This window comes from Enhydra lutris, unplaced genomic scaffold (genome assembly GCF_002288905.1).
Source record: "Enhydra lutris kenyoni isolate GAN:26980312 unplaced genomic scaffold, ASM228890v2 scaffoldscaffold57, whole genome shotgun sequence".
Lineage (NCBI taxonomy): Eukaryota > Metazoa > Chordata > Mammalia > Carnivora > Mustelidae > Enhydra > Enhydra lutris.
In genome coordinates, this window is record NW_019154141.1 from 12316740 (window position 1) to 12428883 (window position 112144).

At 53.1% G+C, this 112144-nt stretch overlaps 5 protein-coding genes across 15 annotated transcripts; 3 read left to right on the forward strand and 2 right to left on the reverse strand.

Annotated features, from left to right (window-relative positions):
• The first annotated feature begins 15678 nt into the window (after positions 1-15678).
• On the forward strand, positions 15679-54426 carry LOC111158026 (histone deacetylase 5). Of its 9 annotated transcripts, none has more exons than XM_022519810.1 (27): positions 15679-15751; positions 21258-21467; positions 28536-28610; positions 39903-40162; positions 40260-40404; positions 40489-40603; positions 40887-41017; positions 41152-41298; positions 41397-41509; positions 41824-41955; positions 42168-42390; positions 44612-44823; positions 45096-45392; positions 46134-46299; positions 46899-47032; positions 47396-47516; positions 47931-47980; positions 48148-48255; positions 48647-48702; positions 48847-48934; positions 50333-50452; positions 50708-50805; positions 50983-51101; positions 51606-51739; positions 52268-52352; positions 52475-52640; positions 52731-54426. In XM_022519810.1, the coding sequence occupies exons 2-27, from the start codon at positions 21446-21448 to the stop codon at positions 52768-52770; spliced, it is 3357 nt and encodes a 1118-aa protein (XP_022375518.1). In that variant the 5' UTR covers positions 15679-15751; positions 21258-21445; the 3' UTR covers positions 52771-54426. The 9 variants fall into 9 exon arrangements, with proteins under 9 accessions (XP_022375518.1, XP_022375519.1, XP_022375521.1 ...); XM_022519811.1 differs by having other exon boundaries at positions 28539-28610; XM_022519813.1 differs by lacking the exon at positions 28536-28610.
• Positions 51077-59156, reverse strand: LOC111158028 (glucose-6-phosphatase catalytic subunit 3). Of its 3 annotated transcripts, none has more exons than XM_022519818.1 (6): positions 58796-59156; positions 56842-56948; positions 56324-56414; positions 56022-56140; positions 55691-55832; positions 51077-51126 (listed from the first exon to the last, which is right to left on the reverse strand). In XM_022519818.1, exons 1-6 carry the CDS (start codon positions 59011-59013, stop codon positions 51090-51092), a joined length of 714 nt encoding a protein of 237 aa, XP_022375526.1. In that variant the 5' UTR covers positions 59014-59156; the 3' UTR covers positions 51077-51089. The 3 variants fall into 3 exon arrangements, with proteins under 3 accessions (XP_022375526.1, XP_022375525.1, XP_022375527.1); XM_022519817.1 differs by lacking the exon at positions 51077-51126 and adding an exon at positions 54817-55478; XM_022519819.1 differs by lacking the exons at positions 51077-51126; positions 56022-56140 and adding an exon at positions 54817-55478.
• A 2482-nt stretch (positions 59157-61638) lies between these two features.
• Positions 61639-84236, forward strand: LOC111158183 (LSM12 homolog). The gene is made up of 5 exons (XM_022520093.1): positions 61639-61909; positions 63739-63872; positions 80144-80253; positions 81637-81763; positions 82558-84236. Exons 1-5 carry the CDS (start codon positions 61786-61788, stop codon positions 82648-82650), a joined length of 588 nt encoding a protein of 195 aa, XP_022375801.1. The 5' UTR covers positions 61639-61785; the 3' UTR covers positions 82651-84236.
• A 12126-nt stretch (positions 84237-96362) lies between these two features.
• Positions 96363-99851, forward strand: LOC111158101 (transmembrane protein 101). The gene is made up of 4 exons (XM_022519943.1): positions 96363-96574; positions 96877-97057; positions 97904-98050; positions 98832-99851. Exons 1-4 carry the CDS (start codon positions 96438-96440, stop codon positions 99138-99140), a joined length of 774 nt encoding a protein of 257 aa, XP_022375651.1. The 5' UTR covers positions 96363-96437; the 3' UTR covers positions 99141-99851.
• LOC111158100 (N-acetylglutamate synthase) lies at positions 99830-104898 on the reverse strand. The gene is made up of 7 exons (XM_022519942.1): positions 104458-104898; positions 103605-103879; positions 103276-103489; positions 102843-103023; positions 102330-102501; positions 102049-102231; positions 99830-101438 (listed from the first exon to the last, which is right to left on the reverse strand). Exons 1-7 carry the CDS (start codon positions 104881-104883, stop codon positions 101285-101287), a joined length of 1605 nt encoding a protein of 534 aa, XP_022375650.1. The 5' UTR covers positions 104884-104898; the 3' UTR covers positions 99830-101284.
• Between the last annotated feature and the right edge of the window lie 7246 nt (positions 104899-112144).

Consider the following 112144-nt stretch of genomic DNA (forward strand, 5'->3'; position numbering starts at 1 on the left):
GGCAGAGGGAGAGGGAGAGGGAGAAGCAGACTCCCCACTGAGGAGCCCAACACGGCTCAGGGAGCCCAACACGGGCCTCAGTCCCAGGACCCCAAGATCACGACCTGAGCCAAAGTCAGACGCTTAATGCAACTCAGCCACCCAGGTGCCCCATGGCGGGGGTGGGGGGGCCACTCTGATTTAAAAGCACTAAAAGCACTCTGATTTAACTGATAATAATAGCAGCCAGTATTTCCTGAGTACTTAATGTTCCAGACAAGGTTCTGGAACTTTCCACATATTGGCTCACTTAATCATTGTAACAAGCCTCAATATAGGTGTTAGGATCACTTCTGCTTCACAGAAGAGGAAAGGGTCAAGGTCCTTTCCCAGTTCATATAGGTAATAGGTGGTGGCGCTGAGATGATGAAGCCCGCTGTCTGATTCTAGCCTCCACAGGCTTAACCACCATGTTGTTTGGCCTGTTAGAATTCCAAGGAACTGGGTTCTTAACCTGGGGCTTCAGGGACTGTAAGTCCCCTATAATTATGTGCAAAAGATAGTTTGCCTATGCATAAATGCCTTGTTCTGAGAGAGAATCCAGGCTTTCATTACATTTTCATTGTCTTGCTCTTTCTCAGGACCAGGATAGATCCCAACTCCCCCATCCCTGTCTATCCCTCACCTTGTCCAGAGACCTTCCATTATACACCAGGCCTTACCAACTCCTGCCTGAGCTATGGTGGTAGCTTCCTGAATGTTCTCCCTAGTCCAAGATATCCTTCCTTCTATCCATTCTTTCTAACACGCAAATCGGACACTATTTCCCACCACAAAAATTTTTAATTCCCCCAGTTACTGGGGGATGACATATAAAATCCCCAGGGCCTGCATTGCCCTGGCATTTTCCTCCCCGCCCTAGCTAATCTCTCAATCTCTCAAACCAATCTCTTAATCAATACCAATCTATCTCCTTCACACTCCTTCTTCACCACCCCCCCAAGGATGCCTCCTCAAAGAAGCCTTCCTTACTACCCCAGGAGGCCCAGCTTTACCTTCTCTTTGGTTCCCTACATTTGGGGCCTACTTTCACTGTAGCTTGGGTCTCTTGTGTGTCCTGTATTGTCTATAGGTTTCCCTCACACCTTCCACTGGACTTTGAACTCCTTCAGGGCAACAGCTGCGGCATTTCCTTTGTGACCAGTATTTAGCATAGGACTTGACACAAGGAAGACCCTCAGCCAAGGGTTTGTTGAATGACTTAATGCCATTTCACAGGAGGGAATGTTAATGAATCTGGGCAACTCCATGTTTATTTCCCAAAATCCTTGCAGTTGCTGGACAACAAGACTCACCTTCTTAGGTACAAAGGAGGGCACACCTTGAGTGTGCGTGTATGCGTGCATATGCACGCCTATGCACATGTGTTTGGAGATAGCGTGCTGCATTGGCTATGAAGTCAGACAAATCTTGGTTTATATTTGACCCTGTCACTTGACGACATTCCATTGCCTCTCTGAAACTTAGCTGTCTCATCTATAAAAATGGAATAATACATCGCCCTTTGCAAGACTGCTGTGAGATTAAATGAATTAATGCATCGATATGGCTAACTCCATGCCTGGCACGTTGGCAGGGGCTCAGCAATGTGGGTTCCCTCCCCCCACAACTTGAGTTTGCGAACACGAGCTGAGATTCATTATGAGAGCCACATGGTTTGAGTTTGTATCTATTTCAGCATATTTGCAAGTGCATTTTGCCCTAATTTGTGTTTTTATTGTATGAGCCCTTGTATGTGAATCAGTGATGATGACGTGTGTTTATGTGTTTGTATTTACATTTGCCTTGGTACGGACAGTGGCATATACCGCAGATGTGTATACACATTGAGAATCTTGCCGGGCTGTGTTGGTGGGTGGGTGTTGGGTGAGTGAGTGCAGTTAAATGTCTGTTGTGTGCTGCATAGAAGGTGGGGGTGCTGGGCGCCTGGGTGGCTCAGTGGATTGGGCCGCTGCCTTTGGCTCGGGTCGTGATCTCAGGGTCCTGGGATCGAGTCCCGCATCGGGCTCTCTGCTCAGCGGGGAGCCTGTTTCCCTCTCTCTCTCTGTCTGCCTCTCTGTCTACTTGTGGTCTCTCTCTGTCAAATAAATAAATAAAATCTTTAAAAAAAAAAAAAGAAGGTGGGGGTGCTGAGTGTCTGGGACTGGGGGAGGGCTGATTTGCTTGTTCAGCTTTGGGTATGCGAAGGTTGTGTAGACCAGCACCACCCATAGACCATTCTGTGTTGATGGAGGTCTTCTCTTTCTTTCTTTCTTTTTTTTAAATAAGATTTAATTTATTTATATGAGAGAGAGAGAGAGAGAGGGAGCAGAAGCAGGGGGAGTGGCAGAGGGAGAAGAAGATTCCCGGTTGAGAGGGGAGCCCAAAGTGGGGCTCAATCCCAGAACTCTGGGATCATGACCTGAGCCCAAGACAGACGCTTAAAAAACAGACGCTTGGAAAACAGAAGCTTAATGGACTGAGCCACCCACCCACCCACCCCGATGGAAGTATTTTCTACCCACTCTGCTCCCCAGAGTAGTCACTAGCCACATGTGCCTACTGAGCCCTTGAAATGTGGCTAATCAGACTAAGGAACTGAAGTTTTAATTGTATTTAATTTTAATTAATTTAAGTGTAAATAGCCATGGGTAGACTAGATAGAAACCTCAAACTTGTTCTCCACAAACCAAGTGGTGTGCATCCCTCTCCTTCTCACCCCGGAAACCCTTTTATGGGGTCCTGACCCCAGCAGGTGAGTGGACCCGCCGGGGCCCCGCCCGCGCGTGTGTGTGCGCGTTGCGCGCGTGTGCGCGCGTGTGTGCGACAGTATGAGTCGTACTGAGGGGGCTGCTGCAGCCTACCCCCCCTCCCCACAGTCCCCAGGAGAGCAGTGAATCAGCCTGACAATGAGGTGAGTCATTCATGAACTGCTCGGCCCGACCCAGCAGGCGGGAAGCAAACGTCAGCCAGCCTCCCAGTCCTACCCCCTACAACCCCCCAGTGGGATCGCTCAACCCCACGCACTGCAGATGTTGAAGAAACTGACGCGGGCGAATCAAGGCACCAAAGCTCATCTCCTCAGCCCCTCCTTCTGGTTTGCAATCCATTCATCCCCCAGTCCCTTTCTCCCCTCGGGTGGCTGGTGTTTGAGTCATCTCAAGATCTACGCCCCCAATCCAACCCCCACCTGCTCTGACCTCTCCCAATTGGTCTTCCTCCAAGGCTGGGGTGGTGATGGGGGAGGGGATCGGCAGGGAGGCTGGACCCTTGGTGAGGTGCCAGGGTCTGCCTTTGGCAGCCAGGCTCACCCACTCAAGGCTGGGGGGTGGAGCGGGCTCAGGGCAGGCTGTAGCTGGCTGGACCTCAGGGAGGTGACATCCAGCCTTCTTGGAGGAGCACCAAGAAGAACAGGGGGTGACAGGGAAGGAGTTCCTGAAGGATGCTGCCAGGAGCAACTGTGGCTGCTGGTGAAGAGGGGATAGGAGTATTCCTCTGATTTCCAAAGAAGTCCCCCATAGTGGTCTCCCCAGTACCACTCCTCCGGTCAGTCAGCCTTCTTCTCTTGGACTGAACCTTTTCTGAGGCTTCTGACTTGGACAGCTGGTTCCATGGCGGTACCCCTTACCGAGTCAGAAAATATCATCGAAAGCCTTAAAAATGTGTGGACCTTTGACAAAACAACTCCACTTCTAAGAATTTATCTTAAGTAATAATTGATGTGTACAAAGATTTAGCCATAAGAACATGCACCACAGCGTTATTTAAAATGGTGAAAAGACGGGCGCCTGGGTGGCTCAGTGGGTTAAGCCTCTGCCTTCGGCTCAGGTCATGATCTCAGGGTCCTGGGATTGAGGCCCGCATCGGGCTCTCTGCTCAGCGGGGAGCCTGCTTTCTCCTCTCTCTCTATGCCTGCCTCTCTGCCTACTTGTGATCTCTCTCTCTCTGTTTCAAATAAATAAATAAAATCTTAAAAAAAAAATAAAATGTTGAAAAGATGGGACACAAACTAGATGTCCATCAAAAGGGGATCGGGGGCGCCTGGGTGGCTCAGTGGGGTAAAGCCTCTGCCTTCGGCTCCGGTCATGATCTCAGGGTCCTGGGATCGAGCCCCGCATCGGGCTCTCTGCTCAGTGGGGAGCCTGCTTCCTCCTCTCTCTCTGTCTCTGCCTGCCTCTCCACCTACTTGTGATCTCTGTCTGTCAAATAAATAAATAAAATCTTAAAACAAAAACAAAAACAAAAAAAAACCAAAAGGGGATCGAATAAAGAGAGTGGTAAAATCACAACAGAATACTATGTAACCACTGAAAATGATATTGTAGAAGAAGATTTGATTGCATGGGAGTATTTTCATGATGTATTACCTAAAAAATTAGATTGTAAGATTGTATACAGTGTGATATCATTTTTCTTTTTTCTTCTTTTTTAAGATTTTATTTATTTATTTATTTGTCAGAGAGAGAGAGAGAGCACAAGCACACAGAGTGGCAGGCAGAGGCAGAGGGAGAAGCAGACTCCCTGCTGAGCAAGGAACCTAATGTGGGACTCAATCCTGGGACCTTGGGATCATGACCTGAGCTGAAGGCAGTGGGTTAACCAACTGAGCCACCCAAGTGTTCCTGATACCATTTTTTCTTAAGAAAATATGAACATGGAGGGGCGCCTGGGTGGCTCAGTGGATAAAGCCTCTGCCTTCGGCTTGGGTCATGATCCCGGGGTCCTGGGATCAAGCCCCGAGTCGGGCTCTCTGCTCGGTGGGGAACCTGCTTCCTCCTCTCTCTCTCTCTCTTCCTGCCTCTCTGCCTACTTGTGATCTCTATCTGTCAAATAAATAAATAAATAAAATATTAAAAAAAAAAGAAAATATGAACATGGAAAAAAAGATTAGAAATAATTATTAACAATTGTCCTCATGAGACCAGAGACTTAGAAGTAATTTTACTTTCTTCTCTGTCTTTCTCTGATTTATCTCCCCCAGAATTTCTTCCATAAGAGTTTGTGACTTTTTATAGCAGAAGTAACAATTAATTTACTAAATGTTTAAAAAAACAATTTGTGGGAGGCAGTAATGGGAATTAACTGTAAGTGGATATCTATTGGGGTGATGAAAATGTTTTAAAACTGGATTTTGTGGGGCGTCTGGGTGGCTCAGTGGATTAAAGCCTCTGCCTTCGGCTCAGGTCGTGATCCCAGGGTCTGGGGATCGAACCCTGCAACGGGCTCTCTGCTCAGCGGGGAGCCTGCTTCCCCCTCTCTCTCTGCCTGCCTCTCTGCCTTATTTGTGATCTCTGTCTGTCAAATAAATAAAATCTTTAAAAAAAAAAAAACACAGAAAAAAAAACCCACAAAAAAACCCTGGATTTTGTGATGGTTGTACAATTTGGTAAATCTAAAAAAACATTGACTTGTATACTTAAAATGGGTACATTTTATATTATGTAAAAAGATACTTAAAATTGTTTAAAAATTCTTAATAAAAGCCATTTGCAGGGCTGTCTGCCATGAAGGTTAGTCTTCCAAGGGGTTGGGGTATGGATGCCAGATAAAATACAGGACACCCGCTTAAATTTGAGTTTCAGATAAGGAATAATCTTTTAATATAAGTATAAAAATAAACAAGTTTTAAAAAGTCATGAACTCTCAATATAAGTATACAAAATTAATCCTCGTGTATCTGAAATTCAGATTTTTTTTTTAAAGATTTTATTCATTTGTTTGACAGACAAGTAGGCAGAGAGGCAGTCAGAGAGAGAGGAGGAAGCAGGCTCCCCGCTGAGCAGAGAGCCCATTGTGGGGTTCGATCCCTGGACCCTGGGATCACGACCTGAGCCGAAGGCAGAGGCTTTAACCCACTGAGCCACCCAGGTGCCCCTGAAATTCAGATTTAACTGTGCATCCTTTACGTATTTTTTTTAAAGATTTTATTTATTTATTAGAGAGAGAGAGAGAAAGCATGAGAGGAGAGAGGTCAGCGGGAAAAGCAGACTCCCTGCTGAGCAGGGAGACCGATGCGGGACTCGATTCCGGGACTTCAGGATCATGACCTGAGCCGAAGGCTGTCACTTAACCAACTGAGTCACCCTGGTGCCCCTCCTGTATATATCTTTATTTGCTAATTCTCGCTGCCCCTAGCCTGGAGTCCTTGCTCCTGCAGGATTCCTGGAGCAGGGAAACAGACTTGGGGGTGGCTGTATGAGCTTGTATCCCCACCCATCCCTAGGGCAGTTCTACAAAGCCTGGGAGAGTGGGATGGGGAACTCAGGTGGAAACAGCAAGGTGAGAGCAGGTGGGGGCAGGAGTCATTTCAGGTGTGGAAGGTGAGTACCTTGCACAAGGAGTGGGTGTGGCCAGTAAGTAGCCTGTCAACCACCACAGAACCCTGGAGGGGTAACACAGAGGCTGGGGAGGGGAGAGGGTGGGGTTTACCCTGTGGCTGACCGCCCCCGCCCCTTGGGCTTTCACACAAGTGCTCCTGTCATGTCCTAGCTAGCTACCCACGGAAGAGGATGTTTTAAAGGTGAGGAAATCGATTTGAAGAGTTTAAGTAGAATTTCTCCTCCTCCTCCTCCTCCTCCTCCTCCTCCTCCTTCTTCTTTTTTAGATTTTATTTACTTATTTGAGAGAGAGAGCGTGCGTATGAGAGCTGGGAGGGTCAGAGGGAGAAGCAGACTCCCTGCTGAGCAAGGAGCCCAATGCTGGTTCCATCCAGGAATTCCAGGATCATGACCTGAGCCAAAGGCAGTCACTTAACCAACTGAGCCACCCAAGTGCCCCTTAAGTAAAATGTCAAGTTCACGGCTAGGAAATGGCAGAGCTTCAGTCCTGATTGGGTTTTTACCATCGCATGGAGGGCAGAATCCAGTGGTTAAACCAAGCAGGCTCTGTGCCCTGCTCACCTGGGCTGTAGCTGCACCCAGAAAAGTCTTTGTTTTTATTTATTATTTATTTATTTACGAAGATTTTATTTATTTGATATGCAGAGAGAGAGAGTACAAGCAGGGGGAGCTGCTGAGAAAGGGAGAAGCAAACTCCTGCTGAGAGAAAAGCCCAAAGTGGGGCTCGATCCCAGGACCCTGGGATCATGACCTGAGCCAAAGTCAGATACTTTGCCAACTTGAGCCACCCAGGCGCCCCTAGTCTTTGTTTTTAAACAAATTCATAGCTTATTGTAGGAGCCATGATGTCGGCTTCCCCTAGGCCCGGCCCTTGCTGAGTATAGAGACAGGGGCCTGCTCCTGATGTCCGGGTCAGGAAGACATCCTCGCTTACTGGGTTTGTGGCTTTGGGCAGGTTTGTTAAGTCTCCTGAACCTTGTCTTAAAAGTGAGATGATAATAATAATGCCCATCTTGTGGGCTGGAGGATGAAATGAAACGGTACAGGTCAAATTTGACAGGTCATCTGAGCTGTCTACTGGCCAGGACAGATATGCAAAGACCCTGCTGCTCAAGAATGATGGAATGTGCCTTCCAGACACATGAATCAAGGCCTTCCCATGGAGGGGTGCCTGGGTGGCTCAGTGGGTTAAGCCTCTGCCTTCGTCTTGGGTCATGATCCCAGGGTCCTGGGATCAAGCCCCACATCGGGCTCTCTGCTCGGCAGAGAGCCTGCTTCCCCCCTCACCACCCTGCCTGCCTCTCTGCCAAATAAATAAATAAAATCTTAAAAAAAAAAAAAAAAAGGACTTCCCATGGAGGTCCTGGGTCCTCAAGGAGTTCCCTGGAGAAAGAGGACATAGCTGTTTCTGCCTATTGGGGGGAAGAACCCCTCAAAGCCAGGGAGACCTCCCCTGGTGCTGTACCCAGAGAGCCTGGGTCATGGCCTGGCCCAGCCACTTACTTACCTTCCCTGGGCTCACTCTCCTTATCCAGAAGGGGGAAGGCATCACATCTACCTTATAGAGTTGTGAGAATGATAATATAGGAGACAAGGCCTTTTGAAAGGAAGTTGCTCAATAAATGTGTACAAGAAAGGGGACATGGGCACCTGGGTGGCTCAGTGGGTTAAGCATTTGCCTTCAGCTTGGGTCATGATATCGGGGTCCTAGGATCAAGCCCTGCATTGGGCTCTCTGGTTGGCAGGGAGTCTGCTTCTCTCTCTCCCTGCCTGCCTGCTTGTGATCTCTCTCTATCAAATAGATAAATAAAATATTTTAAAAACCCACAAAACAAGAAAGGGGACAAAGCATATGTCACCTGCAGACTGCTTGCTTGCTGGAGGGAGGGCAATTAGGCCGGTTTTTCAGTGGCCATGGTCCATGCCCCTCCATGTAGCGTGTAGGTCCGCTGTGTCTTGTTCTCTATTGTTTCACGACTTCGGGGTCAAGAAGGCCTTCCAGAATTCGAGGACCCAACCCTCCAGTCACAGAGGGGAAGCTGAGGCTCAGAGAGGGCAGATGATTTGCCTGAACTTCTCTAGGTCTGTGTGTCCCAGGCTCCCTCCGTCCCCACTGTCCCATCTTGCTTTTGGGGGTTCTGTGGTTTCCAAAGGATCATAAATTCTGAGAGGGCAGGCATACTTGCATCTTCTGTTCCTCCCCAACAGGCATGCTCTGCCCAGAGAAGACACTCTGGAGGAACCTGCAGACACGTGGGATGGGACTGGCCATGGCTGTTCCTTGTGCTCTTGTGTCCACATGGCCTTGACTCTTGAGCAGGCAGGGAGGAACCCTGTGCCATCCTGGAAATTGTGGGCCTCACTTCCAGGTCCTAGCATCCTTGCAGGATGTGGGGGAGCAGATAAGCTTCCTTATCAGTCATTCGCCTGGACCTCCTGCTCTCCTTGTTGCTGAAGGGGGATGAGGGTCCTATGTGAACCACTCCAGGCTCCTGCGGGGTTCTGGGCTAAGAAGTATTGAAGTCCATCCTAGACCTTCTGGTCACCTGCTTTCTGGTCACCTGCTGTCCTTTAGCAAGTACCTTGCTGCTATGGGAGGCTGGATGAGGAACCTGGGACCTACAGACCACAGGACTGGCAGCTTTTCTCTGCTCTTTCTCTGTAAATGTGTATTTGTGTGTGTGTGCGTGTGTGTGTTTAATGCACTGTGACAAATGATGGTAGCTGCACCCAGGACAGTCTATTTTTATTTTATTTTATTTTTTAAGATTTTATTTATTCATTTGAGACAGAGAGAACACAGGCAGGGGAAGAGGCAGAGGGAGAGGGAGACGCAGGCTCCCGCTGAGCATGGAGCCAGATGCAGGGCCTGGGGCTTGATCCCAGGACCTGGAGATCAGGTCCTGGAGGTCATGACCTGAGCCACCCAGGTGCCCCAGAACAGTCCATTTTTAAACAAATTCATAGCTTAGTCTATGAGCCATGATTCTGGCTTTCTCCAGGCTTGGTTATTGCTGAGTGAAGAGACAGGGACCTACTTCCAATCTCTAGTCCAGGAAGGCAGGAGCTGGGAAGCTTAGGAAGGGACAGAGGTGTTGAGGGCCAGGTAACACTTTCAAGTGAATGACTGAAGCCCTTGCCTCCAGCTAGGCCTTCTTGGTTTTGGTTTTGGTTTTTCGAGCTGTAACTCTAGAATTGTTGGCTCGCAGGGCTAGGGAAAAAAACCTCAGAAGCTATCCATCCAGGGGCAGCTGGATGGCTCATTCGGTTGGGTGTCTGATTCTTGGTTTCCGCTCAGGTCATGATCTGGGGATCGTGGGACTGAGCCTGGTATCGGGCTCTGCACTCAGCGAGGAGTCCACTTGCGATTCTCTTTCTCCCTCTCCCTCTGCTCCTCTGGCTCATGTGGTCTCTCTAAAATAATAAATAAATAAAAATCTAAAAATGATAATAATAAAGCTTAAAAAAAAAAAAGAAGAAGTTATCCATCCACACATACGATTTTACAGATGAGGAAACCAGAAGAGGAATGGCAGCTTGCCAGGTACCTATCTGTCCCTCGTCCCCAACCATCTCAGTCAAGATGACTCTTGTTGGATGCTGGCCTGAAACCAGTTCCTTTCAGTCCTAAGTTCAGAGAAGACGACCCTGGAGGGAAGGGAGGAAGGGAGGGAAGGAGGAACTCCTTTTCCATCCTTCCTTCTCAACTTTACCTTGTTGGACCATCCAGAAAAGTCTCTAGCTGGAAGGGAGGAAATCCAGTCCAACCCTCTCATCCTACAGATAAAGAAACAGAGGCCCAGAGAGAAGAAGGGCCTTTGTTCAGGTCACACAGGGAGACCTGAGCCTAACTCAGGCATCCTGGAGTGGGGAGGATGTTGCACTATACTCTGCATGATTCAGTCCTCAGGGACTGCCTTTGCTTTGTGCCTCGGGGCACATGAATTTTCTGCCCTGAAATAAATTCTCTTCTGGCTCCTTGAACATATTGTAAACAGCCCAAGGGCAGGACAGAACCTTAAAGCATTGCAAGGAATGAAGGTCCAGCCCAAACTTTGAACTCCCGGAGCTATGCTGGATGTGGTCACATCTGCCATCACATCTAATTTGGAATTCACAGAATGTCAGAACTGAAAGAGACCTCAGAGAGCAGAAGTCCAAGTCCTGTTTCCCAGATAAGGACACTAACGTCCAGAGGGAAAATGACTCATCCAAAAACACACCGGGATAGAGCTGATCGGAGGACCCAGATTGTCTCACTTCCTGTCCTGTTTTCTTATTGATTATAATAATTATTATTTTTTTTTGCAGTCCCCACAGTACCTTGCACTGTGCTGTGTCTCATAACTTTTCAACATGCTCAGTAATTTCTTGCTCAGTAATTTCTTGCTAAAAACAAGATGCCTTTGTACAAATGAGCCTTAGTAACTGATAGATTTAAAGAATGCATATTCCCTTTGATAAATGCCTTTTGCTTGGGCTTATTAGCTCAGTTTTCCCTTGTTCCATATTATTTTCTGCCTAAGTCTATATTTAGGCACCACTGGACTATTTCCACCCCAGGCACTCTTTGGAGGCCCACAGGACCACATAAGTGTTGCCCCACCCAAGGCTGGAACGGTGGGCTAGACCACTCTGGCCAGAGCCTTTGGAATCCTGGGCATGGATCTGAGGATCTCCACTGCATACAAAATTCTAGGTCAGAGTGTGGAAGTGGGGGCACATTTGAACTGGGTGCCCTGTTTGAGCCGCAGGCAATGCTAACTTTATATTTTTCATTTTTAATTTTTTAAAAGACTTTATTTTTTTTTAAAGATTTATTTATTTGACAGAGATCACAAGTAGGCAGAGAGGCAGGCAGAGGGTGGGGGGAAGCAGGCTCCCCACTGAGCAGAGAGCCCAATGCGGGGCTCGATCCCAGGACCCTGAGATTATGACCTGAGCCGAAGGCAGAGGCTTAACCCACTGAGCCACCCAGGCACCCCAAAAGCCTTTATTTTTAAGTAATCCCTACACCCAACGTGGGGCTCGAACTCACAACCCCACAATCACGAGTCACATGCTTTACCCACTGAGCCAGCCAGGCTCCCCTAGGCAAGGCTAACTTTAGAGGGCCTAGGCCTGGGTGAGCAAGAGGGGGTGTGCTGGCGATGGGTGTTATCAGTTTAACAGCATCCGCTGAGCACGGATGAAGCTCATTCTCTCTCTTGCTCCAGGTACTGGCTGGGACATTTCTCATGATTTCGGATAGGGCTTGCTACTCCCAAAAACCCTAGCAGGGTTGTTCAGCAGAAGAATCCCCAGTCTTCTCCCCTGATGCATTCTTCTTAAAGTCTATTAGTGCTAACAACCTGTCAGGCTATATAGGTTAAAGGCTCAGCTTTCCTCCAAAACTGATTTCCTTTCTTTCTACTGAGAGGCCAGATTCACTATTGGATCCTTGGGGTGGAAGTTCCCTAACTGGCTACTGGATTCTATCTGCAGACTCACTCTACATTGGGAAACTGAGGTAGCGTTTAATGAGACAGCCTCATGACACTCATTTCTGTGGTGAATGGTCCTAGCAAAGACTCATAAGTCATAGCAAAAGGCAGTTTTATTCTCTGTGAGGAACTCTAAGTTTCTTAAAGGCAGATTCATTTCTAGATCTCCAATACCTACCACAGGTACTCAAAAACACAGGGAGTACAGGATTATTTAACCCCCACTTAGCTGAGAAGGGAAAATCTGAAGGCTCATAAGGGTCTTGTATGGTGAATTCTTATAACTTCTGGGGCATTTGGCTCTTGGAGAACTGAGGTGATCATCTCAGGGACCTCCAGAAGAGAGGGCTAGAGCACTGAAAGCCAGCTCCTTCAAGTCCTATCCTTTGTGTTTGGGAGACAGAGATACCTGAAGGTTGTTGTTTTTCTTTCTTTCTTTTTTTTTTTTTTTAAGACTTTATTTGTTGGGGCACCTGGGTAGCTCAGTGGGTTAAGCCTCTGCCTTTGGCTCAGGTCATGATCCCAGGGTCCTGGGATCGAGCCCTGCATCTGGCTCTCTGCTCAGCAGGGAGCCTGCTTCTCCCCTCTGTCTCTGCCTGCCTCTCTGCCTACTTGTGATCTCTGTCTGTCAAATAACTAAATAAAATCTTAAAAAAAAAAAGACTGTATTTATTTGACAGAGAGATAGAGAGAGCGAGTGCACAAGCAAGGGGAGCAGCAGGCAGAGGGAGAAGCAGGCTCCTAGGACCCGGGATCATGACCAGAGTGGAAGGCAGAGGCCTAACTGACTGAGCCACCCAGGCGCCCCAAGACCTGAGTCTGAATCCCAATTCTTGCTTGCGTGAACTCTGTGACTTTGGGCAAGTTATTTAGCTTCTCTGAGCCTCAGTCCCCTCCTCTATAGAATAGGAAGTGCTTAGCCAGGGTGCTCCATGACGGTTACCAACCTCTATCATCCCACGGGGGATGTTCCCCATGTTCTGAGATCTTGAGAGGAGAAATTGCAGCTCTTTAGGATCCCGAGGACTTGACTTAGTACCTGCTACGCAGAAGGTGATGTGCTAGGTGCTGGAAAGGCAAAAAGAAATATGATCATACCTCTTTTCTCAAGTGGCCCATACTCTGGGGAAACAAAACCAAAGCCTTGAGAAAGCCAAATCCCAGCCCAACCCAACTGCCCTAGAGACAACATAAGGTTGATCAAGAGTGACAGCAATGGGGGTGGAGGCAAGAGGATCTCTGTCTTGGGACGCCTGGGTGGCTCAGTTGGTTAAGCAGCTGCCTTCGGCTCAGGTCATGATCCCAGCGTCCTGGGATCGAGTCCCGCATCCGGCTCCTTGCTCTGCGGGGAGCCTGCTTCTCCCTCTGCCTCTGCCTGCCATTCTGTCTGCCTGTGCTCGCTCTCTCTCCATCTCTCTCTGGCAAATAAATAAAATCTTTAAAAAAAAAAAAAAAAAAAAAAAAAGAGGATCTCTGTCTTGGGGTGACTGTGGAGGTGGTCTTTCTGCTCAGAGTCCATTGTCTAATCACAAAGTGCTCGCTCTGACCTAATCTTTTAATGCTCATTCATTTCACCCAACAAATACTCATTAAGTCTTTTCGTTGTTGTTCCAGGCGCCCTGCTGGGAGGAGATGTGCAGTTTCTGGACTCAAGAAGCTTGCAGTTTATAGGAAGAAACAGACACTGACCCTATAATGCCACAAATAGGTGCATATTTCCAAGTCGTTATCAGGGTCAGTTAAAACGTATATAACAAGGGGAATCAATTTAGCTAAAGAACCAAGGAAGGGCACTTTCAGGAAGTGATATTTAATTGAGTTCTATGGATGAGTAAGAGCTAGCTAGACAAAGAGGAGGAGGGAGGGGAGCATCCAGAAAAACAAAACAAAAACAAACCAAACCAAAACAAAGCCCAGCCTGTGCAAAGGCCCTGAGGAGCAAAGGGCACACAGTTCAAGGCCATAAGGGAAAGGCAGCTAGAGGAAGAGAGGTGAGGTGGTCAGGGACCAGATCATGTACATAGAAGCTTCTAGGTTGTTTATTTGCTTTTTTCCCAAGTATGAAGGAAGGACCAGCTGCAGCAAATTCCCTGGGGTACTTATTAAAAATGAATATTTGTGGACCTCATCCCCACTGAAAAAGGTATTTGTAAGTATCCTAAAGTTGGGAAGCCACTTTTCCAGGTCAGATACAGATTTTAGTGACAAACTGGAAAGGTTTTAAGCCCTCCTCCTATTAGATTTGTGTTCCAAAAGGGTCACTCTGGCTTTGGAAGGGCCCTGGGATGGAGGCAGGAATGGACCTGTCACAGAAGCAGCTAGTGTCTCAAGCCAGGGATGATTTGGTTTAGACCAAGCCGGGGGAGGGATGGTCGTCGGGGGGTGGAGTGGACTGATTCATGAGATATTTTGTAGGAACAACCTTTAAAATTCATTACAGAAATATTTATTTCATTTACTTTTTCTGATTAAGTAATACATGATCATTGCAAAATTTCAGATTATACAAAGATGAAGAAAGTAAAAGGTAAATATTTTGGTATATATTCTTTTTTTTTAATTATTTATTTATTTGACAGACAGAGATCACAAGTAGGCAGAGAGTCAGGCAGAGAGAGGGAGAAGCAGGCTCCCCGCTGAGCAGAGATCCCGATGTGGGGCTTGATCCCAGGACCGAGAGATCATGACCTGAGCCGAAGGCAGAAGCTTAACCCACTGAGCCACCCAGGTGCCCCAGTATATATTCTTTTAAGCTTTTAAATATACATATGTATTCACATTTGGATCTAATTTGTTGTTGTTTACAATAATGGAACAATTCTGTAGTACCCGATTTTCAAGAAAACAATGTATCATGAACATCTTTCAGGTCCATTCAGACGTGTATATATATATACGGTCTGGATGGTATTCTGCTGAGTGTGCGTACACCAGTTTATTTGCCAATCCCCTGCTGGTGACTATTCGGGTTGTTTCCAACTTTTCCAACACCATTATAAACAACCTCTTTCCGTCTCCACTTATTTTTGAACACAATGCTTATTTCCTTAGGATCAATTTTTGTTAGTGAAATGACTGGGTCATTCACAAACTGTCTAGGTTTAATCACATGTTCATACTGGGTCCTAAGGGGAGTTGTAGAGGAGGATGGCATCAGTCAGGAACCGGAAGTCTTCCTTTTGGAGGCCCTCAGCTGTTACAGCCATACTCTGGCCTTTCCAGTCTTTTCTTTCCCTGGCATGGATGCAGTGTGTGCGGTGGCATCTGGTGGTTTCAGGACCTGCCCCAGCCATCCGACCCCAGCCCGGCCCCCTAGGTGGGGCCTTCCGCGGCCCTCCCAGTCCCTAGGAATCCATCCCTAGTTGCCCTCCCCCATCGCGGGAGGACGTGTTAGGGAGAAGCTTAGGCAGGCAACGATTGCACCATCCACGGTTTGAAAGGAAGTCGAGGAAGCGCAGGGAGGAAAGTCGAGCGTCCCAAAGGCCAGGGCCCAGCAGCCGGACCAGGTCCCCAGCAACGCTCCTTCCACCACTCCTCGCGGGGCTCGGACCTCTGGCCTTCCACCCCCTCCCCAGCTCTGCCCTTCGATGAGTGCCGGCACTTTAAGAAGCTGTCACGGTGGCGCTGCTGGCCCCGCCCGGCGGGGAGGGCCGAGAGGGAGGGGAGGAGTTGGTGGTGGCTGAAGCTGGGGCGGGCGGGGAAAGGGGTGGGGGGGGGTCTGGGTCTATTTTTAGCTCCGGGTCGGGTCACGTGACGGGAGTGACGTCTCCGAATGTTGTTGTTGGTGGCGGCGGCGAGCGGAGCCGGAGGAGCCGCCGCAAAGATGGAGGAGCCGTCGAGGAGGCGCTGCCGCTGCTGCCGCCGCCGCTGCTGCCGCCGCCGCCCGCGAAGCCGGAGCTCGAGCCGCAGGGGGTGAGCGCGCCGCACCAGCCCAGATCCCATCTCCCCCGGGTCCCCGCGACGCGAGGCGGCGCCCCCTCCTCCTGCCGTCGCTGCCCGCGGGCTCCCCGCGCGCGCGCGCGCCCGCGCCCCCCTTGCTTCCTCCTGGTGCCCGGTGCCAGCCGGCGCCCCCCGAGAGCATCGCCAGCCCGGGAGCCGGGCCTCGGGGTATTGCGCGCGCCCCTCCACGCCCCTCCCGTGCAGGGGCGCGTTCCCTGCAGGTGAGGGAGGGGCCCGCCTTCCCGCGACCCGCACCTTCAAACGGCCAGGAGCCCGGCGGGGGCTGCCTGATTTGCCCCTTCCCGGGCCGCGCGTGTTGCGTTGCCGAGCGATCTGAGCCCTGCACCCGGATTCTGTGCAGACCCCTCTTCGCTGGACACTCCTTTCTTGGTACTCTGAGGTGAGGGGCGCTGCCCACTCCACAGCGCTTCCACCCAGACCCAAGAACGCATCCTTGATTTTGTGTCCTTGACTTCTGTGCGTGAGGAGGGGGCCTGCGGGCCCACCTTACTTCTCTTTCCCATTATTCTCACCCCTTCCCCGGTGAGGCGTTATTGCGTTTGCTCCCGCCCTCTTCTCCGTCTGACACCCTGGAGCTAGGGAGAGGTGAAAGCTCCCCTCCTTCCTGTCTGGGGTGGATGCCCCCCCGTTTTTAATCCTGGGTCCGTGTCTCATAAAGGCAGGGACACTGCTTGTGCTTTTCAACTTGAGGGAGGCTGCTTCCCTACCCCGCCCTTCTCTGTGTGGGGGGGATGGGGGTGGGGCGGGGGGTGGGGGCGGGGGGGAGAGGGGGTGATGAACGCTGGCTGGGCGATAAGTAATTAATTTGGGAGTCTGGTTGTTGGGGGGGGAGGGAGAAGTGGGGAAGGTGGGGGTGCCCCATTTGGGGGAAGAGGTGACCACCTGATGCCCCCACTGTTGGCCTTCTGAAACGACCTGTGTCCCCAAGAGGAAGGGTGGCAGCTGCAGTTACTTTTGAGGGGGTGCTCAAGAGACCCACCACTCCTGACGGTGACCACTGTGCTTCTGGGACCTGGAATTCGTTTTGGTGATTGGGGGTGATGATGGTGATGATTGGGGTCACCTGGGAGGGGAGGAAGGTCCCAGATGGGAGGAACAAAAGAAGGCAGAGGTTGGGAGATCCAGGAGTCTTGGCCAGAGGTGCTCCTGACTGGACTGCCCTGCAGGACTGGAGGGGGGGGCGGGGGAGGGGGCTGGGTCCTGCCCTGGGCCGGTTTGGGTTCAGAGGACAGAGGTAGAGGGGGTCCTTGATCCGAGTTCCAGGCACCAGGGTCCCTGAGATGAGGGGGGTAAGTTGAGAGGCTGGGCTGGGCTGGGTTGGTGGGTGAGCCATGTTGGGGGCTGCTCCCTTCTTCATTCCAGTCTTCTTTCCTTCCTCTCCCTCCTAAACACAAAGCTTGGACAATCGTAGTTTGCCCCTGCTCCTTTTGAATCCTCTTTGCTGTGTCTCCCCTTGGAGTTAAATCTGACCTGTTTTGACAGGGCAGGTAGGGGTCTTTCTGAGTTAGAGGGGTGGGCCCCCAGTATCCCCACTCTGTCGGGTATGCGTGCCCGGGATCAGAGAGACACGTACCAGGTGCAAGTTACTTGGGGGCAAGGCTGGAGGACATGTTTTCCCTGTGCCAGCCTTCCTTTCCTCCCCAGTATATCCTTGGGAGTAGCTGGGCCGAGTAATGGGGGTGTGTGGGGGGGTATCACATGCCCCACCCACTCCAAGTAGCTGCAGAAACAAAGGTTTGCTTTTCCTTCCCTAGGGGTGGCATCCTAGCCCAGTGTTTGGAAATGGGGCCTGGGGATGGGGGTGGGGGGTATAGTTTGTGTTTCTCCATAAGGGGGAGGGGGATCAGCTTTCGGAGCTTGGGGGGAGTGCAGTCGGTGCCGAAGTACCAGCTGCTCTTTAATAATTAATTCTTCCTACTCACATCCCTTTGAGGAGGGATGTCTGGAACACAGCATCAGGCTCAGCCAGCCTGCTAGAGGACGCACTCCTGGGGGGGGGGGGGGAGACTGCGAGGGGGGGCGGTTCTTGGCATTTTTGGAGCACTGTCGTTTGCTCATGAATGAAAACCTGATGCAGCCCATGAGGGGGCCTATTGTAGTCGACTTTGGCTAATTAAACTTTCTCTGCCTTTCTTTTCCCCTACCCCACCTCACCCCAGCCCCCGCCCCAGCCCTTTTTTGAATGGGGACCCTGTCTGGTAGTGCTGGGGAGGGGGTATGGGTCTGCCTGAGGTTTTAGGGCAAACAGACCCGGTCTTTGCCCTCTGCCTCCACCTCCTCCCTCCCTCCCCTCTCATTCCCCCCTCCCCTTTTTTTTCTAGAAATAGCAGCCTCCTCCATCTGGCTTGTGCAGATGCCTGGAGCTGCGTCTGAGCAGACAAACAGAAATGGGCCGATTGCAAAAATGAATTTGTCAGCCTGGTGCCTTTTTTCCTTTCCTGTTCTCTCCCCATTCCCTTAGTTTGGGGCCTGGACATCCAAGTCAGCACCCCCTCCTGGCTCTGATAATCCTGGGCTACTGGTGGCCCCGCCTGGGGGAGGGACCAGGTGATGGAAGCTCTAGGGCTGGGAAAGTGATCTGTTCTGGCCCCAGGCAGGAGGGGTTGAGATGAGAGGTCTTTTGTGCCTTGGGATGGGATGTGTGGGTTTGCACCTCTCTGATGAGGTCTTTGTAACAGATCTCCGATTCTGGGCAATCTCAGTTCCCAGGGTTTGGTTCAGATGGCTCCCCAGGCCATCTGTGACCTGGGGAGGGGGCCCCAGGCTGCAGTGCTCAGGGCTGGGGAGAAAGCTGCCTGGTGGTGCTGGAGTCCAGGTTCCAGAGAGGCCCTTGGAGGGACACCTGACTCCCCAGGAATGCTGAGGGAGTTTTTCAGGGACAGATACCTGCGGGGCACCACTGTGAACTTGTGGCCTTTGGGTCCTTACGCTGCTGCATGTCTCCCTTACTTGTCTACCCTTCTCCTCCCACTTTCTGCCAGAGTTTTTATTACTCATGAATGGGGTGGGGGTGGGGGGTTGCCCCCCCGCCCCCACCCCGTGTCTAGCCATGAGCTTGTAGGAGGAGATGTACCCTGTTTCCTTCATTCCGTGCCATTGTAGCTGGAGGTCTGACGACAAGAGTCGATGGGATGGGGACTGGGCTCTGGGGTGTCTGCCTGCTTAGGAGTCATGGAAGCCAGGCTGCTCACTGGTTTGGCATCTATGTGTGCTGTCATCCAGCAGTGACACGGCCCTTGGCCCCTGAGTGCCCATCGAGACCCTCCTATAACAGTAGGCAACAGCGAAATTTTTGCAGCAGAGTAGGTACCAGATAACCAGGTTTAACCATCCCCCTGTCCTTTTCCCCCTTCATGCCCCGCCCCAGACAAGAATCTGTACCTGTCCTAATCAGGCAGTGAACTCTGTTTTGTCTCCCAGAGAGGCCCCTGTTCATTCAGGAGGCCTGATAGAGGTGTTGGGAGACACCCTGTGCTGTGGGGCGAATGGGGCCCAGGGGTCCTGCTGTGTCCTACAGAGCGGGGAGGAGTGTGGCCCAATTGAATCCCAAGCCAAATGGAGTTCTAGGAGCCCCTCCCTTCCTCTTCTCTGTGGGGGGTGGTGAAGATGATGGAGGGGGCGGTCAGAGTTGATCTTAACTTCCATTTTTGTACCATTGAGACTCTGCCCCTTCTCAGCGCCGTGCTGTGGAGGCGCCTTTCACTAAGGAGATGGGCTGGGCCACTCAGGCTGCTGGGAATCGTGGGAATTTTTGAACCTGTGTTCCCCAGCCCACGGGAAAGGGTGTGAGCAGGAATGGGCGCCAGCCCTGGGGTGGGCACGGGCTGAGCCGCCTGCCCACGCGGGCCCTGCCAGGGCACTGACAGCCCCACCTGCCACATTCCTGAGCTTGGCCTGAGCCCTGCGCAGCCTCTTTTGTCTTTGCCCCATACCTGTGCCTGCCAGGAGCAATTCAGACCCTTCTCTCTGCCTCCTCCTAACTCCCTATCTGAGTGCACCTTTCTCTGCTACAGAGGCCCAACCTTGTGGGTGAAAGCAGAGGGCAGCAGGCCTAGGAAGGCTTGAGGTCTTCCGCACATGCGCACACGCGCGCGCGCGTGCGTGCGTGCGTGCGTGCGTGCGTGCGTGTGTGTGTGTGTGTGTGTGTGTGTGTGTGTGTGTGTGTTCGTGTTCCTGTGTCCCAGCCATGCCTGACTCCCTAGCTACTGGCTCCAAATGGACCGCACTCCTGGGAATCCTTGATGAGAATACAAGGCTTAACAATAGTGAATCCTGCCAGGAGGTGGGGCTTTTGGGGGGGTGGGGGAGAGCTGATTGCCCCTCCCCAGCTGGGGGAGCAGAGTCTGGGCTTACACGTCTCACTCCTTTCAGCCTCACTGGATCACTCCTGCTACCTCACTTTATCACTGGGTTTTGGAGGGCCTCCCTTCATCTGGAAGAGAATGAATGAGGTCATGTCTGGGGTGGTTCACGGGCCGTTCAGGGATGGGCCCAGGTGGGTTCAAGCGTAGCGTCTGAGGCTGGAAGGCTAACCATGGGGCCAGAGGGAGGCGAGGAGCTGGAGGAGTGGGACAGGTTGGCAAACTCACGGTCCTGTAATACTGGGATATCCCCCACTACTGTACTGGTCTGGGCAGACACACTGTTGACACCTTTATACAAACTGGGAAAAGGTGTCCTTTATTCTGGGTGGTCTCAGCCTGGATGACCCATGGCTTGGCAGGTAAAGCCAAGGCTGGTGTTCAGACCTCCTTGCACAGGGCACTGTCTCTCCGACACACGCAAAGCCCTGGGCTTGGGCCCTGGACCCCAGTGGGGTGCGTGTCTCTGCCTTTCCAAATTCCTGGAAATGGCATGGGTTATGGGTAGAAGAGAGGCAGTTACCTTCTTCCCTGCACTCGATGTTGAATGGGGGAAACCAAGACAGAAGCCTATCACAATTCCTGAGCTGGGTGGCACGGGGCTTAGGGAGGAAGGAGAAAGTGGCACTCTGCCTGAGGGTCCCCACCCAGGCAGCTGGGGCTGGGAGAACAATGTCTCCCTTACCTTCTTCCCGGGACTCCAGCCCCGCATCTTCCCACTGCCACAGACAAGAGTTCAAATCTCCCTGCGCTTTTCTCCTTTCGTGGACACCCAGTCCCATGTCAGGCACCCAAGCGGGTCTGTAAGGTCTTCCCACCTGGCAGTGGACACTGTCACCTGAAAAGGATTTTGGGTGTGGCTCCTGTAGCCATTTCCCTTTCCTTGAGTGCTGGCAGCCTCAGAGTTAAGAGAAGAAGCCAGGGTCTGGCCAGTGCTGCTGCTTTCTGCTGCCCCCCACCCCCCCCCCCCCCCGCCCAGCCTGGGACAGGTGTCCCTCTTCTCTTCCCCAAGTGTAACCCAACAAGCCCTGAGGTCTCCTTCACCTCTTTCAGATTCCCGAGCCAGGGGCCTCTAACCCTGCTCCATCTCTCCCTAGGGATGCCGTTCTGAGTGCCTGACCGCCTCACCCTGAAGGATGGCCTCTGATGGGCAGTAGAGGCCAGCAGCCCCGGGCTCCTGTCCCGTCCGTCTGTCTGTTATCGTCTGTCTCTCTTGACATCACCGCAGCTCCACCCCTTCCCATCCCAGCCCCCAACGCCAGCTTCCTGTGGGCCCAGAGCCGGCATGAACTCTCCCACCGAGTCGGGTAAGAGCTGGGAGGCCAGAGAAGGGCACCCTGGGGTGGTTTGGGCTTCAGGGGGCTGGGTGAGTTTCTAGCTCAGGCCAGCTGACCATCGGGGGCTGAGCTGTAAGGGAACGAGGGGGTCAGGACTGGAGAAGCATTTCCAGAAAAGGAATGAGGCAAACCTGAAGTGAATGACCTGAGGAATAGAGCTGGAAACATGGGCTGACAGTCCAGCCTGGCCCTGGGAGGACACGGGTCCGACTCGGTCCCCATGCCTGCCTTCTCATCGCGGGGGCCTGCTGTTCCGGTTCTGCCCGGCCCTGTTTGCCCCTACAGGCAGGCCTGAGAGGGGATATGTGTCCCTGAATGTCCCTGGGCCAGCCGGGGATGATATTGGAAGGTTTCCTACAATAGCTGAATGCAGCTTCCTTTTTGTGGTGCTTCTTATCCCGGTGGAGTTTCTCTCCGTTCCATGCTTTTTTCTTAGGGGAGGGTTTGCAGGGCCTTTGGCCTCGGCCTTTGCTGGGATGTGTGGTACTGGGATGGGGGGTGCGATGTCACGTTGATGGAGGAGTCTTGGCTCTCTCCTTTGAATCTGGGTGGACTACTCCTTCTCTTCTTGGGCACCGGACTGGGGTCCCCAGATTTGGATCTGGGGACTTTGACTCTGTGATGTCCTGTTCCCCTCTGTTCCTAGGAGGCTGCCTCGTGCTGCCAGAAATAGTCCATGGGTGGGACTCCTGGCGGCTTTATGTATGGGTGGGTCTGGGTGTATGCCTGTGAGGATGTGTCCAAGTGGCCTGAGCTGGACCCTCAGGAGTTTCCCAGGAGGGTCATGGGTCAGTGTGGTCAGGGTAATAACTGCCTTCTCTCCCTGGCTGTCTCCTTCTGCACGGTCTTAGAGGTCCAGAGTCTGTCTTGTTCCTCTTCAGCCCCCCACAGCCCAGCCTAAACCCCCACGTCTCTTTCCGGAGGGGTAGAGGGGTATTTCCCTTTCTTTTAGGGATAAGAGAACTAGGACCTGGAGATGGAAACCCATTTGCAGATGGAAGTGGCATCGGCAGGGATGGGGGGTGCGAATCCAGGCTGTCTCCCATCTCATTGCTTCTCAGCAGTTTGCTGGACCTGATGCTCTCTCTGGGGGGGACCTGATGTGGCAGAGGTCCTGACAAGGCTCCTGGAAGTTCCAGTAGACTCAGGGAGCTGGGAGTTGGTGAGATTGTTTGGCTTCTTGCCGTTTGTTTTGGTCAAGGTTATGCCCCCTCCCCTTTGTCTCTGTGGCATGACATCCTCAGGGCACGGCTGCAGGCAGCATAGCGTGTCAGCTGGTGAGGGCTGGGCCCTCAAGACTCCCCAGGTCAGCTTTGCCCAGGGAACCCCCTCCTGCAGTGTGTGCAGTCCCCCCCCCCCCCCGCCTCTGTCCTTGCCTTCATTCAACCTGGAGGGGCTGTGGCTAGGAGTTAGACACGGAGAGGTGCTGGGGGACTCCAGGGCTGGGGGGGATGGGCGGTCAAGCTCTGACCTCCTCCTTCCTCCTCTGAGGCTGGGCTGGCCAAGGGAAGGGAGAGGCTTGGTGGGTTCTCCCCAGTCCCTGGCCCCCCTCCTGGACACCAGTGGCTTCTTTCCTCTAAGCTACTGTGCTGATCTACCTAGGGCCACCTACATTCACACTGAGCCTGGGTCAGACCGTGGGCCAAGGGAACAGAAACTGCCCAGAGGCATCTGATGATGGCTTGGGAAGGACATTTCCCAGCTTTGGGATTTTATTCCCTGAACAGTGAAAGGCTATGACAATCCACCTTGGCTAGATGAGGCCACTGGGTTGCCTTTCCAGATGCTGGTGTTCCATATTCCTCTTGCAGCCACTTCGGCCAGGGCTGGTGAGAGTATGGTGGTAGATGGAAGGGAGGGTCCACCTGTGGCTCAGGAGCCTGCGCCCCCCAACAGTGGGGCTTATAGATAGAGCTGGTCTCACCTCCTGGCTGGCTTTCCAGCTCCCCCCAGCAGGGGGAGATGCTGTCTTCTCGTGTTTGGGAAAGAGGGCAAGGAGGAGGGGGCCAGATACCCGGAACTGCATTTTAGGCCTGCAGAGAGGCCTGGGGGCTGGGATCCTTGCTTGGGGGCAAACCCCGGAGGCTCTTCCCGTCCAGTTTCCCTGGGGCTCTGGGGCTGCCTCTCCTTGTGGAGGGAGAGCTGCTCTGGGCTGGGGAGGCGGCCAGCTTCCACACAGCTCTCCTTTTTGAGGGGCCCAGCACCTGCTATTCCCAGAGCTCAGAGTGGCATCTGGGCTGGGGCTGCCGGTGCCCGGTGCCTGGCACCAGCCTGCGGTCCACGTGCCTTTGGACACCACAGAAGGAAGATGAAACTGTAGCCGGGCAGATGGGTTTTGACTTCACTATGGATACGCTGACAGGAGCCCCAGGAAGAGCACGGGGCCCTGGGGTTGGGGGGAGAGGTGGGAGCGATGAGAATGGGTCGTCCCAGGACCTGGCTGCCCTGGCCAGGACCACCTCGCATGTGCCCTCTCCTGCATCCCCGAGACCCGCTCCCCTAACCTCAGGCCACAGAACAGCGTCCTTCCCTGGCTCCCTCCAGTTCTCTCAGTGTGGGAGCTTTCCGGCTGGCAAGTGCCTGAGTATCCCCAACACGCCCAACCCGGAGCTCAGCCTACGGGGAAACAGAAGAAAAATAGAAGATGGTCCATCCCTGCCCCCCTAGCAAACGAGTCAGTGAGAGAGCAGGTCCCGGGTGAGGGGCGGCAGGCGGGGAGAGAAGTGTACTTCTGGGGCTCCCCCCTCCTCCCCAGGGAGTGGGAGCTGACTGACTTACCTCTGGGCTGGGCTGCACGCCAGCATTTGACCTGATTTGCCTCTTTTGCAGTCTTGGGAGTACAGGCGGAGGCCATTGATGGGGCTGCCTCTGCTTCCCTGAGGAGGCTGCTCCCCGGTGTCTGGCTTCTCCTCAGGCCCAAGGGGGCTCAAGGAGGGAGGCTTTCTTTCTTTTTCTGGAACTGGTAATTTCTGCTCCCCTTCGTGGGATTGAAGGACAGACAGAACCTGCCCCCTGTCGGGGCTTAGACTGGAGGAGCTGGCGTGGGCCCTGGGCCCTGGGAGCTAGGCCTGCTCTGATCTCTGCCCTGTCCTCTGTGCCATTGCCCAGGAAGGAGGGCAAGAGCAAGGGCCCCTGTGGGATCCAGTTTGGCCGGCGACAGGGCCCCAGGAGGCGGCGGCCAGGTTCCGTAGCCCCAGCGTGGGAGGGGAGACAAACTTCATGACAACACTGGCCTGCCCAGCACCTCCCTGCACTCTCCACACTTTCTCTCCTTCCCTTTCCCAGGAAGGAGGGAGAGAAAGTGGCTGCCCCCTCTGGGTGACCAGAGAAACTGGGGCATGGGTGTGGGGTGGAGCCAGGAACCTCGGCGTCCTGCCTCCCAGCCTCAGGCTCAGGCTCTGCCTCCGAGCCCCTGGGGACGGCAGGCAGCCAGCCCTGAGGAGGAGAAAGTGGGTCAGTGCGGGCGTGGGCCCGGGGGTCTGGGAAGTGGACTCCTGGCATCCCATCTCCGCTTAGGTGCCCCCTGGTGCACCTTTGCTCCCTGCAGATTGGGATCTACTCCGCCCTCCTCTTCCCGCTTCATCAGTCGAAAATCCCATCGAAGACTCAGATGGGATAGTCAGAGGCAGGGTCAGCCCTAAGGGGATGTGAAAGAGGCCAAAGTAGGTGTTCACGTTTTTCCGGGACTGGGTTTCAGACGAAAGAGTTCAGCCAGCACCTGGCACAGAACCTGGCACCTGGCAGCTCCTGGGCGGTGCCAACGGGCTCCAGCATGATGGGCCTCCAAGGGCAGGAGAAAACTGGAGGGCAGGCAGGCCTGATGGCTCCGGGGCCCTGGGACAGCCGGCACCCCCTGCTCTACCCAGGGCGCACCTGAGCCAGCGCTTGGATTTGTAATGGGCACGAAGAAGACTTGCTTTCTTCTGTTAGGTCAGGGCCTTCCCCCAACCTTTTGTACCCAGGAAATGGGAGCCTAGAAGAGCTCAAGAAGCCAGCTTTGGGCTCTTTCCCTCCTCTACCTTTAGAGGGTTAGGAGGCCTGAGGCCAGCCTCTAGGAAGGGAATGAGGTCATTGTGGCCTGGAGGGGGTGGTGCTCGCTCCCAGTGGAGCCCACGCACCCTGTGCTTGGTGGGTGCTCTGGAAGATTTGTGGGATGACCCTTGGGAGAGCTGGATGGCTTGGGACGGAGAAGATGAATGAACCGCAGAGAGAGAGGCTATAAAGCAGGAAGGATTGAGATTAGACATTAAGAGGACCTTGTATCACTTGAATCTCAGAGGAAAAGAAGACACTTGTCCCCACCCCAGGTCTTGTCTCTAATTCCCCTGGAGGATTCTGGGAAGTGCATGGAGGATTATCTGGCTGTCTGGCACTTTGCTTCCCACCTCGTGCTGTTACCGGAAGTCCTGACAGTGCTGGGACCTGCCCTGAACCCCAGGCTCTGACCACCTCTGGGTGCCCAATCCCCTGGGTGCTCCTGTCTTCCCTTAGCAGGGAGTTCTTTTCCCTTGGGTTTTTGGCTGCTCCGGGTTCGGGGGGGCCCCGCTTTTCAGTCACTATAAATGATGACTTCTCCTCCTCCAGAACAGGGCTCCCCTACCATACTCTCATGTGCCTGGGGCAGGCAGAGAGAGCCAGGACAGGGCTAGCCAGCCCTTCTGGTTGCTCCCAGCGTGGGTGGGTGGAGTCCTGAGCTGGGAGGGGCTGCTGCCTCCGGCCTTCTGGGGCTGTCTTGAGTTTGCTACCCATCACCCCACTGGGGGGACCTTGGTCTTCCCTTCTCTTCCTCTTCAGAGAGTCTGGTCAGCCAGGATGAGGTTGGAGCGGGAGGTTGTGAATGAGGTCCCCAGGCCTACCCCTGGGGTGTCTCTCAACTCCAAACCCCCACGGGGAGCAGTGCTCCATCACCATTTTTCTAGAGTCTACCATGGCAGAGAAGCTGAGGCTCTGGATCTTTGTTCAGGTCCTGTTTCCCATCCCCCACCTCAGTGTATATCTTATCATAGAATATCGGCTAGTCCAGGGCCTGGGAAAGTCCACTTCCGCCACCTCCCTTGTCCCCGTGCTCCCCTCACCTGCCCCTTTGCTGTCCTCTCTGCCTGGCCAGAGCCGGCTGGGAAGATGGGCCGCGGGCGCCATGGCTACTGTGTCCTTGGTTGGCCAGCTCCTCCAGGGCTCCCGACAGGAGGGTGAGGTCATCCAGTCCACGGAGAGGACAGGTGTCCCTGGCTCCATGCCTGGAGTCGGGGGCAAGGAGGGGCCAGGAGGGGGCTCTAAAATAGCAACTGTGACATCAGGAAAGGGGGAGGGGGACCCAGACCCAGGAATAACCAGGCTATTAAAAGGCTCCAGTGAGGTCAGGGGGCCAAGTGGGATCTCTGTACCAGTGGGAGGCACAACCTGAGGAGGAGGGACGAGCCAGCAGTGGGCAGGGTAGGCGGGCATCACCAGTCCTTGTGGGTCCCTAACCCGAGGTCCCATCAGGGCCCCAGGAGCATGGGCTGCTGTGCCAGGCCTGGAGCTGGGAGGGAAGGGCTGGCTTTTATCAGCTTCCTAAGTTCTTAGAGGGGCTCCAGCCTCATGCCTGTGTCTCCTGGGGTGCTGGGGGTCTTCGTACCTGTTCATGGAAACCCTGGGGCAGCTTCATGTGTTCCTTTGTGTAGGAGGCAGTGGGCTGTGGTGGTTAGCACTCAGACTGGAGCCTCAGACATCCCGGCCTTACCATTTAAGCAGCTGTATGACCTAGAGTGAGTGACTGCATCTCTCTGCCTCAGTTTCCCCACCTGCACCTATCTCCTGAGGTCATCGTGCAGAGTAAACGAGGTGATGTATGTGCTGTTGCTAGCGTCGCCCCTGGTACGTTGCCAGGGAGGAGCTGTGTGTGCTCCCACGGTGGGCAGGTGCTCCCCGGTCCCCTTCCGTGGTGAGGGCCAAGGCCTATCCGGGAAGGCTGCCTCTGCTCCCTGGATGGCAGCTGTGCAGCCCCTGGAAGTGACACCCTTCCAGGGGGTAGGGGTAGGAGGGAGCTGCCATTCAGCTGCTGCCCAGGGGTCTCCCTTCTGGCTGAGGGGGTGGGGAGGCACCCTCCAGCTCTTGAGGGAGGACAGAAATCAATTCCCATCTGGCTGGTAGGAGGGCTCCAGGGAAGATGTGAGGGTAGGGCAAGTGGCCCTGTCTGCCACCCTCTCCCAGACCCTTCTGGTTTTTTTACCTGCTCTGATGGCGGGAGGGAATGTGGAGATTGAATCTGGCGTTTGGGTCTCCGGCCCCTCGCCCGCCAAGAATAGCGCCCGAGCCGGTCCCAGACACATGGGTACTCTGGCCTGTGCCCTTCCCCGGCCCAGCCTCCGGCCACCCGGCTCTGTGGCCTTGGCCCTGAGTGAGGGCCCTCCCCTGGCCCCCATCCCCCTGCCTGGCGCTTCCTCCTGGGGTGGAACGCGCCTCCCCCCCTGGGGCCTCCGCCAGCCCGGGCTCCTGGGCTCCTGGCAGCCGGCCGGCGGCTCCCTGAGCATGCTCCACCTATTTATAGACAGGGCCCTCCCCCAACTGCTATTTCAGTCTCCTGCCAGCTGCCGGCGGCTCATTCGGGAAGGAGGAGCAGGGAGCCAGGCCCAGAGCTGTCACCCAGGGCTGGGAGGGAACACAGAGAGTCCGCCTGCCTGCTGAGCTCCCCTTCCTGTCCCCTGAGTGCTCAGCCATATAGCCCGGCTCCTGGGAGCTGGGCAAGGCCCGCGGTCTGATGCCCCTCTAGCGGAGAGCTGGGCCTGTAGCTCTGGGGCCTCCAGGCTCCTCCTGCTGCCCGGAGCGCCCAGGCCGGATGAGGCGCCTCCCCGTTGCCCGGGTCCCAGCGGCAGTGGCCTGGGGGAGCCCCTGAGCAGCGAGGGCCCCGCCCGACCACCTTCCCCTTTGCCGACTCGCGCCTCCAGCGGCCCCCTCCCGCCTCCGGCGGCCCCTTCCCTGGCATGCTGCTGGTGCCCAAGGCTCAGGGGCTCGTGGAGATGCTGCAGACCATCTATGAGACGGAATCCTGTTTCTCAGCAGATGGGATGTCAGGCCGGGAACCAGCCTTGGAAATCCTGCCTCGGACCCCTCTACAGGGCATCCCTGTGGCAGGTGAGTGCCTCGGTGTCCCCGCCTGCCCTCTGCCGTCACGCATCCTTGTGCCGGGGGCAAGCGTCTGGCTCTAAGCATCGCCCAGCTGGGGTCCTGCCTGGATCTTTGTGGAGGGCTTTGCTGAGAAGATGGGCGGTCGGGGGAGCTGGGCTTCCTGAGGTGGGCTCCGTGGCTCTCCCCGGCCCGACCCTGCCTTCCGTGCCGTACCCTCCAGCCACACTGTGCTGCATTTGCGAGTCTCCCTGGTCTCTGGCAGGGTCGGCATAAGCTGCTGGGGGCCATGGATCGCTGGAGGATCCTGGCCTAGTTGGCACTGTGGTCGGAGGGGAGGAAGTGGGTCAGTGACCTGCCTCCCAGGGGCCCGCTCCCCAGGTCCGGGCAAAGGAATAAGCTGTAGCTGAGGGTCCACAAGACTAAAGGCGACCCCAGCTCCTCTGGCTGGGTTCTTGGGGGAGCATGTGGCTTCTGCAAGTCTCCCAGTCAGGAGTTCCCAGGGAATCAGATGTGATGCAGGGTTAGGTAGGTTAGGTAGAGTTAGGTAGAGGCTGTGTGATAGGGTTAGGTAGAGGCTGGCAGGTGGCATGTCGGGGGTCCTGGCTCCCTTAGCTTCCTCATCTCTCTGTCCCTCAGGCCTTGGTTTCATCCCATCTCGTGACGGCGAAGGAGTGTTACTCCAGTTCATTTGGACTTGAGGACCCCCTGGTCCTGCCACCTTCTCATTAGGGACATTTTTGGCTCTTGGCTGGGGGTGGGGTCCCCCAGAGCTGGGCCACTCCCTCCCTCCCTCCCAGGAACCTGTTGGCAGCATCAGCCCGTTCTGGCACAGCATTCCCACTGGGCCGGCACCGCGAGATGCTTCTTTTAGGGAGGGGCCTGCTGGACCCTTGCCCGCTTGGCCCCTCCTGGCAGTGGCTTGGCCCTTGGGTGTGGGTGTCTGTGTGCCTGTGTACTGTGAGTCTTGGCCTCTGGATACGTGGGTGGGGGTCCCAAGCTTTGAATTGGGAGGTGGGAACTGTGTGTCTCCGCAGGTGCCTGTGATTGGCTCTAAGCCGTCCAGGAATAATGTTGCAGCTGGACTGAGATGCGTCAGAGGACAGATGTTTTGGGAAGTTTTGGAAAATCTTTGGAATAAGGCCTGCCCTCTGCCTGGGCAGTGATGACCACAGAGTCTCCTAGGGTAGGGGCCTAACCTTAGGAGCCAGCCCTACAGGGTGCCCACACAGGCCCCTGGGATGGGGGCCTAACCTTGGGGGCCGGCCATGCGGGGGACCGACACCATCCCCTGGGAGGAAATGTAAACCCAGAGCTCTAGCCCTGGTCTGTTGGAGCTCTCAGTTCTAAACTCTAAGTGCCTGTGGACCCCTGCCTGGAAGCCTCAGAGAGCTGGTCCCCCGGAGGGCAGAGGACTTGACGGGCAGTTCTCCCCCATCATGCACATTTCGGTCCACGCATCTTGCCCTTTTCCCCTGTTGTCCCTTGCCTCCCAGCAGCGGCTGGCAGTTGGTCTGAAGTTGCCTCCTCAGCATGTTCTCTTATCTTCTTTCAAGTTAGACCCCAAGACCCTCACAGGCTGGAGCCCTGCTGCTCTTGTCCCTTCCCTAAGGCTGCCTGTCCCTGCATAGACCTCCTCTGGGCCAGCCCTCTTTCCAGATCCCTGCGTCCCCCCACCACACACACACGCGCACGCATGCACTGCCTAGCTTTCTGATCAGCGGTGTGTTCCATGCTGGCAGGAGGGAGGTGTGAGTCACCTCAGCGGCTCCGGGAGAGGGCTAAGAATGTTCCCGCTGCGCAGCTCTGATGCTGTGTTTGTGACGCGGCTGGGGACAGATATAGGCCTGGAGCTCAGCTGCCTTGTGTTTTTTTTTTTTTTTTTTTGGACTCTGGAATGTAAATAGATGTTTCAAATAGAAACGCTTTAACCTTTGGGTTAAAAAAAAATCCACCCCGGATAAACACGGCCATGAGGGCCCAGGCAGCCCGGTGTCCCCCCCCCCCCCCCCCCGCCTCCTCTCCCTATCTCTTGATCAGTCTCCAAACAGGAGGCCGAAGCCTATGGCTAAAAAAGCAGGTGTCCAGGAATGCTTCTTGGGCAGTATGTGTTGCCCGGTCTCCCTGGCCGGAGAGGCTGGGGAACAGGGCTTTCCAGGGTGGCTGGCTGCTTCACCAGCAGGTCTTTGGAACTCTGTTTTTGGGCCATCCTTTGCTCCCTGAGCTGTCTGTTGCTGTCTGTGCACAGCCGTTGTGTAGCACAGTGCCTGGTGCATGGATAAATAAATGAAGGTTGCTTTGAAGGGGCTGGTGTCCAGGGCTGAGGTCAGGATTCCTGGGTTCTACTCTGGGGCTTGGCCATCTGGGTGAGCAGACAGATGTGCTGAGTTGCCCCAGTGGGTGAGCCAGAGCCTTGGCCACGGGGAGCCCAGGGGCTGCAGGGCGCTCTGTGCCATCCCTGCTTGAAGAGGGGAACCAGGCACCGCTTTCTTCTAGCCCCATAGGGATCTTCCTTGACGGATGGGATCTCTGCCAGACTTTTCTGCAACAGCCCACCACGCAGCGGGCACCCCCATCATTCAGGCCTCGTTGCGGCTTGGGGAGCCTCGGGGCTTGAGCTCCTGTGTGGGAGGGATTCCCCAGGACACAGTGCTGGCGGGGGGAGCCCATGTTTCCTGTGGTCCCTGGACTCCCCTGTGGCCCGGACTGGGCAGCACTGATAGGGGCATCATGCAAGATTTTAGGAGCAGACATGGAAGAGGAGTCTCCTTTCCCCAGTGAGGGAGGGTGTGAGTCCTGCTTGTGCCAGGAAAGGAGGCTGTGAATGCTGGGAAGTGCCATGGCGTTTGGGTTCGGTATTGGGTTTCCCCTTGGATACTCTTGCTCATGTTCTTGGGGCCGTTCCAAGCTTGGCTGGGTGTGTGGGCGTGTAGGTGGAGGGGTGTGGGCAAAGTAGGAAGGGCGAGGCTCAGGTGGGAAGGGAACTAATAATGTCCTAAGCCACGAGCGTATCAGGGGCTTTCCTTACCTTGTCTCTTTTAGGAAGGTTTTATTAGCCATGTTGTACAACTGAGAAGGATCAGAGAGGTTAAGGAACTTGCCCAAGGTCACAGGGTAAGTGACAGCTGGGATTCGGATTCAGGTCCACACAATTGTTCCTTTGTGTACGTTTTTGAGAGGTGGCCCTTCTTCTGGGGAAGGGGTACATCTTTATGCTGGAGCAGGTGGCTTTGCCCTTGGGGCGTGGGCTCAATTTCAGTCCTGACTGGCCCCTTGGGTTGGGTGCCCTTGTGTAGTATACAGTCTGCATGACCTGTCTTAGTGCCTCCTGATTGTAAGCATCTCAGGAATAGAGACCAGTGTGCCTTTGGGGGGGGGGCTCCTGAGCTCTCAGAGAGGAGACTTTGTTTTCTGTGAACAATGGGGACCCCTTGGTCAGCGCTGTCCCTCCCTGCAAGGATTTCAGGGGAGAAGGAGCCTTGGACGCGAAGTTGAACACTCCATCCTGATCAGACCAGCTCCCCTGCCCCCATCCACTCTTCTTGTGTTTGAGAACCTCAGCTGTCCCTGCCCTGCTGTACAGCTGCCAGACAGGAAATCAGATTAACTGTGTCCACACACACAGCTGTAACAGCTGTCAGGTCGGCAGCAGAAGTGAGTGCAGCCCGCCCGCCCGGGGACACCATGAGAAAGAAAGTTCTCAAACTTTGAGTTGCATCAGAATTACTGATTTTACATATACTGAATTTCTATATTAAAGTGCAAAGCTCCAAGCCTGGCCCCCCCATCCCCTGAAGGGTGTGGATTCTGTAGGGCAGCCCAGGAGCCAGCATTTTGGACATATGTCCAGTGACTCTGATGCAAGTGGACTCAGACCGTGCTGGGGGTAAGGGCTGTGTGGACAGAAGTCGGGAGGACACGGTCATGGGGCCTCGCAGCCTACCAGTGCATGTCACCAGCAGCCCTGGAAGGCCTGGGCAGGCTCTGGGGCTCCTTGGAGCAAGGTGGACTGTGGAAGGAGGAAGGCTGTCGCCCCCATCAGAGGCACACCCAGCCCCCAGCAGCCTGGCGTCCTGCAGAGGGAGGATGTCTTGAGACGCCGGGCCGCAGGTGTCTAAACCTCAGCTGAGGGGTGGATTATAGCAAATGGCCAGGTGACCAGGTGGGCAGGGTGCCCTGCTGGAGGCTCAGGGCTGAGTTGCACTTGGGGAGTGGAAGCAGAGCCCCTGTCCTGGGGCCCCTACTGTCCACCCCAAGTGTGGAGTGGACAGTCCCACCAACAGCTACGGCCTTTGAATGGGTAGCGTGCCTTTTAGCTGCCTCTAACCGGGCGCCCCAATGTTCCCTGGAAATGTCTGGGCTGGGAGAAGTGAGTCCATTTCTCCTCCAGATAGCAGCCGAGGTCAGTGAGTAACTCTCTCTTCCTCAGCGAGACACTTCATGCCTTCCAGCAGGCCTCCACACACCTGCTGGCTTGAGGTCCTTCAGACACATCGTCTGCCTCAAGGTTTCTGGGGGTTCAAACCACCCAGCCCCCTTCTCCCCTGCGCTCCTGGGCCCTGGTGTGCTGGGGGCGTAATGGATGCCCTCTCTAGATCCCTGCATCCTTAATGCAGAATTTGGCTCCTCTCTTCATCTCTCATTAAATGCGGGAGCAGCCATCATGGTTTCTCCTGGTGGTTTTTCTGTTTGTTTTTTTTTTTGTTGTTGTTGTTTTTTATTGGGAGGCTATTAGAGAGAAGACCCTGTGGAAGCCCTAAGTCCTCTGCCTCCTTTCCAGATGATGTGGACAAACCTCTTTCTTTCTTTCTTTCTTTCTTTTTTTTTTTTTTTTAGATTTTATTTACTTATTTGACAGAGAGAGAGATCACAAGGAGGCAGAGAGGCAGGCAGAGAGAGAAGGGGAAGCAGGCTCCCTGCTGAGCAGAGAGCCTGATGTGGGGCTCGATCCCAGGACCCTGAGATCATGACCTGAACCAAAGGCAGAGGCTTTAACCCACTGAGCCACCCAGGCGCCCCAGGGACAAACCTCTTTCATTGTGGCCCCCCCTGGCCTCTGTTGGTTTGGGAAGCTGAGTTGCTGATCAGCAGGCCCTTCCCGCACAGACGTTCTAAAAGCCTCTGAAGTCAATTTCACTTTGCTTCTGCCTTTCAGGAAGAGGGGCCTAGGAAGATGTGGGATGGTACTGGAGAGCGAGCTGGCACAGGGAGACTGGAGACCAGAGAAGACTTTCTGACCGCTTGGGGTTGGGGCCCTGAGGGCAGGGAGCCACACTTGTGCGCATCTGTGCTAAATAATGCTTCTGAGGGACCTGAGGGAGGCCGCGGCCTGTGGGCTGTGCCGCAGAGGACGGGGCAGCCCTTCTGGGATGTAACGAGGCAGGACAGACAGCCTGGATATGCTGTGGTCAGGGGGAGGCTGTTCTCAGAGATCCCTGCTAGAGCGCAGGGATCTAGCTGCTGGCCACCCTAGGGTGTGTTGTGTGGGGCACGCAGGCCGGGCTTGATCAGGACCACAGAGCGACCTTGGAGCGATCTGAAACCAGAGAGCTAAGGCCTCCCTCTGCCTTGGAGTAGTTCTAAGTATTTTTTTTTTTTTAAGATTTTATTTATTTCGGGGGGGGCATACAAGTGGGAGGAGGGGCAGAGGTAGTGGGAAAGGGTCAAGCAAACTCACTGCTGAGCAGGGAGCCCGATGTGGGGGCTCGATCGCAGGAGCCGGAGGTCATGACCCGAGCTGAAGGCAGATGCCCAACCAACTGAGCCCCCCAGGTGCCCTGAGCTCTAAGTATTTTCTTTCCGGAACTTGAGAAACATTCTGAGACGTGGTCCAGACTGCCAGAGGGGTCTGGGACACACACAGATAGCAGGAACCATTAGTAATCGCCCTGACCAGCTACCCCTGAGATCTTCCTGGGCCTGGCGCCAGGCTCCCCTGGGGTCCTTTCCTGAGCCGAAGAGCTCTGGGAGGAAGGTGCTGGTCTTACTCCCGTTTCACAAATGCCCGCCCGGAGCACAGAGAGGGGCTCAGGGCCTTGCGCTAGGAAGTAGCGAAGCCTGACCTGTACCCAGGCATTCTCTTATTCCAGGGCCATGGCTCTTAACCATCACATGGTGTGTGTGAGCTTGCGTTACGTGAGGAACTGCGAAAATTGCTAGGTGAGAGTCCTCCCCAGCTTGCGCATGGGGAAATACTGTCTGAATTGTGGTAGAACCTGTTGAGCCTAAATCGGGCTCCCTAGTCACGTAAGAGCCCAGAAATAGATCATGGGAAACCGTCCTTGGTGGGGAGGGGTCATCAGCGTCACGGGGAGGAGTGAGAGATGCTGTTCCCTGCCTCCTTCCAAGATCCCTCAAGGCCAAGGAAGGGACAAGTTCCTTTTCCCATTCTCCAGAGGGACAGAACGAGGGCGTTGGACATTGAAGGAAGCTGGGGACCGCCCAGCCTGCGGAGGGAGCTCCTCGGGGCTCAGGTGCCAGGGAAAGGCGCTGCCTTCTGGGTGGGCTGGCAGCGTGCTGCTCTCCAGAGGGCCCGGTTCCGTGGGCTGGCTGGTGCAGAGGGCCTGGGTTGCCCTGCGGTGGAGTCAGGCTCTTAGCTAAGTGTTCAGAGGACGTGAGTCGCTACTGCATAGCCGGGATCTTCTGCACAGTGGCCCAAGAGGTTTGGTTTCTTTGTCTGGGCACAGAGGGGCCCGAGGCAGGTGATCGTAAAGGCCTTTTTCATCCTCTCCCCTTTTCAGCAGGGTAGTTCCTTTGACCCAGGTCTTATTTGCAGAGGCCTTGTTTTGTTTTGTTTTGTTTTTTTCTCCTTTGTAGACTTTCCAAATAGCTCAGTGCACCCCTGGCTCTTACTCTGCGTACCCTGGGTCCCTTCCTTCTGCCCCAGCCCTCTGTGGCTGGTGGCTCCAGGGAGCAGGGTCTTTAAAGAGCCAAGCGTTAAGCTGTTTTGGCCTGTGGGGCAGGTCTACACACTGGGCTGGCCCTTTCATCTCGGGCTTCTCCAGGGGTGGGTCAGAAGGCACCAGTTTCCCTGTTGCCAGGGTTTGGGTCACAGGGATTCTGACACTGGTGATTTCTCCACTCGAGGGCTCCGAGCTGGGGCATGGCTTACAGGTATGTTCTGAGCAAGGCGAGGGCTTGGCCTTGCCCTCTGGCAGCCAGATGTGTTTTTTATTTTGAACTCTTATTCCTAAAGCTGTTGCTAAAACCTGCTGCTCACATCCCAGAGCTCCTGCCTGCTTGGGGACTGTGTCCCTTTGACTGGACACTCTTTTTAGTCTAAGGCTGTGCTGGTGGGTGTCCCAGAGGTTGTCCCGCCAGCACCTGCCTTGTCTCCACCTAGGAGCCAGCCTTTCTATCCCTGGGCATGCTGCCTAAAGACTCTGTGGCGGGAGCCCGCCCTGGGCTGGTGGGGCTCATGGAGAGGTCGGGGGGGGGGGGCAAGCATCCTCACTAAGGTTTTGGCACCACCCAGGTGGGCCCATGAGACTGGGCAGGGCACCCCCTCGCAGGCAGAGCCTGGTATGCGTGAGGCCACTCCAGAAATACACCGCCCTGCCCACTCACCTACCTCGGCTGGGGCTTCTCCGTGGAGGCAGCGTGAGTCAGTCTTGCAGAAGGCCAGAGGATGGGATAATATTGGCACGTTCTCCTAAGGCCGCTGTTCCAGGAGGAAGGGTCGGAGTCCCGCAGGAGCAGAGTCTGGAGGAGGGTAGACCTGGACCCTTGTTGCATCTTCCCTCTCTAGGAGGTGACTGTGTTGGCCATCTGACTTCCTCTGTATTCTCTACAGCTCTCCGTCTGAGGGAGGCATGGGGGCCCCAGGGCCTTGCCCTCTTACCGACCCCTCTCCTGGCCTTTCAGGGATCTCTTTGCTAGCCGGAGTTCCTGGCCTTTCCTCTTAGGGAGCAGTGCCCCTCAGCCTGCTTTCTTCCGTTGTCAGAAATCCTCCCACTGTCTTGGTCCACCAGGAGGCGGTCAAGAGCCTCCTCCTGTCTTGACACACCCATTTCACCTTCTAGGTGCTTGGTTCTAATGGTAACCACGGCCACCTGCTCGGCTCATGCCCAGCTGGCAGAGGGCACAGATCCTCCAGGGGGTGCAAGGCCAGCCAGGCTGCAGGTTTTGTGTCCAGCAGCCTTCATTCAGGAGGCTCTGTGCCTCCCCCACACCCTTTCCTGGACTCCAGCCACTCAGCCATCATCCCTTAGAGCTGGGCTGTGAGCGGGTAGGCCTTGGGCTGCTCTGTTCTGTCCGGGCCACCACAGCACCTGTGGACTTGAATTCCCTCGTCGGTTGTGCTTCCTACTTGCCTGGGAACGAGGCTGGTGTGGTAGAGCCCATGGCCTGTCCTGCCATCTGCAGAGCCATGGGGCTGTGGCTGCCCCTACAGCTGGGGCCTAGCCTCCCTGCCATTCCGGGAGGAGGGTCCCTGAGCCCAAGCCCGTGCCCTCTCCGCGGGGCTCCTGCAAGGGAAGCCAGCCCTGTTGGCGGTAGTTGCATCCCGAGCCGGTTATCTGCTGGGAGCCAGGAGCGCTTGGACCCCTGCCCTTCCCCAGGCGGGCAGGCTGGCAGGCATCCAGCTCCTACAGTCCCAGCCCTGCTGGGAGCAGCAGGTTGAAGCCTGTCCTCCTCTTGGCTGAGCGGTCCGAGTGCCACGGGCCAAGCTATGCCGAGGAATAGATAACTCTCCATCTAGCTTGGGGCTTTGCTGAGCACTTCCAGGGCTGGGGAGACCTGGGGCTGGCCGCTGGGTCCTTGCTGTCACCGTGCTTTGCACACTGGATGGGGTCGGCCACCTCCAGAAAAGCCCCGTTGCAGGGCCTTTCCAAGGGCCCTTCCTCCTTGTGCCGGGGGAGGACGTGGGCTGGGAGGGAAAGTGAGTGAGTGTGTGTGTGTCTTTGTATGTAGCCCTGCCCTCCTGGCCACATCTGGCCACTCCTGCAGATGTGGCTCAGGCCTCATGGCCACAGAGTCGTCAGTGTGGCTGGCGGGCAAACCACAGAGGAACGTGCCTAGCAGTGCTGGGCGGAGAACAGGCGGGCGGGGACTGAGCTATTTTGCTCAGGCTTTACCTTCCTCTGGCCGGTCCCAGAGGCCGTGTTCAGGCATGAGGGTCGTAGCAGGGCCCGAACCTTCAGCAGGCCTGGCCCCTGCCTGGGTGACACTCATTCAGTGTCACTGGAGAGATCCAAACCCACAGACTGTGCAGGGTGTGGAAACCTCTCTTAGCTCGGCCCTTTGTCCCCTCCCAACTCCCTCTCCACTCCCAGTGAAGGTCTGGGATGGGAGCCTGGGCAGAGAGGTCTGCTCACGAGGGCAGGAGGCACACTGGTAGCCACCAGCATGTTGGGGTCCTTCCTTCTCCAGGCCCAGGCTGGAGTGGGCTGCCTTGCCACAGGAAGGTCTTCCCAGCTCCCTGTGGCCTTCCTGGGCTGGAGTGAGAAAAGTGAGGGCTTTCTTTGGAGAAAGAAATGGAAGAGAAACAAGGTGGGTTGGCCCTGCCTCTCTCAACTTCCTCCTTCCCAGGCAGTGGGTAGCCTGTCTTCCCCTTCCTGCCAGAGGCTCTGTGGAGGCTCTGTGGAGTTTGGGCTGGGCTTAGGGCTCCCTGCTGGTGTGGTGTTTGCCCAGTTGCCCTGACAACTGCAGGGCAGTGGTGGGGAGTGACAGTGAGTGACCAGAGGACAGTGTACGAGGATCAAGAAGTCGAGACCCATGCTTCCCATGAGCCCCTTGGAACATTTGCCCAGGAACCCATTGTCCACATGGGGGCCTGGACCTAAGGTCTTGGGACCCAGCTGGCCCCTCTACCCCTTTCCCTTCCCAGCTGGTTCTCCGTGAGACTGGAGTTCTGAGATCTCTGCCTGAGCTCCAGCCTCCGCCCCCCCCCCCATGCTGTTACCCTTCTTCCTGTCTGATTCCCTTTCCTTTCCTGTCTCCTCCTCCCACCTCCTCCCTGCACCGCCCGCCCATTCTCTCATTCTCCCTCCCCCCAGGCACAGCTGCTGTTTGGCTCACTCTATATATAGCGGCATTTTCAGGGTAATTACAATAAAACTGTTGAAAGGAGATAATCCAGCAAAGGAAGCAGAGTCTGACTCCCAGCCCCCTCCTGTCCCCGGTTTGGTGCAGCCCTGCACCCCCTTTTCCTGAGGCCTCCTGCTCCCACCCCCCCCACCCCCAGTCTCACAGCCTCTCCTTTGGGCCCCATCTGCCCCAGTTGGGTGTGAGACAGAGAAGGGGAGAGGCAAGGGTAGGGGTGTCCAGAAGGTCCCCACAGGTCTCTCCTGGGTTTACTAAGGGCCCTGGCTACCAGCCCCCTGAGTTCTAGAACCATCCTCAGCTTCAGTTTCTCTTCCAGTATAACGGCTTCTCGGCAGGGAATGTGTGATGTTGAAAGGCGGGGAGGAGGCCTGGGAAGGACAGTGGGTGCAAGCATAGGGTTTGGATTCACATTCAGTTCATCGGTCACCTGGCCGTGTGTCTTTGGTCATGTACTTCAACCTTCCTAAAGCTCAGGTTCCTCCTCCGTAAAGGAGTTCCTGTAAAATGCCCCGTGGCGTTAACCATCAATGACAGTATCACGGGTTGAAGACTCAGTCTCCCAGAGACTGTTCTTCATGCTTAAGCATATTTTCTGTTTTTTTTTTTTTCTTTTCTTTTTGTTTCAAAGATTGAATGGTTTATTTTAGAGAGAGAGAGTGAGCTTGAAATGGGAGAGGGAGAGAGGGAGACGCAGACTCTCCCCCCACCCCCGCCCCACCCCGAGTGCAGAGCCCGTTGTGGGGCTCAATTTCAGGATCCTGAGATCCTGATTTGAGCCAAAACCAAGAGGTGGATGCTTAACTGACGGAGCCACCCTGGCGTCCCAGCTTGTGCATGTTTTCTTTTCTTTTCTTTTCTTTTTTAAAGATTTTATTTATTTGACAGACAGAGATCATAAGTAGGCAGAGAGGCGGGCAGAGAGAGAGGGGGAAGCAGGCTCCCTGCTGAGCAGAGAGCCCGATGCAGGGCTTGATCCCAGGACCCTGAGATCATGACCTGAGCTGATGGCAGAGGCTTAACCCACTGAGCCACCCAGGCACCCCTTGTGCATGTTTTCTTATTGAAGTTCATGTCTTTGACTTCAGCTACGACAGAACATGGTTCTGCGGAGCAGAGGGATTTTACTGTCCCCCTCCCAGAACTTACCCTCTTGGGTCTGGCAGTCCCGGCTGGTGGCTTTCTGGGGCCCCAACATGGCTGCCCGGGTGTCACGGTGTTGCCATTGGACTCCCTGACACCCGTCTCTTGTCCCCACAGTGGAGGTGAAGCCGGTGCTGCCCGGAGCCATGCCCAGCTCCATGGGGGGTGGGGGAGGAGGCAGCCCCAGCCCCGCGGAGCTGCGGGGGGCTCTGGCAGGCCCTGTGGACCCCGCACTGAGGGAGCAGCAGCTGCAGCAGGAGCTCCTGGCGCTCAAGCAGCAGCAGCAGCTGCAGAAGCAGCTCCTGTTCGCTGAGTTCCAGAAACAGCATGACCACCTGACAAGGCAGCATGAGGTCCAGCTGCAGAAGCACCTCAAGGTGAGCGAGGGGGGCGCGGGGGGGCTGCCCAGACCTCCGACCCCCGCCCGGACCTGGCTCACCTGGGTTCTTCCCTCCCCCCACCGCACCCCTGCAGCAGCAGCAGGAGATGCTGGCGGCCAAGAGGCAGCAGGAGCTGGAGCAGCAGCGGCAGCGGGAGCAGCAGCGGCAGGAAGAGCTGGAGAAGCAGCGGCTGGAGCAGCAGCTGCTCATCCTGCGAAACAAGGAGAAGAGCAAAGAGAGTAAGGCCTAGGGCCTCCCGCACCGTCCCCCAGCCCAGGGGTCTGGGCGCCGAGCACCCGGGTCAACCGTGCCCTGTCCTGCAGGTGCCATCGCCAGCACTGAGGTGAAGCTGAGGCTCCAGGAATTCCTCCTGTCGAAGTCAAAGGAGCCCACGCCAGGCGGCCTCAACCATTCCCTCCCACAGCATCCCAAATGCTGGTAATGGCCCTTGGCAGGCGTGGGACACAGAGCTGCCCGGCTCAGGGGCTTGCCTGGCTGCAGGATGGCAGGGGGTCTCCTGGCCGGAATCCACAGTCGGGCCCTGCAGTCTCTCTTAGGGATGAAACTCCCACCCCTGGCTTTTTTCCTTTCTTCCCTCCCCAGGATCCATTTCTTATCCCTTGATGCACTGGGCATTTCCTAACGGTGCTTGCCGGGTGGGAGGCCCCGTTGGCTGGGTAGTAACCTAGGTCTGTTTCCATCCCCACTCCACATCCTCCAGGGGAGCCCACCATGCTTCTTTGGACCAGAGTTCCCCTCCCCAGAGTGGCCCCCCCGGGACACCTCCCTCCTACAAACTGCCTTTGCTTGGGCCCTATGACAGCCGCGATGACTTCCCCCTCCGCAAAACAGGTGTGTAGTGGCCAGCCTGGCTTTCTAGAATATGGCTCCTTGGAGGTGGGTGGGGAATGTGGTGGGGCCGGGCTACGGGTGGGTGTGTACCTATTCGTGTGGGTGCATCTGAGCCCTGACTCCCTTCTCCCCAGCCTCTGAACCCAACTTGAAAGTGCGTTCGAGGCTAAAGCAGAAGGTGGCTGAGCGGAGAAGTAGTCCCCTCTTGCGACGCAAGGACGGAACAGTCATTAGCACCTTTAAGAAGAGAGCTGTTGAGATCACTGGCGCTGGGCCTGGGGGTAAGGGCTTATGTCTCGTTCCTGTTCTGAGGTCCTGGGAGTGGGGGGCGGGGAAGGTGACTCTGATCATGTCCCAGTGACAGCCAGTTCTCCCGTAGTGTCGTCCGTGTGTAACAGCGCGCCAGGTTCCGGCCCCAGCTCTCCCAACAGCTCCCACAGCACCATTGCTGAGAATGGCTTTACTGGCTCAGTCCCCAACATCCCCACCGAGGTACAGGCCTGCTGAGGGCTGGGCGGGTGGGCCAACCTGCTCCATTTCCCTTGGAAGAAGAAAGGCAGCTTCTTCCTGTCTGTCTCGCTGAGAGTATCCAGCAGGGACCTCCCTGCCCATGTGGACAGGCTAGAGGGACCTGTTGCTTTTAGGTGGGCTTGTCCCATGGGCCTCTGGAGGACTGTGATGTCTCAGTACCCCCAGGTGGGGCTCGGTGTGGGGAGCAGGAAGAGCGAGGCACCATTCAGAGCCCTTGGCCCCGGAAAGCCCTCCTTTGCTGGCTCTCATGCCTGTCTCTCCCAACTGCTCCCTAGATGCTCCCCCAGCACCGGGCCCTCCCTCTGGACAGCTCCCCCAACCAGTTCAGCCTCTACACGTCTCCCTCTCTGCCCAACATCTCCCTAGGGCTGCAGGCCACAGTCACTGTCACCAACTCACACCTCACCGTAAGTACGGGGCGTGTGCCTCCTCCTCCCTCTGGTGTTGAGTTCTGCTGTCCCGGATGCCTCCAGCTGGGGCTTTGGTCCACACAAGGCCCCGAGTGACAGCAGATGGCCTTCTGGTGGGCAGAGGGTGGGTGCGGGATGCTGATCCCGGTTGGCAGGACTCGGGGCCATATAAGCCCCTCCCTCATCTCCACCTCCCTTCCCCACCACAGGCCTCCCCGAAGCTGTCAACGCAGCAGGAGGCCGAGAGGCAGGCCCTCCAGTCCCTGCGGCAGGGTGGTGCACTGACGGGCAAGTTCATGAGCACATCCTCCATCCCTGGCTGCCTGCTGGGCGTGGCGCTGGAGGGCGACAGCAGCCCCCACGGTCACGCCTCCCTACTGCAGCACGTGCTGCTGCTGGAGCAGGCTCGGCAGCAGAGTACCCTCATCGCTGGTGAGTGGGCGGGGGGGGGGGGGGGCGGGGGGGGGGGGGGGGGGGGCACCCAGGTGTCAGGCCGCTGCAGAGGCCCCGCAGGGCCGCCCTAACAGAGTAGCCAGGGTCGCTCTCCAACTCTGTCCCAGCTGCCCTCCAGGGCATCGGTGACTTCTCCCGTGTCCTCCAGACACGACTGAGTACATACAGCCCACCAGGCGCTGTTCTGGAGGTCATCCACGGCTGCCACGTGCTCACATCCTCGAGCCGCACTGTCCGGTAGACCTACAGCACGAGCCACGCTTGTAACTTCAAGTTTTCTTTTTTTTAAGATTTTATTTATTTATTTGACAGACAGAGATCACAAGTAGGCAGAGAGGCAGGCAGAGAGAGAGGAAGGGAAGCAGGCTCCCCGCCGAGCAGAGAGCCCAATGTGGGGCTTGATCCCAGGACCCCGGGATCATGACCTGAGCCGAAGGCAGAGGCTTTAACCCACTGAGCCACCCAGGTGCCCCCCAACTTCAAGTTTTCTAGAGCCACGTGGTAATATGTAAAATGGGGCACCTGGCTGGCTCGGCTGGGAGAGCACATGACTCTTGATCTCGGTCACGGTTGTGAGTTCGAGCCCCATGTTGGGTGTAGCAGTTACTTAAAAATAAAATCTTCAGAAAAAAAAAAAAGAAAAGAAACTGTTAAAATTAACTTTAAAAACATACTTAACTCAGTAAATCTGGAATATTGTCATTTTTTTAAAAAAAGATTTTTATTTATTTGACAGAGAGAGAGAGCATAAGTAGGCAGAGAGGCAGGCAGAGAGAGAGGGGGAGGCAGGCTCTCCGCCGAGCAGAGAGCCCGATTCGGAGCTTGATCCCAGGACCCTGAGACCATGACCTGAGCTGAGGGCGGAGGCTTAAGCCACTGAACCACCCAGGCGCCCCAATATTGTCATTTTTTAAAAGATTTTATTTATTTGTGAGAGAACAAGCATGAGATGGGTGGAGGGTCACAGGGAGAAGCAGACTCCCCGCCAAGCAGGGAACCCGACGCGGGACTCGATCCTAGAACCCCAGGATCCTGATCTGAGCCAAAGGCAGATGCTTAACCTACTGAGCCACCAGGTGCCCCTTATTTATGTATTTATTTTTATTTTATTTTTATTTATTTATTTTTTTAAAGATTTTATTTATTTGACAGAGAGAGATCACAACTGGGCAGAGAGGCAGGCAGAGAGAGAGAGAGGAGGAAGCAGGCTCCCCGCTGAGCAGAGAGCCCGATGCGGGGCTCGATCCCAGGACCCTGAGATCATGACCTGAGCCGAAGGCAGAGGCTTAACCCACTGAGCCACCCAGGCGCCCCTATGTATTTATTTTTAGATTGTATTTTGTTTATTTATTTTAAAGATTTTATTTATTTGTCAGAGCATGTGCACAAGCAGGGGGAATGGCTCAGCTCCTCCTGAGCAAGGAGCCTGATGGGCAACTCGATCCCAGGACCCTGGGATCGTGACCTGAGCCCAAGGCATATGCTTAACTGACTGAGCCCCCCAGGGTTCCTTATTTATTTATTTTAGAGAGGGAGAGAGAATGTATGCGGGAGAGGGAGAGGCACAAACACACTCTGTGCTGAGCAGGGAGCCCAACGTGGGGCTTGATCTCACGACCCCGAGATCCTGACCTGAACCAAAATCAGACGTTCAACCGACTGAGCCTCCCAGACGTCCCCATCTCAATTTAGAGGGGTTGCATTTCAAGTGCTCAGTAGTTACAAGTGGCTGGCTTCCCAGAACTGGACAGCATAGCTTTGGACAGTCAGACCTTAAGCAGCTAGTGGCATCAGAAGAGGTTCTGCTTAAAAGACATACAATCCTGGCCCCAGGCTTCCCCACCCCATGGCATCCATGTCTACAATCAGGGCAGTCTTGTTGCAGTTGGAGGAAGCTAGTTATTATTTACCTACACTGAGGGTGTAAGACTATATGTGCAATCATAAGGGAATCAAAGGGAGAGAGTGGTGAATCCAGGAAGGCTTGCCGGAGGCAGTGACTCTGAGCTTACAGGACCATTCCATTGTGGGGAGGAGGAAGAATGGGGCTCAGGTTGGGGAGCCAGGTACCCCCAGGCCCCTCCAGGGTTTTTCCTGATTACGTAGGTGGTGGCGTTCTAGGAGGGGGAGAGAGCTGGGGTAGGACGGGGGTGCCCAGCACCCTGGCAGTGATGGTTCCTCCCCTCCTCCCACTGCACAGTGCCACTCCACGGGCAGTCCCCGCTGGTGACAGGTGAACGTGTGGCCACCAGCATGCGGACAGTGGGCAAGCTTCCACGGCACCGGCCCTTGAGCCGCACGCAATCGTCCCCGCTGCCCCAGAGCCCCCAGGCCCTGCAGCAGCTCGTCATGCAGCAGCAGCACCAGCAGTTCCTGGAGAAGCAGAAGCAACAGCAGCTGCAGCTGGGCAAGGTGAGCTGGGGGCGGCCAAGGGCCAGGGTGGTGCTGGGGGCCGGGCAGAGCAGGGCACTGGTCTGGCAGCAAAGGAGCGGGGGAGCGGGGGGCTAATGCCCTGGGCCATCCCCAGGCTCCATCTGCTCCGACATATCACCTGGCCTCCTGGAGAGGCTCCGTACGGCTGGCCAGCTGCCAGGGGAGGCCAGGGAAGGACAGACCATCCTGGGCCACAGCTGCATGGCTGCGCCCCCTCCCAGCAGATGTCCCCCCTCTCTCTGCTCCCCCAGATCCTCACCAAGACTGGGGAGCTGTCACGGCAGCCCACCACCCACCCCGAGGAGACGGAGGAGGAGCTGACCGAGCAGCAGGAGGCCTTGCTTGGGGAGGGAGCCCTGACCATCCCCCGGGAAGGCTCCACGGAGAGCGAGAGCACGCAGGAAGACCTGGAGGAGGAGGAGGAGGAAGAGGAGGAAGAGGAGGAGGAAGAGGGGGAGGAGGACTGCATCCAGGTCAAGGATGAGGAGGGCGAGAGTGGCCCTGAAGAGGGGCCCGACTTGGATGAGTCCAGTGCTGGTTACAAAAAGGTGATCCCTCCACCCCAGCCCTTGATCACCGCCCCTCTGTCCCCCACATCCCGGTCCATCTTTGCCTTTCCCTCTCCCCACTCTGCGTGGCCCAGGATGCTCGGGGCGGGTGGGGGGGTAGCTTTATGTAGAGGGCAAACACGGAGGAGGAGGGGGCAGGGGGTGGTAGAAGGGGGTGCTGCTTGTGCTGGTCTCAGGAGAGCCTCCTCCGCCCAGTCCACCAGCCAGTCCTGGCTGCCCCTGTGACTGCCCCCCCGCTGAGCTGTGTGTGAGTGTGTGTGTGTGTGTGTGTGTGTGTGTGCGCGCGCGCGCGCGCACATGTGTGTATTTGCGCGCGCCCGTGCGTTTCCGCCTGCTTTGGGCCGGTTGTGCGTTGGTCTGTATGTGCACACGTGTGTGTGTACACACACGCCCCCACTGTTACTCCCGTCTGCCCCACACCTAGCAGCACTCCATTCACTGCGGACAGCGCTGAGCCCTCCCGGCCTGAGTCATCCTGCCCCCTCCCACGCCCCCGTCTCTCCTGCCTCTTACCTCAGTGCTACTCTGGCTGACTCATCACGTCCCCCCGCCCCCCCATCTCCTGGGAGGTGGCAGTGGTGAAGGCTGCAGTGCCTCCTGTTTCTGGTGGGAGGAGATGGGGAGCCGGTTTGGAAGAGAAGGGCTGGAACAGGGGGCCCCCCGGGAGGCCCCAGGACACTTGTCCTCACTTTCATCTCCTGCCCGCTCTCCCCTGTGCAGGTGTTCTCCGACGCCCAGCAGCTGCAACCACTTCAGGTGTTCCAGGCGCCCCTCAGCCTGGCCACTGTGCCCCACCAGGCCCTGGGCCGCACCCAGTCCTCACCTGCTGCCCCCGGCGGCCTGAAAAGCCCCCCAGACCAGCCCGCCAAGCACCTCTTCACCACAGGTGAGCCCTGCTACGCCAGTGGTCCTCCCCGCATGTGCCAGGAGCCTGTGCGTGCTACCTCAGCCACGACCGGCTGAGGGACCACGGGATTTTTGTGCCATCATCACATAAGCCCTGGGTCCCTGGGTGCCGAGAACCTACTGTCTCAGTTGGGCCACGGCCTTCTCTGGGCCCTGTCCTCTCTGTGAGGTCAAAAGTGAGGCCTCAGTCCATCCCCGAATGGACTGGGCTCTGAGGGGGCACAGATGCCCGGGGATGGTCTGACTCCACCAGTGGGGTGTCGGGAGTTGGGGGCGTGGCACACACAGGCTGTGACAGAAGGGGCAAAAGGAGGCCGTGCCCCAGATGGGGTGCAGTGCTGAGAGCATGGTGGGCAGAAATCAAAACCAGTGGGGGTTTTGGCTGCAGGTTGAGGAGCGGGGAGGCTTTTGATGGGCAGTAACAGGTGAAGGGGACCACAGGCGGAGATAAGAGGGGCATAGTGGCTGGGGGGCAGGGTGTGAGGAGGTCCCCGGGACAGGGCAGGCTTGGGGGAGCCCAGGGAGCCCTGCCGAGGGTGGCCGCGGCTAGCTGGACTGACAGGTGCGTGTGCGGCCCAGGTGTGGTCTACGACACGTTCATGCTGAAGCACCAGTGCATGTGTGGGAACACACACGTGCACCCTGAGCACGCCGGCCGGATCCAGAGCATCTGGTCGCGGCTGCAGGAGACGGGCCTGCTTAGCAAGTGTGAGGTAAGGGAGCCCTTCCTTCTTCCATCCCCCAGCCCAGACCCAGCCAAAGCCCTTGTGTCTCCCCGTCCACGAAGCCTCTCTCTGTGTCATCTTCATCCTTTGTTCAACCCCTGACCTCAGGGCCAGTCCCCTTAGCCACCTCTCCGTTCCTTCCCTTGCAGCCCGCTTTGCTGACTGGGGTCGGTCCTGGACCGGGGCGCCTGGGGGCCAGGGCGCACATTCACAAAAACCCTTGGATTCTCTGAAGGCCAGAAAGTGGCTCCATGCGTCCCAGGCTGTGGGGCAGAGAGAGGGTGTGGGCCTCAGGGAGAGCTGGGCCTTCGGCGTGTCCCCTCACCGGCCTCCTCTGCTCTCCCTGCGCAGCGGATCCGGGGTCGCAAAGCCACACTGGACGAGATCCAGACGGTGCACTCTGAGTACCACACCCTGCTCTATGGGACCAGCCCCCTCAACCGACAGAAGCTGGACAGCAAGAAGCTGCTGGGTGAGCTGGCAGGCGGGGTCTGGGCTATGTCCACTGCCCTGCGGGGATAGGGAACTGTCAGGTGGGTCCCCTAGGGCACAGGCCATCCCCTTGCTGCACTGCCCATCTCCAGGGTGCGCGTCTCCAGTCCACATAGACTATCACACGGGTGGGGTGCACTGCAGCTTGTAGAAGGGGGCGGGTCAGTGATAGGGGAGGGCTCTGCTCTTCTCCCTGATCGTCCCCTTTTTCTTCTTGCCATCTGCCCCAGAAGTAAGGTGTCCCCTCCCCAGAATAGGGCACAGACCTCTTCCAGCCGGTGTGGGCCACAGAGGCCTATCTTTTGCTTGGGTCTGGCCGCCTTTTTCAGGCATGGAGCTCGCCATCCTCTGCGGGCCCCAGCTTCCCAAGTAGCTCTGTCCCTCTTCTATGCAGGCCCCATCAGCCAGAAGATGTATGCCGTGCTGCCTTGCGGGGGCATTGGGGTGAGTAGGGTACCTGCTAATAGGGTGGGTGGGTGGGTGGCTCTCCCAGCTCTTGCCTCGCCTTTCCTGCCCACCATGGCTGCTGGGCCCACTGTCCAGGTGCCCACCCCCATTCTTGCCCTCCCCCTGCAGGGGGCACGCTGAAGCCTGCTCTCCTGCCCCCGCAGGTGGACAGTGACACTGTGTGGAATGAAATGCACTCCTCCAGTGCTGTGCGCATGGCAGTGGGCTGCCTGGTGGAGCTGGCTTTCAAGGTGGCCTCAGGAGAGCTCAAGGTGAGTGTGTGCCCAAGGCTGCGGCCCCCTTGGCTTGGTCCTCAGGGGTGGAGGACAGGGACAACCTTGCCTTTCCCTAGAGCAAGGCACTGTCCCTGGGCGTCTTAACTATCAGGTGCCGGAGTCGGGGTGGGAGATGCTAGCTCCTGGACCAGCAGGGAGGCGAGGGGTCAGGAGGGGACTGGGAAGGAGGCACGGGCATCTGATGCTCTCAGGGGTATCTCGAGGTCAGAGATGGTGCCTGCCAGCGCACGTGGCCTGTGGCTGTGTTCCTAGCATGAGGGTTCTCTTCCCTGCCTGGTTTATTTTTCCTCCTGTATTCATCCTCTCTGTGGCCACCTTGCCTGCCTGTCTGTTTGTTGTCTCTGACCCTCCATCTGCACCTCTTCAGAATGGATTTGCCATCATCCGGCCCCCAGGACACCACGCGGAGGAGTCGACAGCCATGTGAGTTCCCCTCCCACCAGACCCACTGCCCAACCCCCTTCCCTTTTCCCTCCCAGCTGAGCTGATGTGTCTGTTTTTCTCCGGGAGCAAACATCTGCTACAGCTGACCTCCCCAACCGTTTTCTCCCCCTACCCGGCCACCAGGGGTTTCTGCTTCTTCAACTCTGTAGCCATCACAACCAAACTCCTGCAGCAGAAGCTGAACGTGGGCAAGGTTCTCATCGTGGACTGGGTAGGCAGTGGGCTGCTGGGGTCGGGGTCTGCCTTCAGGAGGGCCTCACCCCGACACTGCCCCTTCTTCCTCAGGAGCCCACACCACTGCTAGGCCTGAGGCCTTACCACAGCTCTTCCTGCTGGAGCATTCGCCCAGCCCTCCCATTCCCGTGGGGCTCCCGCCTCACGAAGAGACTCGAAAGTGGTTTTAGCCCTGGTCCATCTTGGCCCCCACCTTGTAGCTTCAAGCAACTGAGATTTTCTACCTCCAATAGTATAGACCGTTACCAGCATTGCTAGAACCACTCTTTTTCTTTTCTTTTTTTTTTTTAAGTTTATTTGTTTTAAAGAGAGTGAGCGTGCGTGCCTGGTGGGAAGGGCAGGTGGAGGGAGAGGGAGAGAGAAATCCAAGTCAACTCTGTGCTGAGCGTGAAGCTCCATGCGGGTCTTTATCTCACGACCCTGAGATCATGACCTGAGCTGAAACTAAGACTTTGGGCACTTAATGGGCTGCACCACCCAGGCATCCCTGGAGCCACTCTTAATGCAGGGGGTTGGGGGGGTGGCAGACTCTGCCGGGACACACAGTACTGCTCCTGGCCACATCGAGTAGTACAAACAAGTTTGGATGTGCATTTCTATAAATGGAGACCCTGAGCTGTTGGGTGACATAGCCACAAAGGCACATAGTTTGGGGTGTTGGGCCTGACGCGTGTGCTCCTGCTGCTGGGCACCGCTTCTCAAACCCCACCTCTCAGGGCAGCGGGAAAGGCACCCACCACTCCCGGTGACTGGGAAGTGCCCAGGAGCAGTCGTCAGCAAAGACGACATCTCTTTGAAACCCAGTTCTGGCTTAGAAGGTCATGGAAACGTTGGGTTCATCAGAATGTATCTGCTTTCAGTTCCTTACCAGCTCTAATGTTTTCTCCCAATTGTTGAGTGGAATGGGCTTGCAGGGAGGTCCACCGTATGTATCCCGTGGCTTTGTGTCTCTGCACAGTGACCCACGGACCCCGGGTAGAGAAGCATGGGGTGATACCGTGGTGAACGGAACACGATGCCCTGTAGCCAGTGATGGGCTGCACCCCCTGAATTCACCATAGAGTAGAGGTGGGGGGCAAGTGGAATTTTGACCTTTGGGGCCAGAGCCTGGGATTTTTTTTCTTTTTTCTTTTTTTTTTTTTTTTAAAGATTTTATTTATTTATTTGACAGACAGAGATCACAAGTAGGCAGAGAGGCAGGCAGAGAGAGAGAGAGAGGAGGAAGCAGGCTCCCTGCGGAGCAGAGAGCCCGACGCGGGGCTCGAACCCAGGACCCTGGGATCATGACCTGAGCCGAAGGCAGAGGCTTTAACCCACTGAGCCACCCAGGCGCCCCTGGGATTTTTTTTCTGATGCTTCCATCCCTCCCCACTAGGACATTCACCACGGCAATGGCACCCAGCAAGCGTTTTATAATGACCCCTCTGTGCTCTACATCTCCTTGCATCGCTACGACAACGGGAACTTCTTTCCAGGCTCGGGGGCCCCTGAAGAGGTATGGTTCCTGGGCTCAAACGTGGGGCCCCTTGGGGAGGTGGCAGAACAGGACCTGTCAGGGAGCCCCGGAGGCCTGTGGTGGTGCTGGGTCCCCAGGGAGTCTGGGCTCCTAGTGGGAGGACCACACAGGCCAATTGCCCCTCCATGCAGAGCAGCAGTGAGTGGAGCAAGGGCTGGAATCAGGGCTGAGGGTGGGGGCGATGTCTGGGATCCCCAGGCAGTGAGAATAACCCCTGCCCCACCGCGCTGCCAGGTTGGCGGAGGGCCGGGCGTGGGGTACAATGTGAACGTGGCATGGACGGGAGGTGTGGACCCCCCCATCGGAGACGTGGAGTACCTAACGGCCTTCAGGTGGGGACTGAGAAGGGCCAAGGGCGGGGTGGGAGCCCCCTGGGCCCTGCCATGGGAGGGGCAGAAGGCACTCAGTTTGGTGCGGGTGGAGGGGGTTGTCTCTGGGTGGGGACCAGAGCGAGGTGAGGCCTGGCCTAGCCACCCGCCCGGGTCAGCTTGGGCCCTCTCCTTTTGCAGGACAGTGGTGATGCCCATTGCCCACGAGTTCTCACCTGATGTGGTCCTGGTCTCTGCCGGGTTTGATGCTGTTGAGGGACACCTGTCTCCACTGGGTGGCTACTCTGTCACCGCCAGATGTGAGTGCTGGGGGATGGAGGGAGGCTGCGGAGCAGTGAGGACGGGGTTGAGTGGGGACACAGAGCAGGAAGGGATTGGTATTGCAGAGGCTGGGAGGATGGAAGCGGGGTGGGGGGGCAGGTCCAAGACTTGGAATCATCTTGGCAGGAGCCTCCTGCTCTCCCTCTGCCTGCTTTGGACTTGGGGACAAGCAGGTGGGTGTGGGGTAGCAGAGGGTACGTCTCCTCCCAGATCATAGGGATAGAGCTTGTTGATCCCTTGTGTTTCAGTGGTGTTCCTTGGGACGTATAATTGGAATTTTTTAAAATCTCATCTGTTGTTTTATCTTTAATGGAGCATTTAGTCCATTGACATTAAATTTCATTATGGAGATGTATTGGGGCTTAAATCTGCCATCTTATTTTGTGCTATTTGTTCCACCTCTTTTGTTTATTTTCTCTTCTTCCTTACCTTCTCCTGTTTTGTTTTTTTTTTCTTCTTCCTCCCTTCACCCATCCCTAAAGGCTTTGGCCACTTGACCAGGCAGCTGATGACTCTGGCAGGGGGCCGGGTGGTGCTGGCCCTGGAGGGAGGCCACGACTTGACCGCCATCTGTGATGCCTCTGAGGCCTGTGTCTCGGCTCTGCTCAGTGTAGAGGTAAGGGGTACAGGGAGGCAGTGGGGGTGAGGGGCCAGGGAGAGGCTAGTAAGGGAGGGCCCCTTTCTTGATCAAGCAACACTGATCAAGAAGGTGGGAAGGTTTTCCTGGGTCCTAAAGACCGCTGCTGGCCAGGGAGGGCTTTCTGACCCAGGGTTCCTCCAGAAAGCTAGGTTCGCGGGGACGCCTGGGTGGCTCAGTTGGTTGGGCAGCTGCCTTCGGCTCAGGTCATGATCCCAGCATCCTGGGATCGAGTCCCACATCGGGCTCCTTGCTCTGCAGGGAGCCTGCTTCTCCCTCTGCCTCTGCCTGCCATTCTGTCATCCTGTGCTCACTCTCTCTCCCTCTCTCTCTCTGATAAATAAATAAAAGATAAATAAATTAAAAAAAAAAGGAAAGAAAAAACGAAAGAAAGCTAGGTTCGCCCCTTTCATGGGAGATCTCTGGGGCCGAATGTGGGGTGTTTAGGGGACCAGGCCCCACCCTGGCTCACTCCCCACCATGAGCCTTCTCTTCTTTCCCCTTCAGCTGCAGCCCTTGGACGAGGCAGTCTTGCAACAAAAGCCCAACATCAACGCAGTGGCCACGCTAGAGAAAGTCATCGAGATCCAGAGTGCGTGAGATGAGGCTCAGACCTCAGCCGGCCAAGGGGGCAGAAGCTTACAGGCCTGCCAGGGCTGGGGATGTAGTATGGGGCTCTCTGTCCTCCCTGACCCGTTTGCCCCTTGTCCACAGGCAAACACTGGAGCTGCGTCCAGAGGTTCGCCGCTGGTCTAGGCCGTTCCCTGCGGGAGGCCCAGGCAGGTGAGACGGAGGAGGCAGAGACTGTGAGCGCCATGGCCTTGCTGTCAGTGGGGGCCGAGCAGGCCCAGGCTGCCGCAGCCCGGGAGCACAGCCCCAGGTAAGCTTCCTTTCTGACTTCTGCCCTTGCCCATGCTGGTGCCCCTACCTCAGTGCCCCCCCTCCAATCACCCTGTGCTTGTTCCTCCAGGCCGCCAGAGGAGCCCATGGAGCAGGAGCCTGCCCTGTGACACCCTGGCCCCCATTCCTCTGGGCTTCATCATTGTGATTTTGTTTATTTTTTCTATTAAAAACAAAAAGTCACACATTCAACAACGTGTGCCGTGTGGGTCTCTCAGCCTTGCCCCCCTGCTCCTCCAAGCTGTCTTGGGCCTCGCTCCCAACTTGCCACAGCGTGGCCCACGTCTCCATTCTAGAAGTTTGCTTCCCCTGTAAGGCGTGTGGGGGGGGGTGCCCTTTCCAGCCCCTCATCCATGTTGTGTCCCATGCCCACTTTCCCACAGGCTGTCCTTTTCCCCCTTGGAGCCTGGGCCAGTTTAAGGTGGGCATGGGGGCCCAGATAGTACCGTCTGGTTTTGGGGTCTCCCTGACTGAACAGGGAACAGTAAGTTTGGTGCCTTGGCTTCAGTTGACTTGGGGGGAAATGCCTTAATTTCACCCTCCTTCCCTCTCCAACCTCAGGGGAAGATCAGGAAGGTTGCTTTACAGTGTAAGATACAGAGTGGAAGGGAGGTGGTCTCCCATCCTGCAGTTTTCCACCGTTTTCCCTCTTTGTCGTCCTCACCATCTCTGCATAGACCCCCTTTCCCTCCTTTCTCCTGGCCTCAGCACTGAGGGGAGGGCTTCTGCCCCAGGAGGTGAGCCTGTGGTCTGTGGGCCAGGCAATCTTACTTCACACTTCTCCTGGCCTGTTTTCCGTTCCCAGGGGCTGGAGAGGGTCAGAGTGTGTGGGGAGGGATGGGGCGGGACTCCTAGGTTCTGAGGGACCGGGGGAGCTGCAGAACCAGGCCGCTCTCTGCCTTACTCTTTTGGCTTCCCTGGCCCTCTGCTGGCACAGCCTGGGGAGGGGGAGGTGATCCCTGCAGGGGGACTCCGGGCTGGTGAGAGACCCACTGCTGTTCAGGACCACATTACCCCAGCCATCCAGCAGGCCATAAGGGTCAGTGGCCCACCTCCCTCCTGTGGCCTTTGACCCTGAAGCCCAGGGATGGTGAGGGTAGGGGTTCTAGAAGGGGCAAGGCCAGAACCCAGGAACCCAGGAGTCTGCCTTCAGCTATAGCTTCCCTTCCTCCTGGGCTTCCTCTGCTGGTCACTAGCCCAAGGGAGCTAAGACAGGAGGAACTGAACAGCACCCTTTCTCTTTCCCAGGAGCCCAGCCTGGCCCTCTGTTTCAGAGGTTGGGGAGCTCATAAGTCTTCTAGGGAATGCGGTCTAGCCTGTAGGAAACCAAAGATGGGAAGCGGTTCCCAGGGGGCTGAGTCTTCCTCCCTCTTCCTCCCAACACCACACATACTTTCTTTCCACTCCATCCTGAGGGCCTCACCTGTCTGTTTACATATTTATTATCCTAATGGGGGCCTGAGTAGGATTGAGGGAGCTAGGAGAGGGCCAGGAGTCCCACCACCATTGGCTCATTGTGTGCTATGTCTTGTGTATTGTTAGTGTGTTCTAGATCCTCCTGGGGGATGCGGATGGGGCTAGGCCCAGTGTAGCAAGCCTCACCTTGCTGAGCCCCAGCTCCAGGCCCTTAACCCTCCTTCTCCCCATGGCTGGTCTGGTTCTCATGTAAACCCACTCCTTGCTTTGTCTCCCTGGATATGGATTTCAGTTAAGTATTTTGTAATCTGTTACACTGTGTGTCCTTATGTAAATAAACTTGTTTCTGGCAGTGCCTTCTGGGGCTGTTGTTTCTCTTCTCTGGGCTTCCAAATGGAATAGAGGTTCTCATTCCCCATCCTGGCCCAAAAAACTGCTCTGCTTTTCTCCAGTCCCTGGAGTAGCCAATTTAGGAAACAAGAGGCTGGGGTGGGAGAGAGCGGTGTCTCTGTCCTCAGAGGTTAGAGATAAGGTTTCACCAAACCTAGCCATAGCATTTCATGGGACCTCTCTTGTGGCCTAGGTGGCGATGCTGGGGAGAGGGCCCAGGCGGAAGGTCTCCGTGGAAACGGGTGTGGGGGGGTGCAGAACAGGTGGCCTGGCGAGGGTCTCACTTGGACACACACAGGCAAGATCAGTGGAAATGTGCGCATAGGCAAGAAAAAGAATCCGGAAGTGTTCAAGGGCTTTATTGGGGCTGTTCTGAGCCCCTCACAGTGTTACAGGAGCCCATTGGTCTTGATGTTGCCTTAGCTCCCTGGGAGCTCAGAGGGGGAAGGCAGGACGACCAGCCTTTCTGGGAGGAGAGAAGGCCCTTCTCTGGGGCTAAGACCAGATGATGGAGCAGTGGGAGACTGAGGATGAGCAGGGCCTGCTGGGAGCTGGAAAGGGAATGGGGCTGCCTTCTGGAGTGTGGAGGTCACGGAGTGTTGGCTTTTTGGGGTGGGGGATGCAAATGGGAACAGGAGGCACCTGAAGTCAGGAAGAGCGGACGGGTGGTGTTTCGTGGGCACTGAACGTGTACACCACCCAGGGCACGAGGGCCAGGACCAGGCATGGCCACAGGGTGTACTTGAGGAAATTGAAGATGTAGAAAAGGCTGATCTGAGGGGGGTGGCCCAGCCAGTCCAGGGGGCCCAGCAGCCCCATGGCCAGCACAAGGCAGGCTATCTTCTGGCCATGTCCCAAGTATGCCCGCCGTACCTGGGCATAGCAGGGAGAGTGCAGGGCGATGCCCAGACCCAGGGCGGCCCCCGAGTCGCGGCTCAGGGAGGCAAAGGGCCGGCTATCCACGTGCACCCACTCAGGCCGCTCACACCACTTGGAGGCCAGGCTGATGGACCTATGGGGAGGAGGGTCTTTGCCAGGAAAGATTCCCCTCGAAGCATGAGGGCCAATGGCTTTTAGCTCCTTTGGGGTCTACCCCCATGTTCTGCTGTGACCCAGGGAGAGTCTGTGTTTGTGAAAAGGAACGCAAACCAGGGACCTACCAAGGCTAGGTACAAGCGAAGCAGGACAGGCTCCAGCCTGCCCAAGCTTCAGAGCAGGACTTACCAAGAAAGATCCAGGCCCAGTGTAAAGAGGGTCCAATAAATGAGGCTAGCACCCAGCAAGAGGGCCAGGGAGGTCAGTCCGTAGAAGCTTAGCTCCCGCTCCGTGGGCACGCGGGGTGTCATGAGCCAGCCCAGGACAGCACCTAGAGAAGTGGGGTAATAGCAGCTTCAAGAGGTTTGGGATATGAGCCCCCTGAGCTGTAGGGCAGCTTGGCAAAATAGTCTGAGCTGTAAGGGCACCTTGGGGTCCACTCTAGGAAGGGAAGATCCTATACTGGTCCTCCCACTGCCAGAGGCACCCCCAGGCCCACCCTGGGGCCCCAGCTGCTCACCAGTTATTAGGCCACCCAACACCTGGTGAGGGAAATGTGCTAAGAGGAAGATCCGGGACAGGCCGACCGCCAATAGGAAGGTGCAGTAAGCCAGGCTGGGTATCATCCTTACCCAGTGGCTACAAAGAAAAGCAAACAGGTCAGGGGGTGTCCATACACAGCTCGGCTTCCCCCAGCACTCAAGCACTTCATGGTTTGACCAAATGCCCCAGGGCCCCCAGAACTCCAGCTCCCAGGCTGCCCTGCTGCTGGGTTTTTTGGATCCAGGGGTTGGGGGGATGGTAGGCAATGCCGAGGCATACCTGTGGGTCCGCGTGGCCAGCTGGGAAGAGATGGCCGTCATGATGGGCCAGAGGGCGGCTCCTGTGATCATGCAGTGTCCAGAAGGGCTGCCTGCCAGGGGATCCAGAAGCTTGAGGTGAGAGCATGAGCGTGGAACTCAGGAGCCCCTAGTGATAGCTGAATGCAGTTGCCATTGCACACCTCCCCCTCACCCCCACCCCTGCCCCCCCCCCCCCCCCCCCCGCCCCACCTTGGTCCCTCTGCCCTGCAGCCTACTTCACCGCTACCTGAGCCCACTGCTGTCAGTCTTCTGCTTTGCCCTGTGTCTCTTGGCTCTACTCAAAACAAGGTGGTTAGCTGCACTCTGGCCTGGGTGCTCTCCTCCCAGAATTCAACTCAGTCTTCCCAGGCTCTCTTTGTTCTCTGGGTCAGTAACGGAGGGGCTGGGTGTCTGGTTAGGCCACCCTGGCTGAAAAGCACTCTGAAACACTCACCAAATCCTAACCACACCAGGACAGGGAGGTTTGGGGCTTCCTACCTGGACCAGTTTCACAAGAAGAGGGGAACTGGTGAACCTGGGCTGGGGCCTGGCTGTAGTACCCAGACTCATGGACCCACCAAAAGGGCCTGTCTCCAAACAGAAACCTAGAAGAGAACAGATGCAAGATGACATTACACACACCTGCAGCCAGGGGAACAGGCGGGGAGCAGAAGGATGTTTCTGGAGGGCCTGCATGGTGGAGTCTGCCGGGGAGTCCAATTCTGTGCATTACCTTGCAGTGATTTTTTTTTTTTTTTTTTTTTTTACTTTGGAAGAGAATGCACGCTATTTTTAAAGAAGTGATGAGGAGACAAGAGACCATGTGCGTGCACATGTGTGCAAGTGCGCACTCGGGAAATGTTCATTAGTTCCACTCTTATCCCACTACAGGGCCAGCCCTACTCTTCTCACTCCTAGTGAGCCCGGGACCTGCCCCTTTTGCTCCCAGACCCCTACTCGTGCTCCTGCTTCTCCCTCTTCCTATTCCCCAAATTCCAGCCTCAATTACCTACATGTGAACTCCTTAGGTGGGTCTCCGGTGTTTGAAACCGGGAAAGGGAAATGGACAGAGGAAACTGAGAAAGAACAAGGAGGACCAAAAGCTCAAGATCCCCTGGCCTGGCAGGTGCTTCGCTGGACCCTGGGAAACAGCACACAGAAGAGGCTACGCTGCTGGGGCCAGAAAGAGAAAAGGTGGGAGAGCAGAAAAGATGCTGCTGGGGAGGGACACAAGAAAGGGAGCTGCCTCTCCTTGCCACCAGGTTCACACACCAGGTGCTCCAATCACACTTAGGAAATGAACAAGGGCTTTGTCACGTGGGGGAGGGGGCACTGAGCATGTCTACCTAACACAGCTCACACAGATTCTGAGCAGAGAGAGAAAGCAAAGCAAAGGGCAATTAGGCAAAAAGGAAATGGTGAGACCGTTGCTTTTCCCTTTTCAGGAGGGATGAAACTCTTGCAGAGAAGAGTGGAGGGGAGGGTAACTCCTATTTTGTTTTTCAGCAAGTCATTCCAGCCTGTTCAAATGTCTCCTCTGAACTCCCTTCCCTCCCCCAGGCAAGGCATCAGGCAACAGGGGATGAGGTGAATGGGGAGGAGCAGCTCACGCCCAGCGGGAGGCAGAGCTCCCCTCTTCACCCCGGAGAGAACAGGTGGCACCAAGAGATAAGCCCTGGGGGCCCCACACACTTGCCTGGGATTCCCGGCTTCTAAGTCTGTGTGAGGAGCCCACTAGTAAACGGAGGAGAAAAGGAAGGAGCAAGTGTTTCCTGGGAGGCAGTGCTTTTCAAGTCTTACTAGGCACTCCAATTATCTGAGGTGTTTGATAAAATGCAGATTCTGATTCAGTAGCTCTGGCCTGGGGCTTGAGATCTTGCATTTCTAGCAAGTTTGCAAGGGCTTCCCAAGCTGCTGGTCCTGGTCCAGGAAATGCACCTTAATTCTCCAGCTCCTTAGCAGCTATTGTGAAGCCTGGCACAAAGCATGCTTCTTAGCAACTATGTCAAATAAATGAATGACTAGATGAATGAAAGGGGGAGCTGAGAAGCAGGACTTTATGCTACTTAAGCCGCCCTAGCCTCTTCTTAAAATACAGATTCCCAACTCTTTCCCTGAAATTTCTAAGTCTGTATGTCTGAGGTGGGATGAGGTACTGCATTCTAAAGGCGCCTCTTAGGTGATTTCTCTGATCAGGCCTGTTTGAGAAATACGGGTTTAATGAGTAACATAGGGACTCTGAGGTCTGAGACCAAGATGCACAGTGATGCTCAAAGGAAAAAAGGCAGGGGATACGGGGTAGGGGAGAGGAGGTCTTAAGGCTATGGGTTCAGTGGGGCGGGTTGGCGGGGGAGGTCCGAGCCTTTAAGGCACCTGCTTAGATCAGGGCTTGCCCAGGACTCAGGGCCCTTGGGGGTGGGGGGCCAGGGCGCCGAGGGCTTCGCTGTCTCACCACTTGAAGACGAGGTTGAGCCACTCGGTGATGAGGCTGATCCAGAGCACTGCGATGCCCACGCGGCGGGAAGCGTAGTAGGCCGCGGGGAAGTAGAACAGAAAGAGGCTCTTGGGATCGCCCAGAAAGGTGACCCAGAGCCACACGTTCTCCAACCAAGGCAGTTGGTTTTGCAGTGCCTCAGCCATCGCGATGCCCGCGCCCAGCGTGGACTCCATGACGACCCAGGAGCCGGCGGGGCGGGTTTATGCTCTAAGGCGGAAGCCGAGGAGTCCCGGAGACAAGGAAGCGGCTCCCCACTGCGGTCCAAAGCCCACCTCTCTAAGCCCCCGGCTCCGCCCCCGGCCCGTGGCCGGCGCAGAGCCCCGCCTCCTGCCCCGCCCCTCAGCAGTCCCAGACTCGCGCTAGCCGGGCCTTTAGCCGGTACCGTTTCCTCCAGTGCTCTTCCCGGGCCTTCCTTTCTACTGGTCAGCGCAGGGGACAAATCTTTGCGAAGGCGTTTCCGCAGAGCCCCACGTGGCCGCTGTTGCCGGCACGTGGGCATTGGGCTCAGAGGCGGCTGTCGCTGCTGTTCCGGGTCAAAGGAAGGACTGACTTGCGGGTCGGCGACGCGCCCGGGGTTCTCGCTTTGCCGCTGCGAGATGGATGTGTTATCACCGACATGTGGATTCATTCCATACCAGACCTCTTTTCTCCGGTACCGTTACCCTCCAGAGATATTCAGAGATTTCATGAAGTGAAGGCTACGGGCACTGCTTCACCGGTGGAGCCAGGCATCGCCGGTCAGCGCTGAAGCGGGACCTTAAATTTACATACACCTCTAATCAGACCATGCTCTTCTCCCCCAGCCCAAGAATCTTCCGCCCAAATTCATCCGTTGTTGATTTGGAAGCTGACAGATAAGCCTCTTAATTTTGAGGAGTCTTCCCTAAACACTTGCAAATTCTTACACGTAGCAGTGTAAGTCACACTTCCTCCCACTTCTAAGCTTGCTTTACCTCCCTCCTTCCATTTCTTTGCCTTCCAAAACCCCGATGGGCAGGTAAAACCGTGAGGTAGTAGCTGGGTTGGTATGGGAAGAGGAGGGGCACACACCCACGACAAAATTTGGAATAATCTTCTCGAGGAACACACACACAAAATAGAAACCTCAGCTATTCTAGGCGAGCTTCTGCCTAGAGGCAGAGCTGGGGTAGGAGGAGACTGTTGAATGGCTCCCCAGTTCCTTCCTACCTCAAGCAACTTTTTTCTTGGAGAGTTTTCTGATGGGTGGATGAAATTGTGAATGTAAATATGGTTCTTGGAAAGAGATTAATTTCACTAATTAAAAAGGTGTGGGGAAGGGAAGCTGGATACAAATGTCACTTCACTTCCTTGCTAAATGTTTTTGGTTGCCCCAAGGAGAAAGCCTACATTTTCTAGGTCTTTAAAAGTTTGCTCAGGCTCTACCAAGACAACCTTAACCAGCCTACCCCCACAACTCCATTTCATCATATCTCTGAACTACTTTATGTTCCTTGAAATCACCAGGCTCTCTCTCCTTTTAGAGATCATGCTTGTCTTTTAGGTCTCAGATTTTTTTCACTTCTTCCAGGAAGCTTTTCCTAACAGTACCTGACAGTCATATATATGAAAACCTATAATCACGCTGCCATATAAAAAGTGGAGCAGCAGTTACATGTGACTTGAGAGGGTCAGGCTTGAAAGTTCTCTGAAAAAACACAACTAAGAGGGAGCAGTATATTTATTCCTATTACAATGATTGTACTAATATACACCCCAAATTGGGAAGTTGATGTCTCTTGCAGGGCAAGGAAACACTTTGGAACTGTGTTCAGGTTAAGTAGGACCAGGGCTGGCCCTTTGCCTCTGTCTGGACTAGAGAAAGTTCAGCCTATTGTTAGTCAGACATGAGGCTCCAGAATTTCCATGGAAGGAGGGGCGGTAGGTGGATTAGGGACAGAAACTGGTGATGACAGGGCTTGAAAATTGCATCTTGCATGTTTAAACTTTTATATATCAGATGGACACTAATGGGGGAGGGCCAAAACTCCTGCCCCAAGGCCACCTTTGTCACTACCGCTTCTCATTCCTGCCCTTTGCCTGGCTTTCTAGAGAGGGCAAGATGGGAGATGGGGAAACATCTCAAGTTCCAAGGGTGATGGGTGATCATGGAGGAACAACAATTTATTAAAGACCTACTACATACCATTCATTTGTACACATCATCTCACTAAAAAATACTCTGGACGGTATTGTTTAATATAGCAGAGCAGTAAATAGCACCGTCTTTGTAAGTAGCATTTGTCAGGTAGACCAAATCCTTTCTGACTGTGTGACCCCAGCCAAGTTCAGTCTAAGACTTTAGTTTCTTCCTCTGTAAAATGTAGGTGTTGATTCTTAGCCCAAAAGATTGTTGGGTTTTCAGTAAAATAGGGAAGAAATAAAGATTCTGGATCAGGTTTAGTAATTGCTCAAGTTCATAGAACTTAGCAAGTGGCAGACCTGGGATTCTGATCCCAGTTTAGCTAATCCTATAAGCAATGTTCTTTCCACTACCACTTTATAACTGGGTATAATCATTTTGGGCAAGTTTCCTTAAGTCCTCTGGGCCTCACATTCCTCATATATAAAATACAGAGTTCATTCATTAAACTCTTGTGTCAAGGTGCGCACATACGTAAACAGCAGCTCCCTCCTCCTTCCCTTTTTCATTCCACGTAGGTCATTTGTCTTTAACTTCCGAAATTGACTCTGCAAAGACTTTACCAAGTGGGCCCCCAGTTGCACAAACACACTTACTCAGATTCCCCTTTATTTCCTCTTCTTCCCTTTTCCACCTAGGCTCCCGCCCCACCCAGCGCGAGGCCACGCCCTAGCGTGTGACGTCAGTGCGCCTCGTGCGTCGCGTCGCGTCGCGGCGCTCACTGGGGGCCCGGCTTTCGCCCGCTGCTGCCGCCGCCGCCGCCGGCCGCGGCTGCTCTCCCAAGATGGCGGCTCCTCCGGGCGAGTACTTCAGCGTTGGGAGCCAGGTGTCGTGCCGGACGTGCCAGGAGCAGCGGCTGCAGGGCGAGGTGGTAGCCTTCGACTACCAGTCCAAAATGCTGGCTTTAAGTATCCTTCGCTGCGCGGAGCCCGAGGCCGGGCCGGCGTGTATGTGCGGTGGTGGGGGGGTGGGGGACGACGGCGGCGGCTGGGGCCCTCTCCGGGCCTAGGGGCGACCGGCTACCGCGGCGCCCGGAGCGCATGCGCACGGGCCTGAGCTCCCCCTCCCCCTCTTCGCGTGTCCCTCGGTCAGCTTTGGGGACCCTGTCTCCCACCCCTTGTGGGAGCTGGGCCCCAAGCAAGGGTCAGTGGGTGGAGAGGGGCTTGACACGAGGATGCCTTTTCGGGGGAACGCTATGAGAGGGGACACGGTGATCCGGAGAGAGGGTGGTCGTGGGAGGGGGCTGGTGGATTGGAGCCCGGATGGAAGGGGGGCGGGTAGAATCATGTGGGGAGGGGGTGTGCAGATTAAGGAACTGCTAGTAGCTCAAGGGTATAGAGTTTAAGAAGGGGTGTCTTCTGGTGGGATTCGGTCCAAGGAAGGGCGGTGGGTTGGTGACCAAATGGGTCTTGATTGCTTTGGGGGAGAGTAACTGCAGGACAGAGTTTGTATCTGAAATGGGGATAGGGGCTTGTTTTGCTGGTTAGTGTGCATGGTGCTATTGGGGGCGGGGAGTATTGAATTAGCTTTCTCAGTCATTTGAAAATTGCTGTTTTGAGAATGTTTGCATAGGAAACCTGGTCCAGACAGAAGACCACGTTTTTTAGGGGCTCCTGTAGGGTTGCGTGGGCTACAGGTGAAGGAGTAAGTTATCTTCTCCTGCTCAGCCCAGCACATGGAGTCCTGACTTTTCCATAGTAGTTGGCTCCCGTTTTGGAAGTGGCGGTGTTAAACAGAATGGAAAACAAGGCCTGCTTCTTTGGGGTGGAAATTATTTCTGAATTACAGCAGGAAACTCAATCTTGGAATTATAATACTTCCTGATTGTACTAAATATGCCACCCCTTCCCCTTTCTGAGCCACAGGTGGGTTTATTTGGATTTTTTTCTTTTTTGGAGGCGTAATCCTTTATGGCATCTTTCAAAAGGAAGTTTCCTACCGAGTGCTGCATTTGCGTGGCAAGTATTTTAAAATTATTTAATCACTTAGTTGTAGATTTCTAGCCTAGGAGGACATCCTCTGAAACTACAGCAAGAGCCATGCCTTTTTTTTTTTTTTTTTTTAATATAAAAACTCAGATCTGGACCAAACAGACCTTTTACGATAGTGGTTTAGTTGGAAGGGTTTTGGCATGAGGAATTCCTTTACTTTTAATTGGCATATAATATGCTCTTGATAAATAGTTGGAGGACGGGTGAGTGAAGGAATATATATATATATATAGATAGATAGATAGATAGATATAAATGAATGATTTATCTAGCTGGGTTCACCTTGAGTGAGCCTCCTTTCCAGTGCTGTAGTTTTCTCCTCTGCAGAATGGGAAATCTGAAATCTAAAAAAGTGAAAAGAGCAGTATATACATGAAAGGAGTACCAAGAACAGAAAGTACTGCCTCTCCTGTGTGGTTCCTTAGGTCCTAGACAAACTATATATACGGCATTAACATGGCATTATGCCTCCCTCCAACCAGAGAGGTGACAGAAACCTTTTCTGAGGTTTCCAATTTTGGATGGTATTTGGCTTTGAAAAGCTTGAGATCTTTGGGTTCTGGGTTTTGAGTGGGCAGAAGGTGGCCGGCAGAGATTCCCTGAGGAGAGCTGTGATTCTTGCGAGGCTCCCCACTCTTGCTCGTGGCACACCTGTTACACCAGCCTTGTGTGAATTGTGTTTTCCATGCCCCTTTTGGGATGTGCTCGGTTTGCCCCTGTTTTCCTTAACTTTATTTTCTCACCAGAATGTCCCTCTTCCAGTGGAAAGCCCAACCATGCAGACATCTTGCTCATAAACTTACAGTATGTTTCAGAAGTGGAAATAATTAATGACCGAACAGAAACCCCTCCTCCCCTAGCTTCACTCAATGTTAGTAAGGTAAGGACTTGAGGGCATTTCTGGCTCTCCAGAATGGTGGGGAGATTTGAGATTCATTGACTTTTGGTCATACATTCATTGTCCATTGTTTTTCATTTTTTCATTGACTTAAAATTGTTCTGATACCTTTTTGAAAAACCTGTCAGTTTAGGTGTTCTCTTTATTCCTGGGTATCTTCAGAAGACTTAAGAAACCTTTTAATGCCCAAGTAGAGAAAGTTGAGAGTTTGCTTTTGTTCTTTCTGAAAGAGGACTTTTTTTTTTTTTTTTTTTTTAAACCTGGAGTCCATGTGTGAACTTCTGGTGTTGGTGGGGTTGGGTAGGGGTGTGGCCTGTGAACCTCCTGAAATTGTCTGTGTGCCTACATGAATATATGTGATTTTGGTGAACATATGGAGTATTTTGCAGATCTCTGATTCATGACCTACAAAAATTTGAAAACTACTGCCTTAGAGCTTCATTTTTGTCTTTATGTTTGTATTTTGAGGTCTGACAGAATTAGAGGCTTAGGATATTTTAATTTTGGATGGATATGTTGATAATGTGGGAACCCCCAAATCACTTGACTCTCCAGTTCTATGAGTGAAAGTTCATGTGTAATAACATCAGTAATAATACAACCCCATGCCCTGTAGTCTTTGCTGTCCTGTACTTGGAACACTCTTTCTTCCGGAATTTGGAGCCGCATCCTTCAGCACCTCTTCCAAGAAGTCTTCTCTGATCACCCAGGCTAAAGTAATTTGCCCCCATTATTCTCTCTTACAGTACTTTATCGTTTAGAGTTAAGGTGGCAGCATTTATAGTCCAACTTGGGCATTTTGAGAGTAAAGCGTTAGCGCTTTTGTTTTACGCTGGTACACTGGGGCAAGTATAGATCAGTGTGTCCTGGGCAAATTGGAATTTAAGATTACCCTATTTGTAGCCTTTTTATAAGTATAATTGTTTATTGTTTCTTTGCTTTTCTATCTCACCAAACTTTGTTCAGAGGTTGGGAACCATCCCTGTTTTGTTTATGGCTGAATATAGAGCCTTGCACAGAATAAGTGCTTAATATTTTTGAATGAATATTAAACCTTATTAGACCTTCGATTTTAGTAGCAGCTGCCTCTCCTTAAGTCTCTTGAGTTAGTGTGGTGGAAGTTTTTCCCTCTGGAGGAGTCTTGTAATAACGTATATTCTCTTGCTTCTCTCTCGGGAATGTGGTATGTTGGCCACAATTCAGCAAAGCAAGGAAACACTCAGGCAGCTGAAACAATAGAGGGTAACTGAGGCTGGTGGAATATAGTTACCTGCGATTTGGAGCTCCGTTTTTTTCAGATTCCAGGGAAATGCCACTTGTTTTTTAGTTATAGCTGAAGACAGATTTGGAAGGGTCTTGGGTTTCATGTTAAAGGCTGTTGCATATAGAATGTCCCATTCTTAGAAATCTATAGATTTTTTTAAACCCTGCCTTAGGTACCTTCTGCTAGAATGTAGGAGCTCCTTGAGTGGTTGTCTTTTTTTTTGACTGAAGAGATTTGAAAGATTCAAGTGAAGTTGTTTATTCCTAGTATATTGAAGAGAAAGTAGTTACTTTTGGTTTCTATAGGGTATGAGAAGTTTGGTACTAAATAACTGGATGTTTAGTGAGTAGTAGAGGAAAGATTATCTGAAAGGGGGATGATTTTCTCAAATGTAGAGGACTAAGTTTCTGTTCTTGGGACCAGTATGTGCCCCCATTTAGCTGAGAGGGCTTGGAGTATTATGGGGGGGACTGTTAAGTGGGAGCTGTTAAGAGGTGATTTTCTTATGCTTGACCTCAAATATAAATAGTTCTCGGTTATCGAGTTTGTCTTTAGGGTTTTGCTTTCTGCTGGTCAGTTTTAGATTATTAGTATTGTTGTAAACTAGTTGTTTACCCACTCTTTCAAGAAAGTGGCAGGAATCAATAGGTTAGGGAAGACCAGAAGTTCTTACTTTTCTTATTTTGTGGCGTGCTTGCCAGGTCTTGAAAAAGGTTTGCTGGGAAGAGGAGTCAGAAACTAAAAACTAAAATTAGGTTGGAGGGCTATCTTTGGACTTCATTTATTCACTCTTCCCTTCGCAGACATGTTGAGGAGTTAGCTATATTGGCTTTCCCTTGAAACTATCGTTTGAGGAGGCTTTGTGAGTCCCTGGATTCGATTAGACTTAGAAGAGCCTGCTGTACTGTTACTGAAAACTTAAATCTGGGCGGCTGTTTACGTATTGCTTGAGAGACCTGAGAAGTTCATCCCATTGAAGAACATGGACTTGGGTTTTTTTAAGATGGAGAGTTGTTTAAGCCTGTTAGGAGGGAACTAAAGTGTTCAGAGATCCCTGGAAGAAAAGCTGTTGCTCTTACAGTCTTAGGGAGCACCACTTATGTGCTCCACTTCCAGTAGGAAGATAACCATCACATGTTGGCTCATGTTGCTGATCTAGTAAGTGCTCTGTTTAATCAATCCCGTTGATATAAATTGGATATTTGTTTACTCTGACCCAGCAGGAAATGGAAGAGAAGGACTTTTAAAGAAAATACTTAATTCCAGTCCAACTAGAGAAGGTATGAACTAGCAGTTTTTAGAGATGAGTCTGTTTTGCTTTCCATTGACAGTTCACTGCTGGCTAAGAAGTCCTGCGTCTGTCCACAGATGTGGGATGTGAGAGACAGTGGGGTTGCTGAAGGTGGGAGTTACAGGTATCATTTGATCTTCTCCATACTACCATGGTACCCTGTTAAAGTGTTCTGAATTTCCTGACTCTAAGACAGAAGCATTTCAATAAAAGTACAAAAGCACATCAAAGCCAGTCATAAGTGAGGTTCAGATTACTCACCCTGTGGCTTATTAGTTTGCTCTGTCATGGGGAAGGTTTAAATGTTGCTTTAGGACAAGAAGAACTATAGTGTCCACGTGGCAGGATGAAGTATGGTGTTTCTGAACAAGTTCCTTTGAACTGACTCTGCTTCTTGCTCTCTGGGGATGGAGATTACCGGTGGGTTAGTTGTGTTCTCTGGAGACGATTTGGGACATGTCAACATTAACAAGGTTGCTCTTGTGTAGCATTATAAAACATTTCCTAAAATCTATTTTGTGCAAGGCGTTGTGGTAAGCTCTGCTGGGGACCACATTTTGCATTTGTCTCATGCTTTACAACTTGCAAAGTACTTGGACACCTCATTCCATTCTCGCAGTCACACCGTGTGATCTTTAGAGTGTATTCTTTTCATTTAACAGATGAAAAGACAGGCTTGTTAGTTTAAGTGACTTGTTCCACGTTACGTGGCTGGTAGCGTGGAAACTAATGTTTTCATGTGCCACTCTAAGCTAGCAACTGGTAGACATCTCATTTAATTCTAACAGTTCTTATGGTGTGGGTACCATCAGCATCTCATAAGAGAGTAAACTGAGGCTCAGAGAGAATGAGTCACTAGCTCAAGATCATCCAGCTACTAAGTAACAGAGCTGGAATTTGAACTCAGGTCTGATGTTTTGGCTGCCAAGTCCCATGTTAGTAATGTTTCTACGTAGAGAAACCTGTGTGTGTGGTCAGGAGCATTGTGGTCTAGTAGAAAAAGCAGGTAAGTCTTTAAAGTTACTTCTCTGCCTCTTAACCTTACTAAGCATGAGTTTCCTCACTGTAAAAATGGGATAGTGTTAGTACCTATCTCACAGAGTTGCTGTGGGGATTAGATCACTTGACTAGAATTGGAAGGTGTTCGTTCTGTTCTTCTACTTAGCGATTTGTAGCCAACTGATGTTCCTTGAATAGGCATAGGGGCAAGATGGGAGGGTGGGGGCATTGTGACTGAGGGAAGGCAGCCAAGAACATGAATGCTATTACTCTGTCAGTCTTTCCTGGCTTTGGATCGACATTTGTTCAGTTATCCGAACTTGCCAACCCAGGATTGGGGAAAATCAAAATTGTATTGAATGCCATTAATATGTAATAGAGTTAAATATTTTTAAGAGATCTCTTCTTGGTGACCAGAATTAACTTGAACTTCGAGAGCAGAGTTACCAGGTGGTGTAGTTAAGTTAACACTTGGCTGGGTACTGGAGTTTAGAGTGAGTAGTCACAGAACCTAGGAGGTTGTGCTTTCAACCTCTGAGACCCTTAGGAAAGAACTCATGGACATAGCCAAGGCAAGTGTATGTATTTATTAAGATAAATGCATCCAGTGCATTGAATGAGATGTAAGTCGTCTTCTCACTTGCTGAGTCGGAGAAGACTTTCTTGAAGAGATATTTGTGAGTTGTGTGGGGAGGCAGGAAAACTGACAAAGCATAGAAATTGAAATCCGCGGATAAGGCATCCACTTCCCTTACCAAACCACTGACTAATTTGTCAGCCTCTTTTATCCATTTATTACCCATTTAGATCTTGCTAACAAGCAGTGAGTTACCAGATGCACCCAGGAAGAAGAGATTCAAAAAGCTTGTCATTAGCTCCTGGTAATGAAGAGGGAGTTGGGTGCCTTTGGATAAAAAAGGGTATTTGGAGATTGGGTGCGGTGGGGGGGTGGGTAGTTCTGGAACGGCTGAGAAAACAAGAGTCACAGAGTTCACTTAAAAAAAAAATTGTTTACCTTTAGGTAGGTTGTCATATTCAGGGAAGAGCTGACTTACTCTTTGTTTTGAGTTCTCCCACTTTCAAACCTAATGTTTAGATTAGGGGCACCTGGGTGGCTCAGTCGTTAAGCATCTGCCTTCAGTTCAGGTCATGATCCCAGGTTGAGCCCCACATCGGGCTCCCTGCTTGTCAGGAAGCCTGCTTCTCCCTCTCCCACTCCCCCTTCTTGTATTCCTTCTCTTGCTCTGTCTCTCTCTGTCAAATAAATTAAAAAAAAAAAAGCTAAGGTTTAGCATTGCCATAGACTTTCCAGTGATTTGAGGGTTAATTCTCAAGTACGAGTACACTCCTGGAGTGGTTAATAGCTGCTGCCTTACGGCCTTTGTTCGTGGATCTGTCTTGTCAGGTGGGCCCTTGACCATATCGTGACCCTAATGTGTGGAGATACGGAGTTAGCACCGAGTAGAATCAGATGGCCTGGCCACACTGTGTTCAGGTTATGTGTATATTGGTAGGAGTTCATATTATGTGTAAATGTGGGAAGGAAACAATTATGTTTAGAGAAAGCATGTCTTTTTTGTCAGATAAAAATTTTCTAGCTTTTAGAAGCTGTATATAACCTATTGGCTCACTTGATTAGAGTGTAATGTCAAGGCCCCAGTACCAGGTTAGAGTCCACCAGTGTTTTGCCTGTGGCTGTGAGCAGACACAGCTGTTTCCTTAGGAAAGTGTCATGGTTTAGGTGGGGGTGGAAAGGAAGAGCCCGTTACTGCTGTGTGACGGGACATGTTAAGCAGTGAGTGGTATCGGATGAAGTTAGCAAGGTAGAGTGGTTGACTGCCGTTTTGTTTTATTTTAGATTTATTTATTTATTTTAGAAAGAGGGAGAGCACATGGAGGGGGCAGAAGGAGAGGGAGAGAGAATCTCAAGCAGACTCCCGCTGAGTGGGAAGCCTGACAAAGGGCTTGATTCCAGGACCCCGGGTTCATGACCTGAGCCAAAGGCAGACGCTTAAGCAACTGAGCCACCCAGGTGCCCCTTGGCTTAGGTCTTGATCTCAGTGTCTTGAGTTCGAACTCTGCAGTGGGGTCCGCAGTCAGCAGGGAGCCTGCCTAAACAATCACTAGCCTTCTGAATCGTGTCACATTCAGTGGCATTCAAACTTTAGCGTCCAACTGACAGAGCCATAGTGGGGGATGCAGTGCTCCGGGCTGGGGCACGTGGCTCAGTTAGCTATAGTGCATGGCAGCCAGCCAATCCTGTGAGCCTTCATTGGGTTAAGGGTTTAGTTCCAAAGGGGGCTTTCTTGATATCGCGGGGTGTGGAGACAGTTGCTGGGCCCGAGTTACTGGCAGAGGTGCGCCACCTGTGTGTTACTGAAGCCACCTCTGCACTCTGACGTGGAGGTGGTTTAAACTGAGGGCTCTACTGCTGCGTCAGTGGGGGTATCGCTTCTGCTGTTAAGAGCATCCTAACTGTTGTCCGGTCTTACAGCTGCAGAACAGGCTTGTGGAGAAAAGGGTGATGCAGTCCAGTTCTAGCCCTGGAATTTTGAGACTAACTTAGGTAAATATCAGAAACTACCCTGGAGAGTCCAGCAAATTGTACCTGAAGTGGAAAATGAAAGGATCTGCACACTGTGTCAAAAGCCAACTGTGTGTGTGGTAGAATGTGGGGAGTTTGAAGAGCTGGGTTCTTCTAACAGCTGGGTTTTTACTGAATTGTGTGACCGTGTGTTAGTCACTTATTGAAACTGCGAACTGTTCTGTGAAATTCTGATAGTTGAGGTTTCTTTTCCTTTTATCCTCCTTTCCTCTCACTCCCCTTCCCTTCCAGGCACTGGGAATGTTAAGATGATTAAGACCGCCTTTGCCCTCAAGAATCCCATGTGTGTTGGTGGTGGCGAGGGAGAGCAGCATTTAGCTGGTGCTGACAGTATGGCAGGGTCCGAGTTACGAGAGGTGTGAGCAAGGTGGTGTGGGCGCATAGAGCAGGGGCCAGCGAACTTTCTCTGTGAAAGGCCAGACAGTAAATAGTTTAGGTTTGTGGGATATCCATTCTCTGTAACAATTACTCAGCTTTGTCTTTGTAGCAAAAGCAGCCACAGATGATACAGAAACAGGTGGGTGTGGTCTTTCCAATATGGCATAACTAAAACAGGTGGTTGGCTGAATTTGGCCCACAGGCTCTAGTTTGCCAACCCTTGGCGTAGAGTGGTAAACATTTTAGGGAAGGCTTTTCTGTTGTAATAGTGGAGTAGGGTCTTGAAGAATAAATAATAAAAGGAAGGAACGTAAATGGAATCAAGCTAATTTGGAAGGTGCTCAGTTTGTCCATCTACAGTTTAGAAGCTTTTGCTCTTCTGTCGGGAAGCTAACCTGGAGGTTATTAGTTCTCAGAGGGAGGGAATGGACTTGTTACGTGCCGGGATTGGTGTTAGGTGCTGTACATGCTCATTGAATTCCAACGATAACCCTTCAGGGTGGGCCCCAGATGAATGGACTGAGGCTCTGGAGAGGTTGTGTGTCGTGCTCAGGTTCCCACAGCTAGTGTGTGGTAGGCAAGAGTTTGAGCCAGAATCTCTCTTTGAAGTAGTAAGGGGGTGTGGCTCTTCTATTTTACTTTGTTTTCTCTCTTTTCAGAGCCCAGGAAAAAACAGGGCATGGCTAATTTCAGTACCACTGAATAAAAGCAATTGTTTTTTTATTTTATTTATTTATTTATTTATTTAAGAAAGCAGCACACGTGCTCCCTAGGAGGGGAGGGAAGGTAGGAGTGGGGGAGGGACAGAGGGAGGGAGAGAGAATCTTAAGCAGGCTTCATTGCCATGGAGGAGCCTGACATAGGCTCACTCTCCACCCTGAGATCCTGACCTGAGCCAAAATCAAGAGTTGGACACTCAGTTGCCTGAGCCACCCATGCACCCCAAATCAACTCTTTATTTATTTATTTTTATTTTTAATTTTTATTTTTTAATTTTTTTTAAAAGATTTTATTTTATTTATCTGACAGACAGAGGTCACAAGTAGGCAGAGAGGCAGGCAGAGAGAGAGAGAGGAGGAAGCAGGCTCCCCACAGAGCAGAGAACCCGATGCGGGACTCGATCCCAGAACCCTGGGATCATGACCTGAGCTGAAGGCAGAGGCTTAACCCACTGAGCCACCCAGGCGCCCCTATTTATTTTTATTTTTAAAGATTTTATTTATTTGACAGAGACACAGGGGGAGAGGGAACACAAGCAGTGGGAGTGGGAGAAGCAGGTTTCCTGCTGAGCAGGGAGCTCAAGGTGGGGCTCTATCCCAGGATCCTGGGATCATGACCTGAGCTGAAGGCAGACGCTTAATGATTGAGGCGCCCCAGCTCTTTATTCCATAGGTAGTGCCCCCATTTGGGCACATAGAGTTAAAGACATTTCCAACTTACTATTCTAGTTATATTTTGGAAGATGTTCTGTTTAGGACTTACAACTTGTCTAGCAGCTCTTACAGAAACCAGAAAAGAGAGAGCACATTGGCTAAAAGAAGGTTAGATTGTATGGATTTTTCTGAAATGACCCACAAGCCACCTCTGTGCTAACAATAATGATATTATAGTAACAGTGTTAACAGCTAATATTTATACAGTGCTTTACAGCTCCCTTACGGCTTTCACCTGGGCTGTCTCCCTTAATCCTCAGCCACGTGTGAGCTGGCTAATTTGAGTGGATTCTCTCAGATTGTTGAGGTCAGATTTTAGCTTCTTTCTTAGCCAGTTTTCTCTCTGGAAGGGCCACTTAGAAGTTCCACAGCAGTACTGCTTTCAGGGTCTCTGGAGTAGGAAATTATTAATTTAGTGTCCTGGAAATTTAGTTTTCTGTTAGAGTTATGAATTGTGTTTGGTGGCATAATTACAAATTGCTAACAAACCACTGACTTAAAACTAGTTTTCATTTTAAGCCAGGGAGAGAGAAACCTTAGCCTTTGTGGACTGGCTGTGACTTGAGGCTGGTCGATACTGTACAGTAGCAATATGATGGTTTAACAAGTATCACGTCTCTATGGCCTTCTGGATTTGCAGGGTGTTTTTCATCTTAGCTCAAAGCACTCAATGTAACTTTATTTTTAAAGATTTTATTTATTTATTTGACGTAGAGATCACAAGTAGGCAGAGAGGCAGGCAAAGAGGAGGTGAAGCTGGCTCCCTGCTGAGCAGAGAGCCCAATGCGGGGCTTGATCCCAGGACCCTGAGATCATGACCCGAGCCGAAGGCAGAGGCTCAACCCCCTGAGCTACCCAGGCACTCCACTTTCTTTCTTTCTTTTTTTAAAGATTTATTTATTTCAAAGTGGTAGCATGAGCCAGGGGAGGGGCAGACGGAGAGAATACTCTACCCCACTCCCTCCACCCGGGCGCCCCTAGATAAATATTTTGAAAAAAATAGAAAGAAAATGAGGGTCCAGGGAATACTTACAATTGGTCTGAAATTCTTTCTCACACAAGATATGTTTTCTGAAAAACAGTTCTGTGATTTACCTTTAACAAAAGAAATAAAGGGGCGCCTAGGTGTCTCAGTAGGTTAAAGCCTCTGCCTTCAGCTCAGGTCATGATCCCAGGGTCCTGGGATCAAGCCACGCATTGTATAGGGCTCTCTGCTCGACGGGGAGCCTGCTTCCCTCCCCACCCCCTGCCTGGCTCTCTGCCTACTAGTGATCTCTGTCTCTCAAATAAATAAAAAAAAATCTTTAAAATAAAACAAAAAAAATAATGTTCTTGACTTTCAGGGTGAGACTGGGGCCCTTTTCAGATAAGAGCAGTCCTTCTCTAGAAGGCAGACAGCTGTGTTCTGAACTGGGGACATTGGTGGAAATGCCAGAATGCGTTGACAAAAAGAGAAGGTGGCAGCTGAGTTTTAAAAGTTTTTCCTTTCTGGAAAAAAAAATGTTTTTCCTTTCTGAAAGTATTTTCTTTTGCATTCAAATTTATATTTTCAACAATAATTTAGACTTACTTAGGTGAAGCTGTTTGTAGCACAGGATTAAGAGTCAAACTGGGTTGAAATTCAGATTCCCACTTGTGGCTTGGTAAACTTGGGCAAGTCACTAAGTTTCTCCATCTATTAAGTAGGAGGAATTTTAGTCCCTATTCTGTAGGCTTGTACAGATTTTTTTTTTAAGATTTTATTTGTTAGAGAGAGAGTGAGCACAAGTGGGGGGGGGGGGGGGGGGGGGGGGGAGAGAGACAAGCAGACTCCCCACAGGGAGCCGAACATGGGACTCGACCCCAGGACCCCGAGATCATGATCTGAGCCGAAGGCAGATGCTTAACTGACTGAGCCACTCAGCGCCCCGTTGTACAGATTAAATGTTTCAGTACACGTGAGGTGTGTAGCTTGGTGCCTAGGATGGAGTAGGCTTTCACTCAGCAGGTTGGCTCTTAGAATTTTAATATTAACTATCAAGCCTCTGAGGCTCTACAGTTCCTGTTTGATTCAGTGTTTTGATACATTATTATATATTCTAAGATACAAAGACAAGTGGGGTACTCTATTTTTGGAGTTCCCAACTACCCGAAGCTGTAAAGAACAGTATTTTACTGAAACTGTCAGACAGGAGCTTTCAGCTAGGGAACAGGAAGACTTGGGGATACTGATTGGAGGCTGGAACAAATATTTTTGAGAGCCTGCTTGTTGCTAGCTAGGAAGGAGGGCTTCCTGAGGGCGCACCCCAGGATGGAGACAGCAGAGGCAAGCGCGGGCCCTAGGATGCTGGTGTTCTCGGCCGCCGCGGTTTCTCGGCCGCCGTGGTCTGTCATCCGTCCGCCTCCCACAGGCGTCACGGCCAGTGCCGGCAGGTCCCGGGTGGCAGCTGCAGTGCTTCGTCGCCTCCGTGCGAGGGCAGCTGGCCGGACGGCCCGCGTGCACACATGAGACAAACTCAGAGTGGCTCATTGGAGTCAGTAGGTCACATCCAGTGTGTTCCTCTTTGGACTCTGCTTCCCTTGTTGTCTCAGCTGTCGCAGCCTGTTAAATACTTGCGGTAGGAACCCGTCTGGGTTCCCCACAGCGCCTGTGCTTCCCCGGTCTGGGGGTGTGGGGCTAAGCTGGCCCAGCTGGTGACTCAGCAACAAGATGAAGTGCATATCGTTTGGGATTTTGTCGTTGTGGCTGCTTCCTTTTCTCCATGTCACTGAGTGTAGGAGGAGAGGTTTGTGCATTAGTTCACTCATTCACGGGTTACCCTGCAGCAGGCATGACTAGATGCCTTTTAATATTGATGTGCTTTGTATCGAGTTCACATACTTTTCTCCGTTGCCCACATCAAGTTGCTATATCCAGAACGGCCACGGGAGGAAGCACTGGTTAGTGGACCAGGAATAGCTGTTTCCACTGGGTTTCATACAAAATAAAAGGAGAGGCAGGTGAGCACAGGTTGTCTTGTGCAGTCATTTCAATGAAGCCACATGCACATCAGTAACAAGTACTCGTAGGTTTGTGCTTCTCACTTTGCCTGAACTCAGTTTGTAAAGTGCTGCCTTTAATAGTCTTGGAGATTCTCAACAGCTAGTACTTCAGTTTTGTTTTTGTTTTTTTTTTTAAGATTTTATTTGTTTATTTGACAGAGAGAGATTACAAGTAGCAGAGAGGCAGGCAGAGAGAGAGAGAGAAGGAGGCAGGCTCCCTGCTGAGCAGAGAGCCCGCTGTGGGATTTGATCCCAGGACCCTGAGATCATGACCTGAGCCAAAGGCAGTGGCTTAACCCACTGAGCCACCCAGGCTCCCCAGTACTTCAGTTTTGATTGGAAGAGAGGCCAGCAGCTACATGCTTCACTAAAAATAGATGCAGTATGGTGGTAGTCATTGAATTTTAAAGAATTGCAATCCTGGTTATGTTCCCAAGTTTGTTTATTTATTAAGATTTTATTTATTTATTTGACAGAGAGAGATCACAAGTAGGCAGACAGACAGGCGGGGGGTGGGGGGAAACAGGCTCCCTGATGAGCATGGAACCTGATGCGAGGCTTGATCCCAGGACCCTGAGATCATGACCTGAGCCAAAGGCAGAGGCTTAACCCACTGAGTCACCCAGGCGCCCCAATCTTCCCAGGTATAAAAGGTACACCCTACACCTCTACTGAGGGCAGCTTTTATTGGTTCCCTCTAGTGGTTTGACAGTAACTGTAAACTTACTATCTTGGAGTAACTGGACCATTTATACATATGCATGAGTGATGTGGGGGGATTCAAACCTAAGTAACTGCTAACTTGAGGGTAGAGTGATAGTCATTTGCTTTACAAAAGGAGGCTTATCTACGGTTTTCATGAATTTTCAGGAACATGCCTAAAAAGAGCAAGGTAATCTCACCCCCAGTTTTGAGAGAAGACTTCTGGATTCCTTTTGTGAGGGTAACCATCCTTGTTCCTGTTTGTTAGGCTCCTCTGAGGGAGAAATTTACCCCTTTGTATAAGTTCCGGGTGAAAGCAGATCTATGTAGCTGAATCAGATAAAAACATTTTTCAGATTGCCATGAAAATACAATTCATAAACACAGCAGGAGGTTTCAAAGTTTGCATTGCATCCAGATCTCCCAGAGCACAATTGCAGGTACAAGTAGAGTAATTGAGGATATTGGGGCAAATTGAAATACAGTCAGTTTACTCTGATTTCTGTTGACTTTTCTTCCTTTTTTTTTAAAGATTTATTTATTTATTAGAGAGACAGAGAGGCAGGCAGAGAGAGAGGGAAGCAGGCTTCCTGCTGAGCAGAGAGCCCAAATCGGGGCTCCATCCCAGGACACTGAGACCATGAACTGAGCCGAAGGCAGAGGCTTAACTCACTGAGCCACCCAGGTGCCCCTCTGTTGACTTTTCTAAGGCTCTTTTTTTTGTTTTTTTTTTTTGGTAAAGATTTTTATTTATTGGAGAGCAAGAGAGGGCGATGAAGGGCAGAGAGAGGGACAACCTGACTTCGCACTGAGCGCGGAGCCTGCTGCAGGATCGATCTCACGATTCTGAGATCACAACCTAAGCTGAAACCAAGAGCTGAAACAAGAGTCGGACACTTAACCAGCTGAGCCACACAGGTGCCCCTCTAAGGCACTTTATCATTTAGCATTTGGGACCTGTTTGCACTATGAGTTGAAATAGAGAATCATCTAGTCTATTCTCCTTTGCTTTCAGAGCCTTTAGAGGAGATTATACACCTGGTATTTTGGGGGGCTAGAAGCGTATTTTGAAATCCTTGTTTTCTAACTGTTGCTGTTACTCAGGCTGTCCAAAGGAATCACTTCTGGCTGAGATTTGTATACGTTTTATTCTGCCTCTGGCAAGAATTCAAAAGTGATTCCTTTCCCAGCCTTTTTCCATCTTCTTCTAGCCTAAATTTGTCAGTTCTGTTCTTAAACATTCAGCATAGGTGCCTGGTTTCCTGAGCCATTTCCTCTCTTACTGAATGGGTGAGGTTAGTTTTTAATCTGCTATGTAGGTGACAAGGATATTTTGCTGGGGGTATCCTCTCTTGTCTAGTCAACACAAGCTTTATAGAAGCAGCTTTGTCTGATCCAACACAGGGAGATGATTTTGGTTTTCAGGGATAAACTTTATTTTTTTAAAAGATTTTATTTATTTGAGAGAGAGAGAGAGAGAGAGAGAGCATAAGAGGGGGAAGGGTCAGAGGGAGAAGCAGACTCCCCGCTAAGCAGGGAACGTGAGACTCAGATCCTGGGACTCCAGGATCATGACCTGAGCCAAAGGCAGTTGCTTTACCAACTGAGCCACCCAGGCACCCACGTTTTTTTGAAAGATTTTATTTATTTATTTGACAGAGAGAGAGATCACAAGTAGGCAGAGAGGCCTACTTCGGGTGGTGGAGGGAAGCAGGCTCCCTGCTGAACAGAGAGCCTGATGTGAGGCTCGATCCCAGGACCCTGAAATCATGACCTGAGCTGAAGGCAGCCACTTAACCACTGAGCCACCCAGGCATCCAGGGATAAACATTTTTAAATATTTTATTTATTTATTTTGATAGAGTGAGGGAGAGAGTGAACGCAAATGGGGGGAGCAGCAGAGGGAGAGGGAGAAGCAGACTCCCTGCAGAACAGGGAGCCTGATGTGGGACCTGAGCTGAAGGCAGATGCTTAACCGACTGAGCCACCCAGGCGCTCCAGGGATAAAAATTTTTTTTTTTAAAAGATTTTATTTATTTATTTGACAGAGCTCACAAGTAGAGAGGCAGGCAGAGAGAGAGGAAGGGAAGCAGACTCCCCCTGAGCAGAGAGCCCGATGTGGGGCTCCATCCCAGGACCCTGGGACCATGACCTGAGCTGAAGGCAGAGGCTTTAACCCACTGAGCCACCCAGGCGCCCCAGGGATAAACATTTTTTAAAAGACCCGCACGTGAGACCTTCCTGCCTGTTCACAGGGTAAGGTAAACAGCCGTCTGGTCCCCTGCGCCCCACGGGAGCCCTGCGAGAGTGTGGTTAATCAAGGGGAGCACTGTTGCCCCCTGGTTTTCCCTTTTTTCCTTGGAGACTTCAGATTTTCTACAGGGTTGTTTGGCAAGTGAGACTCAAGGAAACTCCTTGTTATCAGGGGTTTCTGGGTGACTAAGTTTTGCTTTTTGCTGCTTCAAATACACCATCAGCGGTTCTTTTCCTGTGGAGACAGAGAGCTCTCGTGCTGCAGTTGGGACCGCTGAGGCTCCGGGGAACGCTGTCAGCCTGTGCGTTTCTTTCTCTGTGGAGTTCTAGCCTGGTAGGGCCAGAATGGCAGGACCAGGCTTGAAGGATTATTTATTGAGTGCTGCTGTACTTGTCTCTCTCCACGTGCTGGGGACTATGTGAAACGGGAGCTCAGGCTTCAGATCACTGCAGAGTTCTGGCCTTTCTTTCCTCTTTTCCCTGGGGACACTGAAATGACAGCGTGCATGACCTCTCTCTTCTGTGTTCACACCCCTCACCCCTGAGATGATTTTTGAAACTCAGAGGCAGGGCTCCCCATAACCCAAAGGTCTCCTTTTCTCTTCTTCATAGTCAAACCCACACCTTAATAAAGTGCTTCATTTTGCTAACAGTTAGACACTTTGCCTCTAAAACTGTATTTGGTCTAGGGTTTGGGGGGTCACTGTTAAAATAGAATAGAAATGTTTAGGAATTCCAAATATCCAGGTACTTTGGGGATGTATATGAGGTATGACTCTATTTTAAGGAGCTGGTGTTTGGGGACAAACTGTGTGTTCTCATGTGTGTGTCTGTGCGTATGTCTTTAGTGTACTAGTTGCAGCATCGGTATACTAAGGTGCTCGTGTTCGTGGGCCTGAAAAATCTCCAAATCATTTGTTTGACTTTCAGATGTATTTTCTGCCTTTCATTTTAACCATCTTGTCCAGCACATTTGTTTTGCTTTATACTGAAACGAATTTGTACTTCTGGAGTCTCTAGCAGCCGGTACAGTAGGGTGGGGACTAGAAGTGTATTAGAGGGACAGTAGGGGTTGACAGGGCAACCCACCCCTGTTGGGAGGGATTTACTAGATTTTAGTAGACTACAGTAGTCTCCCCTTATCTGCAGGGTTTGTAGTCCAAGACCCTGGAGGATGCCTGAAACCATGAATAGTACTGAGCCCTATATGTATTAGTTTTTTTTTTCCTTCCTGTACACACATAACTATGATAAAATTTAACTTATAATTAGTCACAGTAAAGACTAACAACAATAACTATTAATAACAGAAAAAGTATAACAATGTGCTGTAATAACAGTTACGTGAATATGGTCTCTCTCTCTGTCTCAGAATACCTCATTGTATTGTTTTTACTCACCCTTCTTGTGCTGATGGGAGGTGATAAGATGCCTCCGTGATGTGATGAAATGAGGTGAATGATGTAGGCACTGTGATGTAGCATTAGGTTACTGTTGACCTGACCTGATGATATGTCCAGGAGGAGCGTCAGCTGTTTCCAGACCAAGGTTGACCCTGGATGAGAGGAGGGGAGGGGCAGGGAACTACTGTGCTAGAGTTTGTTAGAATTTCTTTTGATCAGTTTGTGAGCATTCCACTAGAGGGCAGATAAGGAACAAACATAAGGTAGAATGCAGACCATTCCATATTCTAAAGAGTAGGATATCGGTAGCTTAAGTTGAAGGTCGGCAGTATCCATGGGTTAGGTTTACTTGAATTTTGGCTCCCCGTGTGAGCACAGATAGTGGTACCAGAAAGGTCGTCTTTAGAACCTAAAATTCTGGTCTCTGAAGGTGTTGTAGACATTAATTTCTGAACCTGAGACTCTAGCAGTGGCTGATAAAATTTCTTAATTTTCTCCTTTCATAGATAATGTGTGCGTTACCTTTTTTTCCGACGGTCACTTCCCAGTCCCACTGTGTAACATTGCTGCGCTTTATTTTCTGCCTAGCTCCTTTTAGCACCGTCTGAAGTTACTCTGTTTTTGTTCGTGGTCTCTGTCCAGTCCCCGCCTCCGTGCTGTATCTCTAGCCTAGCACAGCACATGGGTACCTGGTGGGCGCTCAGTAAGTGGATGGAAGGAATGTTTGCCACCGTAGCGGTAACTACTCAGGCATCTTGCAGTGTGTTTGTTTCACTTTTGGACTCTGAGAAAACTGAAGCTACCAAACCAGTCTTTCCTAGCCTCCTTTCCTCAACAGGTCCTGACTGTTGGGAAGAATGAAGGTGAATGCTTTTCTGAGTCTCTTTCCTCTCCCCCACCCTAGCTTGCCAGCAAAGCACGGACAGAGAAGGAGGAGAAGCTGAGCCAGGCCTATGCAATCAGCGCTGGTGTTTCCCTAGAGGGCCAGCAGCTCTTCCAGACCATACACAAGACGTGAGTCGGGGGAGCATAGGGGTCCCTTGTCCCCGGGGGCGATGCTGCCTGGCCGCGCTGTGTGGTAGTCGCGTTCCTGAAGGTCAGCAGAGGCGCTGGGTAGTGTGTCAGCAGCACCTCGGTGTCCAGGGATGTGGTTGTTCCCGTAACAGGAGGACGGTGGAGTCGAGGGCAGGTTGTCTTCCCTGGCCTTCAGTGCCTTCATGTGCAAAACTTGGTTTGGGATTGGATTTTCCTGAAGATCCCTTTCAGAACTGGTATTCAATAATTTAGAACTCGTGGCTTCTTTCTCTTTATTATTTTGACCTTGTAACTTTCTCCAGAAGCTGATGCAGTTTTACTAAGGGAGAGTTACATGTCTGTCTCTTTCTAATTAATTGTACATCAGGGTGTATATAGGGAGTTAGGGAAAGCAGAAGGCCACCTTATTACCACCTCCTAAAAGACATTTTGTCACAGCAGAAGTCATTTGACTCTCCACTAGCTTCCCTAGCTGCTGAAAACTGAAACATTTGACACTCCCCCTCCCCCCTGCTGCCTTCTGTTACCCTATTTAACCACCTGGGTCTGGTGCACAGATGGCAGCTGGCATCAGAGCTGTCTGAGGCCGTGGTATGAGTGTCTGAACATTTACAGGTATGTGAGGGAACTCTGAGGAATATCAGCTGCCCTGCGCTTCCCCACGTGTGAACTGGAATGGGTTTTCCCAGTCTGGCAAGTGCCCAGCTGTCTGATAATTGAGAGGGGCTGGTTCGAGGAGCGGTTTCCGTTTCGGGAGGTAGGGGACAGCGTGCAGATTGGGGGAATTTCTTTTCCTGTCTTTCTAAAGGTGCTATTTCCCCCTAGGTCAAAGGTTGGCAAACTCCAGGCAGATCAACTCATTTCTTTATGTATCATCTGTGGCTGCTTTTGTAGTAGGCACAGCAGCAGAATTCAGTGGTTGTGACAGAAATTGGATGGCGCTCACAGCCTCAAATACTTACTGTCTGACTCTATAGAAAAAGGTTGCCAGCCCCTGCCCTAGGCTGCTACTTTAGTTGAATCTAGTGGCCTGAGCCTCTCTGTTCATTTGAATTCAATTTGGATTGGACTTCTGAGGCTGCCACCAAGGTTTCTCTGGTTTTCTAGGTCCCCAGTGCTTCCGAGTAATTCTTCTGGGCTCCCCTTGGAATGAATGTGCATCACGTCATTGCTTTTCCCAGCCAGTGATGCCCAGGGGCTGTTTCTTGGCTACTGCACCCTATGGGCTGCTGGCATCTGGTTACTGTCTGAGCTGAGAGCTTGAGAAGTTGGGGTCAGTTTTCTCGAGTTACTTATTCATCAGGCAGGAGGTGTGGGATGCCTCCCAAGAGGCAACTTTCACCTGCTTTCTTCTCCTTCCAGCATTAAAGACTGTAAATGGCAAGAAAAAAACATCGTAGTCATGGAAGAAGTTGTTATTACACCCCCATATCAAGTGGAAAACTGTAAAGGCAAAGAGGGGAGCGCACTGAGCCATGTACGCAAAATAGTAAGTAAAGGAGCTGTGAACCTTTAGAGAGAGGATGATTCCTTGGCCTTCACCCCTCCAGCCTCAGCGCAGGCCCTTGTGCTGCAGTCTCTGCCTGCTCCAACATGCCAGCCCGAGAGCAGCCCTGCCTAGTCCCCTGCCCCCCGCGCTGCAGTGCTCCGCTGCTCTGGCTGGGCCACTCGTGTGGGGATGGAACCCACTGGGCAGTGCGATAAAGTGAGCGCTCAGCCCCATGTCCTCGGCGGTGTGGCTTTTCAGAATTAGCCAGACCATTCCATGGGACTGCGCCTGAGCAGTTCCTCTCCTCCCAGGCTGGGATCTTCTCAGGATGGGCTGGTTGGTGTCAGTCAGTTGCTTTTGGCGTCTGTGACCCTGCATACGTCATGTGACTGTCTGATTGAGTTGCAGCATTTGTAAAAACACTCTGAGCATCGAGAGACCAACATTGTGGGTGTAAAAAGTCTAATACTGTTAATTCCCCGTCAGCTTTTCTGCACTTACATGAAGAGGGGAGAGGGAGTTGGGGTCAAAATAACCTCTCTTCATACTGTGTTTGAGCTTATCGGTTCACTTTCTTTTAGACCGTCTGAGCTGAAGGTACAGCACATGTGGCTGGAACAAAGAGGCCGCCCCCTCTCTCTGGCCAAGAAGGCCCGCAGATAGCGAGGGCGGAGGGGCCTGAATGGTCCCTGAGCTGGACAGCCAGGACAGGCTGTGGAGGCCTGGCGTGAACTGTTTGGGAGGCCTTGGTGCCCATCTCCTGTTCTGACCTAGGCTGAACTGGTCTCTTTCAGGTTGAAAAACATTTTAGAGACGTGGAAAGCCAAAAGATACTGCAGCGTTCACAAGCCCAGCAACCACAGAAGGAGGCTGCCCTGTCATCCTGAGTCCGCACACACGGAGGACTCTTCCAGCATCCAGCCGACGCGAGGCGATGGTGGTGGCTTCGGCGGAGGCAGGCCGGGGGAGGGAAGGGATCCTATATTTCCTGTTGGCTCTTGTTAACAAAGGGTCGGCATTTCCAAATCTTAGACTTGAACAAACAAAACACCCAACAAAAAAGAACAAGAGAATAATTTAAAAGTTGAATCATTACTTGACTAACAGACTTCGGTCCACCATGTCCTTTTCACAGCCCCCTTCTGGAACAGTCACCTTGTTAATTTTATTTTTGAAAATTCCTTTCCTGCTCTGCCCTTTCACCTCTGACTTTCCTAGTCTGTCCCTGCCATTCTGTTTTTATAAGTGGCTACACTTGCCTTCTGAGTGATCGAAAGAAACTTTTACATCTTCTCTTCCAAAATAAAAGTAACAAGCTGACTGTGATACTTAAGTTGAGACTAGAGCAGCAGACAGAGGTCTCACTTTAAATTTGTCTTTTTTTTTTCTTTCTTTTTTTTTTTTTTCCTTTTTTTGCACAGGGCATGGCTTGAATTAGTTTTATTTTTCTTAACTTTAAATATATATATGAAAATATATATTAAAATGTTCTCTAAATATTTTCTGCTTCTTGCAGGTCTCTTTTTACTAGATCATGGCCGCTCTTCCCACCTCATCCCTTCGAAAATAAAAACGTATTACCCTCCCCACCACCCATAGCCAGGCAACTAACTTGACTTGGTTCACAGCAAGAATCTTCCGCAGCACTTTCTAGAGCCAGTGTTTGCAGGTGGGATTCGGCTGTGAGGGTTCCTGATGGCTTTTTAGTCTTTAACCGTGTGTGTGTACCCGTCTCACATTGGGCCAGAACCTCAGGATTCTCCCTCTGCCTTTTGTCTTACTTCATGGTACTAGAAGAACTTCCTTACCACTCTCCTGTCTCCTAGATGGGAGAGTCCGCTGCCCTGTCTCCTGTGCCCTCTGCAGGAAGAAAACTTTTGCATGGCACGTCTCAGCTCCTCCTCGAAGGATGATTTTCTTCCATAAGAAACCTGGAGCCCACCTCTCCCGGTCTCTCGAAGTCTGTATCCAGAGCCACTAGCCCAGGAGAAAGCTTGGGTGACCTGTAGTTTCTTTTCTCCCACCAACCTCCTGATCTTATGCCCTTCCCCACCCCCCTTAAATTTTACAAGCTTATGATAGTTTGTATGTGCTCAGCCGATGGGCAGAAAACCTGGAGAGAACTTCTGGACTTTAGCCCACCAGTTTGTCTGGTTTGACTAACCTGCTGAGCGCGAAAACTGGCACACAGTGCCCCTGTGCCTTCAGGGCAGTCCAGTGGGGCCGAGTGTGCCACCAGCTGAATATCAGGCACCTAGTGGGAAGTGGGTGATGCTCATGTGACTGGCTAGAGCTTTGGGGGTGGGGTGGGGGTTAACTGCTATCTTTTTGGCCATGATCTCTTTCCCCTTCCTTTTTTTTTTTAATTAAATAAATGGATCAAAATTAAATAATTCAAGCCCTGCCTTCAAAATGAAATTTTTTTTTTTTTTAGTATTGTTTAGCAAAAACAATAAAACCCAAATTTTTTTAACCATCACTCATGTCTCAGGTTTGTACGTGCTTTAGAGATTCCAGAGGGTGGGGTTGTAAGGAGAGGGGTGTTTAGTAATCTTTCCCTTTAGATTCTCTGCTTCCTACTCTTTACCCTGTCTCCTTCCACCCCTTGGAGCTCACCCAGCGATACAGTGCAAAGTGTATAATTTGAGAAAGGGATCCAGGGTTGGGAGGTGTGTGTGAGTGGGGTAGGGGCACAGAGAGGTGGACACATACATGAGGACATTTGTTATGGGCTGTTTGGAAGAAAAACGAGAAGACTGAGAAGGGTACTTTCATCTGCCATTGGCCAGAGCTAGATTTAAAGTACCAGGCCTTCAATTTAGTCTGCATGGAAGTGTAAGCTTCTGGAAAAGGTGAAAGAGGGAGACAGAAGGGAGGCCTTGTAAGCTCTAGAAACCGTACGAGATGCCATTAAAGGAGTGAATGTGATTAATGGAAAATAGAAGCCTGGGAGGAAGGTCTGTGTCATGTATCCACACCGTCACTTCCTCCCCATTAGTCTTTAGGTGTGAATGGAAGACTGTAGGTACCAACTATTTCTGGTAGGGAGTACTTTTTTGACTCTTCAGTTTTAGTTTATGAAATGATGGGGAACCTGAAGCACTTCAAGATTTGGAGTTAAGACAGTGTAAAAGGCAGTGAGGTAAAGAAGAAAGAATAAGGACTTTGGAGGCATAACTAATTGGGCTGGAATCCCCACCCTTCCTTTCCTCACTTTGAGATTGTGGGTAAATCATTTCACCAGTCTGAGCCTTTGGTTCCCCACTGTCAACATGGAACTCATACCTGTCCCCTACTGTCGGTGTGGAAGGCTAAAGATCTTTAAAATGCTTGCCACTGGAAAGTGGTCTGTAAATGTTAGCTGGGTCCTGGGACGGTTGAGTTTGGGGATGAGATTGGATTAGAAGATTGTCAGAGGCTCTGGCTTTGTTTTGGAAGCCTGGCTTTACATGGCATTTTATTTATTTTTATTTTTTATTTTTTAAAGATTTTATTTATTTATCTGACAGAGATACAGCAAGAGAGGGAACATAGGCAGGGGGAGTGAGAGAGGGAGAAGCAGGCTTCCTGCTGAGCAGGGAGCCCAATGTGGGGGTCAATCCCAGAACCCTGGAATCATGACCTGAGCTGAAGGCAGATGCTTAACGACTGAGCCACCCAGGCGCCCCTTTATGTGGCATTTTATTTATTTATTTATTTTAAAAGATTTTATTTATTTCACAGCACAAGCAGGGGGAGTGGCAGGGAGAGGGAGAAGCAGGTTCCTTGCAGAGTGGGGGGAAGCCCAATGTGGGACTTGATCCCAGGACTCCAGGATCATGACCTGAGCCGAAGGCCGTGGCTTAACCAACTGAGCCTCCCAGGGGCCCCTTACATGGCATTTTAAATGAGGTTGATAAGGTAAAGCAGTTGAGCAAGGGTGGGGGTTGTCTCAGTACTGTCTTCTGTCTAACCGATCTCACCTCTACCTCTGCCCTGCAGTCCAGGGGAATTCCTTTGATTATAATATGAAAACCACTCCTTTTACAGAAGGAGAGTGGGTTCCACTGGGCTAAGTGACTTGTCCTGAGAACCACTGCTACCTTTGCTGACAGAGCTGGAACAAAACCTCAGGCTTACATCCACATGTGTGCTCCTACTGCCGCTCTGTGACTTTCCAAACTGATGGCATGTCCCCTGCTCACTTGTTTGCCAGGTGTAGGATGGGACACAGACGGGGCAGAGTGGCAGAAATGGCCAGCTAGATTGGAAGAGCACTGAACTGTTGAAGAGTATGGCGCGGAGGGCTCACGTCTCTGATGACCCGTGTGCAGGTAGCTCTGCAGGACACACAGACCTCTCCACCCCAGCGCTCAGTGACTTCCCCTCCCCGTGGCCGCATGCCTTTGGGTTTACTGCTGCGGCAAAGCTGCAGTCAGGAGGTCATAGGTAGCATGCGCACGGGGAGCCGATGCTGAGTCTGTCCTGTGAAGAGTCCGAGCAGTTTCTTGCTGCTTTGAAAATTGCTCAGGCACTGTGGTCTGAGGTCAGGAGCTCCAGCCTGGAACTCATGATGAAGGATAAAGGCCCCTTTACATTTTTGAAGTTAAGAATGTGTGTGTGTTGCAATCTGTTCTTCCACAAGACCTACTAGTGAGTAAAGGAAGACACTGAGATCTTTTAGTCCTACACGGGGATAGAACCGCCTGTCTTCTTGACACAAGGGACACGGTGGTGAGAACGCATGAGGCTAGGGCCACGTGCAGAGTGAGCGGCGGTGGGGAGAGAGGCAGGGGCAGGTCTGGGAATTGGGATTGGAGGATGGTCATTGTTTACATGGTTTGCTTTCTCATCACTGCTGGAGGAGGCTGCTCATGCCAGAGATTTCTCCTTTAAGAATCATCAGCATGGGGGCGCCTGGGTGGCTCAGTGGGTTAAAGCCTCTGCCTTCGGCTCAGGTCATGATCCAGGGAGCCTGCTTCCTCCTCTCTCTCTCTGTCTGCCCCTCTGCCTACTTGTGATCGCCGTCTGTCAAATAAATAAATAAAATCTTAAAAAAAAAAAAAAAAAAGGAATCATCAGCATGTACAGCCTAAACTTAAGGGGTTCGGCATAAGAGCACGGGGGACCTTACAGGGGAGAAAAGGACGCTGTTTGGCTGCCATCCACGGGTCATAGACTACTGCTGATAAAGTTTCAAAACAAGTTTGTTCTTTTTTATTTTAAAAGCCTTACGTGGCTCATTACAGAAAGCTAGAAAATAAGGCAAACGTTTTCCCACTCCCACCCCTGATGGCTAACATCTTTCGTAACTTCTGGATTCTAAAACATTTCTTTATCCCTACCCCTTGCACTTCTGACAATGCAATGTACTTCATGTCGGATGAAACTTGCCGGCTGTGGTTGCCTCATCCCCGGCTCGCGAAGGGCGTGCTGATCTTAGCATCTTAGACTTGTTACGATAGAAGAGAGACAGGCATAGATGATCTCTCCGATTACTCCCAGCCTGTCTTATCTTGTCTGTCTTATCCTACCATGCCTTGCTTCAGAGCCACCTGGGGAGCCATCCTCGACAATTAAGGTGGAAAGCGACTCCTAGAATTTGTTGTATCACTCACGTCATGGGGCATGTATGATTTGCATTATAAGTTATTTGTTACGGTTTTCCTTGTGTGGTCTGATGGGGAATTTTGAGGCTCCAAGGCAAGGATAATGACTTACTCATTTTTGTTTTATTCCCTAGCACCCGGCTGTTGAATATAATTGAAGGTAGAAGTTCGAAAGTTACCAGTTTAATAACTAGATGAGTTGCCTGAGTGGAGATGTAAAGCCATCCAGGATGGAGTGGGATTTGAGGAAGGCTGGAGGTCAAGCTTGAAAAGAGGACAAGGGATCAGTAAAGGACATGGGAGAGGAAGGGCAAGGTGAGAGCAGCGGGGCTCTCCCTCAGGTTTCTTGAGTGCATACTTTGGCGGCTGGGACCAACCCTGGGCGGGCTGTGGCCTCCCCGTCCCATTTTCCTGTCATTTTCAATTTTGTTGAAAAGTCTAACGGGGAACTAACTCACTTCCTGACTGGTTAAGTGAGGTGAGCGTGAGGCATATTTCTAGTGACTTCTCAAATAACCTGTCCCATCAACCCTTCTGATGCTGACTCTGCAGTTAGTTTTAGTGGAGGGACTCATAAGTGGTGGCTTCTTTTTGGGTCCGGCCCCATTTGTTCTGGTCTCTGTCCTGGTTTCAGGTAGCTGCTCATGGTCACTGTGGGGAGGTACAGGTACTGCTCTGAAGACAACATTCTGGGATGGTCCCTTGAGATGTCATGTAAGCCAAAATCTGAACGAGGTGCCAGCCAAGAGTGCTTGGATAGGGGCAGCAGCAGGTGCTAAGTGAGGGTGCTAGGAACTTGGGGGGTTTAGGAATGACTAGAAGACAGGTGGCTGAAGCCCCGTGAGCAAGAGCCGGATCAGGCAGGGCCTCGTTGCTATCATAGGGACTGGAATCTGTTCTTGGCACAGTGGGGAGCTGTTCGAGGGTTGGAAGCTGTCGAGGGCTTTAGTCTGTCAAGGGGCAAAGGTGGAATCACATCGCTGCATTCCGGTCATCCAGGCACGACGTGGCGGTGACAGAGGAACAGGGCTTGCTGAGGAACAGGGCTTGCTGATGAAGAAGGTTGGAGGCCAAGGTGGTGGGCAGAGAGGAACTGAGAGCAGCTACCGGGTAGATGGCAAACAATGAGAGAAGAAGAGGTTTGTGGAAAAATCAAGAGTCTCGTTCTGCCATATTTGTCTTACCCGTGAAACCCTGAAGAGCAGATGACAGCCAGGCAGGTGGGTGACAAGCCTGGCATTCAGCAGGGACTGGGCTGCAGCTGGGGTGTTTCAGAGTCATTACCGCATCGTGAACTCCAGAAGGTCGTAGACAAGATCTGTGGCCACAGATGTTTTGGCCTCTGATGGGAAGAAGCCCTTCTTCCACTATAAAGAGGAAGGAAGGAGAAGACTGTACAGTTGCTGGTGTTTGTAGATTTGACGGGGAGGTGAGGGCAAAGGAGGGCATGTCCACTGGTTCAGTAGACACGGGAGAAATGGCATGGTTGCTGAGGTCCAAACTCATGCATTTAGGGTGTAACCAGATGCCCATTGTGTGACCTTGAGGTTGTCCCACCAAGTGGCCGAGGTACAGACACAGAAGGTGGAGGAGAGCTGGGCACAACCAAGGGTGTTCATCAGGTGGGCACTGTAGGGGAGGGGCAGTTTGGCTGGGATCCAGTAATGGACTCTTCACCCCTGCAGATGGAAGCTGTTCTCAGATACACTTTGCCTTTTGTTCAAATTACTCTTTCTGAAAAGTGTCCCGCTGTCATCCTTGTGTCCTGGCTATGGGAAGGAGAAGCCAGAAGTCAGTATGTGAACAGTGTGCAGAAAGAGGAGGCTTCTGGGCCAGGGATGGCCCAGGCGGTATAAGAAGGTCAGCACAGATATCCTGACTTAGAAACGTCAGGGATTTTGCAGCTCATAGGGAATAGTCCAGCCTTCCAGTTTATAATTTTTTTTAAAAGATTTTATTTATTTATTTGACAGGGAGAGACAGTGAGAGAGGGAGAGTGGGAGAGGGAGAAGCAGGCTTCCCGCTGAGCAGGGAGCCTGATGTGGGGCTCAATCCCAGGACCCCAGGATCATGACCTGAGCTGAAGGTAGACACTTAATGACTGAGCCACACAGGCGCCCCTATAATTTTTTTTTTTTTTTTAAGATTTTATCTGAGGGGCACCTGGGTTGCTCGGTTGAGTGTCTGCCTTCGGCTCAGGTCATGATCCCAGGGTCCTGGGATCAAGTCCCACGTCAGGCTCTCTGCTCAATGGGGAGCCTGCTTCTCCCTCCCTCTTGCCTGCCGCTCCCACTGCTTGTGCTCTCTCTTGCTCTCTCTCTGTCAAATAAATAAAATCTTAAAAAAAAAAAAAAGATTTGGGGGCACCTGGGTGGCTCAGTGGGTTAAAGCCTCTGCCTTCGACTCAGGTCATGATCCCAGGGTCCTGGGATCGAGCCCCGCATTGGGCTCTCTCTGCTCGGCAGGGAGTCTGCTTCTCCCTCTCTCTCTGCCTGCCTCTCTGTCTATTTGTAATCTCTGTCTGTCAAATAAATAAATAAAGTCTTTGAAAAAAAAAAGAGAAAAAAAAAGATTTTTATCTATTTGAGAGAGAGAGTGAGACAGAGAGAGCATGGGAGGGGGAGGGGCAGAGGGGGAAGCAGACTCCCTGCTGAGCAGAGGGCCCAACCCAGGGCTTCAATCCCAGGACGCGGGGAGTCGGGGGGGGTGTGATTCCGACTGAGCCACCCAGGCGCCGCATCTTCCAGTTTAAATATCCTCTCTCCAGCATCCTCAATAGACTGTCTGTCTCTACTTGACCTCTTTCATTGATGGGGAGCTCACTGCTTTGTGAAACAGGTGGTACTGTGCCCTTTTGTCCTGTAAGCGGCAGCTCCTTTCTAGAGCCATGGCTAGAGCTCCGGTGTCCAGCAAGCTAGGCCCTGCTCTTCAGGATGTTTCCTTTCCTCACAGCCCCCGGCCGAGGGGCACACAGATGTGACTGGGAGAGTGAAATGGCTTTTTTCAGCCAACTATTCCAGCCTGTTAAGAGCTTTTAAAAAAACTTGATTCTGTAATATAGCAGTTATCCATCCCAGTGTTGTATCAATTCCAATTTGTATAACCTGTCTTCTGTGTTTTCATCATCGCAAGGAATGTGATGAGAGACTTTAATAAGATTCAGATGTTTGTCTGTGATAGTCATCTAGTTAGCCTATCAAAAAAGGAATTGAAGTTGTTTGAGTATAACTTACTTTTGGTGCCCTCATGCAGGCACCTGGTAGTCACTGTGTCCTAGGTAACTGCTCACACAGCATGCTCAATGAACCTTTCTGAATTGTTATCTGTTGTTACACTTGTCTGACTTAATGAAAGTTGGAACTTTTTTTTTTTTTTTAAAGATTTTATTTATTTATTTGTCAGAGAGAGAGAGAGAGGGAGAGAGAGCAAGCACAGGCAGATAGAGCAAGAATGGCAGGCAGAGGCAGAGGGAGAAGCAGGCTCCCTGCTGAGCAAGGAGCCCGATGTGGGACTCGATCCCAGGACACTGGGATCATGACCTGAGCCGAAGGCAGCTGCTTAACCAACTGAGCCACCCAGGCGTCCCGAAAGTTGGAACTTTTGATGAGCGAGCTCGTCTCTGGTAACTTCAGTTTGTAATATTTTCTCAGATATTATAATTTTTAATTTTGAAAAAAATTTTAAAAGATCTTATTTATTTATTATTTGAGAGAGAGCTAGCTCGTGAGCAGGGGGCAGGGGGAGAGGGAGAAGCAGACTCCCTGCTGAGCAAGGAGCCCCATGCAGGACTCGATCCCAGGACCCTGGGATCATGACCGGAGCTGAAGGCAGACGCTTAGCCCACTGAGCCACCCAGGCATCCATTAAAGATTATTATAATTTTGGGGGCACCTGGGTGGCTCAGTGGGTAAAAGCCTCTGCCTTTGGCGTAGGTCATGATCTCAGGGACCTGGGATTGAGGACTGCATCAGGCTCTCTGCTCACCGGGGAGCCTGCTTCCCCCTCTCTCTCTCTGCCTGCCTCTCTACCTACTTGTGATCTCTGTCTGTGAAATAAATAAATAAAATCTTTTAAAAAAAGATTATTATAATTTTTAAATAAGATTCTAGTTTTTTAAGTAATCTCAACACCCAAGGTGGGGTTTGAACTCAACAATCCCACAATCATGAGTCACACACTCCAGCAACAGCTTGCCAGGTACCCCTTAAACATTATTGACAGTGATTTTTCAAATTTTTCACTATAATTTCCTTGAACCAGATCCCTTGAACTAATTCAAAGGGGCCCAACTCTGATCAACCAAAGGGTCAGATTCATATTCTAGGTTGATGGTGGCTCAGCTGCTTTTCCCATTCTGGTGATAATCTGTGTTATTCACCCGTAGACCTTAATTTTTTGAGGGGTGTTTGGCAAGTGAGACAGTGGCCCAGGCTTGGTCGCTGTGGTTTGGTGGTTAGGCGCATGGCCGGATTCAGACAGGTCTAGGTCATGTCAGCTTTCGCCGTAGCTGCTGATCAGCAGTGTGACTTGACAGCCTCTGTATCTTTGCCGAATGTTAGTTTCCTCTGTGAAATGAGTGTCTCAGTTGAGGATTAAATCAAGCCTTTAAAGAGATGCCTTGCGCTTGGTAACCATGTCTTCCATATGGCCATTAGGATTCTCTTAAGACCTGCTGCGTGGGGCTGGTGAGCACACTAGGGAACCCAGAAAGAAACTTGTTTGGTTGGCCTCCTAGGGCAAGGCAGAAGTGGTGGATACAGACACCCTGTCCCCAGACCAGTCTGTTTTCAGAAGGCAATGCTGGACACTCTTCAAAGGCCAGAACAGAGTATTTTGACCTTTGGCCCAGTGAGAAGGAGAGAGAGTATTTCTTTCCTTTGTGTCCAGAGAAGATGGGTTATAGATGGATGAATATATACGCATATATATATATGCATATATATATATATGCATATATATATATGCAGATTATAGATGATGGCAGATTTCTTAGGCAGGCAGTATAGAATGAAAGAGAAGATGCCTGGCCCCTTTTTGACTTGTGGATGTGAGATGTGGTGAGTGGAGGCCTCCTAGGGGCCTCAGGCTGCCATCCTGACAAGCAATAGACCAGGGTGTGGGGCTGAAAAGGAGAGGGCCATGGTGTGGGGAGTGAGGAGTGGTGTTCTTAGGCATGGCAGGATCCTGCTCCCCTGGTTATAAGGCCACAAAGCCTTGGAGATGTCCTCAACCTGCCCCCTGCCCCATCCCCACCCTCAGCGCTGTGGCTTCCCTAAGATCGGATCTCTGCTGCTTGGGGCTGGGGTTCTGGCGGGAGGCCAGGAGGGCAGGTAACTAGAGCTGAGATTCTTTTCACTGCTGTTCCTGGGCTGGGGCTACACTTGGCGGGTGGTGCCAGGAATACAAGGGAGTGCGTTGAACTTCTGACCTAGTGGCCAGATTAAGCCAGGATCCAGTCAAGGCTGTGTCCTCTTGCAGAACAGGGACTCTGCAAATGTTGGCTGGTTGAGTGACGCAGGGAGTGTTTAGAGCCAGGAAAAGGCAGAGGTGCTCCTGGGCTGTGGGAAATAAGTGGGGGTGGGTATGGAGTGAGAGGAAAGAAGGGGTCCTGGGGTTTAAAAAGGCCATCTTCCCTGATTGCTTTTCATCCTAGTAGGCATAAGGGAATGAGAGGTGGCAGGGGAAGGGGATCAGAACGCTGGGGTCTCAGGCTGCAGTGGCACTTGCCAGAGCCTTGGTAGCAGGTTAAATTATGGGAGATGGAGGGAGGTGTCCATAAGACCATGTTGGGGGACATGGCAAACGGTGAGACCCCTGAATAGTATCTGTTTTTCCTCTCCCTAGCACACCCACACTCCCCAGAGTCCTGGCTGGAGGAGTGAGGCACCAAGGTCTCTGTATCCATGAGCCTGATGCAGGCCTGAGGCTATCATCCTCCCAGCCCCTCATAGGGCAAGCATGGGGGAGGTGTGGCTACTCCTTCCATATGGTGGCTGTGGCCTTACTCAGGAATCTGGTGGCAGTGAGCCCAGCACCGTGCACCTGTCCAGCCACAGGAAGTGTCAGGTATGGGGGGTTCTCCCCCGACTCAGCCTCCTCTCAGGCTCTCTGGCAGAGTGACTCTTGGAGCTGAGCCACGATAATCTGAGTGGGGACTTTGGGTGTTGCTGTGGGATCTGGCTGGGGGGCCTGGGTCTCCCGGAGTGGTTGCACCTCAGCCACAACCAGCTGGCCCGCCTGTCCCTGGACGTCTTCACCACCCCAGGCTCTCTGCTCCTCCTGGCTCTCTCTCACAACCTGTTTATCATCCTGGACCCCTGCAGCCTGTGGGGCCTGGGGAACCTGAGCAGTTCGAGCTGAGTCCCAACTGGCTGACTGAGCTGGGCAGAGCCAGGCTTGGGGGTCTCTTCTGTCTACACTAGCTCTTGCTGGCTGGAAACTGCTATGTGTGGCCTGGCCACCATGCCAGGCCTGGAGGTCCCCTGTGGCTAGGAGTAACATCAGTGCGCTGGAGGCTGAGGTCTCGGCAGCCTCGTTTGCGTGGAGCAGCCTCTCTCCAGTAGACAACAGATCGCCACACTTTAGTTTCAAGGTGACTGCAGACACCTAGATGGTGGGCATGTGGCTGCTGCTGGCTAGTAACCCCTGGGTGCAAGACTGACCTGCAGTAGGCCTTTGGGAAACCTGGTCTACCTGTGGCACTTGTGGGTGGTCAACCTGGGCAACCTGACTTGTCCTGGCCCTCACCAGTTGGGGGTGGTGCTGAGCAGTGCAGAGGCCTGGCTCTGCCTGCCTGAGACAGCTATTGTGCTGGATACCCTGGGCACCATGCTGGTCACTGTGGCTCTCGGCGTGGCAGTGCACAAGCCCAGGTGGGGCTCCAGAGGAGCTGGGGAGTGGGAGAGCCCTCTGGAGAGGGAGGGGCTGCTGCAGAGGGAAGTGGAGGTAGCAGGAGGAGGGAGAGCAGATAGAGATGTGGACAGCAGGTAGAGATGTAGAGGACAAAAAAGGGTGTTCTTCAGAAGTCTTTCCAGCTGAATTGTCGTCCTGGACAGGAGTGGGAAGAATGGTGGGGGGGGGTGGGGGGGCAACAAATGGCTGTGTTCCTCTCGCAGGCATTCCTCCCACTCACCTAGTCTCTGCCTTAGCACAATGCTAGCATCTTTCCCAACCCCAGAAAGGGATTTGGCCCTTAGTACTTCTCAGCAACCTTCTAGGGACTAGGGGAGTAGAAGGCAGAGACTGGAGACCAGAGGGAATTAAGGTGGGAGGGGTACCCAGGGAAGCTTCATGAATCCGTCTCCTGCCCCTCCCCACACATGTCCCTGGCCACTGCTGTTGATAAAGTCATGAGGGTGGTGGGATGGGGTAGGGGTCTTGTTCCTGTGGGGACAACCCAGCCAGGCTCCTACAACTATTTTGTGGGCGTATACTGTCCCAGTTCCGGTCCTCAACACCTTGGCTTCCTCCTGAGGGCTCTGCATTCTTGTCACATTTGAACTGGGAATGGGTGAAGAGATGGAAAAATAAAACCAAGGGAAAATTTGATTCTGTACTATGTACTTGTGGAAAACTTACCTCACGTGGTTGTCACTGGCGCATGGGGGGGAGGTAAACAAAATGGCCTTCAATCCAAGTTTTTTCTCATTCCCTTCGTCTGGACATTCCTCTTTCCCACCCCCACCCCAGCATATAGGTACACAATGATCCCATTTCCTAGACGTTATATCCTAGATGGATATATCTGTCTCTCCCTCATGTTTCTGTTATGCCCAGACTTTATTCCAGTGACTAAAAAATAAGACGTGAGAGGTGTTGTATGTAGCTTTACTGGCTGAGTGGGAATTTTTAATTCACATGAGGCTTCTCTCTCCATCTCAGGCAACTGGAAGCAAACAGACCCGAATTAAACAGCCTGGTGGGAGTACTTGTAGTCTTAACTTCAATACTGGAAGACGAATTTGTGTGTGGCAGGGTGGTAGGGGATGCAGGAAGATAGGTGGGGGTGGCTTTGTGGTGGCAATCCTGGAGTGCCCAGAACTTTCACCCACTTACTGAACGAATTACTTACTGACTACCTACCATGAATGAGACCTACTGGCCACATCTTTTGTTCATTTATCTATTTAACATGTATTTCCTGAATGTATCTCATCTACTAGGCTGCGAGGACATAGTAAACAGGAATCCGAGACTGTCCTTGCCCCCACGAAGCTCACAATCTAGGGTTAATCTGGTCGTTAACAAAGAATCTAAAATATATAATTGCCATTGTGCTGAGGGATTCAAAGGAAGGGTATCTGATGTTAGGAAAACATAAAATAGGGGGCTAAGAATTAACAAGGAAGCCAAAGGAGAAGCTGGGGAGGCCAGCTGGAAGCCTGCTGCTGTTAAACCAATAAAAGATGGTAGTTAGCGGGAGCACTGGAGCTGGAGAGAATAGACTGATTTGAGATGTCCCCTGTGTCCACATCAGATATTGCTTTTCTCTCAGGGGATAGAGGGAAGACAGAGACCAAACTTCTCTATGAGTGACTTAACCAAGGGAACACCTTACTCTGAAATTAAATAGAAGAAGAGAGATTTTGTGTATGTATACACCATCTACCTACCCCCTACTATGAGCTGGTACCAACACTGCCACACTGAAAGCACTGAACTATGCTGTGAAGTGGATGTCCTCCCCATTTTACAGATGGGTCTTAGAAAGTGCAGGTGATATGCCCCAAGTCCGTTAGGGTTTGGTTTAGTATTGGAGCCCAGGTTTAGGAGCAAACACCAGTTCGCCCACGGCGCTGATATCCTGAACCCACTGTTCCTTCCTCTAGTCTAGTTTTCAATTTGGAAGCCACGAGGACGGGTTCTTAAGCCTCAGAGCAGGGAGAAAGGCTGAACTCCGCAGCTGGAACACATCCTTCTGTCCGGAACTAGAGAGCGAGAGCACTATTTCCCGTCGGAAGGGGAAAAATGCTGCCCTCACCGCCCCCCCGCCCCCCCCGCCTCGCGAGATCCGGAAGTTGCGTGTCGCATCTCGGTGCCGGCCTCCCCGTCGGGGGTGACGCCGCAGCGGACTGCCCTTCCCCAAGATGGCGTCGAAGATGGGTTCGCGACGGTGGATGCTGCAGCTGATCATGCAGCTGGGTTCGGTGTTGCTCACACGCTGCCCATTCTGGGGGTGCTTCAGCCAGCTCATGCTGTACGCTGAGAGGGCCGAGGCGCGCCGGTGAGCGGGCCCACGCGGCCGCCGAGCGCGGTGGGGTGGCGGTACGGCCCGTCCCAAGAACGGGGGTGCAGTGGGGTGGGGAAGAAGTTGGGACCCTTGGGCTGGGGAAGAATTGGGATCTCGGGCTTGTTAGGGGCCCTGGACTGGGGCAAGGTGGGCATCGAGCGTAGTGCAGGGGTCCTGGCCGTGAGAAGGGCCTCCGGTTCAGGGGCGCAGGGGAGCTTGTGGGAACTCAGGGGGTCGTAAGGCTCTTCTCCCGCTTCATTCTGTCCTCGTTGCTTCTTCCCCTCTCCGGCTCGCAGGAAGCCCGACATCCCAGTGCCCTACTTGTACTTCGACTTGGGGGCGGCCGTGCTGTGCGCCAGCTTCATGTCCTTTGGAGTGAAGCGGCGCTGGTTCGCGCTGGGGGCCGCCCTCCAGCTGGCCATTAGCACCTACGCCGCCTACATCGGGGGCTACGTCCACTACGGGGACTGGCTGAAGGTGAGCACCTCGGCCCAAGGCGGGACTTCGCTAGGGGTCTCGGGAGCCCGAGGCCAGTGCCCAGCCAGGGACAGCTGGGTAATGCATAGTGCTAGACAGGTGCATAGTGTGAAGCCTGGGAAGGCAGAACCCCTAGGCTTGTGGAGATTGTTACAGACTGCAAGGATGAAAGGCCCTCAGAGACCACACAAGACTGCCTTTCAGGGCGTGAAAACTGAGGTGCAAAGATGAGAAACAGACTTTCCCAAAGTTACACCACAGTTAGCATTGCAGGTGAGACCAGAACCCTTTATGCCATTAGTTAGTAATGTCAGCGTATAGGGCAAAAGGGACCTTGGAGAGTACTGGTTGCAGCCATCTGATTTCATGAAATTTAATTAATTTAGGGCAGAATGTAAATCTGAAGTGCCAGAACCTGTACCAAGTGCTGCAGGTGTGTAGATAATCTTGGACAGAGGCAGGGACTGTCAGTCCAGTGGGGGTGGCAGTTGTGTGAACAACTACCAGACAGTGGGATCCCTGATTTTTTTAATGGGATAGACTACTCTATAGCAGAAAGAACACTGGGATTCGAGTCTGTGCACTGGAGGTGTAGAGGGGGCAACTCTTGGTATCTGGACACTTTCTGTAGGACCTTGGACAATTTTAGTAATCCCCTGGGCCTCAGTTTCCACTTCTGATAAAAAGAGTTCTATCTCTACTGCACCTGCCCACCACACTTGGAAACGGTAAGAGGGTTCATCGGATAGAATGGGATGTATAGAGATGGGCAGTTCTGTGCTCTAGACAGCCAGGAAAAAGGTGGTGGCTGCAGTTCCTGACTGGGGTTCCCTCGCCTCGGTCCAGGTCCGGATGTACTCGCGCACAGTTGCTATCATCGGCGGCTTTCTTGTGTTGGCCAGCGGCGCTGGGGAGCTGTACCGCCGGAAGCCCCGCAGCCGCTCCCTCCAGTCCACCGGCCAGGTGTTCCTGGGCATCTACCTCATCTGCGTGGTAGGTTGGGGGGTTGCTGGTAGGTTGGCTGGAAGTGCTTGCCTGGGAGTGAGGCAGAACCCAGGGAGGTGGGCAGAATAAGGCCCTGCATATATAGTTCCTGATGGTCTGCCTCCTGGACACTGCCCCAGCCAGCTAGTGGGCTCAGGGACCGTTCAAGTGCCTGAGACCTGGCTGAGGGTCCCTTCTTCCAGCATTATTGCCACCAGGGAGAGAAGAGGTTGGATTGACTGTCCAGTCCTAAGCCTGAGAGTCAGGAGAACAAGGTGGACTGGTCCTCTCGTGGCTTCAGCCTGCAGAGGACTGGGAGAGGGAGCAAAGGAGAGGTTTGGTGGGGTTCAGACCCCAGATAGGGCTCTGTTGCTTAGAGTTGCTTGGGGTTGCCTGGGGTAGTGAGTTAAGGTACTCCCTAGTGGATGACCTAGGGGGAGCCAGTGTGCCTGGGGACCTGGACAGGCTCCAGGTCACTTGGCTTCATCTTGGTTCCTGGGCACCATATCCCATGTACAGAGCTGTGTACTCAGAGGTGAGAGCCCCAGTCTGGCAGCGGAGACATGCTTCTGCCCTCCTGAGCCCCAAAGGTGAAGAGAGACAGGCCCTAACCTCAGGAGCTCCCTAGCCTGTGTGGGGGGAGAGGCAGGCCCTCCTTTTAGAGAGCCCCAGGTCTGAGCCAGGAGTCAGGGGCCCCCCCGGTAGAGGCTGACTTGCAGGTGGCATCCCAGGGCTAGCCAGACAGGGTCCTCAGCCTGCCGGAGACACTTAGAGGATGGTGTGTCTTTAGGCCTACTCGCTGCAGCACAGCAAGGAGGACCGGCTGGCCTATCTGAACCATCTCCCGGGAGGGGAGCTGATGATCCAGCTCTTCTTCGTGCTGTACGGCGTCCTGGCCCTGGCCTTCCTGTCGGGCTACTACGTGACCCTGGCTGCCCAGATCCTGGCCATTCTGCTGCCCCCAGTCATGCTGCTCATTGATGGCAATGTCACCTACTGGCACAACACACGGCGCGTTGAGTTCTGGAACCAGATGAAGCTCCTTGGAGAGAGCGTGGGCATCTTTGGGGCTGCCGTCATCCTGGCCACCGATGGCTGAGTGACACGGGGAGAGGCCAAGATGGGTGCCAGCAAGCCGCTAAGGGCCACCCGCCTTCCTGCTTGCTGGCCCCGTTGTTTCCTTCTGCTTTCCACTCTGTTGGTTTGGTTCTTTGCTGTGTGTGTATGTGTTGGTAAGAGGCAGGTCTCTTCCCTGGTACCTGGGCTCGGCCCTGGGTGGGTGGGAGCCCTGCTCACGATGCCTTACAGGGCTTTTTCCTGTTCGGTAGTGGGAGACCTGAGGCCAGCTGCTCCCTGGGTCTCCTGTCTCAGAGAAGGGAGTAAGGCAGGGCTTGGGTGGGGCTACTGAGAATGGAAGACAGAGGAAGGAAGACCATGAACCAGAAGTGAGCAAATGTGAAAAATTCCATTTTGAACCTGGCCAAGTGCAGCTAGGCTCTACAGTGCTTTCTGGAGACCGAGACTGAGTGTGTGTGTTGACACGTGGTTGGGGCTGGGAGGAGCCAGGGCCCCGGTGCCACCGAAGTCACGTGAGTTCTCAGGGTGTGCCGGGGGCAGAAACAGCACTTGCTGTTGCCCCACCTTGAAAGCAGAGCAGGCCCCTGCCCGGGGTGTACGGGGGTAGGGCAGGCAGCGGCCAGCTTCCGGCCTCCTGCCTGCTGTTTCCAGCTCTATGGTTGGCCTGGTTGGGGTCAGTTCCCTCCCAAAGACCAGACCACACAGTCCTCCAAAAATAAACATTTTATATAGACATTTGGCTTTGCTTCTCTGTTCTCCCCGCGGGGCACGTTGCCATTGGCTGGGATTGATCTTGGGTTTCTTGAGAGACCGCATCTGGTTAAGCCCCACTTTGGTTCCCCCGTGATCTCTGCCCTGTTCTGAGGGTTCCCACAGGCCTTTGGCCGTCTAGTCAAGATCCTCCCTGTATTCTGCCTTTGATCCATCGCCTCGGTCCCTGTGTCATAGCTTGTCTTTGCCTCCCCTTTTTTGAAGATTTTGAAGAAATCTTTGGTGAGGGCAGCTGGCGGGGGGCAGGGGGCTAGCATTAAGTGTCCACTCTGAGGATTTTACATCTTACAGATGGGGGAAATGGAAGCTCAGAGAAGGTGAGCAGCTTCCCTCAAGCCACAGAGCAAATGCAGCCACAGCTGGATTCCAGGTCGGGCCTGTCTTAATGCCCACACACAGCTGTGCACTCTGTCACCCCTCTTCTGAGGGAAGTCAGAAGCTGCTCCTGGGGTTTGGTTCTGTCATGGTCCTGCTGTGCCACGATGGTCCTCTCCCTGCTTGTCCACGCACCTCTTGATTGAAAGTAGCCTGGCGACCAGCATGGGGGCCTGGCACATCGTGGGGGTCAAAAATGCGGAATGAGACCTCTGGCTTTGGACTCCTGCTGGCCGAGGTGTTCTCAGCAGATGGAGACAGCCTCCAGTAGGTCTAGGGGAAAACATCCAAGTCTGGGCCTTGCTTGGAAAGAGAGCTGGGGCTGCTGTTAGTCTGGTCTGTGGGATGGAGGGGAGCCCCACTGGGGGCTGCTGACACCCAGGTGAGGGAGATGGTGACAGCATTCATCTTGGAGGCACTCCATCTCATTTAGCTCCTGTCTTCCCTCTGGGAGCCCCCGGGTTCTCCAGCCCTCAAGATCTTGCTCCCAGAAGGTCATTGCTCATTTCCTTTCAAGTGTGAGCTGACTCTCAGACAAGTATTTGTGTTTTAATCAAGGCCTCCTGAAAAGTTGTAAGACCCAAAGGAATTAAAGTAAGTGGTGGAATATCAAGCAAATGGGGGTGATATTTCGGATAAGGGAGCCTCAAAACAGAACGGAGGCCACAGAGGCTGGCCCACCTTTAAGGTTGGCCCTGAGGAGAGCTCTAGAAGGCAAACCGGCAATCCCCCGACCCTAGCTTCCCAAATCTCTAGACTGAAAATGGAAGGCCATCTGGTTATAGTTATGGAGCCAGTGGTGAGAATTGGGGGTTGTCTTGGACACACCCTTCTTCCTGGGCTTGTCTCCTCTTGGGCGCCCCCCTCTGGGCAGAGTAGAGTAGGAGCTGCTTCCTTCTCTGCAGATCACTTAGCCATCAAGCCTGGTCCAGCCTGTGGCTGCCTGGGATCATCACCTCCAGCAGGCATGACTTTGGTTCACCCTGGTTGTCCCAGGGCCTGAAGGGCTGGCAGTGAGGGTCAGCTGCCTGGGTCAGAAGCTGGCTTGCAGAAGGAGTCCGGCAGCCCCTTGGCATGGTTGACCAGCTCATAAGAGTCCCGGATATCGGCCAGGCCAAACCAGAAGAAGATCCACTGCTTGTTGGAGAAGCTGCCATCACTGTGTTTGAAGTACCTGGTGGGGGGAAGGAGGCAGCTTTTAGGGCAAGCTTTTAGGCATGCCGTCTACATGCTAGGCACCCTGCTGTTATCTGGTTTCATCCTTACAGCAGCCGCCTAGAGCCTGGTGGTGTGGTATGCTCTTTTCACAGAGAAGCAGCTAAGGCCCGGAAAAGCTAGTTGACCTGCCAGAGTCCCAAAGCTAGGAAGTTTAGACTGAGGACGTCCTTTGCTCTGCGCCTCCAGGGGAGGGGTTCTTGTTCACCTCTTGGTCCCCACACAGCTGGATGAGGGGATAGTTGCAGAAGGAAAGAGAAAGGAGAGACCATTATGCTGGAGATGCAGTAGGCCTGGGGTCAGCGCTTGGCCATTAGGTCTGGAATAGAGACTGGAGGATCAGGACTCTTCTAAGGACTCTGGAAGAGTCAGGAAGTGTCTTCAAGGAATCCACTGCAGTGGGAAAGATCGTGTTTAAGTGTGCTCTGCTTCTGGGGAAATCTCAGATTCCGTGTGTGGTCTGCTCCTTGGGGAATGTGGGGTCACATCGAGTGGAGCCTTTTCCTTGGGGGAAGCCCAGCCTTCGGGGGGCGTGGCTGTGGAGAGCTGGGCGGGGGGGCGGGACCTACCAGGGATTGATGGGGTTGGTGACGCGAGAGCGCCAGAAAAGCGTCTGCAGGTCCCGCCGCAGGCACTCCCAGAGCATCTGGCCCGAGCCTTGGCCCTGGCGGCTGGAGCTCACCACAAACTTGTCTAGATATGGGGTGCCTCCCAGTACGGGCTCCGTGGTCAGAATGGCGGCCGCGTTGTACCTGGCGCAGCAGGGGAGAGGCAGGCTGGGACCTCTCTTAGGCCCCAAGCTGCCCAGCTCTGTCCCTCGGTCCCTGCCCTCTGGGGCCCGCAGGCTCACCCCTCAGAAACGTAGACAGAGTGCAGCCGCGGGCGCAGCGAGGCCAAGTAGTCGTCCCGGAGCTTCTTGCCGAAGCTGGCGTTGACCAAGTTCACCAGGCGGCCCTGGTCCAGGCTGTCCAGGCTGCGCACCCGCAGCATCCGCTCGGCGTTCTTGAACAGGGTCCCGGACCCTGGGGGTGGCGCGGAGCACGAGGGGTTAGTTTAGCCCATCCGCTCCTGCTTGTGCTCTGCCTGGTCGGCGGAGGGGGTGGGGGGAGGTGTCCGGATACGACAGGGGCCAGTGGGACAGTGGCCCTCTTGGGAAGATCTCCACAATGAAGTGATCTCTGCGGTCAGCAGAGATACGTGCAGGATTTTCAAACGGGGAGAAGCTCTCTCCTGGCAGTTTGTCCCTCAACTTCGGTCCATCGTGCGGAGTCCCACCTACTTCCCCTAGACCCGCCTGCCTCCCCCGAAACCGGGTCTCGCCTGGTCTCCGCCCACCCCCCCACACCCCCGGCGCGGCCCGCACCCTTGTTGCTGAAGAGCTCGGTGAGCAGCGTGGCGGCGGCGGTGATGACAGCCGAGGAGCGGTGCGGCAGGCGGCTGAGCACGTCCACAATGAGCCGCATCTGCTGCCGTTCCTTGGTGCTCACCCACTCGGCGTTGCTCACCACGTCCAGGTCGGCCGGCAGGTTCACGTTACTCAGGACCTGCGTCCAGGCCCAGGGGGTGAGCCTCTGGCCCGCAGCCGGCCGCGGACTGCGCCCCTAACCCCCACGGACGCCTTTACCCTCGCACCCTCCCGGAGTCCTCGGCTGGGGAGGGTTCGGATCTGGGCACCAAGCCATTCCCGACCCACCCGGCTTGACTCTGGGGCCCGTCGGGGAGGCGAGCAGGGAGCCCAAGAGGGACTCAGCCGGGACCGGGGTCCCGCGAGCGGCGCCCGAACGGAGGGGATACACCTTCTGACTGCTGTCGCGCAGGCCTCCTGTGTTATTGAGGAAGATGATTTTGGTGGGCTGTAGCGCCTTGGCCAGAGCCGCGGTCACCTCCAGCGAGTCGAGGAGGACGGAGCGGCGCGCCGTCGTCTCCCCGATGGGGCACAGTATGGGGATGCTGCCGGACTCCAGGCACCACTGTAGCAGGTCGGTCTCCACGGAGACGATGCCGCCGTAGCTGTGGGGCCAGACGCCGTGCTCAAGAGGGCCCCCTCCAGGCCTGCGGGGCTGGGGCGGGGCGGGCGGCCGGGCGAGGTCTAAGGACGCCGGGCGCACGCGGGGCCCGCACTAACCTGGCATGAGGGGCGGGCTCAGCCGCGCCCAGCACCGAGCCGCCGCCGAAAAAAGGTACGGCAGGGGCGGCGTTGTGCCGCAGCTCATCCACCAGCACCTTGCAGTTCTGGGCCAGCTGTGCCTTGGCCTCCCAGAAGGAAAGGCAGCCGGAGGGCGCTGTGGGAGCGGGCAGCCCTAGGACAACCAGGGGCTTCATGTCCATGCGCTGCAGGAATGCCAGGGCGAAGGCCAAGCTGGATACGGCGCTACTGCGCTTGAGTACCTCCTCGTCCACCTGTGGGGGAGGGAGCGTTCAGAAGGGGTAACACTGGCCCTGACTCCCGCAGCCTGACCACCCCCCTCCCCAGCCCTGTCGGTGCCCCCTGCCCTGCCCAGGAGCAGTCAGGCCCCATTCCTGGCTACCGGCGCCCACCTCCTCCGCCCTTTGCCCCGTTGGGTCTTGCCATCCCCTTATCTCGCATTGGTGTTCCTCCCTCTGTGCCTCCCTGCGACCTTGGACTCTATGAGTTCTTGGGGGGAGGGGTAACCCAGGCAGCTCCTGTCCAAGTTCTCCACTTGCCATCTGAACCCATAACCGCGCCCACGGTGTGTGTGTGTGGTGGGGAGACTTCTCCAGCGCATCACACTTGGGGGATTATGGTCCCCCAGTTTCCTCGCCTGGCCTGGGCGTGAGACTATGGGAGCAGCGCGCAGTTTCACCCGGCCCGGGGCACTCGTCCGGGCACCGTCTCACCCCTTCGCGCTTCCGCTGTGCAGAGTCCGCAGCGGGTCCCGCCATGCCTGGCGACACGTCGCCGGACAGCCCCCACACATCCCCTTGCTGTGGCAGGGCCGGCGCCGGACTCCGCTCACCTCGATGACTGCGAAGGGCTTGTCTGCGGAGTGGTAGCAGGTCTGGAACTGCGTGAGCCAGTGGCGCGCCTCCCCGGGGCTGGCTCCGCACTGGTTCAGAAAGGCCTGGATGTCTCGCTGCACCAGCGAGCGGCCGGCCGGGGGCCCCGGGGGGTCGGGAGGGGCCGGGGGCGCCGGGGGCGGCGTCCACTCCTGCTCTTCCGCGGCAGGCGAGCGGAGGTCGTCCTCGGCGCCCTCCGGCCCTTCTCGTGCGGGCTGGGCCGGGGCCCAGGCGGTGCTGAGCCGGCGACCCGGGCTGGCTCCCCTGGCCGTCCGCCGTCGTGCGCTGCCGCTCAGTCTCCGGGCACCCCCAGGGCCTCGGGGACCGCGCAGCCTTCCTCCCACGGAGATGGCCCGTAGGGCCCAGGCCAACCGCGCCGTCGCCATGACAACCAGACTGGCTGGTCCCCCCCACGAGTGCGCTTCTGTCCACAGCTCCCGGCTCTGGGGGGCTCTTAACCTGCTGCAAGGCGGGGCTGGACCAGCCGGGGCGGGGCGCGGACTGGGGGCGCAGAGTCTTCTCTGGGTGCATTTGAGGAGGGTCAGGCAGGCCATGGGTCAGAGGGCGGGGCCACCAGTATCCCCCGCCCCTGGGGGGGGGAACGGAACCCACTAGCGCGGGTCACGCGGCAGCGATAAGGGGTGGCGAGGTGTCTTTCATCTGCTGCCAAAGCCGGTTCCAGGAAGGGCTTAGGAGAGCCAGGGTGGCTTTGGCTGTCTGCGGGGTTCTGGATGATTAAACGGGAGTGTGAGGAGGGCAAGAGGGGAGAGCAAGTGGCCGTTGCCGCCGTTGCCGTGGGACTGAGGGAGGAGACTGCAAGGAGAGGCAGGGAGGAGCGGAAGGAGGGTGCGGGTGTGCCAGCTTCGCTGAGGGCGGGGATGCCTCTGTCCTATCATCGGAGGTCAAAGAAGATTGGAGTCATGAGGTTACCAGGGTTTGCAGGCTCCAGACAGTGGGTACCACTTGGAAAAATTTTGTCATATTCTTAAATCACCCCTTCTTATTTATTTTATTTTACTTTTTATTTTTGTTTTATTTCATTACCTTGTTTGAAACCAGGCCATCAGCTATATGCTTGAGACTGTAAGCACTGGGAGGCCAGCTTCGGTGTTCTTTTTCCTGCTTTTCCCAAACATAAGCCCTTTTCCACCAAGACCAGCGTTCAGATCCGATGGGAAAGGGAACCGAAAGGGAAGTCACCCCTTATTAGTATGAAATTTTTAATTTAATTTTATTTTATTTTAAGATTTTATTTATTTATTTGACAGAGATCACAAGTAGGCAGAGAGGCAGGTGGGGGGGGGATGGGAAGCAGGCTCCCTGCTGAGCAGAGAGCCCCATGTGGGGATCGATCCCAGGACCCTGGGATCATGACCTGAGCCGAAGGTAGAGGCCTTAACCCACTGAGCCACCCAGGCACCCCATAGGAAACTTTTTAAATTTAAAATTTATCCCTGTCAAGATTGTAACTAGAAAACCAGTATCCCCTTGCTATCATCAGAAGAAAGCCTTAAGAATAAAGCCAGAACGAAATGTTACTCAGTTCCAGCTGGCTAGTGTTGCCAGCTCTCTTGGTAACACAGAAGGCCAGCAAGTGCCCAGGGTCAGAAGCACCCTGCAGCCTGGGAGACTTTCTGCTGACGTGTGGAATGCCAGGCACTGTGCAAAGCATTTCACATACAATAATTCATTTCGTCCTCACAATGACGCCAGGATGGGTATTATTATTCTGCCCACTTTACAGGTGAGGAAATCAAGGCACAGAACAATGGGAGGGCCAAGGTCGTTCCTCTCATCAACAGTGGGGCTGTTCTTTGAAGCAAAGCAATTCTGCTCCAGCTGCATGCTCTTAAACAAGATTTGAAAAGGACCTGAAAACTCACAGGATGTGATTCACTGTGACTTGATACTGTATCCGCCTGCTGTCAGAAGCACCCCCCACACTCTCCGTTGTACACATCCTGCCTGCGCTCCTGTACTGTACCGGGCGCCGGAGCCCCACACGCTGTCCTTGTAGAGGAGGAAAGCAAGTGTGAAGGAGCAGTGACTTGGCCAAGGCCACACTGCTGTTAGTGCCAGATGCTAGGCAACCTAAGTTCTCACGACTGCTCTCTTCTTCCTTCTATGCAGTTCTGTGCTCCCTGTGCTGGGAGTCAGGACTCTGGGGGCTTTGCCTGAATGGCCAGTGGTGGCTTGAGCTGCTTCTCTCCTGAGTATCTCAGAGGATGCTGGGGGAACACGCCCACCCTGTTCCAGGATCCCCCGCCAACACCCTCATGCCTGCACCCACACGTGCGCACACACAGCACACGCAGGCACTATCCAGGGCAGGAGACTCCTGGCAGGGGGAGGGGGGAGCTGACCTTTGTGACCTTGTCCAATGACTTTTTCATTCTCCTACTTAGAAATCCTGGGTTCCCTTAGAGAGAGAAGCATGGAAGGTCTGTACCCCCTACTCTGTGGGGGCACCTCTAGGGTCTTCTGTCTCTTTGGAATTTACTCCTGTCCACCCCCTACTTCCCTACACTTCCCAGAATCCCCCAGAGGAGGTGGTCCTAGCTCCTGGGGGGACTAATCATTTTCTAAGCCCCTCATCAGCGCCCCCACCCTCCCTGGCCCTGCCCCACTCAGGATTCCTCCTTTCCTGTCTCTCTGCCCCAGCTCTGTCCTCTCTTCCCTCCTCTTCCAAACGTATGTCTCTTCCAGGCCCTTCCCCCCTCCTCCCAACTCAGGGCCTCCAGGAGGGCAAGGCTGACTTCTTCCTTCAGACAGGAGCTCCCAGAGGGCAGGGTGGATGTCTCCCTCGGACCAGGGTCCCACCCATTTCAGCCGCCAACAGCATCAGCCCCATTTGCCGTGGGTTGGTGGGGCAGACAGGGGCTGGGGAACTGCTTCCCACTGCCTTGGGCTTTAGCCCAGAGGGCCGTGTCCCCAGGCAGCCAATGGGCCCAGGGATACCCTGAGTAGATGATTAACTCTAGGCCCAGTGACCCTGGGGCCACTGTGTCCTCACCGCCTCTCTGGGGGTGGGGGGGAAGGGGGGCAGCCTCTGGTTGGAGAACTGGCCCTGTTTTGTGGAGGAGATGAGTGTGGGTGTATGAGGTCAACACCCCTACCCGACCCCACCCCTCTGAATTGAAGGCCGACAGGATCCCTGTGGGTCTGGGTTCCAGTGTGAATTTTCCTCATTCCCCCTAAAGCAGGCCATCGTTTTGTATTTCAGAGCAAAGCTTGTTGTCGTTGTGCCCAGAATCAGGCTCCTGTCTTCTCACCAGGCCCTGGGTCATGGAGATGCTGGGAACAGACACAACCTGCCAACTCCTCCAGACACTTCTCCTCAGCACGGGCTGCAGCCTTGAGCACGGGAGCTGCTTTGAAGGGCAAGGCTGTCCCTCCTACTAGAGCCCTCCTTGGCTGCCCCTCAGGAAGGCAGGCATGGAAGTGACAGGAATCCAGGCAGTTGAGGGGCCGGGATGACAGCTGATGGTTCCAATCACAGCACCTGAGGGGAGATACACACACACACACACACACACACACACACACACACACAGTACGCAAATGTAACATCCCACACCATCCGCTGGGCTGCACGCAGAAGCACAGATGTCTAGACACACAAGTGTATGGAGATCCACAGAACGGTGGAGACCCACACCACTCGTTGTCACACAGATGTACGCATAGCAAGAGGCACATGTACAGGCACAACAGGTGAACAGAGAGACATGGGTCCACCCAGACACGCATTCACATGCAGAATTATGCCAATTTACATGCGCGGCCACTGTGTCATTCATAGGAACACAGACACGTACATGCGGGCAGGGGCTGAGAACACACAAAGACACACCCGGCTGTTATCAGTGACAACTACGGGGACACTTAGATCTGGAGACATGAATGTATGCGGACTTTTGTGTGTGTACGGGTACACGCGCACACTCACACACACACACTACATAGAGAGTTAGAGGCAGACACCCCCCCCCCGAGGTCACACACGTCTACCCACAGACAGAGGCACAGAGCCGTACTCATTCACACACTGTGATGGGGTCTGGCATGGGCAAAGTGGCCAGTAAACATTGAAGGAAGGAAGGAAGGAAGGAAGGAAGGAAGGAAGGAAAGAGGTAGGACCCTGTGGAAAGGGAAGCCTGGCTCTGTGGACCCTGTGCTGTGGGACTGGCTCGAGGACCACCCAACAGCCCCAAGGTGGCCCTCTCCGTCCGTGAGGAGGGAGAGCTCAGCGGGAGAGAACAGAGGGCTTGGTCAACCACAGTTTTGCGAGCATGTATTATGTGCCTGGTCGTGAACGGGGCGCTCTGAGGATATAGTCCTGTTTCCCTGGCTGGAGACCAGCAGGCCTGGTGCTGCCACTTCCTTGGTTGCCAGGGTTTGGCCAAGGCACTTAACTTCTCTGGGCCCCTGTTGTCTCTCCTGTAAAAAGGGGGGAAAGAGAATAAAACTTAATCTCATGTGTAATAGTGAAGATGGAAAGCTCTCCATGGGCACGCAGTCAGCCAAATCCACACTGTGGGAAACCATAGGACAGACAACCTGGTTTCCTCAACAGGTAAATTACAAGGAAAAGAGTAAGAGAGAGGAGGGCGGAGTAGATGAAAAGGTGTGTGTGTTTTTTTTTTTAATGGATTCTATTTTAAGTAATTTCTACACAACCCTGAGATCAAGAGTCTTACGTTCTACTGCCTGAGACAGCCGGGCCTCCCCCCAGAAAAGACTGATTGATTGATTGACTGATTTTAGAAAGAGTGAATGCAAGCTGGGGGAGGGGGAGAGGGAGAGAGAGAGAGAGAGAATCTTAAGCAGACTCCTCACTGAGTGTGGAGCCTGAGGTGGGGCTCAATCCCATGACCCTCATCATGTCCTGAGCCGAAATCAAGAGTTGGTGGTTTGGGTGCCTGGGTGGCTCAGTTGGTTAAGCATCTGCCTTTGGCTCAGGTTATGATCCCAGGGTCCTGGGATTGATTCCAGCATTGGGCTCCCTGCTCAGCAGAGATTCTGCTTCTCCTTTTATCCCTCCCTACTGCTCATGATCTCTCTCTCTCTCTCTCAAAAAAAAAAAAAAAAAAAAAGAGTTGGCAGCTTAACTGACTGAACCAGCCAGGTGCCCCCCCCAAAAGATGTATTTTTTAATTTTTTTAATTGATTAATTTATTTAAAGATTTTTATTTATTTATTTGACAGAGAGAGAGAGAGATCACGAGTAGGCAGAGAGATAGGCAGAGAGAGAGAGGAAGGGAAGCAGGCTCCCTGCTAAGCAGAGAGCCCAATGCGGGGCTCGATCCCAGGACCCTGGGATCATGACCTGAGCCGAAGGCAGAGGCTTTAACCCACTGAGCCACCCAGGTGCCCTTTTTAATTTATTTTTAAAGATTTTATTTATTTGAGAGAGAGAGAGATCAGGAGCAGGGGGGGAGGGATAAAAGGAAGAAGCTCCGTGCTCAGCAGGGAGTCCTCCTGATGCGGGAGTCATCCCAGACCCTTTGATCATAACCTGAGCCAAAGGCAGATGCTTCATAGACTGAGCCACTCAGGCACCCCCCAAAAGGATGTATTTTAAAAGTCTCTTTTAATCCTTATTTGAATTCTGAATGAAACAAGCCATAAGAAATGAAACAATTGGAAAAATTTGATCACAAAGGATGTTTGATATATTAGTTTTTAGGTGTGCTATGATTGTGTGTTATGTTTTTAAAACTACTCCATATACTTTAGTGTACATCCTGAATATTTATAGATGAAATGATAAGATGTCTGGCATTTGCTTCAAAATAACCCTGGAGGGGGGAGGAAAAAGACACAAGGCAGAGGATCAAAAGGTAAGAGAGGAAAAAAGTGAAAACAAGAAACAAAAAACAAAACCCTGGAGGGGACAGGGCAGGGTGGGGGAACAGAGACTGTAAGGCTCACTCTGAGTCGGGAGGTGGTATGTGTCTAAGCTGGACACTGGGCCCAGGGGATTCACTACACTATCCTCCACTGTGTATGATTGGACAAATGAGAAAATTCAGGGAATCCCCATAGGTGCAAGTTAGCAGCCTGACACGTAAACTCCCCATAAAAACAAGCTTTCTTCTTCCATGAGTACTTTTCCTTCAAGGCACAAAAATGTGAAATATTAAATAACTCCACAAATACGTAAGTTATGGATTGAAGAATTTCGGTTCCAAGTGTGCCATGAGCCTCTTGTCCAGCAGGGGGCTCCCTACTCTCTGCCTCTTCTGGCTGCTGCCCTGGGGGTGTGTGAAAAGGAGGAAGCTATCCCTGGTGTAAGGGAGATGTTGCAGGCCTGTTAGCGTTGGCCAGAGACCTTCTCTTGGAGATGAGAGAAAAACACACACACACACACACACACACACAGAGGGAAGAATCTGTCCATAACCCTATGATGGTTAGAGTCTTCTTACAGTATACAATCTCTGGGGACTGGGGGTATTTAAGAAAAGGCTACTGTCTTTTTTATTTAATTTAATTAATTAATTTGACACAGAGAGAGAGATCACAAGTAGGCAGAGAGAGAGTGGGGAGCAGGCTCCCTGCTGAGCACAGAGCGTGATGCGGGGCTCGATTCCAGGACCCTGAGATCATGACCTGAGCCAAAGGCAGAGGCTTAACCCACTGAGCCACCCAGGCACCCCAGAAAAGGCTACTGTCTTGAAGATCATGATGGCAGACTCTTGGTCCGATAGGTTCTAAGCACACGAAGTCGGTGTGATGATTATTACAGATTATTACAGAGATGCTAGGAGACAGATGATAGACAAGTGGAGATAAAATTCTTGAGGTAAGGTATGTGGGTGGGTGGCTCAGTGGGTTAAGCCTCTGTCTTTGGCTCAGGTCATGATTCCAGGGTCCTGGGATCGAGCCCCGCATCGGGCTCTCTGCTCAGCAGGGAGCCTGCTTCCCTTCCTCTCTCTCTTTCTCTGCCTGCCTCTCTGCCTACTTGTGATCTCTGTCCGTCAAATAAATAAAAATTTTAAAAAATCTTCAAAAAAAAAAAGATTCTTGAGATAAGATTGTGGAGAAAGCGGAGAGCACAGTGGAGAGGTAGAAGGGGACCCACCAGGAGTCACCTGGAATCCACAGGTGGAGATGGTTCAAGAAGAAAGGGGCAGCCCTCAGCATAGATGCCTCAAAGCCTGAGAAAAGGCCACTGGTTTCACTTATCAGTGACTTCCCCATTTCAGTGTGTGCATGTTGGGGCAGGGGGTAGGGGGATGTAGCGTGGGAAAGCCAGGAAAGCCAGGTAGCAGACAGTTGGGGAGGGGCCTGGGATGAGCCCACTGGAACTCTGGGAACTCCTGGCCTGAGAAAGAAGCAGAGCCTCCTTTTTTTTTTCTTTTTCTAAAGATTTAATTAATTTATTTATTTGAGAGAGAGAGAGTGAGAGAGAGAACGAGAGGGGAAAAGGTCAGAGGGAGAAGCAGACTCCCCATGGAGCTGGGAGTCTGATGTGGGATTCGATCCTGGGACCATGACCCGAACCCAAGGCAGTCATTTAACCAACTGAGCCACCCAGGCAGCCCCAGAAGCACAGCCTCTTTATTCGAAACACGGTTCTTCACATCAACTGGGGGCTGGTTGAAAATGTGGAATCTAAAAAGAAAAGAAAGAAAAAAAAAA

Coding starts and splice junctions, on each gene's coding strand:
- LOC111158183 (XM_022520093.1), top strand. CDS start 61,786: ATGGCGGCTCCTCCGGGCGAGTACTTCAGCGTTGGGAGCCAGGTGTCG. Junction 63,873..80,143: donor CTTCACTCAATGTTAGTAAG/GTAAGGACTTGA, acceptor CCCCCACCCTAG/CTTGCCAGCAAAGCACGGAC. Junction 80,254..81,636: donor TTCCAGACCATACACAAGAC/GTGAGTCGGGGG, acceptor TTCTCCTTCCAG/CATTAAAGACTGTAAATGGC.
- LOC111158028 (XM_022519817.1), bottom strand. CDS start 59,013: ATGGAGTCCACGCTGGGCGCGGGCATCGCGATGGCTGAGGCACTGCAA. Junction 56,949..58,795: donor CTCAACCTCGTCTTCAAGTG/GTGAGACAGCGA, acceptor GTTCTCTTCTAG/GTTTCTGTTTGGAGACAGGC. Junction 56,141..56,323: donor CTGGCCACGCGGACCCACAG/GTATGCCTCGGC, acceptor TTTTCTTTGTAG/CCACTGGGTAAGGATGATAC.
- LOC111158100 (XM_022519942.1), bottom strand. CDS start 104,883: ATGGCGACGGCGCGGTTGGCCTGGGCCCTACGGGCCATCTCCGTGGGA. Junction 103,880..104,457: donor AGCCCTTCGCAGTCATCGAG/GTGAGCGGAGTC, acceptor CCTCCCCCACAG/GTGGACGAGGAGGTACTCAA. Junction 101,439..102,048: donor ACCAACCCCATCAATCCCTG/GTAGGTCCCGCC, acceptor TCCCCCCACCAG/GTACTTCAAACACAGTGATG.
- LOC111158026 (XM_022519808.1), top strand. CDS start 28,460: ATGCTGCTGGTGCCCAAGGCTCAGGGGCTCGTGGAGATGCTGCAGACC. Junction 44,824..45,095: donor AGCAGCTGCAGCTGGGCAAG/GTGAGCTGGGGG, acceptor CTGCTCCCCCAG/ATCCTCACCAAGACTGGGGA. Junction 47,981..48,147: donor TGCCTTGCGGGGGCATTGGG/GTGAGTAGGGTA, acceptor CTGCCCCCGCAG/GTGGACAGTGACACTGTGTG.
- LOC111158101 (XM_022519943.1), top strand. CDS start 96,438: ATGGCGTCGAAGATGGGTTCGCGACGGTGGATGCTGCAGCTGATCATG. Junction 96,575..96,876: donor GAGAGGGCCGAGGCGCGCCG/GTGAGCGGGCCC, acceptor TCCGGCTCGCAG/GAAGCCCGACATCCCAGTGC. Junction 97,058..97,903: donor ACTACGGGGACTGGCTGAAG/GTGAGCACCTCG, acceptor GCCTCGGTCCAG/GTCCGGATGTACTCGCGCAC.